Source organism: Lacerta agilis, chromosome 9 (assembly GCF_009819535.1).
Source record: "Lacerta agilis isolate rLacAgi1 chromosome 9, rLacAgi1.pri, whole genome shotgun sequence".
NCBI lineage: Eukaryota > Metazoa > Chordata > Lepidosauria > Squamata > Lacertidae > Lacerta > Lacerta agilis.
Genome location: NC_046320.1, coordinates 16,894,467 through 16,999,729, shown reverse-complemented (window position 1 = coordinate 16,999,729; position 105,263 = coordinate 16,894,467). Strand labels below are relative to the sequence as shown.

General features: G+C 43.2%; 1 protein-coding gene across 1 annotated transcript; it reads left to right on the top strand.

Annotated features, from left to right (window-relative positions):
* Positions 1-13,352: 13,352 nt before the first annotated feature.
* Positions 13,353-82,275, top strand: GABRA4 (gamma-aminobutyric acid type A receptor subunit alpha4). Its single transcript, XM_033160938.1, has 10 exons — positions 13,353-13,534; positions 13,752-13,870; positions 47,525-47,592; positions 50,310-50,530; positions 50,626-50,708; positions 52,112-52,255; positions 55,907-56,059; positions 64,815-65,054; positions 70,875-70,894; positions 81,614-82,275. Exons 1-10 carry the CDS (start codon positions 13,452-13,454, stop codon positions 82,160-82,162), a joined length of 1,680 nt encoding a protein of 559 aa, XP_033016829.1. The 5' UTR covers positions 13,353-13,451; the 3' UTR covers positions 82,163-82,275.
* Positions 82,276-105,263: the final 22,988 nt, after the last annotated feature.

The window sequence follows — 105,263 nt, the reverse complement described above, 5'->3', positions numbered from 1 at the left end:
GATGTACCCTTGAGGAGTAAGACACAAAATGGGATAAATTTGATTTTAAAATGGAAATATAGTTAGATAATATTCAGCTCTGTATCACAACATGTGAGCATGATTCCTTTATCTACTTTTTGAATTAGCTGGTGCTTCAGCTATCACATTCCCAAGTTAAAACTGCTTTGCTTGGGAATTGAATTAATGTGATTAAGCAATTCCTGTCTTAATAGACATTTTGCAGATCTGGCTTGAGGTTCCTTGTGCTGCTTGGTGGTCAGTTGGTCACTTTTTCTTTTTCTTTGAATAGGAGGTAGGATCACCCGGCTGGCTGGATTCAGACAAACAGCTTTCTTCTATGAAGATGCACTGACTTTTGAAATCTTATTGTATTTGAAATTAAGGAACGCAATGCATTTCAAGCACCCCCTCCATAATCCTGGGAAATGTAATTTACCCATCACAGGGTTACAATACCCAACATCCTTAGCAATCTACAGTTCCCATGATTTTTTTGGGGGGAAATGTGCCTTAAATATGTAGTGTGTATGCTAAACAATTCATCTTACGGGATAAGGTTGTGCCTAAACTGAGCAAAAATTCCCTTCCCCAAATCCGCTGCTCAGTTCAGCTATTCAGGGGTGTGAAGGATTATTGAAAGGATCTGCCAAATGGAGAACTACTGTTGTGATGGTAGTGATCCTCTCCACTTCATTCCCCCCTCCCGTTCACTCTCTTTTAGTGCCTCAACCAACCAGTTTCAACACTGGGCATGCATGTATGTTTTGGTAACATCTTAAGAGTACAGGTATTTATGAGCTGTGGCCAGCAGTCCCAATATATTTGTCTTTCCAAATCCATGCAGCCAAAATACCTAAACTCACATCTCCTCACCCCTATTCTATACTCTCCTTTAATTTATTGTTGGAATGGCATTTTATGTGTATTGTTAAAAAAAAAAAGTTTTAACAGAGCAGGTACTTTACAACCTTCAGAATCGCCTTGTAGGATTACCATTTTACAATTTTGCAGCACTGGAGATGAGACATGGTGATTTGCTATTATAGGTGAGCAGACATCTGAACCCAGGCAATTGCACATCTGAGTGCAATACTCCATTCAATGGATTCCTTTCACCATATTGGGGCAGATCATTATGTGCAATGTTGGGGGGGGGGGGAGGAAATTATTTTATTTTGTAGTGAGGACCATGTAGCAATCATTGTAAGCTGGAAATCAGACTCACAAATCCCATATTGAGTCCACTCTTATTGTGAGCCGACCACACTGCTGAAAAATCTGCCGCTGTTGTTTTTCTGATGGGATACTATAATGGAGTTCTTTTCAGAGCTACATTTGCAAACACTGCTCTGTTCAGTAACCAGCAGATGGTAATCAAGAGCAGATTGGAAGCATGTCCGTTGAGATTTAGGCACAATACTTCTGTGGCATACTGAGCGTTTGCCAAATGAAGTTACAGTTTACAAGTTCAGTTCTAAATGCTGGATTGCTCAGCTCTTTCTAGTTCATTGAAGTGTACGGGAGTCTGAATTGTCTGGCCTATTTGGAATTACAGACCTTTTCCCCCCTGGGATGTCAAATAAGTTTACATCTGCTGTCAAAGCATCCGCTCTGTTGCAAAGCGAACTGATTGCCTGTCCCGACTGAGGAATGGCTTGAATTTGAGAACGCACAACATATATTCAGTCACAAACAACTTATAAGAGGTAAGATTTTGGGCTGGGGAGGGGGTCCTTCACTACAGGATGCAATAAATGTGATAGTAGTCATGCTGGTCCAGTAAACTGGTGAGTATTAATGGATACTGCCAGATATAAAATAGTGGCATTAAATCTTAAGGTGTGAGATTTAGAATGTTGTAAAGAAATTGGACTGTGTTCTCAGAATACTCGTAATGGAGGTATGAACAGTGTTTACTTTCTAAAATAAGGGATTCTGGTTCTCGGAACTAATATGTTCATTCAGAAAATGTTATTTGAAGCCAAATGGTAAATTGTCCTTATATATAGTGTTTAAAATCCATCTGATATTCCCCTTTGATATAGCAAATTACCTTCGTTAAACATTATATGTACTGGCTGTGTGGATATTTCTCCTTGACATTTTGTGGTACTATCCGTGGAGTTTGGTCCATTAGGGCAAGTGGAGAACTGCCCCATTGACCTCAGTCTGTCAATCTTCCTGCCTGTCAGTCTTCCGCTTCCTTGGTCTCACTTTTGTCCTTGTAGAACTCAACAGAGAAGTGGCTATAGGGTGGGTGGGAATTAGAATCAATTGACTCTCCCTGTCATTGGGTCAGGCTCCACCTCCTGTCCGGGTTCCCTGTATTCCACACTACCAAGCTGAATAGACACCAGCTAGAAGGGGAAGAAATGGAGGCAGTGAGAGATTTTACTTTCTTGGGCTCCGTGATCACTGCAGATAGTGACAGCAGTCACGAAATTAAAAGATGCATGCTTCTTGGGAGAAAAGCAATGACAAACCTAGACAGTATCTTAAAAAGCAGAGACATCACCTTGCCGACAAAGGTCCATATAGTTAAAGCTATGGTTTTCCCAGTAGTGATGTATGGAAGTGAGAGCTGGACCATAAAGAAGGCTGATCGCCGAAGAATTGATGCTTTTGAATTATGGTGCTGGAGGAGACTCTTGAGAGTCCCATGGACTGCAAGAAGATCAAACCTTTCCATTCTGAAGGAAATCAGGCCTGAGTGCTCACTGGAAGGACAGATCCTGAAGATGAGGCTCCAATACTTTGGCCAACTCATGAGAAGAGAACACTCTGTGGAAAAGACCCTGATGTTGGGAAAGATTGAGGGCACAAGGAGAAGGGGACGACAGAGGACGAGATGGTTGGACAGTATTCTCAAAGCTACCAACATGAGTTTGACCAAACTGTGGGATGCAGTGGAAGACAGGAGTGCCTGGTGTGCTCTGGTCCATGGGGTCACGAAGAGTCAGACATGACTAAATGACTAAACAACAACAACCACTGAATACTATTTACCGACTATGGACATAGTGTAAACTTAAGCACTTATAAGGGCAAAACTATATCTTCCATGAAAAACAGGGGGTCTTCAAGAACCCTATTTGGGCATGCTGCACTTGTGTGCAAACCTCACAGGTGAGCGAGGAATGGATGAACACGGTAAGCTCAGGCTTCCCTCTTAAACGTCATTGTTTAATGCAAGTAGCCTCCTCGACTCACAGGGGCTTCCTGCTTCACACAGTCACCCTGCATGAGCTGGAGGGTCATGGAGATAGCAGCGTGGTATGTTCATGTGTGAGCTCAACATGCTTGTCTCTGCTCGTGGCTAGGGTTTACCTGCAAGCAGAGTGCCCAAACGGGGATCTGGATTGCAGACAAACTTGCTGGCTCAAATAGTGGAAGGTCCCTTCCAGATGAGCGGCTTATTGTGCATTCATCCCAATGTGTTCGCACGAAGATTGCATGGAGGTTAGATGACCTCAGCTGTTTGTCAAGCATTCATTCTAATTGGTCTGTGGGGAGGCTCTAGATGGCTTTAAGCAAGCACACTCCCACACTTTCCAGCGCAGTTCCTTGTCCTTGCCCAATCTTTTCAGAAAGCGGGTTTGTTAGGCAAGAGTGCCAAAAATCAATTGCACAGCCTGAGTTTGTCAGAACGTGATTGAATCCCAGCTGTAAGTGGCAACAGCCTGGAAGCACCTGAAGCCATCATATTTCAAGAGTTTGGCTCAGCATGGCACCTGATCTGGGGTCACTGTCTCTATTCATGGTGTGTGAGAAGAGCCGTCTTTCCCATAGGGCTTAGTGGTGCATCGCGCCAGGGTGCCAGCCTCTCAGGGGTGCCCCAGCAAGTGGGGGAGCTGCGTGGCTTTGCTGGCGGCCTCCCCTTTCCCTGCATGCCCGCCAGCTGCACCCCGCCAACCATATGGCTGGTGGATGTGCAGCTTCCCTCCCAAGCCTCTGCGGGGATTGCTCTCCTCCCGAGGAGGCTTGGGAGGGGCGCAACTTCACTCCCAAGCCTCTGCTGGGATAGCTCCCCCACACCAGCATTTGGGAGAGTTGCCCCCCCCCCGATGGCTGGCAGTGTGCAGCTATGGCTACCCCAACACTATCTGTGGTAATTTGGGGGCACTGGATGGATATTTGCACCCCGGCGCCGCATCTGCTAAAGATGGCCCTGGGTGTGAGCAATAATGTGCTCCCCTTGCTAAACTTGTGTGAGAATCAAGTGCTTTGCCTTTATTGGTGCATTCTGGAGTTCACATTTCAGGTGGCACTTCCTCTAGGTTAAGGGGAGCTGGAGTCGCACCAGTTCTTGCTTCTAGCTGAGAGCAAAGGCTAACTCTAGGTCTTTGTTCACCCCAGTCTTTTCTCACACCTTCATGGTCACAGAAGGAAATGTGGCCTTTTCCCTCCACTGCCTCGCCTCTGCCTGCCAGCCCCCTTTCCACAGCCCTGCAGCAGCCTGTGAAAACTGTAGAGGGATTGTTACAGTTGCTCAGGGCAACAGGAATTTATGATACGTTTTGCATCATAATTTAGAAGCCTCGGAAGGGGAACATTGTGTGCCGAACAGCTCTCCCCAAGACTCCTCCCAAACATCCTAGCTCTCCGTCCCCCACCTCTTGCTGCAGGCTATCAGAAGTCAAAATAGCCATTTAAGAAACAGCTGGGAGCAACCAGGAAGTAGACAGGACATACTCTTTAGCCCTCCTTTGTTTCATCTGCTTCCTTCTGTTTCTCATTTGTTCTTGCTTCCCTGAGCACTAGCAGAAGAAATGATCCCCTGCTCTGGATATTGCCAAGCATATTTTCTTTCAAACAAACAAGACAAACAAAATATCACCTAACAGGACTTTCACAGAAATCCAAGACAGAGACAGATGCCAAGCTACCTGCCGCTGAAGATAGGTCTAGATTTGCACAGAGGCTGTATCTGACATGACTGTCGGCAGTGTTGAGAGGTACCATTGGAGCAAGACTTGGAGGGCAGAGGTCCAGGGCCCTACTCAGCAGTGCTGTCAAGTATCCCGTTTTCCCCGGGATTCTCCCTTATTTTAAGCAGTTTCCTGCTGCTCTCCCTTATTTTTTATTTCCCTTAAATTTCCCGTTTTTAATGGAAGCAGCTCCTCCCCTGCTGGCCAGGGACTGGGTGGGAAGACATCGCCTACTTGGAGAGAAAAGCCTCAGCCCTCAAAGCAAGTGGGAGCCGTTTCCCGTGCTTACAGGGGGGTGTATTCCTCCCCCTGCATCAGCCCCTATCCATTGCCGCCGAGCCCCTCAGCCGGCCAATAGGGTTAGCTGGTGGGCGGAGCCTGGCTGCCTTTGAGCAGCTGCTGCTTCCTGTCCTGTTTTGATGGGATCAGACAAGAAGACGATGGGGCTCCATTGCGCGGAGCACATGGCTGCCCTCCTCTTTGCTCTGCTCCGAGCCAGCTTGGAGTTTACATTGCTGCTCCGCCCACTTTTGCTTCTGGCTCCGCCCACCACTGACATGTGACTGTCCCCGGGATAGGTGAGACTGCTGATCCCTTATTTTCAAATCCGAAACTTGACAGCTATGCTACTCAGCAGAATGAACAGGAGGGCTGCATTTATGGATGGGGGAGGAAATCTGAGCCAGTGCACATTTATAGGCAAATAAATAAATAAATAACCTGATCTGCACTTTCTGAAATGATATGTGAACAGAGACACAGCAGTCTTTCAACATTCACAGTTCTCCAAGCTTGCCATGGAGTTTTCTTACCAAATAATGTGTGCAAAAATGCTTATACTCAGGGAATGTGTTCATAAAGGTGTATGCGAGGGGAAATAACATTGCTTGAAAAATATGCATCATAGGAAAAACTGCATGCAAAAAAGGTGTGTGTTTAAACCCCCCCCCCCAAATTGATGCTAGAATGTGGAGAACTCAATTTAAGAATGGGGAGGAAATTGATTCCTCCCAAGCTACGTTTAAAGTCAGTGAAGGCACATTATCATCTAAACAGCCCCTCTCATAATTCTTTTAAGACCAGAGTCCAAAACTACCCACCTGAAGTACTAGTAAAATCTCCAGGGCAACTTTACACAATCCATTTCCCATGGAACAGAAAGAAGGCACAAAAATGGCATGTTGCGTAATAATCCTTTATTTTGAAAGACAGAGACTGAGCAGACAGCAGACAAGCAGCCAATCCTAGTCCTAATCTGCATCTGGCCCATAAACAACAGTACCATCCTTTGGACTCCAAGGCTTTGAAAGTTTAGGAAAGCTTTCAGGTGTTTTTTTTTTTATCTTGACAAACCTAAACTCCAAAAACAGTTCCTTCCACTTTTCCTGGCCAGGCTCCCTAGTGAGGGGATGAGCTTTAGGATGGCACAACTGGTTTGACTGCCAGTCAGGACTCTGAGGCTCATTTCTTTTTCAGCCTCTGCTTAAACTTTTGAGGCATTTCAGTTTCCAGGAGAATATTCCGGAAGGTGACAAATTCTCTGCTCCAAAACCTAGTGAAGAGTTTCAGTTTTGATACTATCTAATATTAATTTAACATTGTTGAAGGAAGCAGTTGGCTTGACCTGTTGGATCAATCCATCAACCTCTGATGGATGATTTAGAAGGATTGGGCCTGGCTTCACTTTCGCTGCCCACCCCCCTTCTTCCTTCCAGCCCTTAGTACATATCGCTTCCTTCATCTGCCAGTATGAACTAGAAATATAGTTCCGTTTAGTATGAACTTAGCTGAAGTGTTTGCGGTAGAGGAGTTCTCTCTCTCTCTCTCTCTCTCACTGCCCCCAACAAAAAATGTTTGGAATTCTGCCACTCACCTTGAGTATACTCACCAAACATCTCTCCCCTCCATGCTTCACTAACCACAAATATGGTGGACAATTTGGGGAGGCCATTATCATTCATGGGTGGTGTGATAGTGTTGCCTGCCACCCCAGTCTCTGAGTGATGCAAGATCCCAGGGCTTCCAGGCTCTCACCAAAGGTTCACTTTCATCAGAATGAGGGACAACAGAGACTGTGGTATCATTATGATATATGGTTTATTTACAGATATATACAACTTGAGCCTACAATGGAGAGGCTCACAGCATCAACACCCCAAGAAGGTCTTGCTTCTCCCATAGCCACAGCCTTGGATCTCCACAGAAATCAGGCATCTCTCTGTCTGTCATGTGCCCAGCCTGCTTCTAGCCTCTAGCTCCCACACTTCAGCCCCGGCTTTAGTCCTTCTAACTAGCAGCTAGTTGAAGGAGCCCCCCCCCAACCCACATTTCCTCTGACACGGAACCACTTCCTTTCTTACCTTAACGACCCACATTTAGAGGGCATTGCCAAGAAATGTGTCTTGTTGAATTCAGGAATTAGAAGGCACTCAGCGATACAGTCTCTCCCCAGCCCCCAAAACTCACAACACTATGTTCAGTCAGCAGGATCACGAGGTGTACAGTGCAGTCATGATCTGAAACAAGGTTTTAACCCCACAAATTTGCCACAACCCTCAGCCCAGCATGTATTCTGATGTGCACTGCAGACATATAACCTAGGAAGAGTGGGACTTATATGCAAAGGTTAACATGCAGAGATATGCATAGATGACAGCACCTTCTATGGATGCTATAATCACCTCTACTCTCTCCTGTCCATTATCAGCAAAATAGTTTTGCCAAATATGTTTTCAGTACATTAAAATAAATGGGTGTAGCTAAAGTACAGAAAATATGAACCCTATGATTGATTTAGAATTAGAGTGACTTGGACACTGAAAGGATGAGCAAACAGAGAGCACATGGTCTTTGGGGGAAGCATGAGCCTGAAAGCAAACTGATGTATGTAACCTGAAATGGAAGAAAGGGGAAATCACAAAGGAGGAGTATACATGAGTAGCCAACAGTTGCAGGGTAAATGTCAGGTGGGCAAGAGCTCAGGCTTGCAAGAGAGATAAAAAATTTAAAAAGAGGGTTTCTTCGGCTAAGGTTAAAGCAAGAGAAAGAACAAGAACAAGCAAGCGATAGGTCCTCTGCGTGGATTGCTACTGGGTGACAGACAGAAAGTGGAACTGCTCAGCACCTACTTTGCCTTGGTCTTCACCCAAAAGCAAAGCGATAAGAGAATAAACGATGTAAGGAAGGAACTGCAGCCCAAGATAGTGAAAGAGGTGGCAAGGGAACACCTAGCTCTTTTAAATGAATTTAAATCTCCAGGGCCTGGTACTAAAGGAGCTTGCGGATGTAATCTCAGAGCCTCTGTCTATGATCTTTGATGATTCTTGGGGAACAGGGGAGGTCCCTGCAGACTGGGCAGATGTTGTCCCGATCTTCAAAAAGGGGGGAAAAGAAGACCCGGGTAACTACCAACTGGTGTGCTTGACAATGATACCAGGGAAGGTCCTAGAACAGATCATTCAACAGTCAGTCTGTGAGCACTTAGAATCATAGAATCATAGACTTGGAAGGTACCTCCAAGGTTCATCTAGTCCAACCCCCTGTAATGCAGGAATCTCAACTAAAGCATCCATAACAGATGACCATCCAACCTCTGCTTAAAAACCTCAAATGAAGGAGAGTCCACAACCTCCCGAGGGAGTCCATTCCAATGCTGAACAGCTCTTACTGCCAGAAAGTTCCTCCTGGTGTTTAGTCAGAATCTCCTTTCTTGTAATTTGAAGCCATTGGTTTGTCTTCTACCCTCCAGAGCAGGAGAAAACAATCTTGTTCCTTCTTCCATGTGACAGCCCTTCAGATATTTGCAGATGGCTATCATATCTTCTCACAGTCTTTTCCAGGCATAGCAACCACAAGACCAGTAGCAAGTTCTTCTAACATCATCAATCAGGACACCTCCATACAATATTTAGTGCTGAATTAATCTAGCACCACTTTAAGGAGAGTTCACTGCTTCCTTCCATTATACAGTCTGTGGGTGACTTTGTGCATATCAAAGGCATTAGGAGCAGGGCATTCACTGTTGCAGCACTTGCCTTATTATGCTTATTGTTATTATTATTGCCTTATTATTATTATGGGAATCCCTTCCTACTGACCTTAGATAAGCACCAACTGTGTTAAACTTCCTTCAAAGTTTTCTGTTTCCATGGCCTTTCTCTGAAATGTGACCCAAGCAACATGCAACATTGTTCAATGTGATTTTATTCTATTCTGAATTTCATGTGGTATATTGCATTCTTCCATTGTATGCTGCTCTGGTTTTTTAAATGTGTGTAATTAATTAACTAAAATAATGGTTTTTATTTTATTGCACCTTGTGAAGTACACGTGTTTGATGAATTTACTGTTGCATTTTTCTCTATATGACAGAATCCAGTATAACAATTTTATATGCCATTTGGTTGTATTTCAGTTTATTTCCAGTGGATCTCGGCAAACATTTTATTTTTATTTTTTTGTATTTATGGGGAAATCTTTGGCTATGATATCTATCACTGGAAAACAGTCACACCGGTTTATTGTTTTGGGTGCAAAACGGTTAGTACAAGAAGAAGAAGAAGTCAAAATTAGACACTCTATGAATGGGTGGAGCCTTCCTGTTAGCTGGAGGTGCAGTATGCAGGTGTCAATATCTGAAACAGATACACAAGAATGCAGGCCACTGCTTTCCTCTAATTCCCAAATGGTGTATGTGTGTGTGCACGAGAGAGAGATAGCATCAGGGTTAGCTGTAGACAAGAGAACAGAACCCAGTCATCTGGACTGCAGCAGAGCAGAGCAGTCACTTTGCTTTTGTGATGACAGAAGGATTGTGGTTCCTTGAGAAGGTCTCTCTCCCAGCTCATCGAACCAAATGACCAAATAACTCACAGGATTTCCAGACTGCCACTCTTTCCCTATTCAATCACATACTGGCAGGCTGCACAAGAAAGTTGATTTGGAACTCTTGCGTAACAAAACCCCACCCGCCATTTTTATTTATTTATTTATTTTTGCAATAAGGAAAGTGATGGCGAAATGCACCGGGGAGCATGAGATGATAACGTTTGCTCGAGGCAACATTGTCTAACCTCCCTGCAGACAAATCAGAATGAATAAACTGTTTTAACAGCCATCGCTGTCACCCTTGATGCAAGCAGAGCAGGACGACTGCTCAATAAAAGGTTGCTTCCTTTGCCTGTCCTAAAACTTACAACATTCTTTTTCACTGGATGGTCCCAGGTTCTAGTATTATGAGAGAAGCAAAAAAAAACCTCTCCTTATCAACTTCTCCATACCATCCATGCGTAAATTTATACACTGTTATTCGTTCCTTTCCCTGAACTAATGAACCCCAAATATTGTAGCTTCAGACTTTTCCACACAGGGAAGTTTTTCCAGCCCTTTGGTCATTTTAGTTGCCCATTTCCTGAACTTTTCCAAGTTCTACCATAACATTTTGATGTGCAGCACTGGCCCCAGAGTGAACTGTTAATCATTCCTGTTGCCAGTCACTACTCTCTCCACTCCCCTCTTCATTGGATTGGGAAAAGGGAGGCCAGATTTGGCCATAGGTCCTCCAGTTGCTGATCCCCAAACTAATGTGCATCCAGGACTATAAAACTGTAAATCTCATTTTTCTGTTTTGAATAATACCAATATACTTCCATATAGCAGTAACAGAATTCACGCAGAATACCGTATGCAAAGAGATCAAATCTAGATGGGACCTAGCTGAATTTCCTTTCAAGAAGAAGAAGAAGAAAGAAATGCAACTAGAGCAAATAAACCTGCAATCTTCTCAAACTCAAGCAGGCCTTTGTTTTAAAGAGTTGCTTATCTAGATGGAAGCCCTTTGAATGAACAATAAAGTGAAGGAAATTTTAAGTACAGCATCACAGAGTCTCTCTGTGTGTTCTTTATCCAAAGGACTCAGGAGGGCACCTTTAGAGGAACAAGATCTGAAGTGCAATCTGAAAGAATTCAAGGGTACAACAGTATTGAAGATAATCAGATTCCATTTCAAAGGCAAAAAAGAAAAGAAAAAAGTAATGAGACGCTCATGTGTACTGGTTGGTGATGCAGGGATAAATGAATCATTTAAGCCGTAGTTCTCTACAGACCTACCTGGAAGGTTAGCCTTACTGGCTCGGTGGAGCTTACTTCTGAGTAGACATGCACAGGATTGTACTATGCAAGTTCTATCTCTACCACTGTATTTAAATAACATTTAAATACAGGATGGCCTTTGGATCCAAGAATCCCTGCTGCGGGTCTGGCTGGCTCAAACTGTTCGCATGAAGCACATTTCCCAGAAGAAATCCAGCAAGCTCTGAAATATTTCTAAAATGGATCTGGGGAAGTGTCACCTAATCCTTTGGTGCTGGTGTGATGGAAATTATTTGGGTCACCAAAACCTGGACGTTCTAAAGGCACTTATCTGACTACCACCCTCTCTGAAGCTGACATCTCTCTGTTGAGTCGCCAGGGATAATTAGCCGGATTATATGCATTTGGTAGGGAGTGCACTGTTTTTAGCATCGCAGTACACTGGGAGGGGTCGTCTTTCTCTAGCCCTCTCCTCTTTAATTTTATGCCAGGATCTCTGTAGGAAGAAATCGCCTTGTCACCCAGCCTTTCCTATCAAAGGAGCGCACATGTGTTCAACCCAGCTCTTTTTTCTCCCCTGGTTTCATTGTCTTTTTTGTGCCTCCCTCTCCCTCCCTCCCTCCCTCCAAAAGACAATCAAGACAAATGAAGACTTCATCACCATGATCACGGCCAGGACATCTGGGAAGGAATGGGAGAGAGACAGAGACATGCACAGCAGAATAGCTAGAGAGAAACTGTGACAGAAAGTCTGCGTCATTCTGGGATGTGGGGTTTCGAAGCAGAAGTGAAAGTGGTAGCGTTGCCCGTAGGCAATGAGGCTGGATAATGACAGGAGGGGGGGGTGAAGGTCCCTGGGGGCCATTGTGATGGAGGAAAGGGAAGACAAAAAGAAGCGTCTGCACAGGCATTTGATAGGTGTGTGTGTGTGTGTGTGTGTGTGTGTGTGTGTGTTTGAGAATGAGGGTCCTTGCCGGAATTTGCAAAATGACTTTTCTTCCCAATTGCTATGTGTGTGTTCTCTTCTCTCCCATAGGAAAAAAAATTGCTCTTGAGGGATACTACTAGCAGTTTTTAATCCACATTAAGGAAGGAAAGATTAGTAGTGGCTGTTGCTGATCTGGTTGCGTTTTCCAAGGAGTCTGAAGCCTGTCCAAAGCGTGTGGCTTGGAAGTCTTTCCTACTGATCCCAGATGTATAAAAGTTGGTCATTTCGTATCCACTGCTTGTGAAGCGAAGAAGATGCTAAGCATATGCTGAAAGCCACTCTTTTCTGGGTGTTTCTTATGTTTCAGGACATATGACTTGGCCACGGGAACAGACTTCATAAGGAGATTCATGTTTAAGCCTAAATGGGATCTCCGGAAAGTCTTCAGTTGCAAAGAAGAGGAGCTTTAATTAAACCGGTTTGCAAAGGGACTTGATGGTGGCGTAGCTCAGAGGCATAGCACAATGCGAAAGGCCCCCGGTTCAGTCCCAGACATCTCCAGTCAGGGTTGGGAGAGACTCATTGTCTGACATCCTGAAGAGACGCCGCCAGTTGACAACACTGAGGCAGAAGAACGAATAGTCTCCTCGCTATAAACCATCTCCTTATGTTCCCAAGCACTTGGAAGAAAAGGCGCTCTGCACATTCTCAGAGGTGCAGGATCAACAATATGTCATTGCCAACACTTAACATTTCCAGAGAATATGAGCCCCGGGATGAAAAGAGATTCTGGGGCGGGCCTCTTGACAGAGTAGCCGTTCGACTTGACGCCGCCCCAACTCTCGCTAGAGAGAGAAAAGTACAACATAAACCCACAAGAGGGGCCCTGAAACCATGTTGCAAAAAATTAAAATAAAATAAAATAAAATCCTCCTGGGGCGGAGTAGCGGGGCGGAGTCAGCCAGAAGAAAGAAGAAGAAGAAGAGGTGGGGGTTGGAAGCCTGTTGCCCCCTGGAGTGGAGGGAAAGAGACTTGGGAGCGGAGGCAACTTGTGCGCGCGTCCTGCGTCTGAGCGCGCCTCGCGTTTGGCAACCGGAGAAAACCGACGCGATGTAGGATTGGGGCGGCGAGGGTTTTGGCTCAGGGGATCGGGGCCCCAGCCCAGCCCAGCCCAGGCTCGCCCCCTCACCTCCTCCTCTGCTTTTGTCGATTGGCGTATGCCAGGCTCCCTCGCTCGCTCTCCAAGGCAAGCAGCAGGCACATCGAGCGTGTGGCTGGGAAGAGCGGGTGCGCCGGTGGCGGTGGTGGTGGTGGGTTCGCTTCCCTCCCTCTCCTCTCCTCTTCTCCACTCCACCCCGCTCCTCTTCTCCGTCTCTCTCTCTCTCTCTCCACCCCCACCCCACCCCGCCTCTCCTCCTTTCGCGGCTGTGTGATCTCTTCTCTGGACAAGGCGTTTAGTGACGGGGGAACGTGCTACCAGGCTTAAAGTATGGCAAGCAAAGATGGTTTCTGCCAAGGAGCCAGCGATCGCGATGCCTTGGGGTCTGTCTGTCACCTTCCTACACTTCCTGTGCCTGACGACCTGGTGAGTAGCAGGGCAGCATTCCCCCACCCCTCCATCCAATTCCCTGGCACCCCTTACCTGATGCCCCGGATTTGGGAAGGGGAGAGAGAGGAAGAAGGTGAGTTGGCGAGAGCTAAATCAAAGCTACCACCTCTCTCTCTCCCCCCACCTCCTCTCCTTTCTTCTTGCATCTTTCCCACTAAAATGCTTTTGTGCTTCCACCCCCACTCCCTTGTAGCCTCACCGTGCTCCCGGGACAGCTCAAAAAGGAGGAGAAATTATGGCCGGAGAATTTCACGCGCATTCTGGACCGTCTCCTGGATGGTTATGACAACAGGCTGCGTCCTGGATTTGGGGGTATGGTTACTGTGTACGGTCCCTGCTGTCTGTGCTGAGTCTGCCTGTGTGTCTTGTCTGTGGGGGAAATTCGCCTAGGTATGCTTCTGTGCCTTTCCAAACCAAAACAAAAACAAAGTAATGATGATGGTTGATTTTCTCTTGTTGTGTGCCTTCCACAAACCGTGTTGAACCCATTTCCCTCCTCCAGCTCTGCTATATCTGATCACTTGGATGGGGAAGAGGGGGGGGGGAGAAAAGGGAGGGAGAGCCTTCTGATTCTTTACACCCCCCCTCCTCTACAAAAAAGAAGGAGAAGAAGAGAGAACCACATTCCAGATTGTGGCACCCAAATGCTTCGATGCTTAGAAACGCCACAGCCACCCACTGGTTCTAGCACAACTGCTCAGACCAGTTTCCTGGGTCCTGTTTTGGATTTCGGCGGCAGCTTGTCAATCAAAATTCCGCTACATGCTTAACATGAGTAGGGAGGAAGTTTTGTCTCCTCCTCCGAGTTCACATCCTTGGTGATCCAGCAGTGGCAAGGCGGCGCCGGGGAACATTCCTCAGTGCCAGTTTTGGCTACCTCCTCTCCCCTGTCCCTCTCTGATTCCTCCACATTAAGCAGAGAAAACAGGGATTTAGCAGCTGGGGCCCCATCCCCCCCCCGCTCCCAACCTCATCTGCAGATTGTGTACATGGTGGTAGGAGAGAAGTTGAGAGTCGGTTGCCTGGATCCTGCCACTTTGGGGGCAGCAATCTCTTGGCATTCTGTCAAATGAGAGCAAATGCAGCTGCTGCTTCTTGATTAAAAACACACCCGCACACTCCGGCAGTGAGGCTATGGGAGGTTTTTTTTTTTTTTTTAAAGAAATCTTGCACCTGCATCTGATGATCTTGGCAACAACATTCACATTTAAGCCCCATCCTTTGCAGGCGATAGCAGCAGAAAGTGGAACGCCCCCTTCTTTAACTCGCATTTATGTCCCCCCCCAAAAATTTTTTAGCTCTAGTCCAATACATGATGGGGACCTCCAGATTTTGTAGCAGCCGCTCATCCTGGCTTTGCTTAATTGCTGCCCTCGCCGTGTTAATTATACTTGTTCATTTTTCTGATTTAGCAGGTTTGGTGGCTGAACTTTGAGTCAACCCATGGCCAGATTTGTGGGTGGAGGTATGGGTTGGAAATTGTGACCCAGGAGGTGCAAAAAGTCCCACAGGATCAAGCAACACTCCGCCTCCCCTTTGCTTCCATGACAAAGTGTTGAGGGCTGACTGCAGCTCTTCCTTGTTGCTGGAGACGGGCATGTGTCAAAATGTAGGATGAGGCGATGGGGTTATTTCTGAGGCTACTATGCAACCGGCACTGAGCAAAGACTTTGCTGAGGCTTGTTCTGTGAAAACATTGTGCTTCTTTCTTTAAGTGCTCAGTTTAGGCATGTGATACACCTACGCTGGCATCTATGCCGGTAATTTCCAGATATGCAGTCATAATGGGAAGCAACTTGGCACTATCAGTTCCTGCTTATTTTAGACATCTTTTCAGTAGAGTTGGGCTGCTCTGAGGTCTGTTGAAGAACATGAAGCACAGATGAGGTTAACCTTATGAAGACATCACACTCAATCAGCAACACAACGATGGTTTTCTAGTCTCTTTTATACATTTCCCTCCAGTGTGCACGCGCAGATATTGTCTGATCGCAAATCATTTAGATGTTTTGCATGTGTTTTTGTGAGATGATAGTTTTTATTTGATCCACTTCGGTTAGCATAAGGTTCTGAAAACTTTCGAGTTACAAGAGAAAACTTTATCAAGAAGATTAAAGGCTGCAAATTTGCTCCAGCTCAGCTCCAAAGAACCATGGCCCAAGTTAGACATAAAGAGAGCTTTTGGATTTGTGGTTCTTGGAACAGCAGATCTCCATGTCACATGGCAAAGTCCTTTTGGAAATAAGGGAGATTATAAAAGTGGTTTGTGATATGGCATGCACGACTAGTCTGAGATATTTTGCTGCCCGGATCCAAGGACAATAAGATGACCAGACTGGTAGCTGGATCTTATTTCCAACACTGGTGATCAGGCATTATGCTTCCATAGAGAGCAGCAGACTAGCTTAGGGAGTGCAGGCCAGGCCAGGCCAGGCCAGGGAGCAAACACATCTCTGCCCCCCAGCACCTTGCTGCCACTCCCTGGCTCTCATGATTGGATACCTGAGGAAGCTGCCCCACACTATCCAATGGTAGGGCCAGTCCTGATGGCATAGGAGACTACAATTCAAAGGGATGGAGGACAATCCACAATTATACTGGACCCAACTGCTTAGGCACAGTATGAACTTATGCATGTTGTTCAAAACTAAGTCTCACTATAATCAGTGGGGGTTGCTGTCAAGTAAGTGAGTTTAAGACTGCGACCCTAAAACAGTTCTTTTGCCTATATGTGGAACAAAATCAGACAACCACATGTAATGTTTAGAATATTTTCTCCCATCCCAACTATTTAATTGCTTCAAACATGGCATGTTTGCTTATTGAATAGCATACATGGCACTTGAAGAGTTTAAGGTCTTTGAGTTATATGATGTTCTACCCGACCCAAGAACTAAAATGAATTGCTTCCTGCTAGTCTGTCCCCTGGCCATGTATCTTAAAAATGTTTAGAAGGGTAAAAATGGTGTACACACACAGTTAAGTCCAGTCGCGCCAGAAGCGGTTTGGTCATGCTGGCCACATGACCCAGAAAGCTGTCTGGGGACAAATGCCAGCTCCATTGGCCTGAAAGAGGAGATGAGCGCTGCCCCCAAAGTCAAATTCAACTGGGCTTAACCATCCAGGGGTCCTTTACACACACACACACACACACACACACACACACACCTCAAAATGATAACATTTTTGTCTCTAAAGTGAAGCAAACATTTGCATTAATAAGCAACTAGAGTCCCTACATGACTGAGAATCAGCTACTGAAGTGTTGAATGAACAGATGTATGAGCTTCTGGCTCCACAATGATGTGTCCCACAAACCATAGCTGTCCCGCTAAAATGCATGATCTCATCTATTTTACATCTTGTGCAGATTTCATAGTCAGCTGAGAAAGAGGCTGTTTAATCTTTCTGGAATAAATGCCAATTTTAGGATCTCATAAATGATTATATGTTGCCTTATCTATCTGAGGTACATAAAGTCATATATTTGAGAGGCACCCTCAGGGGCCATTTGATGGTTGGAGAGTCAGTGGTTCAGATAAACAGGAGTATTGCTACACAGGATTCACACCGACGTGAGTCTAGATTGGGGTGTGGGATTCCTGTGCCCAAAAGATTGCACACATGATGGTCTGCCTAATTTCAAAGTAGGGCAAAGTAGGGCATCATCAACAACATCAAGAAAAAGAGTAAGTGAATAACATAAAAAATAGTTGGAACAAAATAAAAAATTAAAAAAAAATTCCTTCCAGTAGCACCTTAGAGCAGTGTTTTTCAACCACTGTTCCGCGGCACACTAGTGTGCCGCGAGATGTTACCTGGTGTGCCGTGGGAAAAATGGAAAAATTCAAAAGAATTACTTTATATATAGTCAATATAGGCACAGAGTTAAATTTTTTAACATTTTCTAATGGTGGTGTGCCTCGTGATTTTTTTCATGAAACAAGTGTGCCTTTGCCCAAAAAGGTTGAAAAACACTGCCTTAGAGACCAACTAAGTTTGTTATTGGTATGAGCTTTCGTGTGCATGCACACATCTTCAGATATAAAGGACAGAGACTTGCATATAATTTTCATGGGCTGATATATATCCATAGAGCCCATTTTAGGAATAATTACTATAATTTAAATGCATCTCACCAGAGTGGGGAAGACTGTGACCAGGTGACTTGTCGACTTGCTCGTCTTCTCTCCCAGTGATAACTGCCGATGGACAAGTTCAAGGCTTTTGCCTTCACTTCACATGGGGCTGTGCTCATTCCTTTCTGGTTGGGAACAGAGGGTGGTGCGCGCATGGGGGGGGGGAGCTGTCATCACGCTACTCTTTGGTGTGAAGAGTACCACAGGGCACAATTCTCTCCCTGATGCTTTTTAACATCTATATGCGCCCCCTTGCCCAGCTTGTCCGGAATTTCGGCTTGGGTTGCCATCTGTATGCTGATGACATCCAACTTTATCTGTTGATGGATGGCCACCCTGACTCGGCCCCAGACACGCTGTTCAGATGTTTGGAAGCTGTGGCTGGATGGTTATGTGGGAGCCGGTTGAAGTTAAATCCTTCAAAGACAGAGGTCCTCTGGCTGGGTCGAGACGATATGGGGTTGGAGGGCCAACTCCCATCCCTTGCGGGGGCGCAATTAGTGCCGGCACCTTCCATCAGGAGTTTGGGTGTAATCTTCGACGCCTCCCTTTCTATGGAGGTGCAGGTTACAGCTATAACAAAGGCAACATTTTTTCATCTCCGCCAAGCTAAGCAGTTGGTCACTTACCTCTCTTGCCCCGACTTCGCCACTGTGATCCATGCGACGGTCACCTCCAGGATTGATTATTGTAACTCATTCTATGTGGGGCTGCCCTTGAAACTGACCCAGAAACTCCAGTGGGTGCAGAATGCTGCGGAGAGACTCCTTACGGGGTCCTCGCCACTGGATCACATTCACCCAGTGCTATACCAGCTGCACTGGCTCCCGGTGGAGTACAGGATCAGGTTTCAGGTACTGGTTTTAACCTTTAAAGGCCTATACGGCCTAGGACCCTCGTACCTATGGGACCGCCTCTCCTGGTATGCCCCATAGAGGACCTTACGGTCTGCAAATATCAACATCCTAAAGATTCTGGGCCCCAGAGAGATCAGGCTGGCCTTGACCAGAGCCAGGGCCTTTTCGGCTGTGGGCCCCAGGCTGGTGGAATGCTCTCTCACAAGAGACTAGGACCCTGCAGGATTTGACATCTTTCCATAGGGCCTGGAAGATAGAGCTGTTCTGCCAGGTCTTTGGTTAGGGTTCAGTCTGACTCATTTTCTCCTTGTATAAGAACAAGCATGAAGGAGGTTCCCAGCCCGCTCACAGGTGCTTATAATATCAGTGGAAACGGCCTTCAATTTTAACCTGAAGATTAGCACTTGTCCTGTTTTAATTTTAATTTGTTTGAATTAATTGTGGGATGTATCTTAATTTACTGATCGCTTGTTTTTATGCATTGTATTATTTGTATGATGTTAGCCACTCTGAGTCTGGCTTTGGCCGGGGAGGGCGGGATATAACTAAAATTTATTTTATTGTTGTTGTTGTTGTTGTTGTTGTTGTTGTTGTTGTTGTTATTATTAAAATATACATATTTAATTTGGGTCACACTGGGCAGCAGGGATGCCATCTTCAATAAAAGATTGGGGGCAAGGCCCACATAATCAATCACAGGACACGATGCATGCACACCAATTGAATGGCAATGTCCATTAAGTTTGGGGTCCGCCCTGCCCCCCTCAAATATTTTATGGGGGGGCAAAGGGACTTTAGCCCCTAGGAGTTGTCTCCTGTGCATAAGGTACTTCCATCTAGAGGACTGCCCTCTGTAAAGTATGGTGCATCGGTTAGGTGCCGAGTCAATGGCGGACGGGAGTCCGACGGCTCCGTCCTCTGTTAGGCGATAGGGAGCTCCGTGCCTGCGCCACGGGTCCCTTAAAGCCACGGGAAGAGCGTCCCGTGGACCGACGGCTTCGTGGGTCCCAGACGTGCTGTCTCCGCTCCTGATTTACCCTCGTAAGGGGGAGAATCGGGCGAGCGGAGCCCCAGCACGGGACTGAAGAAGCGACTGCCTGCGGAGGATCAAAGCAGCGATCCCGCCAGACCTGAGCACCCGGCACTTCCTACATAGAAACTTCCAAAGAAACTCTGTAAGTTAAAATACTGGATTATTTTACAAGTTTAAAGAGCACTGCTTGCAGAGGAAACTTCAAAAGGAAGCCTGTTCCCTTTGAACTGTTTGCGCGAGCTTGGTAGCGCTAAAAGATCAAAGCCGCGGCTAACGGGAAAGTTTTGCGAACTCTGCCAAACTTTTTAAAAGTTACTTAAAAGTTGTTCAAAGGTTGTTTAAAGACTTAAAAATAGTTGATATGGCAAAAGAAGACACCGCTCCCCCTCTGGACTAGGATTCCGGGTCAGTAGCGGGCTGCAATATATTGTTGCCATTTTTTTCTTTGTTGGGACTCTAGTGTTACAGTGACTGTTTACCAGTGGAGATACTTTGACTCTTTTACAGCCAGATACAAGCTATTTTAAAGACTTGGTGGTTACATTGCAAGTGAGAAACAGTTACTGGCTTGGGCTATTTAAAATAGACTCTTCTTGGCTTTAAGGAATTTACAATTTTGAAAAATCTGAACTCTTTGCCTAAAAGTTGGATTAATGGACTGTTGTGGACTCCTGGCTCAGCAGCCTCTTTGTTCTCAGAAGCTAGCTGCAGGCCACCTGGTGTTTACTTTTGGGACTGTTGGTCTTCTGCTGTGAATGTCTGAGATAGTTACTACAGCAACTGGAGTGACCTTGAGATTACAGTTGCAGAGCCCACAGGGAATGGAAACTAGATCTAAAGGAACTGGCTCTGAAAAAAGGAAAGGCTCTGTTTCCTTAACTCTTCAGGAACAAATGGAGAAACTGGTTGCAAGTGTGGCAGAAATTGCAGCAGGTTTGAAAAGTGTCACCGAAGGGTTGAAGCAAACACAAGAATCGGTGAATACTATTGGTGCATCAGTGAATACAACAGTTAACTCTGCAATAGAAAAGCTCCAAGTGGATATTAAGGCCGACATTAAAACCTCCACCCAGACATTAGAAAAATCGATTGGTCAAATTGAGGAAAATGTAAGAAAGAACAGAGACGAAATTAATAAAATTGGGCAGGAGGTGACTACGTTAAAAAAGGACTCTGAGGAAATTAAAGTGGTCAGAGAAAAAATAAAAAAGGTGGAGGAAAAATTGGACAATTTAGATTTGGAGCAGATAGAAAATATTGGAACACGACAGAGAACTGTGGAAGAGTCTCTTGCTTTTCTGCAACTACATCAGAGAGAAGGAAACATCCGTTTGAGGGGTCTTCCAGAATTGGAGGGGGAAGACCTGAAAGCCTATATTGTGGAACTATTCTCAACTTTTTGGGAGTTAGAAGAGGTAAACGTCTCAGCACGCATAGTGAAGGCCTTCAGATTTGGACCAAGAGGCTCCAGAGGAAAGAAAAGCACTAAAACAGTCAGTGACTGTTTGATTGTGCTGCACGATAGACACGACAGAGACTACTTTCTGGATTTACACTATAGAAACAACCTGGTGGTACAGCAGAATAAAGTAATTTTTTACAAGGATATCCCCAGATTCTTTTTAGATAAAAGAGCTCCTTATAACGACCTGGTGACGGAGTTAAGAAGAAGAAAAATCTCCTTCAGTTGGGAATTCCCAGAAGGCCTGGCATTTACGTTTGAAGGGAAAAAGATAAGAATAAGGTCCTTGGCGGAAAAGCAAAAGTTTTTGGACAAGCATCTGGAACATTTCAAAGGAACGCCACTGGACCCAGCACAGCTCTACAAGTTTCCAGAAGTATTCCCACCACCGCCGGGACTACCAGGACCAAGCCAAGATCCAGAACAAGATAAGAAAGGACAGGCAACTGGAGGAGAGGAATAAACAAAGAAATGGCGCTCAAGTTAATGACTTGGAACGTTCGGGGATTAAATCAGAGACCAAAGAGACGCAGAGTGTTTTACAGCATAGAAAAGAAGAATTTGGATATAATATGTTTACAGGAAACCCACATAGTCCGGCGTCACAGAAGATTGCTACAGAATAAAAAATTAGGCCAAGAGTTCATATCATCGGACAAGGTCAAGAAGAGAGGAGTAGTGATTTATGCAAAGGAGAAATATAGCCCAAGACAGCTATTTAAAGATGAAGAAGGGAGATACATCGCAATTGAAATTAATGTACAAGGCGAAAATTTTTTGATTCTGGGACTTTATGCACCAAATGATGGAAAGTCGATTTTTTACAAAAAAATACATGATTTGCTGCTGGATTATTTGGACTATAAGGTAGTTTGCCTTGGAGACTTTAATGGGGCAGTTTCCACACTAATGGATAGATCTCAAAGAACAAAACTAACAAATGATGGGAAACTCCCAAAGACTTTTTTTGAAATGGTGGACAATTTGAATTTGGTGGACTCTTGGAGATTAAAAAATCCCACAGAAACAGAGGCAACGTACTTCAGCGAATCTCAGCAGTCATGGTCGAGGATAGATTATATCTGGATCTCGAATGAATTGGCTCCAAAATTACAAAAAGCAGAAATCGGTCCTAAAACGCTTTCAGACCACAATCCGGTGCAGGTAAACCTAAAAATGATTTCCAAGGATTCTTTCAGGTGGAGAATGGATGATGCATTGATGAGAGATACCAAGCTAGTAGAAAGAGCGGCGAAAAAGATGAAAGAATATTTTCAAATTAATTGGAACTCAGAAGTGGAGAAAAGGATTGCTTGGGATGCAAGTAAAGCGGTAATGAGAGGATTCCTCATTAGTGAAAAGGCAAAAAAGAAGAAACAACAAAGTGCAGAAATGGAGAGACTGTTGAAATTAATCAAAGGAAAGGAAAAAGAACTAAGAGGACATCCCAGATGTGTCAAAACCCAAAAAGAAATTAAATACTTGCAATCCCAATATGCGAATATCATGAATCAAGATATCGAATGGAAAGTGAAAATGATGAAACAAAGAACATTTGAATCTGCAAATAAATGTGGAAAACTACTAGCTTGGCAATTAAAGAAAAGACAAAAGGCAAATGTTATCAGTAAATTGGTAGTAAATGGAAAAAATGTAGAGAAACCGGAGGAAATCAGATGGTGTTTTCAGAGATTCTATAAGCAACTGTACAAGGAGGAGAAGATAGATGAAGTAGAGATAGACCGATTTCTGGAAAAGAACGGATTGCAAAAGGTCCCAGAGGAAAAATTAACAATTCTCAACCACCCAATAACGACACAAGAAATAGAAGATGCAATAAACAACATGCAATTGGGGAAGGCTCCAGGACCGGATGGATTAACAGCAAAATATTATAAGACATTGAAAGATTGGCTATCACAGCCGTTAAGAGAAATTTGCAATAGAATACTAGAAGGAGATAGGGCACCAGAGACGTGGAAAGAAGCCTTTATCACACTGATTTTAAAACCAGATACTGATAAGACTCTAATGAAAAATTACCGTCCAATATCCCTTTTGAATGTGGACTATAAAATTTTTGCAAATGTTTTGGCTACAAGGTTGAAAAGAGTGTTGAAAGACCATATACATAGAGACCAAGCAGGTTTCTTGCCAGGAAGACAAATAAGTAATAATACGAGAATTATTGTGGACATTTTAGAAAAACTGGAGAGAGACATAAACACAGATGCAGCATTATTGTTTGTTGATGCAGAGAAAGCTTTTGACAAAGTATCCTGGATATTTATGAAAAAGAATTTGGAAAAGATGGGAGTTGGAGAAAAATTCTTAAATGGCATTAAGGCCATTTACACAGAACAAAGAGCAAAAGTCATTGTAAACAGTGTGATATCGGAGGAGATCGAAGTAGAGAAAGGAACAAGACAAGGGTGCCCTATCTCCCCTTTACTTTTTATTACGGTCCTGGAAGTCCTTCTAAATATGATTCGGAAAGATAAACAGACAAAAGGAATTAAAGTGGGAGAGAAGGAATACAAACTACGTGCCTTCGCGGACGATTTGATGCTATCCCTGCAAGAACCAGAAGACAGTGTCCCCAGAGCCTTGGAATTAATTGAACAATTTGGACTTGTAGCTGGCTTCAAATTAAATAAGCAGAAAACCAAAGTTTTAGGTAAAAATTTGAGTGCAGAACAGATCCAAAGAATTCAAGAAGCCACAGGCCTCAATTTTGTTAAATCTGTAAAATATCTAGGTATCAATCTCACAAATAAGAACTTGAACCTGTATAAGGATAACTATGAAAAATTGTGGATGGAGATAAAAAAAGACATGGAGATCTGGACAAGACTTAAATTGTCGTTAATGGGAAGAATAGCAGTGGTTAAAATGAATGTCCTACCAAGGATGCTGTTTTTATTCCAAGCCATACCAATATTGGACAAACTAGACTGTTTTAAGAAATGGCAAAAGGACCTATCGAAATTTATATGGCAGGGCAAAAAGCCAAGAATAAAATTTAAGATTTTAACAGACTCTAAAGACAGAGGAGGCTTTGCCCTGCCGGACTTAAGGCTTTATTTTGAAGCTGCGGCCTTTTGCTGGTTAAAGGATTGGTTTAAATTAGAGAACGTTGATGTGTTGGACTTGGAGGGACATGATAATATGTTTGGCTGGCATGCATACCTTTGGTATGACAAGGTTAAAATCCACAGAACTTTTAAGTCTCATATTGTTAGAAAATCCCTATATCAGGTTTGGACTAGATACAAAGACTTGTTTGAGAGAAAGACTCCTAGATGGATCTCTCCAGTGGAGGCCAAGGCATATAAGAGACCGAATATGTCTGCAAACTGGTTAAGATATATGGACATATTGCAGCAGGAAGGGGACTCTTTTAAGCTAAAAAGCTATGATCAAGTAAAAAGTCAGGTCCCCGACTGGCTGCACTATCATCAGGTTTATGAAATATTTAAAATGGACAAAAAAGTTGGTTTTCAAGTAGAAAAATCAAAACTGGAAACAGAACTGATAGAATCGAACTTCAAAAACCTTTCCAAAATGTATAATCTTCTGCTAGAGTGGCATACAAAAGATGAACTGGTTAAACCCTCAATGATAGATTGGGCAAAAGATGTAGGACATAATATTATGATGGATGACTGGGAGAGATTGTGGCAAAAAGGTATCAAATTTACTGCTTGTCATGGTTTAAGAGAAAACATAATGAAAATGGTTTATAGATGGTATTTGACACCAGTTAAGATTGCTAAGATGAATACCAAAATGTCAGATGTATGTTGGAAATGCAAACATGCGAAAGGTACCTTTTTTCATATGTGGTGGTTGTGCCCAGCGGTAAGTGCTTTCTGGGATAAGATTTACAATGAGCTTAAGAAGGTAATGAAAGTTACCTTTTGTAAGAAACCAGAGGCATTTCTTCTGAGCATAACCAATGAAGAGATACCCAGTCAGGATAGAGTGTTTTTTATGTATGCCACAACAGCAGCCAGAATTCTATTGGCAAGAACATGGAAAGGTGAAGAGATACCAACGGTGGAGGAATGGCAGATGAAGATGATGGAATACATGGAACTCGCAGAACTGACCGTCAGAGTCCGGGACCAGAGGGAGGGGAAGGCGTCGCAGGAGTGGAAAAAATTTAAAGACTATTTAGTTAAATCAGTTAAACTGAATATTTGAGCAGAATTAGACAGAACATCGGCTTTGGTAGATATGTGTCAGATATAAATGGTAAGAGGAATTGTTGTTATGTGAAAGATGTATGTGTCAAAATATGTTAAGATAGGTCGTCAAGATAAGATACATAGTTATTGAGATATTTGACTAAGTAAAAGCTAAGTATATTAAAATTTGGGTAAATGTGAATCGAACAATATATAAAGCTACCTTGAAGAAGTATTTGTTTCTTTGAAGACAGTGGAGGGAACGGGGGAAGTCCCCAAATAGAGAAGTTAGAAACAAGAAATATACAAAGATAGATATTGGTTAAGGTTTGTATATGTTTTTCTTTTTTTATGTTTTTATTGCTGTTATTGTTTCGAATGTTGATTATGTTTATTGTTGATTATGTTCAATGTTGATTTTGTTTTTTATTGTTTCTTATCTTTTGATGTTGTATTTTGTTTTCTCTTTGTCTTATTGGAAAATAATAAAACCTTATAAAAAAAAAAAAGTAAAGTATGGTGCATCGGCGTTCTCTGTCAAAAGACCTCTGCAAGCAATCTGTTCAGACCTCTGGGAAAAGTGATGTGTTCCTCAGCAGTGACCTGCTAGGCATGGGGTGGAGGGGGGCAGAGAGAAAAGTGGGTGGTAGAGAGAGAGAGAGAGCGAGAGAGAGGGGGAAAGGGGTGGTTTGATCAATTTTCCAGTTCCTAACCCTACTCACTGCTGGCTTTGACCCCACCCATATTTGGCTTGCAGTCCCTGAAAGATGGTGACCCTTAAAAGGAGAAAAGGTTACCCACCCCAGTCCAACCTGAGGCAGATAGTGGGTATTTGGACTGATTCAACCATTACAGTTATAGGCGTACACCTTAAGAAGAAATGTGTGTAAATGATACAAGCATGTGTTTGTAAACACTTTGTCTCGTACAGGTATGTCCGCTTGAGAGGTGAAGGTGTATGTTTGATGGCAAGCCTGGGTTATAACACCATCCCTGTACTTTGTAGGCTTGGTAGGCCCTACTGCAAGGGCCTTACAACCTCAAAAGAGACCCAAGCGGAACAGCAGAGGCAGAGGAAGGTAATTTAGGTAGGGTAAACAGAGAAGTATGTGCAATTATTTCAAGTGCATGTATTTATTTTAGGTACATGTGACTTGCAATGCAATGCTAGGCATGCCTCCTTGAAAGTCAGTCCCACTAAGCCTTATTGCCAGCCAGGTGTGCACAGGACTGCAGTCTTAGATGCAGCAGTAGGGTATTGTGAATAGGGGTTTGTTCCAAAGGCTTTGCAGAAAAAGAAGAGTTTTGAGGAGGGATCTGGAGGAAGTTAAGGTAGTTGGCCCCATAGGCGTAATTCTAGGAGTGGATCCTAGGCAGCGAGGGAGAAAAGATAGAGGAGTTTCTGGGAGCATTTGGACAGCTAAGGGTGGTGAAGCTGGATAAGTGAAGGTTTGTTGGGATACAAGCGCAGAGAGAATAAGACACTTGTGCAAAATCTCGTTACAAACAGGAAGCCAATGCAAGAATTTAAGGATGGGCTTTATATGGTCTGAGTGATGAGGAAGGTGGAAAGTTTTGATAGCAGAATGATGGATGGACATAATGGACCAAGATGAAACAGTGGAAGACCACTTCAGGTGTGGAATGGGGCAGGTGTGGAATGGTTTCATGTTGAATGAAGATCCAGCAGCAGACCTGGGGTTGCTGCCATGTAAATGAATGAAGCAACCCTGTAAACTAGGAATGTTGGAGAACTACCATGCATAAGATAGGGTTTACTTTATCTTCACCTTTGGAATGGAAGGAAAATTCAATGAAAGCCCTAGAAAGAAAACCTTTGAAATCCAAGTTGGGTGTTGGGCCATTTTTTAATTTTTTTATTTGCTTCTTTGTCCAAACTCCAAAAGGTGAGCAGTTTTTAAAGCTCCTAAGAAGCAGATTGAATAACAGACTCTGATTTGGGGAGATAGTATCTAGCCTTGTATTCTCCATTTTTGTAGTAAAGGTACATTTCTGCTGAAGTAGAAAGAACTCATATTATGATTTAATCGTGATTGTATGGCAGTGTACAAAGGTTTGTTTCTTTGACATAACTCAGAGTAGCAGCAGCTGATTAATCATTAAAATATTCTTTTTCTTTTTCTCTCTCTCTTTCTCCTTCTCCTTTTTTTTTTTTTGCTTTTTTGCTGACAAACTTTTATGCCAAAAGTGTTTCACTTTTTTCCTTTTCTTTTTTTGGATAGCATGTAATTCACCAATGAACACATAGTAAACAAATGTCAGAGAGCATGGCAAGACTCAATGAGAAGAGAACATTTAATATTAAAGTTGTGTTCCAGGTTGACAAGCAATGGAATATTTAATGTGCCTGCTGAATCATGTTCTCCAGTACATTTAGCTCTGGTTAAATTGTGTACAGATTTCACAGGAGCTGGGTTGACATTGCCAGATTCTGTGAAAGTACCTGTGTGGCAGTTGTTATTATTCATACAACCACAGAATCAGAGAGCTTGAAAGGTCCCCAAGGGTCATCTAGTCCAACTGCCTGCATTGCAGAAATTTCAGCTAAAGCATCCATGACAGATGGCCATCCAACCTCAGTTTGGAAGCCTCTGCTTAAACCTTCTTTTTAGTTTAGTTTAGTTTTTAGTTTAGTTTAGTTTAGTTTTATTTTAACCTTCTTTTATTTAGTGTTAGGGGAGGGGTAGTATCTCTCATTGGGGACACATTGTGCTCCTTCTGTGGGGGGGGGGGTTGTCCACCTTTGGTCCCCACCCTGCACTCAGCTTTCACCCGTGACTCCTAGAAGCTGTCAGCATATGACCATGGCCACACCCAATATCAAACAGCACACTTATCTGCAAGGGCTTAAGACCTATATGTGGTGTTGTTGTTTTTTAAAGGAAAAGGTGAAAGCACCTTCTTGAGGGGGCTGGGAGAGACTACCAGTGAGGCAACTTTTCCACTCCCCATCTCTCTCTCTCTCTCTCTCTCTCTCTCTCTCTCTCTCTCTCTCTCTCTCTCCAATGGACTCCAACATTTTACCTCTATCATACTTCTGCCTGTGTCCATTTAGCTTAGTTTCAATCTCTCCAACCTCCTGACCCCTATTAAAATTACACCGGCATGAAAAACGTAGAGGCTGAAACAGAATGGGTCAACTTCTGCTGCTAAACACCTTGGGTAGGATCCGGCCAAATTTTAAGTCACATGTATTTCCTGTTGAAATTAATGGGCCTTAAATGTGTTAGCTTGGCTGGGCTGTGCCCCTTGTGAATTATAAATAAAATCCGACCGGTTTATTACAACAAATCGTCATGTAACATTTTGCTTTCTAGGTTAGAGCAGAATGAAGTGTAAGTGTCTGCTGAAGCCTGGATGTTTTCCAAACTCCCCACCCCTGATAAATATTTCCTTATCAGTAATTTTGTCATATAGTTTTCCTGGAATGTGGAGATACTGTTGGCTTTCTGCTGATTTCCTAAAGATGGAATGTACCCAGATTCAAAGAAATCTAAAACCATCTTGGCTTCAGAAGAGATTTCATCAATTGCAACATTGCCTTAGACTCTTAAAATTAGTCCCAGTCAGTACACTTCTTAGCATTTATAGGGTAAAATGCTGAAAAATGAGTAGGAAGTGCTATCAGCTTGCTCATCTAGAGAAGGGGATTTGTACCACCCTGCTTTTTAAAAGTGGGTGTATGAATGGTTCTAACAGCCATCAGCCCAACCCCCAGGCACTGTTAGTTCTAGACACCCCTGGTTATCCACCCTCTGCTTCTTCTTAGAGTTTATACCCAAAAGAGGTATTTTTACTGGGAAACATAGAGAGACAGAGGTATTAAAAGAAGAAGAGGAGGAGTTTGGATTTGATATCCTGCTTTATCACTACCCGAACGAGTCTCAAAGCGGCTAACATTCTCCTTTCCCTTCCTCCCCCACAACAAACACTCTGTGAGGTGAGTGGGGCTGAGAGACTTCAAAGAAGTGTGACTAGCCCAAGGTCACCCAGCAGTTGCATGTTTAGGAGTGGAGACGCGAACCCGGTTCACCAGATTACGAGTCTACCGCTCTTAACCACTACACCACACTGGCTCCCAAAATGACAGTCAATACAGAAAAGAAACCAAATGATAAAAAACCCCTAACTTCTCTTTCAAATCTTCATTGATAGTCATTTGCTGCGCTGGAACTTTAAACTTTGGAAGTATGAATGTCCATTCAATTACAACAGGATTGGAACCATGATAGGTATTCTCCTCTCCAATCCTCTCTCCTCCCCCCCTCTCTTCCTCCATGCTTTATAGGTGAATTTTACTTGATCAGTCAGACCAATGGGTTGGGCTTTGTGTGCCCAGCCACAGACCCATCACCCCCGGGAGATAGGCCCGAGTAAAACAAGACACAATGCAGTAGTTATGGGATTAAAATTAGTCCGCAACCAATTGGGGACTGAGGCTGGGCAGGGGCAATGCAGGAAATATGGGGGAGACTGCAAAACGGACATTTACGCAGCTCCCCCCCCCAGTTCTGGGAGTTTGACCATACACCGAGCACTCATGGCCAGTGACTCCCTGCGAAAACCCCTCTAACAGGGCCCTGCTAACACCACTGCGTGAGGGGTGTGCAACCACACTACCCCTCCATTCCGCTAACGGACTAAAGAATACCGCCCAAGCCCTAAAACCACAAAAGTTGTGACAATTGTGACGGGGAAGGCAAAACCTGCGGAATCTGGGAAACACAATCTGGGAAACAGCAACCATCGTGTGACTTTAGCAATGCCTGTGGACCTGAAAAGGAAAAAGTTAACCTGCAACAACCTTAAAACAGTTAGAGGGGGGGTAGGGTGGGTGACACTCTGCACCAACTGTGAGGGCTGCGTCGGCAGGAGCCTCCTTACCTGGCCCCCGGCTCCGCCCCCCTGGCCGCCACCGATTGGCTAATTCAAACCAGGGCCAGGCAGGAACCCTGCAGCCTTGGTGGCCATCCCAGGGGATGGAGCAATGGCCAGCCAGCCAAGGTGTGTCTCCAGGAGCCTGGGGAGCCTGTGGCAGGTCACAGATGCTGCCCCCCTCAAAGGGCAGGGTGAGCAGTCATTACTGTTACTTGCAGTGACCAACTAGTATGGGAGTTGACTTTGAAGCTGGACCTTCCTTCTCTATTGTTAAAAGGGAAATGAAGCAGGAAAAGAGTCATTGTCTCTCAGGACATAGATATTCCTTAAGGTCACCAATTAACTGGGCATTTATTCATCTGGCAGGAAGTGTATTGTGATGGAATGGGCAATGAGTGTAAGACAGCTCTCGAACCATTCTTTATTTGATTTTTTGGAGTAGGTGACTCACCCATGTGCTCCTAACGAGCACTTTGGAACAGCTGTTGATTTATAGCTAGATAGGATCTCAAAATGTAACTAAGTTGTGTTTTCTCTGCACTGTTACCTGAAATATTTTTGTAATGTTGATGGATAGTAAGTGATTGGGATTTTCATGCTGTAGTGCAATTACAGTTCTACTATAGTTGGATACCCATTTGGACATCTGGAGGGCTTTTATTGACTTATAAGTTCAATCTTGGATGGAAGTACTGCTTGATATTGTATTACCAATGTCAGCTGACAGTGTTTATTGGCACTGTGTATTTTTCTTTCCTTTTTTAATATCATGTTTTCTTGGTCTCCCCCCTTTTGTTAAATTAGTTTTAACCCAGTTAAACCCAGTTCTACTATAGTTAGTGTACGTGGAGCATTGAACCCACCAAGAGTTCTGAATCTGTGAATTTCAGGATACCAAGGAGGGATTTAGGCTTGTGTTTAAAGCTATGCTTAAGGAAAAAAAACTACTGGATAAACTAGCCAGAATATAAGCTGATGCAGGCCACATGATAAAGATAAATTCATGTGACTCCTGTAAAAATGTTGTCAATCATAGCTTCTGATCTCAGCAAGAAAGGAATTCAATTTGCTGTAGGTCTCTTTCAGAAACATACACAATTTCTGGCTTCTCCTTCAACTGTATATGTTATAAATGACTTACATAATAATGTGAAACAAATGCCAGTTACTGAGCATGATTAGTTTGGTACTTTAAAGGGGAAAAAAAAGAATTTGAGACTTGATGTCAAATATTAAAAAAACTATGTTCCATATTTAATTATCAATATTTGATAGCCTGTATTTTGTAATCGCACACCACTTGCTATTTTATGTTTGTAATCTGATAGCTGCTGTTCCTTAATAGTCATCAATTTATCACTCAATAGTAATTCTTTAAAATCAGCATTGGTTTGTGCTAAAAAGAGTCACATTGGTTCTTTGCAACATCTGGAACAAACTCGTTTATATCAGTCCTTCATTACAACACTTCACTGAAATACAGAAACATGGTCCTAGTTCATACATTGCAGTAAACCATGCCAATCCCTGCCTGCTTTGATCCTTCCCACTGGTGTGTGGGAGAAACAAACCATGATCCCTGGCTTAGCAGCATAATTTATTTCATTCCAATCAAACCTAAATCTGTAGCCAGAGTTTGCTCTTGATTTATTCCTCAGGGTTTGTTTGGAGTGAAACAAATTATGATACCCAGTTTGAAGGTAACATTAAGCCAGGGATTCGGGTTTGTTTCTTGTGCACACTAGCGGGGAGATGCAAGGCAAGTGAGATCTGTACATTCACAGCAAATCATTAACTCTGGTTAACCATGGGAAACAATATTTATTGGCCACCAGCTATATTTCACCCAGTATTAAGGAAATGGTTGTATTTCGAAAGAAAGAGAAGATGAGATAAAAGGAAAGACTTCTTGTCATCAAAAGCTTTGGCTTAACAACTTTGCTTTGGAAGAAGTTGTTATCTTGGTTTGCCTCAAAAATATATATATATTAAAATAAATGTGGCGTATTTCACTGAGACGATTTAGGATGATGCACAGCACTTGTTCATTAGCAGAACACCTGACACTACATTATTCAAATGTGCAAAAGCAAGTCAGACTCTCGCCAACTACATTATATGACCACGAAGTATAGCTGTAAGTTAGAAAGCATGAGTCTCACTCAAATAACTTAAGTGGAATAGTTTGCTGATAGATTCCTGCCAATGGGTTGCTCTTTCCTTGCAAGATACTGTATCCTCACATGGTTGATTCTGTGCCTGGTGCAGGGACCTGCAGAAATAGCTCAGTTTATGGAGCCATCCCCTGCCAGATCCTCCTAGTTAAGAATTGGGGGAAATGGAGCTGTCCATCTTCTGCTGATCTTCTGTATAGCAAGGCAGTGATAGGGCTTTGGAAAAACCTTTCAGAACCTTGGACAAGGCCTGTATACAGACTGTCCAAAAGAGCTTCATTTATCTCTATAAAAAGAACAGGTACATACTCTTTGATTTAGGAGGGCATTTATGCATACAGTTAATGAACTTATGCATTGTGAACTTGGAAATTTCCTTTTTTACTGACTGCAGGATTTACAGCCTCTACGTATTATTATTATTTTTTTAAAAAACATTTTATTGCATTTTGACTATCATGCTACCAGTTTGATACACCAGTGATGTCTTATTATCTTTAATTCTAATACACTCCAAGCTTCTCACCATGAATGTAGAGAGGGAATATGAATGTGGGAAACAAACAAAATACCCCAAAGTCTTCAGGATTTGCCATATATTTGGAGTTGGGAGAGTCAAGACAGATGAGGCAAGAACAAAGTTCTTCGTGAATTAACATGCTAAAGTGTCTATTTTAATATATTAACTCATTTTCAAATTACTTGCAAACTGAGCAAAAGTTCTTTAATAGTTTCTCAGACCCTGTGTTTGATTTGTAGTAGGAGCGGTCATTAAAGTCAGTGGGAGTTGAGCCCACCAATTTTTGCTGGGGGGGACACACACACTCATATTTATAGGCACCATGAGCACAGATGTATTGATTGGTCCTTGAAAACCTGGCGCCTCAGCAGTAATTCACTGATCAGCCATATCTCTACCTTTGAAGCAGAGGAGGGCTATAGTTCAGTGGCAAAGCAACTGAATTACAGTGGTACCTTGGGTTACAGATGCTTCAGGTTACAGACGCTTCAGGTTACAGACTCCGCTAACCCAGAAATAGTACCTTGGGTTAAGAACTTTGCTTCAGGATGAGAACAGAAATTGTGCAGCGGCAGCACAGCAGCAGCGGGAGGCCCCATTAGCTAAAGTGGTACCTTGGGTTAAGAACAGTTTCAGGTTAAGAACGGACCTCCAGAACAAACTAAGTTCTTAACCCGAGGTACTACTGTACATGCAGAACAATTGGGATAGACCCCTACCTGAAACACTGGAGAACTACAGCTGTTCAGTCTAGAGTAGGTGATACTGAGTTAGATACACCAGTGGGTTGACTTGGTATAGGGCAGCTTCCTATTTTCTTAAGGGCCTTTAACTACAGCTGTTCAAATTTACAATGTCACTGTTAACTTTCAGAATAAAATAAAATAAAAAATTCCTTCCAGTAGCACCTTAGAGACCAACTAAGTTTGTTCTTGGTATGAGCTTTCGTGTGCATGCACACTTCTTCAGATGCCCGAAGAAGTGTGCATGCACACGAAAGCTCATACCAAGAACAAACTTAGTTGGTCTCTAAGGTGCTACTGGAAGGAATTTTTTATTTTATTTTGTTTTGCCTATGGCAGACCAACACGGCTACCTACCTGTAACTGGAACTTTCAGAATGTAATTCTATGGTTTCTGGATGGGCATCCCAAGGGTCGTAGCATTTTGCTGATCTTCCTCTCCATAAACAGAGAGAGGAGTTTGCCGGTGGGGCATGAAGTCTACTCATGGTTTCCCCAACATATTCCTGAATAAAAGGAAGGGCTATAAAAAGCCCAGCAGGATTTGATGGTTCTACCATCTTCAATTTTCTCTCTCTGACCCCCTTTGGATTATGCTCGTGTGCGTGCACACACGTTCATCAGTTCCTTCCTCATAGCTGAGATATGCCACCATCTCAAAATTGATGGCTAACAAAATTGATGAGCTCTCAGTTAAGGAAAACAATTGTCAGCCAACCATCTTGGGCCAATCTCCCTAACAGAAGGAAGGACAGTCAGTAGTAATGAAAGAAAGAAGCAGAAACCTCAGGGTTATTATTTTAACAAAAAGTGCATTGAGCAATTAAAAAAACAACGACCCAACACTTCAGCAATGGATTTGTGAGGAGCAAATGGGGTAGCCATTTTGTGGCCATGGGCTATATCAATTTAGGCCGCTGGCCTTGTTTCTCAAACACTCACTATTTATTTGTTGTTCAAGCTCGTAGTACACCAGTGTTATAATTGCACCTGCTTATTTGGCTCCTTACATTCCCCATCGCTCAGTTCTAGAAAGGCTACCAAATCACCGCATAGTACAACTTCTTGTGCTGTATCCAGTGCTTTCCCAAAGGATGGAAGACTTGTGGGCTTTCAAGCGATACTGGACCCCAGTTCTCCCCTCATACATAGTCACCATGGTCAATGCTAGGGAAGATGGGAATTGGAATTCATCAACTTTTGGAGGGACACAGGATCCCTGTCCTACAGAAGGTATCTGAAGAAGTGTGCATGCACACGAAAGCTCATACCAAGAACAAACTTAGTTGGTCTCTAAGGTGCTACTGGAAGGATTTTTTTTATTTTTTATTTTGTTTTGACTATGGCAGACCAACATGGCTACCTAGCTGTAACCTGTCCTACTGAATTATTCATACCAAAAGTTTCACCTGAGCTGTCAATTTACTAGACAAGCCAATAATAATAATAATAATAATAATAATAATAATAATAATAATAATACAGACCAACCATCTAGCGTTGTTGTAAGAGCTACGAAGACGTTGCATGCAATGCACTTTGTCCACTTGAAGTTTGATATATACTGTACATGTCACGAGTGATTATGGATTGGTTACTCTATAACTGTAATTAGGTTTTTTATGGTTGATTTAAGTGTTAAGTGTTCTCAGGTTGGATTTGGTGGCTGTTCCTCACAGATACTGATTAAAGGATGTAGCCCTGACACGACTTACAAGTTTGCCTTCTCTTCAATGGGATTTGCAAGCTTGTAAGTATTACCCAGATGGTCGCCTTAATCTTTAACATGCCATTTTAATTGTTACTAATTTAATGCAACAGCATAGCTTATCCACTCCCACTTATCACTAGAGTTTACTGTTCTTTCAGAAGGAAATAATCAGGGGGACTGCAGTGATGCTTATAGCCACACACACACAAAGCGCTCGGTAATTTCTAAGTGAAGGATTTGGGACAAAAAAAGGATGGGAGACTAGTACATGAAAGCAAACTTAACAAGAAAAGCTGAATGTGCACTTTAAAGCACACTCAATGCACATTTAAAGCACATGGCTAGGTAAGGTAAAGGTAAAGGGACCCCTGACCATCAGGTCCAGTCGTGTCCGACTCTGGGGTTGCGGCGCTCATCTCGCTCTATAGGCCGAGGGAGCCAGCGTTTGTCCGCAGACAGCTTCCGGGTCATGTGGCCAGCATGACAAAGCCACTTCTGGCGAACCAGAGCAGCGCACGGAAACGCCATTTACCTTCCCGCTGGAGCGGTCCCTATTTATCTACTTGCACTATGACGTGTTTCCGAACTGCTAGGTGGGCAGGAGCTGGGACCGAGCAACGGGAGCTCACCCCGTCGCAGGGATTCGAACCGCTGACCTTCTCATCAGCAAGCCCTAGACTCTGTGGTTTAACCCACAGCGCCACCTGGGTCCCTTAAATTTAAAGCACATGGCTCCCCCACCCCAAATCCTGGGAAATGTAGTTTGTTAAGGGTGCTGGGAATTGCAGTTCTGTAAGGGGGTAGGCTACAGTTCCCAGCATTCTTTGGGGGAAGTAATGCACGTTGGGTGTACTTTAAGCATATGGTGTATGCTTAAAGGATGTGGATTTAGCCCTGCTTTACCAGAGAAACCTACCTAGTCAATGAGCACACATTTCACTTGCCAAGGAATGATCCCTTGTGATAAGTGGGGAAGAAAACTGGATAAGAATGATCTATGGAGAAATTCTGCTTGTGTTTACTCAGAAGCAGAAACATTTTCTCTAAAGAAAACTCTGTCGTTTTTAGCGGAACTCACATTGTGGTATGGCTAGGATTGCTAAGCCCCACTGTCACACAACAGAGCTTCCTTCTGAGTAGGCATGCATAGGATTGCACTGAACACAGGACAAATGCCGAAATATCATGTTGCAGTCTCTCAGCCCCTATCTCATAAGAGCAATCTAGGTGTTAGGCGCAAATGAGCCTTAAAAAGCCTCTGTGTTCTTTTATTTGAAAATGAAAAACATTTTTGGCAAAGGCCAAGTCTGGGTGGAGGGGTGCTTATCCTATTTTCTGCTGACTGGTATTCTGCTCCACTTAACTCCCTGCATATTTTTCCTCCCTTCTTATCTATTTAATATTTTGAAGATCGTTGGCAAGAAGTTGTTGTGCATACTGGGAGTTTTGCCCCCCAGTCCTGATCCGTAATATGGGTTTAAATATACTGACCTACCTTAAAGGCTTCTTTTAACAATTACTGTGATGATATACGCAAAGTGCTTTGACAGCTCAGAGAAAATGTAATAATTATAATACTCCAAAGAACTTCACCCTTTGGAAAACGTGACTGCATTTACCCTGGATCAAAAGACTTTTCTCTGCAGGAGTTCTAATCCCCTTTTTATTATTTAAAAAATACGATTTGATCTTAAGTTCCTTCGCCAGTAACCAGACAGATAATTGCAGCAGGGGTGTGTACGTGGTTGCAGTTAATGATAAATATAATGAGGGCTGGTTCAGGAGCTTGTGAACTGGGAAGCGACTACATCATTTGATGCTGATTGTTTTAAACTTTTAAAAATGTTGTATTTTGAATTGCTGTCACTTGCTCTAGCACGTTAGAGTAAAGAATGGGTAATAATAATAATAATGCTTGCAAAATGTTTTGTGTGTGCCATTCATCACCTGATGAAGCCTCTAGCCAGCTTTTGGCCCAGTCATATTTTTACCTGCCTTATAGCTAATAGCAAGGGACATGGGTGGCGCTGTGGGTTAAACCACAGAGCCTAGGGCTTGCCAATCAGAAGGTCGGCAGTTCGAATCCCCGTGACAGGGTGAGCTCCCATTGCTCGGTCCCAGCTCCTGCCCACCCAGCAGTTCGAAAGCATGTCAAAGTGCAAGTAGATAAATAGGTACTACTCTAGCAGGAAGGTAAACGGCATTTCCGTGCGCTGCTCTGGTTCGCCAGAAGCGGCTTAGTCATGCTGGCCACATGACCCGGAAGTTGTAAGCCGGCTCCCTTGGCCAATAAAGTGAGATGAGCGCCGCAACCCCAGAGTCATCCGTGACTGGACCTGATGGTCAGGGGTCCCTTTACCTTTACCTTTATAGCTAATGTCAAATATGACATGCAGTCACCAACACAGGGATCCTTTTGGATCCAGAAGAGCAGAAGATGGTATAATGGGGTGGGGCGCACTTATATGCACTCCACCTATGTGCGTGTGGGCTGGGAACGGAACCCCCATGCGAAATGCTCCTCACCTGTATTCAGTGCAAGCTTTGATTTAAGCCTTGATACCTAGCCTGTCAGAAAACAAGTGAAAAACTGGAAATGCAAAGAATGTGGTTTTCTACGATTCTTCAGAGATATTTTTTTTATACCACAAGTGTTCCAAAAATTCATCCATACAATTGGCTTCATGCTTTGGTTATAAACTTATTCTGCTTACCTGAAAAACAAAATTGTCAGTGTCATTTAAGCCATGAAGTGAGGCTGATCGGTTTTCCAGGCAGCTGTCCAAATGGCAAAACTGGATGACTGCTAAAAAGATATGGGACTACTGTAGTATTTACCTATACGTTGTCTTTCTTGATTTTTTCCCCAGGTTGGTAGTGACTGAAGTTATTACCATCTGTCTACTGCTCAGTGACCTTGGCAAAATTAGATGGTATTCTTAGCACTGTCCCCAGTGGACAGGTGTCCTGCTCACGAAATTGGCCCCAGTTATCAACCTTGTTGGCATCTTTAGCTGATAGGCTGAGTGTTGAATAACAGTGAAAAGCGAATTACCTCATAATTTCTTCAAACGACCTTCTTTGAATCAGGAAGATGTCATAGATGTGGTTGCGGTCTTCAGTATATCTCCTCTAGAGCAATGTTTTCAAACTTATTTTCCTCGGGGGATGCTTTCTATGTAGACATCATATTTTTTTGTTTATGGAGGTGTCCCAGCACATACCTATTGTGTAACCTCTGCATGTGGTGGCCAATGAGTTGCTTTACAGATGAACTCCCATCAGGCCAATGGTCAGGGATTATAGTCCAACAACATCTGCAATCCAATTCTATGCTGGCTAACCTTGCTTCATGGGATTCTGGACAGGTCCTCAAGCATGGTCTCAGCTTGTGAGGGGAACTTGGCGGAGAGGTTGATATTTGTCTTCCTATCATATTAAACACCACACCCTTGTCTGAGACTACTCACTGCAGAAAAGAAAAACCGATAATGGCATACAAACTTTAAGAGGAGGTTTCTTATGACCTTCCTCACTAAGGAATATGCAGGGTGCGGCTTCAAAACCATACCAATAAAATAGATCTTTTTGGTACTGCATAGACTACTCAGCAGCAGGGCTACAGAGCTTCTGTGATTCTGAAGACCTGCCATACAAGCATACAGTTTTACTACAACCTCCTGAGAATTGCAGTTTTCTTTTTAAAAAAGTGCACAACCAAATTCCTAGGTAGTGTTGCTACAGATATATAAGCTTGAATGTGTGTTGAGAAACCATTTCAAGTCTATTTTTGCAGCTCTGCAGACAAAAACACCATTTTTTCCGTGAGTAGGGCATACAGTTATACAAAACAAGTGGCAAATATAAGCTGACTTCATAGTTTTGTGGCTGTGGTGAACATTTTCTCTTCTGGGTGCACGTGTGTCTGTGTGTGTAGGTTAGTTCCTTTTGTATATAAGCCATGCTCAAATCGATGCACAGGTTCAAAATCCCATAGGAACACTAACAGCAAACTGAAAGGTTAAAAACTTAAATTTGATACTTACACCCTAAACAGTTGGGACCAAAATACTTCCAGGAATAGAAGCGGTTTCATTAGGGCAAACGAGGTATTGACCCACCAATTTCAGTGTACCCTCTGTAAGCCCCAGGCTGCCTCGTTTCTTACTTGCAACCAGTCAGAGGGTGGCTCTGCCTGTCATTGGCTGTGGTGCCACCCACTGCTGACCTCCCTGCCTCCCATCCTACCAGCCCAAATGGGCACCAGTCACCACTAGCTCTAACTTTATGAGCCTGTCTGCCTGCACAGGACTTCTGGGGAGCCAGCATGGTGTAGTGGTTAAGAGCGGTAGACTCGTAATCTGGTGAACCGGGTTCGCGTCTCCGCTCCTCCACATGCAGCTGCTGGGTCACCTTGGGCTAGTCACACTTCTCTGAAGTCTCTCAGCCCCACTCACATCACAGAGTGTTTGTTGTGGGGGAGGAAGGGAAAGGAGAATGTTAGCCGCTTTGAGACTCCTTCGGGTAGTGATAAAGCGGGATATCAAATCCAAACTCTTCTTCTTCTCTTGATTCCTCTCATTTGTCTGCCATAGATGTTGTTGGAGGGGATTCAGGAAAAGGCCATCTCTGTGGCAGCACCCAATTGATAGTACTCTCTGTCCCAAGAGAGCTGTCAGTGTTGGTATTTTGCACAAAGTGAATTTTGTGTGTGTGTGTGTGTGTGTGTGTGTGTGTGTGTGCTGGCAGGCCTTTCTGGTTACTGAATGCCAAAAGTTTATCTTTATTTATTTATTTATTTTAAAAAATCTGCTCTTTCTGTAAGCTTGTGTCTCTGTATGTGTGTGCTTTAAATTCTGGTGGTGTTCACCACCCTGGGCATCCTGGATAAGAACTGGGGAAGCAGGATATAAATACTTTGTGTGTGAATTAAATGCATTATGGAAAAAAAAGAATAAGTACCAGACCATCTTAGAGAAGTCCCGACTCTGCCTCGCGCCAGTAATGGGACCTGGTGCAAGGTCACATTCAAAGAATTATAAATGCTAAGTGTTACTTAGTGCTTTCAAGTGTTCAAAGAGATTCAGATAGGTTATATAATCCTTACGCATCACTAGGCGACACCAGTTCTTATAGAACAGGAAGCAGCATATTAGAGATGCTCGGTAAGGTGCGCAGGACAAAGGCTCTTGCGGGCTTTCAAGGCAGCCCCTTGAATTGGGCTGAGAAACCAACAAGGAGCAAGTGCAGGCAAAGGAGACTTGGAATACTAATGAATTGGAAGTCTGTTGCTGCTCTTGAGCAACCAGCCTAGATATCTGAGTAGGAAAGAGAGAAATGCAACTGCCCACTTATAAAAGCATTTTATATTCATAAATATTTATTATCAATTTGAAGACGTAATTTGCTGGGAAGTTACAGATCTGCCTGCTCCAAATGGTTGTGCCTTCCCATACCGAAACTGTCTTTTTCTGTTCTTCTGTCCCCAGTTTGCCTGTTATAATCTCAGCTGAAAATGAGCGGCAGAAGAGTGAGGCTTGGCAGCCAACGTGAGGTGGGGGGTGGGGCAATCGCTGGACACTCTCCCTGTCTGATGTGAAACTGAATAATAATTGGATTTTGCACTCAGTTGCTTTCCATTCTTTGGAATGTTTGCTCCTCTGAGCTGTGATTCATACTTGACAGTGGCCATTGCAGTGTGTGTGTAAAGCTCCCCTACTATTTAGCTGACATTAAAAATGTTCACCACTGAATCTATAAATAGTTCCTAGAATGCAAGAATGCAAACAGGGATTTTTTTTAGAAGGTCCACCAAGAAGCAGCTTTTAATTTTCTCCAGCCCAGCATTAGCTTGCTCTCCTGTAATAACTGTATACCTTAGCATCTGAATATTCATCTGTATTGTGAGCACATGTTTTCTTTTTTTTCTTTTTAATGTGATAATAAAACAATTTCCCTCAGTAACACCTTGTTGTGCCACGTGGCCTGGGTATGTTAAGTTCTAAACCAAAATAAATTTAGGTATTAAGGATAAGCAGGTCCTGACTGGCATTTCATGTTTGCGTCTTGCACTTCAGCATGCAAGCTGGCACCCAGGGTGTTCTGTACTGTCTGAAATGGTGTTAAATTCATCTTTGAATTCCTAAAAAATTCCTCACTACTTTTGGTCTCACGCTTCAGAGTATGTGTACTCCCTTCGGATTAGCTCGAGGTTTAGTTAGTAGATTTTACTATGGATGTTTCCCATTGCTGGCTATACGTGTTGCATGCACTGGGTGGTTCAAAGTATATCATTATTTAATTTTCATAGTGCTTTTATGACACATGAAATTCTAGAGAACAACACATTAAAAAAGAGAGAGCAGGTCTCTGCCAAAAAGAACGAACAATCAGTAGCGCAGGAAGCAGAGGGAGGGAAGCAATAGAAGGAAGGTGGGCTTAAAAAAATGTATCTATAGAGGCTTTAATCAGTGTTTTTTCAGTTGATGTGCATAGGTTTGCAGTTCTGGCACCTCTCTGGTGGGCATCATTGCGGGCCAGCGCTCCCCACCCGCTTCTTGCCTTTACATACTTCTGAGAAGCTCAAAACGGACATTTCAAGTCAAAACAGAAGATGGCCAGCTTGTGCAAGTCTACACTTTGTTAAGATCTATTACTCCACCTAGCTCCTAGCCACATTTGGTCAAGCTATGGGGTGGAGCCAATTCGTATTTCCTTTTCTTCATTCTGTCTCATACTATGTAGCATTGGTGAGTTTTAAGCTTTCCAGCCAGGCCTCTACCATTGAACATGTCTTCTTCTTCTTCTTTGGAGATCACTCATAGCTGAGTAAGATTGTCTTCCATGAACATGGTCTTAACAGTGAGTCCGTAAGTGACTCTGGAGGCCAATTCTGGATCCACACATCCTTCTACCGTGAGGACATAGGTTTCCGGGCGGGAGTTGATCATGGTGAGGGTTTGCCAAATGTGCCTTCCTCTTAGTATGTTTCTTCCTTTTGTCCTGAGTTTGAGCATCTTCAAAACACACGACACCTTTGGTAAAGGCTGTTCTCCAATTGGAGCACTCACAGGTCAGTGTTTCCCAGTTGTCAGTGTTTATACTACATTTTTAAAGATTTGGCTTGAGAAAGTCTTTAAACCTCTTTTGTTGACCACCAGCATTACGCTTTCCATTTTTAATTTCGGAATAGAGTAGTTGCTTTGGAAGCCGATAATCAGTCATGCGAACAACACGAGCAGTCCAACAAAGTTGATGTTGAAGAATCATTGCTTCGACACTGGTGATCTTTGCTTCTTCCAGTACTCTAGCATTTGTTTGCCTGTCTTCCCATGTGATAGATTTTTTTTTTCCAGAGACATCGTTGATGGAATCTTTCGAGGTGTTGGTGATGGCGAGTGGCAGAGCTTCATGCTCTGGCACTGGGGGGTGGAGAGCAGGTGGGGGCTGGGCTGGCGTGCCACCCGCAGGGGCATGGCACAGTCCTGGGGCGTGGCACCCAGCGTGGGTGGGTGGGGAAGCTGCAATGGCACCCCACTGGGATTGCGCTGCCGGGGGCGGTGCACTCCCCCCGCACTCCTCTTCCTTCGACAGTGGTGATGGCATTTATAAGTGGTCAATGTTTCACAAGCATACAGTAAGGTTGGTAGTACAATAGTTTTGTAAACAAGCATTTTGGTTTCCCTGCGAATGTCCTGGTGCTCAAACACTCTGTGCTTCAATCAGGAGAAAGCTGCACTTGCCAAGCTCAGGCGATGCTGAATTTCAGCATCAATGTCAGCCCTTGTGGAAAGATAACTGCCCAGGTACGAAAAGTGATTGACACTCTCCAATGTTACACCATTGAGTTGGATTTGTGGCACTGCAGAGGGGTTGTTTTGTCCTTGTTGGTGCTGCACTTGGGGTTTTTTGGATGTTGAGTGATAGGCCAAGATTTTGTAGGCTTCTGCAAAGATATTTAGAATGGTTTGGAAGTCATCCTCTGAGTGTGCACACGCTACATTGTCATCAGCACATTGAAGCTCTATGACGGAAGTTATGGTAACTTACTCTTTGCTTCCAGCCTACTCAAGTTAAAGAGCTTTCCATCTGTTGATATATGTTTTCTACCCTGGTGAGGAGTTTCCCTTTGACAATGTGTAGGATCATGGCAACGAAAACAATTAATAGAGTTGGGGCGATAACACAACCCTGCTTAGCACTTGATCGCACTGTGAACGGTTCACTTTGAGAGCCATTGTTATCTGCAATTGTTTCTATCATATTATCATGGAGGAGCTGAAGGATATTCACAAATTTATCTGGGCAGCCGGTTTTCAGAAGGATAGTCCACAGGACATTGCAATTTACAGTGTCAAAGGCTGTAGTCAGGTTGATAAACGCCATATACAGGGGATGGTTTTGCTCTCTGCATTTTTCTTGAATCTGTCAAGCAGTGAAAATCATGTCCACTGTCCCCCTAGAAAGTCAAAAACCATTTTGAGATTCAGGAAGGGTAGCCTCAGATATAGTTAGGAGATGGTTTGCTAAGATCCTTACAAGAATTTTGCCGGCCGCAGCTAATAAAAAGATGCCTCGATAGTTTCTGCAATCCATTCTATCACCTTAAAAAAGTTGATAATTTTGGCATCCCTAAAGTCTGCTGGGATCTCCTCTCTCTCTCAGATTTTTTCGATGAGCTTGTGAAGTTGTTGTGTCAGTTCATTTCTGCCCACTTTGAAGACTTTGGCAGGTATCAGGTCCGCTGGCTTTGAATCAGACAAAAGCAATCCAATGGATTTCCAATGACAGTTGAAAAATTAAGTTCTGTGTGCTTTGGCATGTTAGCTTGACCATTGATACAAGATCTTCAGGTGTGTAAAAGAGAACCCAGCAATGCAAAAGCTTTACACACATAGAATCAAATGCCCTGCAATAAGCAACAAGTTTATGACAAGGACATCCAAGCCAGATGTACAGTGAGTCCAAAATGGCCTTGCAGGTGAAGTAGGGAGGCCTGGCAAGCCTAATCTTGCCCATAGGCCAGAGGTTTGTCAACGCTGTGCTAAGCAAATAAAGTCATGTTCAGAAAAGCTGTCATTTCAACAGGAAGATGTGGGAACTTTCAGGAGCTGATTTCAAGCAGCTGCACAATCTTGATGACTTATGAATTAAAAATGGAAAGTCAGAAAAAAAGAGATAGAAGGTGAAGACTTTTGAACTAGAAAATTGCAGGAAGCTGATTGAGGTGACTGTGATCTGAACATAGTTTGTATATTGCTGCTTTGTTGGGGAAAGCTTCTAGTGACTCCTGCATTCATCTTCTTCCTAACTGAACACTTAGGTGTAATTTGCAAACTGTGAACTGAGGTAAATCTACATGCTTTTGTTCTGTGTTCAGTTAGCAGCTTGAAACCTCCATATCGGGCCAATGGGAAATAATAATTTCACTTTTCTCATTGCTTATGCTTCCTTTCTGCATTTTGACACTAAGTGACATCTGCGCACACAACAATGTTAGGCACAAGGCAAACACGCTTTACCTTCCAACAAAATCTTCACAATGTTGTCACATTGTGCCTGCTAGGCTGCAAGAGTTGTTTAAAAGAGCCCAATGAACCCAACAGCCTGGAAGTTTGAAGGCTTTGAAATATATGGAACGTCTTCCTCTTATGTATAGCCAAAGAGAATAAGAATCAGGGATGAATCAACAATGAAACTTAAGCTTGAGGGCTCCTAATCCTGGTGGGGCCCCAGAAGCGACTTTAGTAGTCCACACTGTGACCCAATTAGAGTCACATGACTCAATCTGAGTTGTATATATTTGTTGTATATATTTCAACCATCCCAAAGTTTGAGAGTCAGTAGCACAGATATTATAAAGGTGTGCTGATCTGTCGTGGAACAAGCCCATTGCAGAAGATAACAGTGGCTACCCAGACCTCATTGCTGGTTGTGAAATGGCTTCCGTGACAGTTCAAGCTTCAGGGCCCCCAAAATGTAGGTCCATCACTGATAACGTTGAGATTCCTGCATTAGACCTTTATGTTGTGAACTGCCCTGAATCTATGGACGAAGGGGTGTGTGTGTATACTAACTAACTAACTAACTAACTAACCAACTAACCAAATAAAAAAATAAACATTGTATATGCCTGAGGTCTTTTTTAAGATACACAGTTTTGCAGCAGAACCCATCTATATTATTATCCCTGTCCACCTGCTAAAGTCATAAGAACACAAGAAAAGCTTTGCTAGATTGGACCAAAGTTTGCCCCCATGATACTATAAAGATTTTGAACCTGGAGATAGCATGGTGGAGGTTCCCACCTGCCAAGCTAAATAATTCCTTCCAATCACAGACTTGCCTAAGTGTAAGTCTGTGTGCCTTTCAGGGCGGTTGAAGTGATAAATGTGTTATGGATAATGGTTGCTTGTATCTTTAAGGGGACAGAAGGATGTGGTCAAACAAGCACCGATAGATCCTGCCTTTCAAATATACCTACTTGAGACAAAGTAGCTTTTGGGGGCAGCAAAGAATGTCAGCCAGTATGTTGGGTTTTTGTTTTGTTTTGTTTTTTAAAAAAATCTAATAAGAAATATGTTTTGTAGAAATATTATGGACACTGTTGCTTTTTTTGTTTGCTATAATTGTTTGAAAAACTAAAATGGTGCGTAGGGTATTAAGAGGCTATAATGGACAATAGATGCCGGTGACTTGTTTTGCAGGTCAGTATGTGAACATGCTGGCTACCTAACTTGGCTTAATAAACCATAACTTGGCTTATTAAGATAAAATATGTATGAGCATTTTGACAGCACGCCCAGCCACTTTGCTCCTTCCTTCGCTGTGAACTATGATTAACCAGGACATTAATTGTGGTCAAGGATGTTAAGCTCAAATGACTTGGAGGGCAAATTCCCCACCCAGAAAATGTTTGGAGACAACAGTATTCTCATCAATAAATGCACCTTCCAAACACAATGCATTCCCAGGAAATCGTTTGTTAAGTGAGCATTCACACAATGAGCCATTATTTCTTATGGGAACATTTCTAATCCATGAGCTCTCTTCCTGCAGCCAACCAGCAGAAGAGAGACAGAGGGAAAATCTGATTTGTCTAATGTCTCCCTGATTTGTCTGAATTATCCTGCTTGGTGATTTGTCCAAATCTTTCTCCCCAGATAAGTGAATTTTTGCATAATGAGCAGGTGCATAGTGGGACCTGTGTGTATTCTGAGTGAGGTGTGGTAGGAGTGTATTGGGAATTCTAACTTCTTTATGTTTCCTATTTCTTGTGTGATTGAATCACACTCTGGATAGGTTCACATGTAGGAATGAACTCTGTGCCCAGACCTTTACCCCATCCTTCCCCCTCTACACTCTCTTATCAATTAATTACTTCCTGATTATTGGTAAACCAGTTTGCCATTGCACCCAAACTGGCAAACTATGGCATGTACCTACGTTGCAGAATGGGATTGTAAAATAGTATTTGATCTTAGGGTGTTAATACTGATTTGCAAAACAAGCACAAACCATAGTTTGCTAGCTTGGATGTAACTGCAAAATATGGTCTGTGGCAAATGGAATGGTCTGCAGCAGATGGAGCACAAAAGTGGAAGAGGGAGTGTGAACAAGGGAGCAACTGAGAATAGGGTTTGCTCCTCTAGTGTCAAACCATGGTTTGGTGTTATATTTGAACTGAGTCTTTGCGAATGCAGTTGTATATTCCATTAACCCAGGATTCCTCAACCTCGGCCCTCCAGATGTTTTGAGACTACAATTCCCATCATCCCTGACCACTGGTCCTGCTAGCTAGGGATCATGGGAGTTGTAGGCCAAAAACATCTGGAGGGCTGAGGTTGAGGAAGCCTGCATTAACCCAATGTGAAGCATGGTTTGAAGGACCAGACCACCTTTCTCCTTAAAAAAGAGCTTTCCCCAGATCTTCATGTGCATGTATTTTCTTGCCCATGTCAATAGGAGACAACGCATTGCAAAAGCATTTCTGAATTATACCAGTGTACTTACGTAAGTCAAGAGATGGCATGAAAATCAACATTATGCAATAATTTCCAAGTTCAGCAGGCTTGGTTGGAAGAACATGCTGCCTGCGCATTTTCCTCCGATTAGTCAAATGAATCGTCAAAGTGACAATTGCATAAGATGTGGCTTTTTTTTGCCAGTACAATCTTTCCTGCTTTTAAATCTGAAACATTCCAATTTTCCTTGCTCCCTTCCTTTTCATATATATTAGGTCCTGTAACCGAAGTCAAAACAGATATCTATGTCACCAGTTTTGGACCTGTTTCTGATGTAGAGATGGTAGGTATCACTCGCTTTCTTTGATTTTGTAGGGTTGAGGTGGCGGCGAGGAAATGAACCCCAGTAATGAGTGAACGGCTAATTCAAATGCCTTTGTGCACTGCTGTCAATCATGCAAAGTAGGGAAGATTAGCAGCAGCCTAATTTTCAGGCTATTATTAGACGAGGCAGCCCTGATTCTGGTCCTCCCATGCAGGCTGGATTTAGACCAATGTGTGTGGGTTTTTTTTTTTTTTTTGGTTTTTGTTTAAATTGCTTTCAGCAGATTTACACCTGCTATGGAAATGATATAGCCAATTCTTTGGAAAATAGTCACCCCAATATAGAATAATTCATAACCTTGTTGGATGCGAAGGACAACAATGCCAGGAATAGAGGCATTGGATACTGGCATCAAAGACTTAAGTCTGAGCCACCGAAGTCTGAAGTCTGTGAACTGTACATATTAAGCAAAAGATGTCCATTTCCCTGAGTTGCCTCATTTTGCACAATTTATACTACTGCTTTAAGTCATGGGGAGGGGCAAGAAGCTAATGCAGAGCTATAAGGCTGTGCCCTCAGTTACTAGAAATCTTATTAATCTTTTGAGGTTTCATCAGGTATTTCCTGTTCTCATTCCAACAGTAAGGACTATTAATTCTCCCAATAGATAAACAAATACAGTGGTACAGTGGTGCCTCGCAAGACGAAATTAATTCGTTCTGCGAGTGCTGTCGTATAGCGAAAATTTCATCTTGCGAAGCACCAACGGGGGAAGAGCAGTTTGACGGGGGGGGGGAATTGCAAATTTTTTCATCTTGCGAGGCAAGCCCATTGAAAAATTCGTCTTGCGAGACAGCCTTCCGCTAGCGAATGCCTTTCGTCTAGCGAGTTTTTCGTCTAGCGAGGTATTCGTCTAGCGGGGCACCACTGTAGCTTGGTTCTCAAACTTAATCCATTCCGGAAGTCCGTTCCAAAACCAAGGTGCGCTTTCCCATGGAAAGTAATGCAAAACAGATTAATTCATTCCAGACTTTTATAAACAACCCCTAAAACAGCAATTTAACATGAATTTTACTATCTAACGAGACCACTGATACATAAAATGAAAGCAATAATCAACATCCTGTACTATAAAATAAGCAGGACAGTATTGTAGATGATAAAAATTAAAATTAAATTTTGTTCTTACCTGCACTGATGATAGTCATTGTTTGGAGGGGGGGCTTTTATCCATTTCCGAGGTCACACAATCAGTCAGTAGATGAACTGGGTTCCACACAGTCACAAAAAACAAATTATCTGAAAAAGCCTCAAAACAAAAACACGAAATAAATAGCAAAAACAAAAGCGCCAAACTTTATCTGTTCCGGAAGTCCATTTGACTTCCAAAAGGTTTGAAAACCAAGGCGCAGCTTCTGATTGGTGCAGGCACTCCAGAAACAACAGCCGACAGCTGCATCGGATGCTTGGCTTCTGAAAAATGTTCGAAAACTGGAACACTTACTTCTGGGTTTTTAGTGTTTGGGAACCAAGGCGTTTGAGTACCAAGGCATTTGAGAACCAATGTACCACTGTAAATGCAAGCTGAGGTTCTCAGGTAGTTGAGTTTCACACCCAGTTCCATCTTCCCCACATTTTCTCTCCACTTGATTGGAAGTAGCAGCAAATGCATAGTCCTGACTCTAGTCTATGCCTTGCTCTTGCTCAATCTCTGCCTTTTCCAGTGCATGTTTTTCAAGTGCCCAGTGATTTTACAATTGGTTCGCTAAGGTTTCAGACCTAGTCACATTTATTTGGGACTCAAATCAATCTCTGCATTTTCCAGTGCATGCTTTTTCAAGCGTCCAGTGATTTTACAATTGGTTCGCTAAGGTTTCAGACCTAGTCACATTTATTTGGGACTAAGCCTGACTGAATTTTGTGGGACTGACTTCTAAGTACCGGTAAATATGGATAAGCACTCCACCCCTACACATGAGGCTTGATTTCAGCTGAAAATATCAGCTTTGTGTGCATATCCTTTTCCATATGGAATTGCCCTCTCTGCTGAGGTTTGTACGCATTTGCTCTGGAGTCTATTTGCTCTAGATGTCCATGTGACCTTTGCAGTTCACATAGGGTTCTGCATTAAGCCATATGCATGCACCTATAGATCTTTATCTATACACACACACATTTTTTTAGTCCTGTGAACACATCTATGAAGGCCATTGGAATGATGCATGTACATAAGTGGTGTCCAAATAAAGGGCTGCGTGGTCATTTTGTGACATGCTACTTCCCATTTGGATTATCCCATCTGTGTTTTATTTGTTGAAATTAGATAATATTCCTTTGATTTTGGCTGATATAATTAATCATGTAGCCCACTGCATATTTTAATTTGTCCATCTGTTTTAAAAAAATAGCATGGACATGAAAACCATTAACATATGTTAATGAATTAATCATACTGTTTCCAGTTCTGTGCTAGAGTACAAGTTTAATTGCGTGCTTCTTGCCATTCTATTAGATTATAGTAATTATTTTTGATTGATTTAATATGTATAGCAATTTATTTATATGACTAATGTGGAAAATTAAAGTATTAAAGGAGTACATAGTTCTGTTTAATTGATAGAAATGTGTTTAGGGAGTTTACAGTTACCAGTGACTAATTTGTCCTTGAGGGATATTCATAGAAAGGATATGCTTATAAAACATATTAAGTTTGTGTCTCTTCCAAATTACTGTAGGAATACACAATGGATGTTTTCTTTCGCCAGACGTGGGTTGACAAGAGATTAAGATATGATGGTCCCATTGAAATTCTAAGACTGAACAACTTGATGGTTACCAAAGTGTGGACACCAGACACTTTCTTCCGGAATGGGAAAAAATCTGTCGCACATAATATGACAGCCCCAAATAAACTATTCAGAATCATGAGAAATGGTACAATCCTTTATACAATGAGGTATATGATTTATCTATCTTTCTGTTCTTTTATTTTACCTTGCGTGAGAGAGGCAACGCATCACCCTGGGGCTAATTCCATTTTGTTCCTTATAGGCTCACCATAAGTGCTGAGTGCCCCATGAGATTGGTCGATTTCCCAATGGATGGCCACGCCTGTCCTCTGAAATTTGGGAGTTGTAAGTCACATAGACCCTCTCTGCTTAACGTTTTATGTACGAAACTGGTCAGATAACAGCCAGAGCTGCATGGCTTAGGTCAATTGAAATTAATGGCAGGGGATATCACTGGGCTGGGTGAGAAATGGCAGCTCAAAACAAGGGAGAAGGGAGTTGGGAAAAGCTCTGCTGTGTTTGCTTCTTGGTGTTGGCTACTGTGTGGTATCCACCTCTGCCATTTCTCCCTGTTAAAACTTTGTGTGTTTTAACAACCACCCCTCAGTGTTTCTCCATCCCTGCTTTACTCAAAGCTGTGCTGCTATTTAAAACCACCATGCTCCTGTCAGTGTTTCTTCATCCCCTTCTTACTCAAACTTCTGCTATTGTTTAAAATAGCCATCCCCCCCCCCCATTTAAGTGTCTCTCCCCTCTCACTGTACTCAAAGCTCTCCCTCATCCATTTCTCGGCAGCTCATGTGACAGACATAAAGGTTGTGGAGCCCTCTAATATTCCATAGTACAATGTATTTCACTCCTGGTACCGTGTGTTTTCTTCAGCGTGAAGTTCCAGGTGCAGTGTAGTAATTTAGAATATATATATTTCATTAGCAAGCAGGCACCCATATGTGTACAACACCCACCAACTGAACTTAACCTTCTCTAAGTGAACAAGTTCAATGGCAGGCTTGCTCTTAAAATTCTATTCATCTTAAAGATACAGTAACATATATCACCATGGGGTGTGCGCACAAAGGGGAATGCAAAATTGGAGAGTGCAGGAGACATGGCTGTGGGGGCAATCTGGGTGTAAAAAAAAGCTGAGAGAAGTGAGGGAGGGGGAGGGAAAGTGGGGTGCTGGTAAAACTGGGGTGTTGCAAAAAAAGAGGGGAAAGGGGGCAAGGGAATGGGAGCAGGGCCATGAAAAGATCTGCAGAATAGAATGGGGTGGTGGCTTCACAACTGATTGGAAGGTGAAAATGAAGCTAATTGCTATGTGTGGCTTGAGGAAGATTCAGGAGTTTACCAAGAGGTTGGCTGTTTGTGTTCAAGAGGAAGCTGCACAGAAGGAGGGAGAGGAGAAGGAGGCATGGATATAGGGGTGAAGGTGAAAATGGCTGTAAAGTGGAGTCGCTGCAGAAGTGAAGAGGGAAACTGCTTCAGAAATGGGGTTGGGAAGGTGAAAAACTAGCTTAGTAATTGTATGCTCTAGGGGTTAATATGGGGCAAATGGCGGTGTTGGAGCTGGCAAGCAGAGTTGAACAGCACTTCACTCCCTAGTAAAAAAAATAAAAATAAAAACATAATTATTAAGGTGACTGGCTAATCAAAGTTAAAAAAACAAAAACAAAAACTGAAGCGCTCCAAAGGCCTGTTGGCATCAATAGGTCAAGACCCAACATTTTAATTGTATGTATTTTTTCCAGATGCATATCCAAAGAGTGAAATGATTTACACCTGGACAAAAGGACCTAAGAATTCAGTGGAAGTTCCTGAAGAGTCTTCCAGTTTAGTTCAGTATGACCTGCTTGGGCACACAGCATCCACTGATACTGTTAAATCCATTACAGGTAAGAACCTAGCTGGTGATAATCAACATAAGGGGTGGAATTAGCGGTGTAATTTTGCTTTAGCCAAAGATGTTTTGGAAATCTCAGTGTAGCCTAAGAGGCATAATAAGCATATGACAAATCCTAGACCATTTATCTCCAGGCTTACACTAAAGCAGATACCCTGTTGCTGTCTCTCTTTGGAAAGCAAAGTGAAAATGGTTGAAAATGCAAGATCGTAGCTACTGACATATTTTCATAAACGTGCTGCTGGCAAGTGTTGATCTTTGTGATTTATCATGCTACAAATTGCATGCAGATTGTCCAACTAAATCCCTATTAGAATTGCTGCTGGAGCAAACACATTAAACATAACAGCTATTACTGCTGTGTTTTTTTTTTTTAAAAAAAATATTTTTGTGTAGTGATAAAAAATAGCAACAGGCAGCAGTGTGAGAAGTGGCGGTGCTTAAGATCTGTGGGTGTTTTTGTTTTTCATTTTTAAAAAATGATGGCTGTTGGTTGGTTATATGATTGTATTGCTAAACGCTCTATTACTGGTGCAGTTTGAAACATGCTCTAGCAGAGATCACGACAGAATTAAGCAACAGAGGGAGCAGATGTAGCCGACAGATTTCCGAGTGCCGTTATTGATAGCAAGATGAAGCAATATTTTCCTAATGTATTGGATATTATCTGTAAGTGAGATATCACTGATCTATAATGGAATACCAGGCCAAGATTCTTAGATTGCTCCTTAAGAAGGTGTCTCCATGATCTTGGTAAAAATCTCAGTATGTAATTATAAAACAACTAGATCCTGGGGTGTAATGGACTTCCCAGCAAGATGCCTTTACATTTCCTTCTACGTCTTTTAAAATTCAGTTTGAATAGCAGCCCAAATCCGGAATAATGGTTTCATACCAGAATTTCCACCAGAAGGCTCAGGTTGTTTATAGCTTTCCTTTAAGTGGGTGGGTGGTTCGTGGGAGGAGAAGATGGGTGGAAGTGAGGCAATTAATTGAGCATTTTGATCATGGTTTGGGTTTTGGCAGACAATTTCTTTTCACTGTGTGGAATGAAGAACATTGGTGCGGTTCTATCCTGCACACAGTTGCACTTTGGAACAGACCTGACCCACCAGTTCTTAATAAACCACCTGTTCTTAATGCATGCCCAAGACTGGAGAAACAGGGATGGAAAAACAGTGACAGGCATGTGGCCAGCTACAACACATCTGGTCAACTAGGTTTGGCTCTGTACACTAGGACATGAGCATGGGAGAAGGCATGCAAGCCTGCAATATGTTTGATAATCCGTAGCTCTTTACTGCCTTGGCTTCGAAACTCATTTGCTCTTGTGCGGCATTTTTTGCTGGGCCCTGAGCCTCTCTCCAAGTAGGATGGAGAGCCATCCCATTTCTTTTCAGATGGACCTATAACCACCTCACTTCATTTCCCCCCCTCCTGCTTTGAGCACTGGACTGGTCCCAAGGTCCCAAGGTCTCAAACATACTTTCCATACAGCCACTATTATGGAAAAATTTCTATTGCAGGCCCCACTAAAATGAATGGGTACTCAACTAAATAATAATAATAATAATAATAATAATGATAATAATTTGTACCCCGCCCATCTGGCTGGATTTCCCCAGCCACTCTGGGCGGCTTCCAACAAAAATCAGATACAAAAATATCACACATTAAAAACTTCCCTGAAAAGGGCTGCCTTCAGGTATTTTCTGAATGTCAGGTAGTTGTTTATCTCCTTGAGCTGTGATGGGAGGGCGTTCCACAGGGTGGGCGCCACTACCGAGAAGGCCCTCTGCCTGGTTTACAGTTTGCTTCTCGCAGTGAGGGAACCGCCAGAAGGCCCTCGGCACTGGATCTCAGTGTCCGGGATGAATGATGGGGGTGGAGACGCTCCTTCAGGTATACAGGAACGAGGCCGTTTAGGGCTTTAAAGGTCAGCACCAACACTTTGAATTGTGCTCGGAAACGTACTGGGAGCCAATGTAGATCTCTCAGGACCGGTGTTATGTGGTCCCGGCGGCCACTCCCAGTCACCAGTCTAGCTGCCGCATTCTGGATTAATTGCAGTTTCCGGGTCACCTTCAAAGGTAGCCCCACATAGAGCGCATTGCAGTAGTCCAAGCGGGAGATAACCAGAGCATGCACCACTCTGGTGAGACAGTCCGCGGGCAGGTAGGGTCTCAGCCTGTGTACCAGATGGAGCTGGTAGACAGCTGCCCTGGACACAGAATTAACCTGTGCCTCCATGGACAGCTGTGAGTCCAAAATGACTCCCAGGCTGCGCACCTGGTCCTTCAGGGGCACAATTACCCCATACAAGCCCAGGGAAGTGTTTTTGTGCTGTCCCCATTCATTTCAATGGGGTTTGAACGGGATTGTGCCACGTTGACACCTGGCGAATAACAACTTTGTTTGGTATTCATTGGCTAAAAAAAAAAATCAATGAAAGGAAGACATTTTCTTGGTGCATCTGTTGAAAATATAATCCCGAAGTAGTAATTATATGTTTTCCAGATGCTGCAGTATCAGAACAGACAGCTAATATTTTACTTACACTTATTTTTTCCTCCCTCTAGCGTATACCTACGTATCTTTATGGTACGTGAAAGTGTGAGGGATGTCAAACAGTCCCTATTATTTCATGTTTTACATCCCACCTCCTGGATAGTATTTTAAGATCTACTTACTTTCCTTGGACTCAGTAGGGCTTTTTGTTTATTAATATACATCCTGTTGCGCGGCCAGGCGAAGTCCCCCCAGACCCCGGGGCAGCCCCTGAGGGAAATAACGACTCCTGACAACGTTGTATGGGATTAAATTGGCCACAACTTTATTAATATTTCAGATGTAGGAAGACCTTGGCTCAGGCATTGGGCGTTTATCCTTCCCAGGCCCCCAGCTGGGGTTCTGGGTAACTTCAGGGTTATCCAGCATGATTGGGAAGTGGGCTAGTCTGGAGAACATATGTTCAAGCAGATAGCCCACCCCCCTATGTTCGCTGCCGCTGGAAGGGGAGGGCAGTGACGACCCTGGGCGTTTGGTCAATGCCTCCCCCTGAGACCCCTTTAACGGGAACCCTGTTATCGCCACCGCAATGGGGGCGGGGGTCACCGCCCCACGCCCCCCCAATCCTGTAAATGACTAAAGGATTCCGCCCAAGGCCTGCAACCGCCAAAGTTGTGACGAATTGCTACGGGAAAGGCGAAACCTGCCAATGCAGGGAAATTCCTTTCCGGCCCTTTAACAGCGACCTTGTCATAGCAGCGCTATGGAGCATCCTGGGAAGGTGAAGCCAGACCAACTACCAGGAGCTGCCACTGTGATCCAATGGGTCTCCTCGCGACCCCGCAACATGCGCACCCCATTTTATGTGGGGAACGCTCATTCTTCCTATGTGGAGCTTGGAGTGACTCATGTGGGCTCCCACCACTGTCTTAGCCAGGCTGAAACTTCTTTCACTTTTTAGTGAAACTTTGTGTTTTCAGAGTCAAATGAACTGAATGCAATTTGAGTAGCTGGGGAATATGTTAAAATAAATCAATCAATCTAAGACTGGGTGTATTGAAAGTTTTGTTTTGTTTTGTTTTAAATATTGCTTCTAGGTTGCAAACCATCACTTTTTGGCTTTTTTCCCTTTAAGGTGAATATGTCGTTATGACAGTACACTTCCACCTCAGACGAAAAATGGGTTATTTTATGATACAAACATATATCCCATGCATCATGACTGTGATCCTCTCCCAAGTTTCATTTTGGATCAATAAGGAGTCTGTCCCTGCCAGAACTGTTTTTGGTAAGTCTCACCACTTTGTATGTCTTTTTAGTCTTCTTGAGGAGCCCAACTGATTTGAATGAGAGATTTGGCCAAGTAAGGAGTATGCCCTAAGGCTCTGAATTTGTAATGTCAGCTTCGCTGATACCAGGCCCCTTTCTTCCCCCTGCCTTGGCGAGAGTGAATTGAAAAAGCAATTAGGAAAATCGATTACGCGATATTAGAATGAAGCACATTAAAATGCAATTTGAAAGAGGATGCTCCAATTGACACTGAAAGCAAGAGGAGACAAACGGCATGGAGGCAGCGCACAGGGAGCTGAGGGGGAAATCTGGGTTTCTGACAAAGGAGAGGAGAATACAGATATGGCTGAAGCAATTTTCTAAAGAAGATCTCTTTCTAAACCTCAGCATTGCCATGCATTGGAGAAGGATTAATCAAGTGGAGACCATTGAACCAAAAGACCTATTAAGCAGTACATTTCAGAGAGAGAGATGAATAAAAGAGGTTAAAATTAGGCCTGGCAGGGGCGGACTTTCCACCTGAAAGAGAAATCTGAATATGTACGTATTACTTAGCCCTCCTTCATTTCATCCCAGCAAGAAATTGCAAAAGAAAACTCCAGTGGCACTTTTTCTTGTTGAGGCTGTAGAAAGGTAATAGTTTTTTTTTTTTTTTTTTACAGAACTGAAAGTGCTTTGATATAGATCCATTTCTGCTTGTGGTGTGTAGATTTAGTCCCACTTAATCCTATGTTGTCTCTGCTCACTCAGGATTCCATAATAAATTAAAGCCCGAGAAATAGGTGTTGCCAGAGATGACGTTGGTGGTTCAGCGATGTTTTTTTATGGCTCTGCTGTTGATTTTGTCCTTATATGTTGTACTCCACCTTGCTTGATTTTTTTTTTTTACGAAAGTGCAGATTATTAAATTCACGAATAAATAAATAATGGCGGGATGGACTCAGAAATCCATATTAGGGCAAATGCCTTTATTAGGCTAACCAAAAGTTCACAAAAGTTTTTGAGTTGCCCTGAACTCCTAATATGACTTGATCAGTGTTTCCCAAACGTGGGTCTCCAGCTGTTTTTGAACTACAGTTCCCATCATCCCTGACCACTGGTCCTGCTAGCTAAGGATGATGGGAGTTGTAGTCAAAAAAAAGCTGGAGACACAAGTTCAGGAAACCCTGATTTAGAGGGTTGATTGGAGACTCTCCCTCACACACAGACACCTCACACAAATGACTTGGGAGACAAAATTGTAAATTGGACAAATTTTGGATCCCCCCCCCTCATGGCTGACATGACTATTTTTATTGGGATAGTATTAGTATGTGCACCCAGCAGGCAGGTGATGATGTGTATGCTGGGATGGGCTGTGGTAGGTGGCTGTCAATTATGAAGGGGGTTTGGGGTTGGCTTATCCATACCAAGCGGAGCTCAGAAGGATGCAAAGGATCCATGGTAACTTAAATAATATTGTTGCCTTTGACCGTCCTGTTTAAGTAAGGCTGATGAGCATTTAGCAATGCGTTTACTGTACTGTGTGTGTTGCCAGAGAACTGTTTGCTGTAGGAAGGGTGCTGCTCCTGCAGGCAAGCTTCTTCAGCTCCACACAATGTCATCCAAATGCCAGCCTGTATTTTTTTCCCTTATTTACCTAACAAGCCTAGAAGTGTCTATTTGGAAGTCCCACGTAACTCAATGAGGCTTACTCCCAGGAAACCGGGTATTGCAGCTTTAATCTAGACTTACCCTTTCAATGGAAAATCCAATCAGTTAAAAAACCTTGTTGTTGCTGTTTAGTCGTGTCTGACTCTTCATGACCCCATGGACCAGAGCACACCAGGCACTCATGTCTTCCACTGCCTCCCGCAGTTTGGCCAAACTCATGTTAGTAGCTTCAAGAACACTGTCCAACCATCTTGTTTTCTGCCGTCGCCCTTCTCCTTGTGCCCTCCATCTTTCCCAACATCAGGGTCTTTTCCAGGGAGTCTTTTCTTCTCATGAGGTAGCCAACGTACTGGAGCCTCAGCTTCAGGATCTGTCCTTCCAGTGAGCACTCAGGGCTGATTTCCTTCAGAATGGATAGGTTTGATCTTTTTGCAGTCCATGGGACTCTCAAGAGTCTCCTCCAGCATCATAATTCAAAAGCATCAAATCTTTGGCGATCAGCCTTCTTTATGGTCCAGCTCTCACTTCCATACATCACTACTGGGAAAACCATAGCTTTAACTATACGAAAACAAAACAAAATAAAAAATTCCTTCCAGTAGCACCTTAGATACCAACTAAGTTTGTTCTTGGTATGAGCTTTCGTGTGCATGCACACTTCTGTAACTTTAACTATACGGACCTTTGTCGGCAAGGTGATGTCTCTGCTTTTTAAGATGCTGTCTATGTTTGTCATCACTTTTCTCCCCAAAAGCAGGCGTCTTTTAATTTCGTGACTGCTGTAACCATCTGCAGTGATCATGGAGCCCAAGAAAGTAAAATCTCCCACTGCCTCCATTTCTTCCCCTTCTATTTGCCAGGAGGTGATGGGACCAAAAAACCTAGTTGCCAATAAACCATTGGTGGTATTAAGTCCCCATCTGAATGCACCCTGAAGTGATACATTTGTAGCAATAAACCATCATTTGCTGGTCTTTGTGCTCAAAGGTGAAAATGCTTTAAAAAAAAACATTCCATCGTTCCAAGAAGTACAGTTCAGTGTTTCCTGTTTTGTTTGTTCTCTTTCCCATCAAAGGAGCTTCAGGCTCCCAGAGGCCTGCCTTTGTCTTGTTAGATTTTATTATATGAGAAGCAGGGTCTTGCGTAGCCATTCAGATTACATTTCTCCATCTTCAAGCAGGCATGAAGAAGCTCTTTATATTTTTAATGTTTACAGAGACCCGGCAGCTTTTGTCTGGGTGAAAAGTTTTCAATGGGAAGCTCTTATAAGTACAGCTGATGCCAAGAGCCAGGGATAGCTAATGTGAGCTAGTTTCGTGTAAAATAAACATGAACAATGGTTCAGGGAAATGCTTATGAAACAGTGAGATGTTCCAGGTGTGATCCTGGAGGAAGGGCAAGGCCCAGCTAAGACATTTCTCTGTCTGAGGCAAATATTATGCTCCCCATGCCATTCCACTCACCGGAAGCAGGCTAATCAAGTGTCTCTATTTTCCAGGGACATTCCCAGATTTACAGAAGCCATCCCGGTTTCTGATCTGACCCTGGTATGTCCCACTTTTCCTTAGACAGGGGTGCCCAAACTTTTTCCAAAGAGGGCCAGATTTGATGAAGTGAACATGCATGCATGAGGGCTGGCCAAAGTTGTTGAGCTTTTTTTAAGATTGAAGTTATTGAGCTTTTTTTTGCCCAAGGACATATACTGCCACAGGGGCCGGATTAAATCAACCGGTGGGCCAGATTAGGCCCCCGAAACGGATTTTGGACATGCCTGCCTTAGGACATCCTTATTTTCATTGGAGAAATGTTGGAGGGTATGGTTATGTGACCCCGAGCCAAGGAGATAAGTAACTATACAACCTTCAGAACACATCAGAAGGCAGCACTTTATAGTGAAGTTCTTTTTAATGTTTAATGCTTTATTGTGTTTTTATTTGTGTTGGAAGCCACCCAGAGTGGCTGGGGCAACCCAGTCAGATGGGTGAGGTATAAATAATAAAATTATTATTATGGGATAGGATGTCCCGATTTTCATTGGAGAAATGTTGGAGGGTATGCTCTCTTTCCATATTCCCAGTTGAATCTCATTCCTAGTAGACTTCCTGCAGAAAGATTTAACAGATAAAGAGCTTTCTCAAAAAGTGCCAAGTGATAATCCTGCCATTTCTCCTCTAAGCAGCAAAGTGAATTGTTCCCATTAGTATTTGATGTCACCAGTTCTATTTGGATTATGCGAGGAATAAGAACATTCACAGTTTAGGCTACAACATAAATATATTAGCATTCATATCCCAATTAGGCAATCTGATACTCTCTTTAAAAGGACTTGAGTTTTTAATGGAATACACGATAGGATAATACTTAACAATTAAATATCCGGGGAGCACTTCTCTGCTGTGCTTCTGTGTATATACCCAGAGAGAATCAGAAGGATTAACAGTAGTCTTTTGTTATGTTTGGAATTACTATTTGAATCTGAAAGGCCCCTTCAAAATAAAATGTGTAAGTTCCCAAATAAAGGAATTGTCTTCCAGTGGGACACAATCCTTGTCTACATAATGCAACACAATTCCGCCCCCCCCCGTGCTTTCTGCCTGTACTGCCCAGCATGAGATATGGAAAGTAGCTGCCTCTTAGAGGCTGCCAGAAGGGAAGCAACTCTTTTTTTTTTTTAAAGATTTTTTATTATTTTCCAATAAAACAAAGAAAAAACACAACATAAACATAAACATAAACACAATAAAAACACAATATATAAACACAATAAAAACAATAACAATATCACATAAAGAAAAACATACTAACCTTAACAAACACCTATCTTTGTATTTTTCTTATTTCTAACTTCTCTACTAGGGGACTTCCCCTGTTCCCTCCACTGCCTTCAAAATCATATATACGTTATAGGTAACTTTATATCTTTTTCCCTTAACATTTACCGTATTTCTTAATACTCTTAAATATACTTAATCCAATATAAATCATAACTTAAACACAATATCTTAAAATATTCTTTAACAATTAAATCATTCACAAAAAGTTTCTTCTAAGCAATTTTATCTAACATTAGCCTGCTAAAGCCAATCTTTTGCTTAATTCTGCTCAAATATTCAGTTTTTCAGATTTAACTAAATAGTCCTTAAATTTTTTCCAGTCCTGCGACACCTTCTCCTCCCTCTGGTCTCGGATTCTAGCGGTCAGTTCTGCGAGTTCCATGTAATCCATTAACTTCATCTGCCATTCTTCCACTGTTGGGATCTCTTCACCTTTCCAAGTTCTTGCCAGTAGAATTCTAGCGGCTGTCGTGGCATACATAAAAAATACTCTGTCCTGACTGGGTATCTCTTCATTGGTCATGCTCAAGAGAAATGCCTCTGGTTTCTTATTAAAGGTAATTTTCATTACCTTTTTAAGCTCATTATAAATCTTATCCCAGAAAGCCTTTACCCCTGAACACGACCACCACATGTGAAAAAAGGTACCTTTCGAAGACTTACATTTCCAACACACATCCGACATTTTCGAATTCATCTTAGCTATCTTAACTGGTGTCAGATACCATCTCAGAAGGGAAGCAACTCTTGGGGGGGGGTGATCCCTCATGGATCCGAGGCCAAGTCTCCAAACTTCTGCTCTGCTGGACACAGCAAGGAGAGCAGCAGTTTGGACATTGTGTTGCAAAGGTTGGGCGCCACCCCCAATCTCTGCTAAGATGTGACAAGATTCCAGGGGGTCCCAGTCGCTCACCCAGGGTCTGTGTTCCCTTGAGAGTTAGGATGTGTCTTTAGAAATATGGTTTAGTTACACATATTTACATCTTTAGTCAGCATGGTCAGCTCAAGAGGGGCTTGTTCCCCACAGCCGTACAGCACTGGAGTCCAAGGTATCTCATCCAGCCTGCCTTCAGCCAAGATCTCAGCTATCCCCAAGCCTCATGCCAAAGACCCCAACCTCTTCTTGTGACATCACACCCAGTTACCGTGGCAACCTTTCAAATTCCATGTCTCCGTTCACACCTCAGGGTTGGGGGGGGGGAAGGACAGTTAATGTGCATTGCCAATGGTCCTCAATGACCCTGCATTGTTTCTTAGTGCCCCCAATTTGGCCAGGTTGTTGATGTTGTTGACTGCTGAAACCTGGTATCCCATTTGCTGATGTAGTGTGCATAGTTACAGTATCCGATCTTTATTTTATGAGGCATCTGGCCTGCCATTGTTAGAGGCACCAATCTTGAGGAAGGAAAGCTGCTCCGAAATGAGAGTTTTCTACCCAAGATCCCTTGGGCTCAGCCTCATTTCAATGGACTGTAGTCTAGCACATGTTGAGGACACCTCCTCTCTGCTTCCCCATACTCTTGCTTTTGATGTTTCTCTCAATTTCTTTATTCTCTTCTGCATCGCAAGGCAGATGGGAAATGTGCATACCAAACCTACACTTCGGGTGATCCTGAATCCACATTAAATATGTTTTTATATGTGCTGTCAGATGCCCAGAGTGGCTGGGGGAACCCAGCCAGATGGGCGGGGTATAAATAAATAACAATAATAATTATTATTATTTCTCAAGTGTGCATTGTGACACAGATACAGTTTGGAAAGTGTACAGTCTAAACACAAACTTTCCATGTGCAGCTTTCCTTTGCTGGAATGGGCACATGTGTGCATGCACACACATGCACATAGCATTGCAGAACACAGAGAGCCTTTCCCCGAGGTGGTTATGCTCTGTACTAATTCAAGCTGCAGCCTCAGTCCAAGAGCCGTAAGTGGATTGTTCCATATCATTAGAGCTATATTACAGAACTGTCAGGAGGAACACTGTACTGCTGTATTTGATCACATACCGCTGTCTCCTTGGCTGCTTTATTAAAATGTATAGTCTCTCATGTTATTTTAAAGCAATATTGAGTTCATTCTTCCTCTCTGCCTTTGGTGTGGAGAGAGAGAGAGAGAGAGAGAGAGAGAGAGAGAGAGAGAGAGAGCCATAAACAGAATTTGCAGTGGAATCACTGTCATTTAGAGCTCTGAGCTTCAGTGGAGCCTTTTAGGTTTGCAAAAAATAGGTTTTTGCCTTTAGTACTTTTTCACACACACACACACACACACACACACACACACACACACCCTCCTTGGATAAAACACTTTAATTGCAATTGGGGTCAGGTAGACCATAACTGAGTAAGATTTTTTAAAAAGCAACAACAAGATGTATTGGACCAAGGGTTTCAACCTGTATCTTTAATAGGGTTTCAATCTGTATCTTTAAAAATACAATGGAAAATCATACAGCACATAGCACAGCAGGTTTCAATTGCTAAAACAGGCAGAAAAATAATCAGTTGACTGGTCCATCAAGACTCTCATCACTTTTCAAGCATGAAAACTTTTTTGACCACAATCAGAGTTCTAAGCATTCTTTCACCAAAGTAATGACTCCATTTTAATGTAAAATTATGAATTTGTTTTCAGTGCTTATAATGAGTCCATGCATCTGTATTCAGATGATATTAGGGTGTGTGTAATGGCAGCCCCCATGCTAATTCCTGTGATGTCTCATGGATCCTGGCTATCTCTAGTAGCTAGGAATAAAAATACGGAATGGGTGAGGCCATAGTTTTAACTTCTGCATTAATGTAAAATAGTTATGGTGCTGTTAAATGAGAGTTTTCACCACACTGGAGTAATTGAGACACTAACAGTCAGTGTGGCATTGTGGCTAGAGTGCTGGACTTGTACCTGGGAGACCGAGGGTTCGAATCTGCACTTGACCATGAAGCTCGTTGGGTGACCTCTCAGCCAAACCTACCTAGAAGCTTGTTGGGTGACCTCTCATTGCCTCTCAGCCAAACCTCCTTTGCTGCTGTGGGGATTAACTGAGGATAGGGAGAACCATGTATGCCACCTGTCATGGACTGGCTGGATGATGAAGAATGGTAGGAGGCCCATGGGAAACCCCAGAGGAGGAAGGCTGAGAGCCAGGAAATTGATGGAGGTCAGAGGGAGAAGAGTGGGAGGAGGGATTGGAGGCTGAGAGGCAGCAGGATAGAGTAAGCAAGGAGAGCTGGTGGCAGGGAACTGTTCTGACTGAGAGGCTAAAGCAGAGGGGGTGGGGGCAAGAGGCTGCAGGAAAATCCCAGGAGCTTGCCTCTCCTACTGCGACAAGCTCCCCTCTCCACTAGTCTCCAAGGACATGCAAGCAGGGGTGTAGCAAAGGGGGGTGTAGGGGGCGCTCCGCCCCAAGTTCCATAATGGAGGGGGTGACAAATTATCAAGGAACAATTACTGCCCTACTAGGGCAGTTCATAAAAAACTTTTTTTATTTTTGAAAATGCCTGCTCCAAAGGTCTTATCTTACTATACTAGGGATTATATAGCTATATATGAAAGTTCATGCATATCGGTTAATATCTTGACCCTCCTCCACCAAAATAGCTGTTTACTTGGCTGTTTTCCTATGTCGTGAAGGCTGAAATTTCAGTTCAGTGGAGCACTTACTGTTCCCAACCCTAACCCTGTGGAAAGCCATCTAATTAGACTTTAATTTGATTTTGAGATGCTTTTAGGAGTTAATTTAATTATTGTTTGATTTTATACCAATGTTATGTATCTGATGTTAGCCACCCTGAGCCCAACTTCGGCCGGGGAGGGCGGGATATAAATAAAAGTTTATTATTATTATTATTACTTGTTATTATTCCTTTGTAGGAAAATATGAAATAATGTAAAACTATGTTTGCAGGCGGCGGCGGGAGGGGGGGGGAATCAATGGGGGGGGTTGACAAGAAATTTTTCGCACCGGGTACCACCTGACCTTCCTACACCTCTGCATGCAAGGCAGTGTTTCATCCTCCGCATTTTAATTTCAGCTGGGGTCTCATTTGTCTCAATGCTTTTAAATGAAATCCTCAAATGCATTCCCCGCCCCTTTTGGTAAGGAGAGTGTTGAAACGCTTCCAAACTATTTCAACTTGCGCCATTTTGTATTCGGCTATGGCTCCAAATATATTGGAGCGATTTATTTATTTATTTATTTTTTAAAAAATTTGATATGATTCTGAAATGCGTAAGAGCAGCGTTGCTTTGCTTCTTTTCTTTTTACAGGGATAACAACGGTTTTGACCATGACAACTCTGAGCATCAGTGCGCGGCATTCTTTGCCCAAAGTATCCTACGCCACTGCCATGGACTGGTTCATTGCCGTGTGCTTCGCCTTTGTCTTCTCCGCGCTGATTGAGTTTGCAGCTGTCAACTACTTCACTAACGTTCAGATGGAAAAAGCCAAAAGGAAGGCCGCGAGATCTGCACCTGAAGTTACAGCGACTCCTATGCAGAAGGAGAATTGTGCAGAAGAAGCACCCACGGTATTTAGTCTATTTAATATGCATTAGAACGTGACTAGTGAAATGTTGACCAAAAGTGCATTCAAAGCTGGGCCAGGGTTGAATTGGATGGTCAGCTTCCACCCGGTTCGACCCCATCTTGCTTTCCGTTGTCCTCTAGCTTCCTTTGAGACTATTACTTTTAAGAGCCAGTGTGGTGTAGTGGTTAAGAGTGGTAGACTTGTAATCTGGGGAACCGGGTTCTCATCCCTGCTCCTCCACATGCAGCTGCTGGGTGACCTTGGGCTAGTCACACTTCTCTGAAGTCTCTCAGCCCCACTCACCTCACAGAGTGTTTGTTGTGGGGGAGGAAGGGAAAGGAGAATGTGAGCCGCTTTGAGACTCCTTCGGGTAGTGATAAAGCGGGATATCAAATCCAAACTCTTCTTCTTCTACTACTTTTGTCCACAACCTAGACTGCACCCTTACTTAAACTGACTTCTTTCCCTTTTCCCTTCAGTCTTACTTGAATGTAGCCCATTTCAGTGTTACTAAGGCAGAAAGCAGTGCATCTGCAACACCAGTAGCAATTACAGTGGTACCTCGGTTTACGAACTTAATCCATTCCGGAAGACCGTTCGAGTTCTGAAACGTTGGAAAACCAAAAACTCAACCGCCGACAGCTAGGCCTCAGGATCTTTCACTCAGCGGAAGCCGCGTGGCATGTTCGACTTCTGAGGCGTGTTAACCGAATCATTTACTTCTGGGTTTATGGTGTTCGAAAACCGAAATGTTCATCAGTGGAGACGTTCGAAAATTGAGAGACCACTGTACACTCTTTTTCTCCCCTTAAAACCAGACCTCTTTGCTTTACTTCCTTGTTGCCATTTTCCTAGATAGGCAAGGAGGTCTGAAGGTCAAAATTATAGATTATGTTAAAGAGTAAGCAGCTCCATGTAGCATATTTAAACTTAAAAGTAAGCTTGTGGGGCCCTTATTCAGATCAGGATCACTGCATGTGAGGAAGAAAGGTTCATTTATTATCTCCTGTACCATCATTCCCACCCTCCCAGTTGCCTCCATGCTTAAGTAGCAAATAGAAAAAAAGCTCCCATGGGCACCAATGGGAGCTTCCACCCACCTTTCGCTACTTGGTGTTGGGCTGATTCTGGGGGAAATCATAGTGGGGAAAGGAAGGATTAAACTTCCCTTCTTGGCATGCTGTGGTCTCAGTCTACATTGCACCGCCACAATTACTTTAAAGATTGGGTGCTGGACTTGCTGTGGGCTTGGTTTCTGGGACTCATGGTGTGACCAGGATTTTCACAGCTAGAAAGCTTTGAAGCTGGGAAGGCTTCTCACAATTTTATCTTTCAAATTCGTGCCTACTATGTGTCAACAAGTGGGACGCGGGTGGCGCTGTGGGTTAAACCACAGAGCCTAGGGCTTGCTGATCAGAAGGTCGGCAGTTCGAATCCCCATGACGGGGTGAGCTCCCGTTGCTCGGTCCCAGCTCCTGCCCACCCAGCAGTTCGAAAGCACATCAAAGTGCAAGTAGATGAATAGGCACCGCTCCGGTGGGAAGGTAAACGGCGTTTCCGTGCGCTGCTCTGGTTTTCCAGAAGTGGCTTAGTCATGCTGGCCACATGACCCGGAAGCTGTACGCTGGCTCCCTCGGCCAGTAATGCGAGATGAGTGCCGCAACCGCAGAGCCGGACATGACTGGACCTTATGGTCAGGGGTCCCTTTACCTTTACCTATGTGTCAACAACATCTTGGAAAATCCTTTCCGAAACCATTCTTCAGGCTGCATATTCACAAAAAGTTTCCCTGGCCCAGTCCAGACAAAGTGGATTGGATGCTGCAGGCAGAGACGGAATTGTATACAGTCCTTGTTTAGTGCCATGTTTTAAGGGTGCGATAAAACGAACAGGAAATGCAGAGGCTTTTATTTTCATTGGACGCATCTGAAGGAAATCACCCTCCATTAAACTGTTATCGGAAGCAGACATCCGTATGAGACATTGCTGTATAAAATGAAGCCTCAGCTCATTTAGGCTGACCCCGAGATAAAGCCACATCATCAAAGTGCTATCACACCATCTGAACTGGCTGCCAAGGCTGGGCATCAGGTTGCTGCCTGAACACTCGGACTCAAAATATTACAGCATCAGAACAGCTGCCACATCCAGTGCATGCTCAGCTCAGGGGTGAGGAACAAGGGTTTAAGATCCATCCCAAGCGAATAAGTTTCCTTTGCCAATCACCCAAGAAGAGATACACAACAGGGCTGATAAATCCGATATGTCATGGAGCTCTAGTCTCCTTCCTCTTCACTCCCAGCCTACACACTCAGTGTTCAAAGTCTCCCCTTGGGATCAGCCATCTCCCCCCCCCCCCCGGGAAGAATACTCCTGGGAATGATAACATAGTATCCTTCCCAAGGGTATTTTATTCCCAGGAGAGCCACAAGATTGCTGCAGCCAATAAAGATGATGCTTGACGTGGTGGCAACCCTTTAAAAAAAGGAAAGTGGTGAGCAGGAAAGGAAAAGGAAAAGCACTTTGACTGCCCCATATTTAAACATCAACAGAAAAGAAGCACATAAGTAAATAGAAAGCGAAAAGGACATGGATTTGCATATAATATGAAAATGTACAGTGGTACCTCGGGTTACATACGCTTCATGTTACATATTCCGCTAACCCAGAAATAACGCTTCAGGTTAAGAACTTTGCTTCAGGATAAGAACCATAGCTGTCAACCTTTTCCTTTTTTTGCGGGAAATTCCCTTATTATAGCATTGGGAAACAGCAGGGAGGGTTGACAGCTATGATAAAAACAGAAATTGTGCTCCGGCGGCACGGCGGCAGCGGGATGTCCCATTAGCTAAAGTGGTGCTTCAGGTTAAGAACAGTTTCAGGTTAAGAACGGACCTCCGGAACGAATTAAGTACGTAACCAGAGGTACCACTGTATATGTATAGATGTCAATCCAGAAATAATTACTATAATTTAAATAATGACACATCTCACCGTAGTGGAGGAGACTGGGGCAAGGTGGCCCACATGCCTATTCAGGTGCTATTGATGGGGAGCTTCAAAGCCTTTGTTCTCCTTTCTTATGGCGCCTCATTTTTAAACTGGACTTGGCCCAGGCAGCCCTTCAGATAGAGGACTCCTACAGTTAAAGGACTGTCATCTGTAAAGCAGGACGCCGTGGCACCCTGTTGGGGCCATCCATGGCCAGTCTCATGTGATATGAATGCAAATGTAACGAAAGAGTTTGATGGGACTTGGAAATAATTTTAAACCTTCTGGTTGCTTCTGAGATTTACTTGTACTTCTGTAATTAAACTCTTCCCTGCCCCCACTCTTTCCACCGAAAGCACCAACATTTGGCCTAAAGCATAAGCAATTAATTTTTTTCCCCTTGGTTAACCCAATGCAATAACTTCTCCTAACAGGCCTCCAAAGGCTGTAAGTTTCACATGCCCCTTCGTAAGCTAATTTAACTTTGGTTACTTCATTTTATATGCACAAACACTACCCTACATTGGTTTTTACTAGCCCCTTCCTTATGGGCACTGCAAAAGCAATCACCCTGTCTTGCATTCCCCCCCCCCAGGTCCCCCTCTTTTATTTGTCCCCAGCTTCTCATAAAATAATAGCATTAAAACAAAAGCTTGCTGTGCTGCTTTATCTAAATTGTTTTTCTTTCGTTACCCACATTTTTGAGGCAGCAAGTGAATAATTGGTTTCCGCGAACTAGAAAATCATGCAAAATTCATGGGCCCAATTCTCCAGTCCAGCAACAAACTTTATTTCATCTGAAATAAAAATGGGTTACATATAAGAGTTCATTTTGCCTCTGATTGCTTCTAGGTTCAGGGTTTCTTTGCTGGGGTGAAGTCATAAGAAGTAATTGGCTTGCGGGAGTTCATATTTATAGTATGCAGTTTGAAGATAATTGAAAAGAAAATACACAGGTGGAGTGTAGCTTGGGAGAAGATGCCTCAGAAGATTTGTGACAGGAAATACGGACCCAACAAGATTGATCTGAAGGTCTTTTCGCTTATTATGGTGACATTTCAAATTAGGCTTGTTAATCCATTTGTAGGAACACAGGAAACTTAAGATGTTTTCTAAAGGTTGTATTGTTACTTATCTTATTGGCTTGGGGGGGGGGGTCGCATAACTCCATACCCTCCAACAATTCTCTGATGAAAATAGGGACATCCTAAGGAAAAGCAGGACAGTCTGGGATCAAATCAGAAACAGGGATGGCTTCTGTAAATCCGTGACTGTCCCTGGAAAATAGAGGCACTTGGAGGTTTGGGTCGCTCCCATTCATAACTGAAGGTACCTGCGATAGAAGCCTCTGCATGCAAGCAGATGCTGAGCCCTCCCCACATTTAGTTTCTAAGAAGGAAAAGCACTTATTTGCTATCTGGAGGGTTAGTACCTTTTTGCTACTTGCTACTTAGTCCCATGGACTGCAAAAAGATCAAACTTATCCATCCTTAAAGAAATCAGCCATGAGTGCTCACTGGAAGGGCAGATCCTGAAGTTGAGGCTCCAGTACTTTGGCCACCTCATGAGAAGAGAAGACTCCCTGGAAAAGACCCTGATGTTGGGAAAGATGGAGGGCACAAGGAGAAGGGGACGACAGAGGATGAGATGGTTGGACAGTGTTCTCGAAGCGACTGGCATGAGATTGGCCAAACTGCGGGAGGGAGTGGAGGATAGGGGTGCCTGGCGTGCTCTGGTCCATGGGGTCACGAAGAGTCGGACACGACTGAACGACTGAACAACAACAAATGCTTTGTATTGTATGGATTACAGATAGATAGATAGATAGATAGATGCCCTCCCTTGTGACAATGGGTTTGACCTCAAGGAAGGTTGTTTTGCCCCTTCCAACAGTCTTGTAACACACACACACACACACACACACACACCCCTCAGTCTTTTGCAGCTTCCTCAGTGGTTTTCAAATTATGTTCTGTGGAACCCTGGAGTTCCTCCGAAGCTTATCGAGAATCCTTAATGAGAAGATCAGAATTGCTGAGCAAGTTATTCCAAAAGGCCTATCGCTACTCATCATCTCCTGCAATGTGCAACTGCAGGGAATATGGGGTATTGTTCTAGGGCATACACTCTGTTTATATCGGATAAAATCAAGCAAGCCAAAGAAGCCTTTCAAGTAGCCAGGATGAACTGAATGTTCACCTAAAAATCTTTTCTGAATTATTCGCAGTATTCAGGATTCCCGTTATCTCTTCTCATTAAGCATGCTGGCTGGGGCCAATGAACGATGCAGTCCAAAACATCGGAAGGCACCATGTTAGCTACCCCTGCCCTAGAGAGATGCTACAGAGATGCTCAACGAACCTCTTAGGGGTTGAGGGTTTTTTTTGGCCTTCCTTGGACTTCAGAACAAGAAGTTTGTCAAGTATCTCACAAGCCACAATAGAAGGATGATAGGCCATGTGAGTCTGGCTTGGTGAGTCATAATGTATAGTGTGAGAGTAAATAGTGTTAGCAAAGTCACTTAAATGATGCAGGTGGAGACTGGAGAGAAAATAAAATCTGATAGCAAATAACAACAACTTATTATTATTATTATTATTATTATTATTATTATTATTATTATTTATACCCCGCCCATCTGGCTGGGATATTTGCTTATTTCCTTGACATCTGATGGGAGGGTGTTCCACAGGGCGGGTGCCACTACTGAGAAGGCCCTCTGCCTGGTTCCCTGTAACCTCACTTCTCGCAGTGAGGGAACCGCCAGAAGGCCCTTGGTGCTAGACCTCAGTGTCCGAGCTGAACGATAGGGGTGGAGACACTCCTTCAGGTATACTGGGCCAAGGCCGTTTAGAGCTTAAAGGTCAGCACCAGTACTAAGGACACTGGTGTAATTTGAGAAGAAAGGAACAGAGAGGTCTTGTTTTTCTTATTTCAGACTTTGTGCATCAGAGAGAGACATTCAACCAAACATACAAGGGGGAAAACCTCCCTCTGAACTACAGAACTAATCAGGACACATGGTACCTCAGCAAATTTATGCCCCTCTTCTTGGTTGCTAAGCGACACCTCCAGTCTATCTCTTTTGGCTAGTTGACTTCAGCGCTAATGGAATTAACAGTGCTGTCAAGTATCCCATTTTCCCCGGGATTCTCCCTTATTTCAAGCAGTTTCCCGCTGCTCTCCCTTATTTTTTATTTCCCTTAAATTTCCCGTTTTTAATGGAAGCAGCTCCTCCCCTGCTGGCCAGGGACTGGGTGGGAAGACCTTGCCTACTTGGAGAGAAAAGCCTCAGCCCTCAAAGCAAGTGGGAGCCGTTTCCTGTGCTTACAGGGGGGGTGTATTCCTCCCCCTGCATCAGCCCCTATCCGTTGCCGCCAAGCCCCTCAGCCGGCCAATAGGGTTAGCTGACAGGCGGAGCCTGGCTGCCTTTGAGCAGCTGCTGCTCCCTATCCTGTTTTGATGGGATCAGACAAGAAGATGATGGGGCTCCATCGTGCGGAGCACATGGCTGCCCTCCTCTTTGCTCTGCTCCGAGCCTGAGTCCGCTTGGAGTTTACATTGCTGCTCCGCCCACTTTTGCTTCTGGCTCCGCCCACCACTGACATGTGACTGTCCCCGGGATAGGTGAGACTGCTGATCCCTTATTTTCAAATCCGAAACTTGACAGCTATGGGAATTAACCCTTTAGTTGTGCCTGAATAGTGAATGAAGACATGAGCAGGGAGCCTGGGGACTTGCATGCCAGTCCCACCCTGGCCTCCCCATGCCAAATTGCCCTGCCCAAGTCACCAAAGGGGGCTTCTTTGTGTGAACTTCCAACAAACAGAGCATTGGAGGACAATTGTGAGTGAAAGATAATTCTGAAACATTCTGAACTAGCATGCCTCCTTTTGTGCTGCCTTCGGAACAGAAGTTAAAACCCAACCTGTAGTTGCTACATGGGAAACCAGCCTAGATAATCAAAGAATAAGCTCTGCTAGTTTGAATTGCCACTAACTTTTAGTTTTTGGGGTGTGGGAATCCTATCATTTACTTTGAAGCAGACACCGAATGTTAGAAGAGGGTTTGCTGGAAGCTGACCTAGTTTCTAAGCTGTACTCTCCAGGGGTACATGACAAGGGTTAAATATTGTGCTAATAAAGATTAGATTACCAGAAAAGGAAACATTTTGCCATGACCTGATTTGCAAGGAAATGCTTTATCACAAGAATTTGTTTTTTTTTTATAAAGAAAACCTGTACATCTTTAAATATACAATTTATTGGAATAAAAACAAGAAGAACCTAACTCAGGAGCATGAAGAATATAATAATGATTTTCATGAAAAATCCCATGTGGGAGCCTAAATAGTTCTTTTGGAGGATATGTGTCTGCCACCAGCGTAAGGCTTTCCACCCATCTCCCTGCTGATTTTTATCTATTTTATTTATTTAATAAAATGCATACTCTGCTTGATTATAAGAAAACCTTTAGGCACTTTACAAAAATAAGGTCTAGTAAAAGAAACACATAACTGTGGGATGGGATTTAATGGGCAGGAGAGGGTATTAATTGTGATTTATCCCTCCAGGTGCCCATGTGTGGGGGTTGAACGGAGTTTCAAAACCCCACTCTTGGCAGCAAAATTAAAGGCATAGAAATTAGGCTGTAAAACCTTGTTTTGAGCAAGTCCAGCTATGGAGGAAGCTGTGGCTCTCCCTAGCTTACCCTGTTTAACGAAGAATCAGGCAACAACTTGGGAAGTAAGTTTAAAAATATGAATTGCTCACTTATAATATTGCGCTGGTTCATAGCAATGGCAGCAGTAAAAACTACCGGTATGCAGGGAAAATACTTATACTTACAGTATAGGTAAAGGTAAAGGTAGAGGTACAGCTTTTGGCATGTACCTAAAGCTGGAGCAAGTGGAGGCATGTCTGCATCCATTGCTGGTCAACGGAAGAGAGAGAGGGACAGGAAATACCATTTTCTCCTTCCTTTCCATCAGCAGAAGCGAAATGACATCACACAAAGCCCTCTTGCCCAATTGTATTCCTATGGTTTGAGTATCTGAGTATCAGCAATGCAGTTCTGTTGTATTAACCCCTTCTCATGCTAACTAGCAAGAATATGCAGGCTAGGTTTCGCTACTAACCTCCCACAATAACATGATGCCATTGTATTGAGCATCCCCCCCCCCCCAATCTCCATGCCAGTTCAGTGCATGTTGCTTCCGGCGGAGAGCAAAACACTGGATGTGGTGTCACTCTAACTACTGTGACAGTGCCATTCCTTCATTCAAGTTACCATTTTAGTATAATCATAGGCTAGTCCAGTCTTCTCCAGCCTGTTGCCCTCCAGATGTTGCTCCATTACCCCTAGGCAACATGACCAATGGAACAACATATGGAAGACACCAGGTTGGGAGAGGCTGGGTTAGTCTTTCCCAGAAGAAGTAAAGTAGACTGGGAGGGCAGGGTAGATTCTAGAATGAAGAATAAGAGAAGAGGAGGAGGAGGAGGAGGAGGAGGAGGAGTTTGGATTTGATATCCCGCTTTATCACTACCCAAAGGAGTCTCAAAGCAGCTAAAATTCTCCTTTCCCTTCCTCCCCCACAACAAACACTCTGTGAAGTGAGAGAATTCAAAGAAGTGTGACTAGCCCAAGGTCACCCAGCAGCTGCATGTGGAGGAATGGAGACACGAACCCGGTTCACCAGATTACGAGTCTACCACTCTTAACCACTACACCACACTGGCTGCTGTGTTGTTGGCTGCTGTGTGCTAGGAAGACCCCAAATGTAAAATTCTGCAGTTGTTCAGCTTGTGGGGCAGATACATATCTGAAGCAGCCTTGCATCCCTGCAATGTTTCTCTAGGCAGCTTTAGTGTCTAAGCCTTTGGCAGATTCTGTCCAGATGCCTGCAAGAGATGCCTGCAAGAGATGCCCTGCAACTCATAATGCACAGAGTATAACCCAGCCCAAGCTGAGCATGCTTAAATCCCATTTATTTCAATGTGTGATCATAATACATATATGGGATTGTATGTCTGTGGACAGAGTTGCCTTCTTTTAGCTTTGTTATAGTGCTTAATTTTTAAATTATGTATAGGATCCTCCTCGTCATTTATCTTCAGCATTATAAGAGCTAAAGATTTACTCCTTATCTTCATATAAGTGGATGTCAGAATCATAGAATTGTAGAGTTGGAAGGGAGCCCAAGGGTTATCTGCTCCAAACCCTGCAGTGCATGAATGTCATCTAAAGTATCCATGAAAGATGGCCATCCAATGTTTGCTCAAAACCTCCAAGGAAGTAGAGTCCGCAACCTCCCGAAGAAGACCGTTCCACTGTTGAACAGCTCTTATTGTCAGAAAGTTTTTCCTGACTATCTCCTTTTTTGTAACTTGAAGCCATTACTCAAACATGGGGTGGGGTGGGGGGAGAATCAGCATCCCATATACTGGAGGGGACATTTCAGCTGAACATTAGGAGATACCTTTCAATGGTTAGAGCAGTTCAGCAATGGAACTGATTACTTAGAGGAGAGATGGGGAACCAGTGGTCCTCCAGAAGTTTTTGGATGGCAACACTCATCTTTGATTTAGAGCAGGGTTTCCCGAACTTGTGTCTCCAGCTGTTTTTGGACTACCATTTCCATCATCCCTGACTAGTAAAGGTAAAGGGACCCCTGACCATTACGTCCAGCCGTGCCCGACTCTGGGGTTGCGGCGCTCATATCACATTACTGGCCGAGGGAGTTGCCGTACAGCTTCCAGGTCATGTGGCCAGCATGACTGAGCCGCTTCTGGCGAACCAGAGCAGCACATGGAAACATCATTTACCTTCCCGCCGGAGCGGTACCTATTTATCTACTTGCACTTTTGACATGCTTTCAAACTGGGCAGGAGCTGGGACCGAGCACCGGGAGCTCACCCCATCGCGGGGATTCAAACCACCAACCTTCTGATCAGCAAGCCCTAGGCTCTGTGGCTAGCTAAGGGTCATGGGAGTTGTAGTCCAAAAACAGCTGGAGATACAAGTTCGGGAAACCCTGATTTAGAGGGTTGATAGGAGGCTCTCCCTTGCTGAAGGTCTTCAAAGCAGGCTAGTCATCAGTTGGGCACATAGCTGTCAACTTTCCTCCTTTTTAAGGGAAATTCCCTTATTCCGAATAGGATTCCTCGCAAGAAAAGGTAAAGCTATGGTTGGGCATGATTCAGCTTTGGGTTTTCTGCACTGAACAGAAGTTTGGAGGAGATGTCCTCTAACTCTATGGTTTTATGATTCATGCTCCCCCATGTAAAATATTCCCTACACATTGTAAGCCATCACATATTAGGAAGCATTTTAGATATACCATCTCCATGATATTCTGGAATTCTGTGTCTTGCTCTCTAAATCTACTGTGGTGTGCATTTTACTTGTTCATATGGTTCCACTGTTTGTAATTTTTGTGGTGCTGATTAATAGGCAGGTGAGCTACCTGCTGCAAATCTCAGCTTTTGCCAGGATGCACAGTTTCAGCTCATGCTAAATTTGCAATCTGACTTCACTGGAGTGCAAAATTGGCTTGTTTGTAATAAGCTGCTAATACAAGCAAAACAATCTAATACTTCTTTTTTCTGGCTCAAGTGGAGGATTATGGTGGCTCAGAGGACTTTCTTCTTCGTCAAAATTTGCACTGCAGATGAACAGCTGTTTCTAATGGGCAAACCTTGTTAAAAATCAAAGAGCATGGATTGGCTTGTACTTGAGCACCACGTTTGCTTGATAACAAGCGGTCACACCTAGAGAGTTTAGTTGGTGAGGAGGAAGCAGCGGAGGATCTGTGAGTTGTTTTTGCAAACAGAGATTAGTAGCTCCTCTTCCCCCCCCCCACCGCCCCTTATTGAATCAAGATGGATTTTGAACCATAAGGTGAGACACACAATCTTATTGAACAGAGCTGCCACAATGTTTAACAATAGATTAGACAGATTTGCAGCAAATTATGCCAACGGCATACTCCATTGCATTACACACGGTCAATTAAATGTGCTTCCATTTGGAAAGAGACGGCTGCGGCATTAATTACAATATTTATACATGCCTGCAAGGAAGTTTGCCTAGTTATCATACCTTTGTGCCAAATAGAGCTGATAAGATTTCCACAAGTGACTGTACCCATGAAAAGAGCATCTTGTGTGAGCCCTTGGGAGAAATCAAAAAAGTTTAAACCCTGCTGTTTCTGGCTGTCAAACACACACACACACACACACACACACACACACACCTTTTCAAAACAAATAATATTCAAAACATTGTGTTGGATAGGTAATGACTAAATGCTTTAGGGTGGTGGGGGCAACAGGGGGAGATCTCAGAAGTCAATTCTGCTTAATACTGCAAGTTTTGGCCTACCTGAAGTAAAGGCCAGGAACAAAATGTCAGCTGAATGCATAACAGAGAGTATCTCTGAGGAAAATTAAACAACCCGCCCCGCCCCCCATAAGGTTGCTTTGGATTCCATTTCGAAAGGAAAGCATTTGTATTTCAATGTATTTTGTATCAGTTTCTGTGGGGAACAGTATCAAAGGTTACCTTGTTCATAATTCCCCCCCCCCTGTTCATAAAAACAATACCCCAACCCCACATAATCACTGTTCTAGTAAATAAAGAATAACAACATATTCAGGCAGAGGTCCTAGAAACAAACCTTTATCTTTTAACAGTTTTATTTTTCACTGTTGTTATTCTTCTTCTGTCTCTTCATGCGGTACATTCTCAAGTGCAGGCAGAAAAGCTGGCAGTAGGCTTAATAGCAACAGGCTTCAAAAGACCACATACAAGAGTTCGTCCTGTTTATTATACATTATTGTGGCTGCACACAATCATATTTTTGGGTTCCTCTTCAAATGTAAATGATTTGTGCTGGAAAAAAAAATATGTTTCCTTCCTAACACCCCCCCCCCCCCAATTGTGCCATCATGTATTTTTTTTTTTTACAAAGATTTTATTGGTTTTCCACACAAACAAATACACACACAATAGAAGACATGCAACAACAGATATAACAATCAATACAAAAATAACAACAATACAAAAATACAAACCTATACAAACCTATACTGGAAGAACCAACATTCCTTTCACTAATTTAAAAAAATTACTTGTTTCAAATCTTCTTGGGGGACTTCCCACGTTTTCTCTCTCCTATGCTTCCAAATCTAATTTACTTTATTAACTTCTCATCTTTGAAATTTAAATCCATTACCATCTAGATATTCAAATATAATTTCTTAATATATAATATAACTTCACAATACAAATTACTTCTTCTAAAATCAATTCTTAAACATCTTATTTTACTAAAACTGCTGCTAATAATCAATCCAAATATTCCTTCAATAATTCAAATCAGAAATTTCTTAACACACCGATTTCAGGGTACCATGGTAAGCCATCCTAATACATTTTTTATAAACATTTTACCCTATCCCTCTTCTGTCCATTTTCCTTCGCCATCTCGGGATCTCCCACCCGACTTCTCTCCCCCACCTTCCATCATTGTCCAGAATGTCCTCTTTTTCTTTATAACCAAAAACCAGCAAACAGTCCGCAGATATCCTTGCAGAGAACTCCAGGGGGAACAAACCATCATCTTCCAGCATCTCCATTTCTAACTTCCAGTCATTTTCTAATTGTAGTTTCCACAAATCTTTTCCCTTCATTTCTGGGCTCTCACCCCAGAAATCGGATATAATATGTCCTTCAACCCTGGGCCTCTCACACCACCAGGATTTCCCTTCTTTTTGGAGTTGCATAGTCACTATATATTGTTGCTCAAATAAGTCCTCAAGTTCCCTGGCAAGGTTTTCTTCAGGTTTAAAAAAGTTCTCAAAAGTTCTTCTCGTTGCTAAAAACATTCCATCAGCATCTTGCTTCAGCAATTCTAATTTCTGGTTTAACAATTCCAACTTCTGAAAAATTATCCTTTGTCCGTGGGTCATACCCGGATCTAACGCCAGTTTAAAAACGAAACCAAGCATGGTAGAAGTAGGCATGGGGGTATCAAGTTTCAGTACTTTTCCATCTTTAACCACCAGTCTCCACCACAAATCTCCGCCGCCATTTCCCCCTAAATCGGGGTGAAAAGATTATAGTCCAACGTTTAAAGGAAGAAATACTTCCAACTTCTTAGTTCCCCTAACGGGGATTCAGCTGATCAGACTTGTCAAAAGAGCTCCGTAGAAACACTGTATCCGCTTATGCAGCAGCAGTTAGAAACATTGTTATTTCTCACACTCTGCAGGGAGAGGAACGGGCTTCCTTTTTGCATTCCTCCCAGAGAGCCAATTGTCAAAATTTGGTCAAATAACCTCCGTACTCACGGCTTACGGGGGTTCTCCTTCTTTTTCTTCAATTTCAGAAAGAACGATGCGCTCGTTGCGGGCGGCTGCCGCCACTTCGCCGACCCGGTTGGGGCATAGCCTCCACAGCCCCGCGCCGTTGCCCCTTCACTCCCGACCCCCTTTTACAAGGGGATCGGGAGAAGGGTTCAGCGTGATTTTGGGCCAGCTGGAGTGCCCATGCCGCGGGACGCTCGACCCACGGTTTAGCAGAGCCCCGCTGTGCGGTAGCAGGGCTCCTACCCCCGGGAAGGCCAGGGTTGCTTCTCTGCCGAAACGACCCTCGACCGTCCGCAATGGCGCCGGCGCCGGAAGTCCCAATTGTGCCATCATGTAGAGTGCTCAATGGCATAACCAAGTTCTCTTACCATTTAATTACTCTGTGTTTTCAAAGATGTGAACAGTGCTACTGGATTTCTCTGCATGTTTGAAGGCTTAAATCGCTTTATTGTCAAGGACATCTTAAGTAGCAATGAATGCTCTGCTCTCAGAGTGCTATAAACGTCTATGCACAATTACACAACCTGTGTGTATGTCCACATGGTACATTGTTCTTCCCCCCCTTTTGAAATGAAGCTCAGTTGTATACCTAGATATCCTACCACATGTTAGGTTGTACGTGTAACAAAGGGACTCTACTAAGCATATGCCATTCTGCAGGCATGCCTTTCTTTTAACTCTCCTCAACTTTGCCTATGCTCCTTTCCCCTCCCCTTCCCTCCCCTTCCACTTACTCAAGCCAAGGGATAACCAATGTGGTACTCGGGATGTTGATGGACTCCAGCTCCCATCAGCCCCAACCAGGATGGCTAAGGATAAGCGATGATGGGAGTTGTAGTCTAACAGCATCTGGAGAGAGCATCACATTGCCCCCCTCTGCTCTAGCCACTGTCATTCCCTGTCCCATTGCAAAGCCACTGCCTGTTATTGCCCTTCATAGGAAATGCCTGCAGCACCTGCTTCCAGACACAACTGTATCAACACTCAGTTCACACGAGAGTGTTTACAGCTCTTTTTCCTGGTTAAAATGCCCATGAACACCTTAACAAATCAGCACATTGGAAAAATGGAGATGGATTTATACATGGATGTCAGGAAACCCCCCTCCCCATGACAGGTAGCATCCCGGGAGAGCTTGCAGTACAGGGAACCACCCCCTTTGTTCACCAGTTCGTCACCCCCCTCCTCAGCAGGAAGCGACCATTCCTCCAGTGGGGAGGGGGAGTTAGAGGCAGGAAGTCGGCGCAGGGGCTGTGAAGAGACCGCAGAGCCTGAGCACCAAGGGGGAAGCGGGGAACAGGGACAGTTTCCCGCGCCCTGAGTTCGCAGACAGGAAAGACGTGGAAGGGGGAGGCGGGGGTTCAGGATCCCGCGCCTCTTTTGCTGGACCAAGAACCGGAAGGGTTCATTCCCGGACTCTGCAGAGGGATGAGATGGACGTTTGAACTTTTGCTCCACTGTAAATATCTGCACAATAAAGAACTTAGTTTTTAGAAGTGCTGCGTTCGACTGCTTTCTCATGAGCAACCAATGAATGTCCTTACAATCAAACTGCATGTTTGTATGTGTAGAGGGTTGGTGGCAACCTTTTGTCTCACAAGGCAATGGAGTGCACCTCTGGGGGTGAAGTCAAACCGCTAGAGAATCACGGCGCCTGCTGTGGCTGCAGGCCTGGGCACTGTTTATGGATGTAAATGTATGCATGGCTGAAACCAAAGACTACAAACCTGTACCCATTTACCTGCAAGTAAGTTCCTTTGAACTCAGAGTCACTTAATTCTGACTAGGCACATACAGAATTCTGCTGTAAAACCATTTGTCATCAAAAGCAATGCTGGATACAAAAAAAGATATCCACAGTGTTCAAGAAATTTCACAGACTCAACAAATTCCTATGTTCTTTGGTACTGCAAGAGAGAGCATTACTTTGGGTCGAGATTTATTTTGTCAGGAAGAAAGAACGCTCAAATGAGTTACATCATTGGCGTTTATTCAATTGAGATTTACTTATTTTTTACTCCCTGAAAACTGGAGCCACATTTAGCCATAGCTGTGAGTATTAAGGTCAGCCACACTGCACCATTTCACACTGGGCTAAGCGTACAAGCGCTGCCAGAGGGAAGATTGGCACGTTCAATCTCTATGAACAAGCTTTACACCCAGATCTGAAATTCAGTCCGCATGAACTATGCAAACTACAGTGTGCTGAAAACATTTCCTACCCGGGGCTTTATTAAAATGGGCATATAGTTGTGCTAGAACACAGCTGAGTACCTGAGCTATTTCCAGAAATATCGATGTGGCTTGCATTACATGGATCTTTCCCATGGATATTGTTTCTGTTGTCAGAGACGTTCAACATATTACAAGAATGAGGTTGTAGACAGAAGTGGTAGAATAATGGACTGTTCCACTTCTGACTGCACTGCACATTGGAATGTTCCCTCACATTGAGAGGTATGTCAATTGTATGTAACCTCCGTCTACTCTATGCAAAGTAGCTCTTCAGGCTGAAAGTTTTAGCATGACCTTGATCGATTGGTTTATCATATTTTGGGAGGTCTTTATGTAGGGGAGCATATAACTAACTCCCTGTACTCTGCAGTATGAAGTGCTTTCAGTCTGGAATTGTACCGTGATATAACTTTGTGTAATATGCCGAGTAGCTTCTCAATCGTCAGCAACTGAACCAAAATAGGCTATCTAGTGTCTACATTGCCAAATCACAACGAAAATTCAGTGAGATAGTTTTCTAACTGTGATTGTCTAACTGGCTATATGAATATGTTGCTATGTAATGGGAATAAGAGAGTCCATGTTGACCAGCAATTTTGCACTGAATGCCCTAGCCACATTCCTAAATTTCAGGATTTTGCTCATGCAAAATTCTTTCTAAAGCTGCAGATGTTCGTTTTGTGCCAATTTTTATTAAACTTTAAAATATTTAGATATAAATTCCAGATCCCAAATTTGTTATACATTTCTCTTTAAACTTTGACCTCCCGCTTTCACCTCCGTGCTGTTCTTAACCCCATCCCATTTACATATTGCATTTTAACAAACTTTTCGCCTAAGGCATTCTTTTCTATTTCATATATTATCAAATTTTCTACCGCTGCTCATATTTCAAATCCTGCTCGTGATATTTTCTGATGTTGTTCTTTTTAATATTGCAGAGTACGGACTCGAATTCAAATGTGAGAAAAAGAACTAATACCACCGTACAGGCGGAAACGGAGAGCGGCAGGAGAACTGATACAGGAAATAGTTCCATGCCACCTTCAACGGTAACTCAGGGGCCTTCGGACGCTATGCCCCGATCTCCTTCAGCGTCAAGTCCGAACCCCTTCAGCCGAATTAGCATATCAGAAACATTGGCTTCTGCAAGAGCTACTCCTTCAGCTCCTCCCTCTACCCCAGTTTTAACTGGATATATACCCCAGCAAGCCACGGCTGGATCTCCAACCATTCATCGTTTACTTGGATCTAGACTGGAGCAGATTCAGACTACAGCAAATACTTTGGGGGCGCCGTCAAAGTCGTCGGTCGTCATTCCTCCTCCTCCTCCTCCTCCTCCTCCTGCCCCACCCTCAAGCTCTGGCACCAGTAAGATAGACAAATATGCACGCATTTTGTTCCCCGTCACCTTTGGAGCATTTAATATGGTCTACTGGGTGGTGTATCTATCCAAGGACACGATGGAGAAATCGAAAAGTCTAATGTAGTCTTGCTGCTATGTAGTAGGTTTTTTCTGAAATTTATTCTACACACATTTGAATGCAGAGTTTCTTCTTTTAAAGCTATTTTTTAAAAAGAAACCTTTAATGCTTATTTTATATATATATATATAAAAGCTCTGTGCTCGTTTTCCCATGGTAAAGGGCAGGTATTATTAGGTAAATTAACGCAGCAAAATGGAGGGGCAGGGAGTATGAACACTGTCTTCTAGGCCTTCTTGAAATGGTGTTCTGTTTGAACAAAAATGCATGGGGCCATTGGGAAGAACAGAGATGGGAAGCAAATAGTGATATACAGATACATGTATACAATAAATGTGGTCTGGCTTTCCCGAAAGTGCACACAAGTACCGTAAGTAGAAGCTGATGTTTTCATGGCCTAGCTGCAGGACAGTATTCTCTCCTGTGAGTTGGGGTGGCTGTGAATTGGAGGTTATTCATACCTTTGCTGGTAAAGACACACCCTGGGGAAAAAACCCCACCCATTCATGTACTGGAAAGCAAAGCAAAAGAACTTGCTGTATGTGGGGAAGCTTTAGGAGAAAAGAGCTATGCAAACAAGGGGGTGGATAATTTCTACTACCGGTAAGCAAAATGCACAGGCAATTATGTTTTTGAACTAAGCTTGGGTGGGTCTTAAGGTCTCCGTAAAACACTTGCACAAAATCTTTTTGGCTGGCAAATTAGGGTGATGACCAAGCCCAATTTAAGCCAGTTCCACTAATATGAATGGGACACAATAGTGCTAAGCCTGAATTGGATTGTATAACCTGTCTAAGTAAACTGGAACTCGTCTCATTTAAATCAACTTGCTAGTTGCATTGCCCTGCATTTCATGTGCATACTCCATAAATCATTTAAGCATCATTCTTAAATTTAAGCTATGTTAGGTTCAACAGTTGTTTTATAGAAAAGGAGTACCAAATGGATGGATTTGCCCCTCTACTTTCAGTGATATTATTGTTTTTTCTTCCCCCGCTTGCCAGGATGTTTCCCCTTTTCACTTGCTTTGATGTCTTTAGCTTACATTTCTAATCTTAGTTTGTATATGTGAATATTGAACCAGGGCCTGGTTGTTGTTCCTGTTTCAGTGGCCTTAGTCACAGTAACTTCAGGTCTTTCCACTGTGGCACTGGGGCTGCTTCCTGTGGATTTTAACCTAGATACTTCTGTGACATTTATATGTAGGAACCTATGTTTCCCACATGAATGTTGAACAGCCTCTATCTGACCATGGAACTGGGTCATGGCAAAGCGATTCCCATACCAGTGTCGGAACATAAGAAATGAGCCAATTCTGAGAGTACCGTGTTTTAAGCACTTCACTGGTTTAGCCAAATTGTACAACCTGCAGCACCAACCCATAAATATTTAGAATGTGGATTAGTGACAGCTACAAACTACAAATGTTAAGTTTTGGCAGCACTGCAGCAACATTATGATAACATTGCACTGGAGCAAACATTTACGACTTCTGTGAGCTAGTCCTACGGGATTGCTTTGGAGAACCGTTTGCGTTTCTCTTGAGTTACAACTCTGAAAAGAAAATTATGATCAAGCTCGGAAAGTTTTGTTTCCATCAAAATTGTATCTCTCCTCCTGTCTCTGCTCATTTCTGCATTTCTTCTTTATCTGTCCATGAGTCTCCCCACTCCCTGGATTTAATGTTTCACCAAAAAGCAGTCAGCCAATAAGGTACTAAGAGGGGCATGGGAAGAAACTTTGAATACTTCCTTCAACATTTTGGTATGTCTGTCTGTAATGCAAGTTGTGAAGGTTCAGGTGAATGAATAACCTGCTAGGATCACCCCTAGAACACTACAGTAGTACCTCGGGTTACAAACGCTTCAGGTTACGAACTCCGCTAACCCGGAAGTGGTTGCTCTGGGTTGCGAACTTTGCCCCAGGATGAGAACAGAAATCGCATGCCGGCAGCGCAGCGGCAGTGGGAGGCCCCATTAGCGAAAGCGTGCCTCAGGTTAAGAATGGTTTTGGGTTAAGAACGGACCTCTGGAACGAATTAAGTTTGTAACCCGGGGTACCACTGTACTTCTGTCTTCTCTCTAGTAGTGTCTTCAGTGCCTTTAAAAGCAGGCAGCTGTTATTGCCCATGTTTTCTAAAGATATATGGACAACGTCCCTTTAAAAAAAGCCTGTTTCCAAGTTTTCTTCTTATAGTTCACCTGGTTTCATACTGTTCTAAAAAGAGCCTTCTACTGTGCCATGAAGAAGCACTGCCCATCATTGTGTGACTCTTGACTGTTTTCGATTATGCATAGTGCAGAGAACGTGAATAGAAACAAGTTTTCCTCCCTTTCCCATAAAAAAAACTAGAACTTGGGGTCCTCCAGTGAAGCTGGAAGTTGGAAGATTCAGGACAGAGAAGAGTGTTGTCACGCTCAGGTGTGGCTGGCCAATATAAGAACAGGATGCTGGACTAGATGGGTGCTTGGTCTGATATTAAAGTTATTTGCATTCTTACGGCCTCGGCCCAATATACTTGAAGGAGCATCACCTCCATCGTTCAGCCCAGACACTGAGATCTAGCTTCGAGGGCCTTCTGGTTGTTCCCCTACTGTGAGAAGTGAGGTTACAGGGAACCAGGCAGCAGACCTTCTCGGTAGTGGCACCCGCAATGTGGAACACCTTCCCATCAGATGTCAAGGAAATAAACAACTATCTGACTTTTAGAAGACATCTGAAGGCAGCCCTGTTTAGGAAAGTTTTTTTATGTCTGAACTTTTATTGTGTTTTTAATGTTCTGTTGGGAGCCACCCAGAGTGGCTCAGGAAACCCAGCCAGATGGGTGGGGGTATAAATAATAATAATAATAATAATAATAATAATAATAATAATAATAATAATAATTCTGAAATGGGGGACCTCCTGTTCTAATGGAGGCTCCCCATGCATTTCTGAATCCTGATCTTCCAGGGTTTTAAAACATGTGGGGCGTCTCTGTGAGTAGCACCTTCAGAAGTAGTAGCCAAAAAGAAGAGCAGTCAGAAGGAACAGCACAATAAAATAGGCGGAGCTAAAGGTGTGACCGGGTGACCTGTCTGTACCTTCATGGCAGTAACTCCGGCTGTGGTACAGATGACTCTATGCATGGCAGCTAGCTAGAATACTATATTTAGATGATGCCTTTCTTGCTTAACAGACTCTACAACTGGTAAGCCCAATGTTATTAGAATTCCATTGATGGTGGAACTAGTGAAATGAATTAATGTCTTTATTATTGCCCCTTATCTAAGTTAGATTCTGAGAGGGGGGAGGTGGCAATCAGAGTTAAGCCTGAGCCCATACAGGTGATCAAATTGTCCAGAAATGAGTCCTCTCACTCTGTGGCAAACTTGTTTGAATCATTCAGGTGCAGATTCATGGTAAAATAAGTGTCTGTGTCCACCTCCACATTCTGGGAATTTCAATATTGTAGCTGTCCAGTTGGAATGTTTTGTGTTTATTTTGAGTCATGTAGTACATTTATGAAGCAAAGACTGTACAAATAAGAGGAAATCAATGCACTTACAGAACGCCTTTTTCCTCTATCATGCATTGTGAATTTTGGACTCTGCTGAAAGTACATCACAAAGATTTCAAAGACCTACAAGTAGTATATAGTAAAAGCTTTTTGGTTGGGTTTCATTATTGTTTCTCTGCCTTTATGAAATCACATTGTTCATTTCCTCCATGTCATCTTGGGAGTTGGGCCTGTACAATGACTATATACAAACAAGCTGTATATAGTCTGCTAGCCATAGTTAGTGGGCTATCAGGAGCTTGATAAATTATCATTTTTTGTAGTATGCTGGCAGCTATCTGGCAGGCCACAGGGCATGATTAGTGGGCTGTGTTTGGCATGGTGGGTCACGAGTTGCGCAGGCCTCTCTTGAGAGTCAACGAATTGCTTATATTCAGTCATCAAGATGGCTGCAGCTGTCTTTGAGTAAGTAGCCGGTTCACACTGAAGTTTCTTCACATGGTCAAATACTTAAGTACACTGCTGTGTGTGGGAAAAGAATAGTTTGTTCATGTGAAGTGGCCCCCAGCTTCCTACACTCCATGCTCCCACCATGGGTACCATCTTTCTTGACTTCTTCACATCATTCTTCTTGCACCATATCTGTCTCCAGCCCCACAAATAGCTGGGCCCACTGCAGTTAATAACTCACAATCAAATCAGGCAGAGTCACAACCCACAAATACAACTTGTTTACTGGTTACTCCAACTGTTTGAGATGACTTGGGCTTCATTGAAGTAGTTTCTAGTCAGAGGAGACACAGATTTTCTGGGTGCATCAGAAGCCTGCAATATTGCCGTTAAGGTTGCCTTCATCACCAATCTACATTCTTCCCTCGTATGACATGCGCCCTCCCTCTCGTCCTTCTTTCTTCATATGAATGGTGATTGTCATTTCATGCTGTCATTCCTCACCAATGGCCATTTTAGAAAATGCTGGGAAATCATGAGTAAAGCCCCAGATTCCCTACAGTTGCCCACCCCCCAACTCTGGGATCAAACACAGTAGTGTCTAGGAAGTGACATAGTAATAGGGCAACCAATATCCCCCTGGGACTGAACAACTTGAGAATGGAAGTAGCCCCTTATAGATTTGAATACAGAGCAAGATTTCCTGAAAACAAGCCCCTTCTCTCTTAAGAAACTTTCTGAGGCTATTTTCAAATATATTCTTCTTTTAATCTGTCATTTACAAGGGATCATATAAATACCTCTAAACACCTGTGTGCTTACATCCAAAAAAACACAGATAAAGATAATTCTATTCCAAGTCAAGAAGTAACAATCATCTTTATCATTTTTGTACAGTGTTTTTTTTTAAGTGTTCTGAGCTTAAGTCTCTGAGAAGCAAAATGTATTTTTTTGTTGATGTATAAGCACTGCCAGCTGAGCATGTTTGGTTTCCAGTACTGAATCTGCTGATGCAACAGATATGCTTTAAAAATGTTTTCTATTGTGTTGCTTTGTAATATGTAATTTGATTTACTTTTGGGGGACATCTTTCTGTATTCTTGCATTACAAGGATTTTCAAAGCAAGTCTGTCTATTGGAATGTAAAATTTGAAGTTGAATTGTGTCTTCAATCCTTTTGAAGAAGGCAATGAGAGAATCCTCCTTTTTAATTGGTAAATTAGCTTTTCTTTGTAAATTACCGGTAGCTTCTTTTCCTTTGTAAATTAGCAAATGCATCAAGAACCTCAGAAACAGATGCAATTTTGCGAAGGTGGCGTCAGAAAACTTCTCAAATCCAGCCAGGGATTCTTCAAAGGGCAGCGTGAAACTCCCATTAAAAAAAATAAATCAAACATATGAATCATATAAATTAGAGCTCCTTGTTATCAAGAGCCCCTTGGGAACATGAAGGGGTCCTCCAGTGGGTTCCATGCATAAAAGGCATATTTTGTGAGGACTGGTACTTTCACATAGGTGTTCAATATGGTGTCCTGTGCTCATTGGGAATGTTAGGGCAGAAGGTAGGGAGACCAACAGTAGGTGGAGCCACATCACCAGGCAGGGCCAACTAATTCATCTTTTGTCCCCATTTTCCTCCCTTTTGAGTTGTGCATAGGAAAGTAGAAGGAAACAGAAAGACAGTATCCACCCCCAGCCTCCAGTAAGTAGGTGGAGGGCTGGCTGAGAACAAAGTGAGGTTGGTGACTCAGTACCTCATTTGACCAAGTGGACCAGCCTCCAGCATGTTTTGTGTGATTTTTTCCAATTCCAGCTGCACAAAGAGCACACAACAGGGCATTTCTGGTTCTCACAAATGGTGCCTTCTCATTATGCTTCCTGAGAGCAGCTTCCACAAGGGGTAGGGGCTATCACCAGGGCCCTGACAAATACACTTTGCTGCCTTTACAGCAAATGTCCTGGCCAGAGCAAGTCATGTTGCATAGAATCTAAGGACTCATCTACACCCGTTGGTTATAATGTTAGAAATGCATTATAAAAATGTGACATCCGAGGGTGCTGCAGAGCAGCGAGCCGCTGGCAATGGAAAAATGCATTGAGCATTATATAACGTTATTTTAAATAATGTTTTTACGGATCAATGTAGATCCAGCCCAAGTGTGGCCAAGTTATTTCAGCACTTGAGGGGGTGAAAAACTCACTAGCACCTCTTCTTGGGAGTAGAAATACAACAATAATAAATAAATTAAGTTCATCACAACCAGAATGACCTAGTGAATCCTCCCTCTTCCTACAGAACTGGGCCTAAATATCTGGGATCAGCCCAATGTAGAATGTTTCACCAACAGTGCTCTCAGTCCAGCTGTAGATTGCTAGTTAGGACTTACTCCCCTTGAAATCAGTGGAACAAGATAGTAGTGACTAACTCAAGGATAGTTGCTTTTAATGGGGCTTAGTCCTTACTAATAGGAGTTGGATTAGGGCCATTGGCTTGGGCCCTAAGATAAGTTGATTGAATTGAAGACAATTTCCCCATCCCTTCTTTCCCCCTGCAGCTGGGGGTAGGTGGGTGGGTGTCTTCCAAAACAATGTGAGGGGAGGACAGGTGGGAGAGGGAGAAAACACATCAAACCAAGACTGGGTCCTAAATTAACTTAAGGAAGTTCATGGAAGGGAAGTTTCCTTCAAGCAGTAGCACCCTTCCATGCCCACCCCAAATTGTTCAAGAAGGCAAGATCCAACTCATAGTCTTTAGCAGGCCTGGAGCCCAAGAAGGCTTGCCATGCTTAAGTCCTATTGAAAGGAATGAGAATCGAGTTAGTTCCCACACTGGTTCCAATGCACCCAAGTACAACTATCTTTCTCCCGATATGTAAAGTTACAAAGTGTGTGCACAGCCACATGTTGTACATCTTAGCAAGCAAAGCTCATTTGGCATTGGTTCCTTTTATTCCCCACCCCCACACACTTCTATTTGCGACATCAAATGTCTTGCAGGCATTGAGAAGTGGAAGATAATGAGACAAGAGAACTAATGTGTATTATGTGTACTGCTATAATTAACTTTGATTAGTTTGTTGATCTACTCTGATTTATTTATTTTTTTAACTTGCTTCCGATTATCTGGTTTCAGCATGCTTGCTGTACACTTAACAAAATCCTGTATCCACATTGTCTTCTGGAGTGACTTATCAAAAGCCACTGTTGTATTCTACAAAGAAACAAGTACTGTATAACTGTGGTTGTCATACAGAACAAAAGGTGTTTCTTTTCAAGTCACTGTTATTTATAAGCATGTTTATTGGTTTTTTATTATTATTATAAAAAAGAGGTGGAATGGAGATTGATGGAGAAGGCAGAAATCTGCATGAATTGCTCAACAGGACTCCCAAACTCGTCACTTTATGTGTTAAAATATTGTAGCTTGGCTTGTTGACTCTTAATTATGACAGCTTGTTGTCCTCTTATGTGAGAACATAAGAAACCAGGGAGCCTGGAAATCATGAATATTTTGTTTTCTTCCACATTTCAGCTGAAGGGGCTTATAAACCTCATCACTGCGCCAATTAATGTCACAGTCTCCCACCCCAGCAGCTCAGAGCTTATTCACTTTCATGGCAAGAGGAACCATGAATAATGTATTTTCAGAAGGGAAAAGATGACTATGTATGTGCTTCATTGTTTAGGTTGAATTGGAAGAGAGACAATCTTATTGTCTGGGGCTATTTTTTGTTGCTGCTGTTCCTTTCAAATCTAGGGTTGGAAATATTGGAGACAAGAGCGTTGTAGGAGCTGACAGTAGTATGATAGAGGCATTTGTGGTTTCTTTTCTCTCCCTGTTGCCTCTGGCCCAACTGGTTTTGCAGGGTTTTGAAGCACTACAAAAACCTTTAAAAATAAGACTTAGTTTAGAGTTATTCAAAGTGTTTGGTCTCATTCTTAGACATCAGCTGGTGTTGTTTCCATCTTTGCTGTGGTGGTAGTCCATTGAGGACAGGGCACAACCAATGTTTCCTTGTTTTATCCCACACTGTTAAATGGTTATTATACTGAAGATGGAAGGAGGAATTCAACATTGCCCTAAGGTGATCCTTCCATCAGGGAAAACATTTCGGCTTGCCAGATGGAACAATCTCCCTCCCCTCCCCCTGTTTGCTGTTCCAGTGGTTCTCTTGACCCTTGAGTCAATTTTGAGGGGTGCAGGATGAGGAAAGGTGGGAAAGGCCCCTTGTCCTAGCAGAAGCCCTTCTGCAGGACTTCCACTGACAGGACTCATTAGTTGAACCCTGTCTGTAGAAAGCACCTTTACCTCTCTCCCCCCCCCCCCAGCAAAAATGTGATCCACACAACCGGCAGGATTTCTGCATGCAGATTTCACAAATACATCACAAATGTGGTTCACCTAGAAATAACCTGATCAAGAAGAAAGATGTGACAGGTCCATCCAGCACTGAATTATGCAGAGGAAATTGAACTTCTGCACAGTCTAGTTTGGTTGTGCTAATTTCAAGCTGGGATGATTCTTAAAATGGAGTTTGGGGGCTGTTTGAAATGGACACAGCACATTCACCTGAGTCATCAAGTTCAAAAACTGTCCCAGTTTATTCATCACAAGTCTGAGAGACTAAAGTTGCAATTCTATACACACTTCCCCATAAGTCCCATTGAATCAAATGGGGCTTACTTTTGCATGGACATGTATAGATTTGCACTGTACATGTGCAATCCTATACCTGTTTACCTTATGAGTAAGACCCATTGAACTCAGTGGGACTAACGTTTGAGTAGATCTGAGTGTAGGATTGCACGGTAAAGCAATGTGCCCAGAGGATTAATGAGTAAATAATAATGATGATGGTAATTAATTAAGCTAATTATTTAATCTGAATGTATACATTCAGTCTCGGTCACCTGATCTGAACCACAAAAATCTAGAGTGGTGAAAATAACTGTAAACTTGTTTCAGTATTGTGCAGCTTAATTGTTACCTTACCTGTATTATGAACATCTGTGTCTTTTGAAAAAAGAAAAAAGAAATCCATCTTGAAAAGGGAGAGGTTGTGCAAAACTGTTCCTATTATATTCCAATGTATGCTGCTGATGTCAATAAAATACTATATTGTGAGAGTTCTTAACCAGTGTCGGCTCCAGCTTCTGGAGGGCCCTTGGTCAAGACACCTTCCATGGGACTTTCTCCCCAAACGAGTTCACTCCCTCACTGCAGCAGTTCCATACCCTTCAACATTTCACCAATGAAAAGGACATCCTATGGCCATACCCTATAACATTTCTCCGATGAAAATAGGGACACCCAGGACTCAGCTAGATTGGTAAAGAAAAAGCGATTTATATGAGTTGTATATGCAATATAACATTGTGCCACCAAATGGCGAAGTGGAGTCCTGTTTTTCTCTACCTGTTTCCCCTTTTTAAATTTACAACGCGTGTAACACTTCTTTGATGTGTCTAGATCCAGCCCCAGTGCTCTTTTCTTCTAGAAAAAGAGGTGCTGGAACTCACCATGAACACATCCCTCTTTCTCCTAGAAGGACAATGGTGCCCACCTGAGAGGTGCTGGGACTGAGTTCTGGCTGGGGGAAAAGCCCTAGGGACATCCTATGCTATATCCTGCAACATTTCTCTCATGAAAACAGGGACATCCTAAGGAAAAGTGGGACATTCTGGGATCAAATCAGAAACGGGGACGGCTTCTTTAAATCCAGGACTGTCCTTGGAAAATAGGGACACTTGGAGAGTCTGCAGTTCCAGGGAGCTTGTATCAAAGGACCCCTTCTGGTGTGCGCATGTTTTTGGCTTGGTGAGACACAAGTTGTGCAGGTCTATTCAGAGTACATCCTTTTATTTCCCTCCCTGTAAGGGAATAGGTGCTATTCTGTCCTATGGGAAGTCATCATCATTATCACCACCAACATCTGCTCTGGAGATCAGCATCAGGACAGAGACAAAGCCTACAATGATAGGATCCATCTAGGGGTGCAATTTGTCTTCTTGCAGAATCTCTTCATAAGGATACATATTATTATTTTTGCTCAAAATTCTGTAACCATGGGACTCAGAGCTCCTTTTTGTAGTCATGTTAAATCCTACATCCCACTGATTTATCACTTTTGTTGTTGTTCAGTCGTTCAGTCGTGTCCGACTCTTCGTGACCCCATGGACCAGAGCACGCCAGGCACGCCTATCATTCACTGCCTCCCGCAGTTTGGCCAAACTCATGTTAGTAGCTTCGAGAATACTGTCCAACCATCTCATCCTTTGTCGTCCCCTTCTCCTTGTGCCCTCCATCTTTCCCAACATCAGGGCCTTTTCCAGGGAGTCTTCTCTTCTCATGAGGTGGCCAAAGTACTGGAGCCTCAACTTCAGGATCTGTCCTTCTAGTGAGCACTCAGGGCCTATTTCCTTGAGAATGGATAGGTTTGATCTTCTTGCAGTCCATGGGACTCTCAAGAGTCTCCTCCAGCACCATAATTCAAAAGCATCAATTCTTCGGCGATCAGCCTTCTTGATGGTCCAGCTCTCACTTCCGTACATTACTACTGGGAAAACCATAGCTTTAACTATACGGACCTTTGTTGGCAAGGTGATGTCTTTGCTTTTTAAGATGCTGTCTAGGTTTGTCATTGCTTTTCTCCCAAGAAGCAGGCGTCTTCTAATTTCGTGACTGCTGTCACCATCTGCAGTGATCATGGAACCCAAGAAAGTGAAATCTCTCACTGCCTCCATTTCTTCCCCTTCTATTTGCCAGGAGGTGATGGGACCAGTGGCCATGATCTTAGTTTTTTTGATGTTGAGCTTCAGACCATATTTTGCGCTTTCCTCTTTCACCCTCATTAAAAGGTTCTTCAATTCCTCCTCACTTTCTGCCATCAAGGTTGTATCATCAGCATATCTGAGGTTGTTGATATTTTTTCCGGCAATCTTAATTCCGGTTTGGGATTCATCCAGCCCAGCCTTTCGCATGATGAATTCTGCATATAAGTTAAATAAGCAGGGAGACAATATACAGCCTTGTCGTACTCCTTTCCCAATTTTGAACCAATCAGTTATTCCATATCCAGTTCTAACTGTAGCTTCTTGTCCCAAATAGAGATTTCTCAGGAGACAGATGAGGTGATCCGGCACTCCCATTTCTTTAAGAACTTTCCATAGTTTACTGTGGTCGACACAGTCAAATGCTTTTGCGTAGTCAATGAAGCAGAAGTAGATGTTTTTCTGGAACTCTCTAGCTTTCTCCATAATCCAGCGCATGTTTGCAATTTGGTCTCTGGTTCCTCTGCCCCTTCGAAATCCAGCTTGCACTTCTGGGAGTTCTCGGTCCACGTACTGCTTAAGCCTGCCTTGTAGAATTTTAAGCATAACCTTGCTAGCGTGTGAAATGAGTGCAATTGTGCGGTAGTTAGAGCATTCTTTGGCACTGCCCTTCTTTGGGATTGGGATGTAAACTGATCTTCTCCAATCCTCTGGCCACTGCTGAGTTTTCCACACTTGTTGGCATATTGAGTGTAGCACCTTAACAGCATCATCTTTTAGGATTTTAAATAGTTCAGCTGGAATATCATCACTTCCACTGGCCTTGTTGTTAGCAAGGCTTTCTAAGGCCCATTTGACTTCACTCTCCAGGATGTCTGGCTCAAGGTCAGCAACCACACTACCTGGGGTGTATGAGACCTCTATATCTTTCTGGTATAGTTCCTCTGTGTATTCTTGCCACCTCTTCTTGATGTCTTCTGCTTCTGTTAGGTCCTTTCCACTTTTGTCCTTAATTGTGGTATTCTTTGTACGAAATGTTCCTTTCATATCTCCAATTTTCTTGAACAGATCTCTGGTTTTTCCCATTCTGTTATTTTCCTCTATTTCTTTGCATTGCTCGTTTAGAAAGGCCCTCTTGTCTCTCCTTGCTATTCTTTGGAAATCTGCATTCAATTTCCTGTAGCTTTCACTATCTCCCTCGCATTTTGCTTGCCTTCTCTCCCCCGCTATTTTTAAGGCCTCATTGGACAGCCACTTTGCTTTCTTGCATTTCTTTTTCATTGGGATGGTTTTCGTTGCTGCCTCCTGTATAATGTTACGAGCCTCCATCCACAGTTCTTCAGGCACTCTATCCACCAAATCTAAGTCCTTAAACCTGTTTTTCACTTCAACTGTGTATTCATAAGGAATTTGATTTAGATTGTATCTTACTGGCCCAGTGGTTTTTCCTACTTTCTTCAGTTTCAGCTGGAATTTTGCTATAAGAAGCTGATGATCAGAGCCACAGTCAGCTCCAGGTCTTGTTTTTGCTGAGTGTATAGAGCTTCTCCATCTTTGGCTGCAGAGAATATAATCAATCTGATTTCGATGTCGCCCATCTGGTGATGTCCATGTGTAGAGTCGTCTCTTGTGTTGTTGGAAAAGAGTGTTTGTGATGACCAGCTTGTTCTCCTGACAGAACTCTATTAGCCTTTGCCCTGCTTCATTTTGAACTCCAAGGCCAAACTTGCCAGTTGTTCCTTTTATCTCTTGACTCCCTACTTTAGCATTCCAATCCCCTATAATGAGAAGAACATCCTTCTTTGGTGTCATTTCTATAAGGTGTTGTAAGTCTTCATAGAATTGATCAATTTCAGTTTCTTCAGCACTGGAAGTTGGTGCATAAACTTGGATTACTGTGATGTTAAAAGGACTGCCTTGGATTCGTATCGAGATCAATCTATCATTTTTGAAATTGCATCCCAGTACAGCTTTCGCCACTCTTTTGTTGACTATGAGGGCCACTCCATTTCTTTTACGGGATTCCTGCCCGCAGTAGTAGATATGATAGTCATCTGAACTGAATTCGCCCATTCCCGTCCATTTTAGTTCACTGATGCCTAGGATGTCAATGTTTATTCTTGCCATCTCATTTTTGACCACATCCAGCTTACCAAGGTTCATGGTTCTTACATTCCAGGTTCCTATGCAATACTTTTCTTTACAGCATTGGACTTTCCTTTCGCTTCCAGGCATATCCGCAACTGAGTGTCCTTTCGGCTTTGGCCCAGCCGCTTCATCAGCTTTGGATCTACTTGTACTTGTCCTCCGCTCTTCCCCAGTAGCAAGTTGGACGCCTTCCGACCTGAGGGGCTCATCTTCCAGCGTCATATCTTTTATATGCATGTTGTCTTTGTCCATGGAGTTTTCTTGGCAGGGATACTGGAGTGGGTTGCCAGTTCCTCCTCCAGGTGGATCACGTTTGGTCCAAACTCTCCACTATGACCTGTCCATCTTGGGTGGCCCTGCACGGCATAGCTCATAGCTTCCCTGAGTAATTCAAGCCCCTTCGCCACGACAAGGCAGTGATCCATGAAGGGGGATTTATCACTAAGATGTTGCAGGTGGACAGGTAAGAGGGTGGGCTTCATCAGTGAGATGATGAATGTTAAAGTGCTGTATAATTTATTGAAGTGGCACAGAAGCTGGCAAGCCTCCTAATATTATTGTCAAGATGCAGCTCGGTCCATTAATCAGCTAAAAGCTAAACAAATTAAGCTAATTCTATGCCCGCAGTTGAAACCACTAAATGTGCATTTTCAACATCATTCTGAAAAAAATACATTCCCTGTTATTGTTGTTTTCATTCTCTCTCCACATCTCTCATTTATAAATTCTTTGCCTTTAAAATATATATGGAAATTTGAAAATGATGCTTTATACTTCAATGTTTTATACTACTATTATTATTATTATTATTATTATTATTATTATTATTATTATTCTGTGCATGCTCCATGCTACCACCGAATGTAGCAGCCCAATATTGCTTTCTGCCTCTGTAATGTGTAGTGCCATTTGCCATGTGTTCTGATGTCTTAGGGACACAGGAAATGAGCTAATACTTAGTTGGAGGCAGTATGCCTCCGTATACCAGAAAACATGATTATGTGAGAGTGCAGTTAAACTTCACTTGTGTCCTGCATATGGGCTTCCCATGGGCATCTTGTTGGCCTCTGTGAGATCAGAGTGCTTTTCTAGATGGGTCTTTGGCACAATAGAAATCTTACAAATAAAGAAACAAAGAAGTTTCTTTGGTACACTCAAGGCCAGACTGCATGAAAAATGGTAAGCCAAACAACTGGAAAATGCTACTGAATGCCTCTCACTGTGGTTTGCTTCAGGATCAATATGTTCTCTCTCCCCCTGATGCTAATTAGTGTTCAATATAGATGACACCCTGTCTGCTTGATAGATTTGTGGCTATGGGCTGTTGTTTCCTTTCACAACATCCATGTCCCATTGAGTGCCAGTTGCCCACAAATTAGATGCATGAGTTACTATCATTTCATATTGTTCTGCGGCAAGCCTGCATATCCTGTGATGCACAGGGTAAAAGCAGCACACTAGCCACGTGCGGTGGTTCGTCAATGGCTCCATAAGCCTCCAGTTTTTCATTTTTGTTTGGGAACTGTAAAACTGGGAAGATGAGCTTTCAAGAACATAGGACGTCATTATGACTGGTGGGTCATGGTGCATTACACTTGGCAGGTCACAAAATTGGGCAACGAATTTCTTCAGAATGAAACCGATCACATAATAATGTGACCCGGCCTTCTGGTTCTCTCTCTGCATGTATACACCCCCCCCCCCAGACCTCCTTGAGGGACGCGGGTGGCTCTGTGGTCTAAACCACTGAGCCTTTGGGGCTTGCTGATTGGAAAGTCAATGGTTTGAATCCGTGCAATGGTGGTGAGCTCCCATTGCTCTGTCCCGGCTCCTGCCAACCTAGCAGTTCAAAAGCACACCAGTGCAAGTAGATAAATAAATACCACTGCGGTGGGAAGGTAAATGGTGTTTCCGTGCTCTCTGGCTTCCATCACGGTGTACCGTTGCACCAGAAGCGGTTTAGTCATGCCGGAAAGCCATCTGTGGACAAACGCTGGCTCCCTCGGCCTGAAGTGAGATGAGCACCGCACCCCATAGTCGCCTTTGACTGGACTTAACCGTCCAGGGGTCATTTATCTTTACCTATTTACCTGCTTAGAAGCCATTTTTGCAAGTGATATCTATTTAAGCTGACTGGGGATAAGGACACCTGCAGGATTACAGATTTAGTTTAGGCGAGATCTGGCTCTTGAAAGCTTATCCCACAATATATTTAACACTCTTTAAGGTGGCACATTGTTCTTCAGGGCTTTTCGTTGCTGCTGAAACAGACTGATAATTCTAGTGTTGTATTAATTGAGGTGGAGTCTCTAATGTGAGGGCACTAATTGCATTCTTCTCTGCCCTCTCCCAATTACTTTTAAGAAGTTCATTTTCTGTTCAGAGCTTTTAAGGAAGGTGTGATGGGTGTTCTTTTAAGATGTGTGCTATCCTCGCTATATGCCAGCTAATTAGGAGAAAGTTGATGTCCTTGCCAGAATGCATGTTAATGTCAAACAAGCTCCCTTTGGTCATGTCATTGTCTCATTTCTTGGTCTGGCCACTTGGAAACAGGGCTCGTATGTGAACAGAATATGGAGTTTTTGGGGTGCGGGGTCATGACCTGTAGATGCCAGGTGAAGCTTTAAAAGAATTAAAGAGAGAAGAAAATTCCTTGCCTCCTCACTTCTCCCAGTCCATCATAGATCTAGGTCTCTCTGTTTTGACATTTAGGACTCTTCTTGCACCACACTGACTCTGTTTCACTACCTCCTGAAATGTGTCACCAAGTTTGTGAATTTGAAATATGTGATATTCGCCATAACCTGTTGTTTCCAAAGGCATCAGTCCAGAGTTAAATCCAGATGCAGAAGGTCAAATTAGGAGTCTGCTTTGGTCAAAGAAACGACCAGTTTTGGAATGAAGTGTCAATTACAGTTGGCCTCTTCAGGTCCTCTAGCAGTGGATGGAGCTGCAAGGCACAGCTGATCAAGAAAACATAGCAGTCTTAAAGCTGGGTGTGAAAATATAGTATTAATATATCTTCCTTCCTGTAAATTGAAATAAGCAATGATTGTACAGCCTCCTTCTATTGTAATTTCCCCTCTTTATCTGTAATGTGGACATAAAAGTTGGCTATGGATATGAACTCTGGTGGGCTAAAATTATTTGGTAGCTCCATACGGTGGTAGAACAAATCCCTTAGGCAGAAAGTATTATTGCAGTTTGTCTTCCTTACAGGATGGAGTCTCAGAAGAAGAAGGAAAATAACGTGCTGCAGTCTGAAGATGTGTACAGGAAAGAGCAGTACGAGTAAACCAATATCTCTGGTTGAGTTGTCTCAAGATGCTGCCTCTCAGCTTGAAACTAGTTCACGATCAGTGCTCCTATGCAAATTTCCTAGATCTGTGCTAAATATTCACTTCAGTTTTAGCTTTTCATGCTGCAGTTTTGATGTAGAAATCCTCCTGTGTTTGGATATTCACCCTCCCTCTGCCCCAAATCTGCTCAATTCCAGTGTAACCCTCTCTGCCATTTTGGTCCTGTTTTCCCTCCTCCCTTACTGCTCCACTCCTTTTCAGAATTGTGGTCACATGGACTATCTCACCCAATCAGAATTCACAGACTATCACCCGGTTGAAGGCAATTGTCCTCAGTAGATGAAACGAAAACAGATTTGGCTGTGGAATGATGGGAGAAGTAATGGTAACTGAGGGCAGTTTAAATAAATAATATTGTTTAAAGGAGCATCCAAAGCACTAAGGAAAGGAGGCATTATTTAGCATCACCAAAAATGTCTGTGGAAGAAGATGAATAGTTTTGTCTTGGCCAGAGATTACAAATTATAAAACCAGGGTTAATTTTTTTCAGCTGGAACTTTCCGGGACTCAGTTCTGGCAATTCTTAGGTGGACACTATTGCCATTACAAGGAAACAAGGGAGGCATTCATGGTGAGTTCTGGCACCTCTTTTGCTAGAAAAATAGCACCGAAAAAAAGTGTGTGAAAGAGAAAATAGTCATGTTAGTTCCTGGACAAATGGATATGCCATTTTGGGAGTGGAGAGATATGGAAGAAATTGGTAATCCTCCCCCCACCTGGATGCAACTCTCATGAGAATGCAGAGCAGGGAGGGAGGGAGGGAGAACATACATTTTGTCTCAATGCTTTCTCAAATGTCACCAGGTGGCCCTGAGAATTGCCTCCCAAAAGCAACATGGTCAGCACATTCTCCTGATTAATCTTTTCACTGGAATCCCCAAACCGTGTGCCAAGCATACAGTGGTACATCGGGCTAAGAACTTAATTCGTTCCGGAGGGCCGTTCTTAACCTGAAACTGTTCTTAACCTGAAGCACCACTTTAGCTAATGGGGCCTCCCGCTGCCTCTGCGCCGCCAGAGCACTATTTCTGTTCTTATCCTGAAGCAAAGTTCTTAACCTGAAGTACTTGTGTTCTGTGATGGAACCACTGCAAGAAATTTTAATGGCTCCCATCAGCTGAAAGTTCAACAGACAGATCACTGCATCTTTGCAGGATTCAACACTCTGGCTTTGCTTCTTTCTAGTCACCCTCCTGAACTGAGTAATTCTTGCCCCTGATAGGGGCTGCCAAAACGACAGCAGTGCTACTTGAGCCACAATCCTAGACACACTTACAGTGGAGTAAGTCCCATTGAACTCATTGGGGCTTACTGTTGAACTGACATGCACTGGCTTGCACTGTAAAGCTAGGAACTATGAAATTTTACCAGGAAGATTTTCTTCCACATTCTTTGTTTTCACCCTGTCAGACAATTTCCCCCCCACATCCTCTCCCTTCCCCCGCCATTTCTAGGTGTTCTACTAAAATAGCTAACTATCCCTGGCATTTAAAAGATTGACCTGACTTCATAGTACTCCGCAGAACAAGACACAGTATTATTTAAAGCATGAATTATTTGTATCATTTATTTCATTTGTTTCCCATGATGCATCCCAAAGCAATTAACAGTAAAAACAACACATTTTCTAGTCCAATACAGATAAAAGACCAGGGTTAAAACCTCCATTTAAAAGCTTGTTGGAAGAAGATGGCAGAAGATAATAAAGGTAACTATAGATAATGAAGATAAGACGTGGCCCAGCTTCTTTTCCCAGACAGCTTGGCCTCAGTTTCCTTCCCACTGTCCACTTTTTCAATTCATTGGGGCCCTCTTTCATCCTTGCCTCATCTGCCTCCTTCCTTCCTCTTTTCAACCCAGTTCTGTTCAACCCAACTCTGCGGCCATTCTCACAAGAAGCCCACCCTAATTGTCGAAGCCTTGCAGAATGTGTTCCTTGCTAGCTCCTTTCTTTAACACAAAGTATGATGATTGCTAGGCATGCAAATAAGTTTGAGAGGAGGTGAGTGGTTGGTATAATGGTTGCCGATATCATAAAAGGGCTGGCATTTCCCTTAAGCAGAGGAAAACAGTGCAATTTTCCAAAGCAAATCTTGGGGGGGGGGAACAGGGCTTTTTTCTAGCCAGAACTCACTGGTACTCAGTTTGGCACCTCTCTGGTGGCTGCCATTGCTATTATATGAGAACAAGGGAGGCATTTGTGGTGAATTCTGACACCTCTTTTTCAAGAAAAATAGCACTTGGGGTTCTCTTTGCAAAGCAAAAGACTGAGAATTCTCAAAATCCAGACCTTTACCTTCTCCCCATTCTCAGCTTTCAGACATTGCCTCTTCTATCCACACCTGAAAAAGCACTTTGAGAGGATGAGATGGACAGACTTTCAGAGGTGTGATATATTATGACATAAGACCTAAGTTAAAGTGCCCTAGATACATTCTGAATCCTATTACTCTTTTGCGAGGGTAATCTTTAAAAAATTCAAATCCTGATGTTTTCAATCCTGACTGTCACCAGAATTTGTAATATGAGAGGCAGGATGAAAAACATAAGGATTTGGGTTTTTATTTCCCCCCAGAAAGACTACCCTTGAAAAGCAGTCCATTAACTTTAGACTGCTTTGCATCTGCTTTTACCACAGCTGCTTTTGCAAATTTAGCTGTGAAGCGAAACAGACTCCAGTGTTCTGACACTCAGCTTCCTCCATAACACTACGCCCATGGGAAGTGATGATTTTTACCTATAAAACCTTAAATGGTTCAAAAGGACAATACCTCAAGTACTGCATTTCACCATATGAACCTACCCAGGCCCTGCAATCGTCATCTGAGGTGACAAGTTTTTGAAATATAAATCTTTTAAAAAAAACACCACCACCATGTTTTGCTGAAGCATCGTGTTGCGATGCTCAGAGAGTTTAGCTCAAACGTTCAGCTCAGAATGTCCAAGATAATCAGTTTGGAACCAGAAACAGAAAGGACTTGGGATTATTTTTCATCTTCAAAATGACTCAGTACAGCAAGTTTGGGTGAGCCCCTGGCCGTCCAGTTGTGGTTGATCTACTACAGCCTGACCATCTGGAGTTGAGTCTGACAACATCTGGAGGGCTACAGGTTACCCATCGCTGTGCTCCAGGTTCTGCCATGGGTCAGAAACAAAAGCCCTGACTTGTGGAATTTAGCAACTATATTTTGTAGACGTTCATCACTTCGAGCCAGAAAACCACTATTCTTTGCTTGCATTATCCTTTTCGGCCCATTCCCTTCTAGACAAGGGCCACGTGGTCACAGGCCAGAGGCAACTGTGTGTCAAGTTGTCAGACATACAACCTTAAAGACCTGCGACATGCATGGGAACTTAGGCTTGGTGAGGGATCTCAGCCCAGTAGCATTGGATAGATATTCTGAAGTAGCGGAAGTCTGTTTACATTTTTCAACTCCCAGCCATCACTTTTGTAAGCAAATGCACCTTTGGGATGGGATGATTTGGAGCAGAAAAGTGGCAAGAGCAAGGGTGTTGAACTCTTTCTCTATTTTCTTCTGAGCTCCCAGTCACGCACATGGAAGCTACTCCCCCTATTGGTGGCTTCCAAACACGTGTAGTTACTAGGACCTTGGAGGTCTTATCATCAGGTTTAGGAGTTATCCATGGTGCTGATACTTTTCCTTTTGCCCGTGCATCCAAATCAGGCAAGTAGAGATAATATGGAGTCCTCAATCCAAACCCTGCTGTCCTTGCTTAACAGTTGAAGGATGAGCAAACAGCAACAGCCAGGACCCTTAAAAGCCAGTGCCCTTAGAATAGGGGGAATGCTCTAATAGATTGAAACCAACACCTTGATCTTTGGCAATGCAGTCATTGGAACACTTTTGTGACCAGCCAATCTCAGGGATGTGGATTCCTACACTTTGCACCATTTTCAGTCATAACAGAGACACAAACAGCAATTCTAAATAAAGCACTTTACTACAGATCTGCTACAGATCTCGCCATCTCCTCTCCAAACTACTGCTCTGTCAAATAATCATGGTAGTTATTTATGAGTAAAATGGCCAAAAAAGCTCCAGGCGCAGACGGGGTGACTCCTCTTTGTTTGAAAGTGTGTGTGGTGCAATTGGCCCCGATCCTCACACAGATATTTAATCGTTCATTGGAGTTGTGTGGTGTTCCTTCATGCTTTAAACATTCTATTATCATTCCGGTGCCTAAGAAACCTTTAATCAGCGGGATGAACGATTATAGATTGGTTGCTCTTACATCTGTAGTAATGAAAGTCTTTGAGAGACTAGTGTTGGCCTATTTGAAAGACACTACTGACCCAGTGCTGGATCCTTTGCAATTTGCTTATCGCGCTAATAGGTCAGTAGATGATACGGTCAACATGGCATTGCATTACATCCTGCAACATCTGGATTCCCCGGGGGCCTACGTGCAAGTTTTGTTTGTGGACTTTAGTTCAGCTTTCAATACTATTGTTCCATCCAGATTGTTTTCTAAATTACTTCAGCTTAATGTGACTGCTTCTGTTTGCCAATGGATATACAGCTTTCTAACGGACAGGAGGCAGCAGGGGAGGCTGGGGAAAATTATATCAAGCAATAATACCAACAGTACAGGTGCTCCCCAGGGGTGTGTGCTTTCCCCACCGCTTTTTTCTCTATACACAAATGACTGCACCTCAACTGACCCATCAGTTAAGATCTTGAAATTTGCAGATGATACAACAGTCATTGGGCTTATCTGGGAGGATGATGAATCTGCATATAGGCGGAAAGTAGGCCATCTTGTTTTGTGGTGCAGCAGGAATAACTTGGTGCTAAATGCCCAGAAGACAGTGAAAATGATAATTGATTTTAGAAGGCACTCTCCCATCTCGCTGCCACTTTCCATCCTTGGTAACATGGTTGTGGTAGTAGAGTCCTTTAAGTTCCTGGGTTCTATAATTTCTCAAAACTTAAATTGGTCAGGCAACATCAATAGTATTATTAAAAAGGTCCACCAGAGGTTGTATTTCTTGTGACAACTAAGAAAATTTAATTTGCCCCAGGAATTGTTGATCCAATTTTATAGAGGTACCATTGAAACTGTAATTCTATTACTGCCTGGTATGGCGCAGCCTCCAGGCTGGACAAGAAAAGGCTCCAACGAGCAGTAAGAATTGTGTGGCAATGTCCCTCCCCTCCCCGTCGAAATAATGACACAGACACATTATGTAATTTTTTTTTTAACAGAATTTATTGACATTTTCATAATATAACAAAAACCCAACCCCACACCTACAAATACCAAAACAAATACAAATACACATAATGTCAGGATTCTTCTTCTTATCTATATACCTTACAAAAAAAATTTCTAGTTCTGAATCTTGACGTTTGACTTCCCCCGCCTGTACACCTTCGGTTTTAAATCAATATACTATTTCCTTAACAACTTTTCTCTATAAAAAATTTAACTTTACTTAAAAAGAAAAAACACAATTGTCTTAGTCTTTGCATTATAACCTAAATCTTGACCAAATATTCTTATAGCTAAACTTAATTCTTCTATCCTTTATCATGCTGCTTTTAACTTAAAATTCAATATCTCCTTACTTATTTAAAATAAACTTGTAATTAACAGACTTCACACTCCGATTTCGGATACCGTGGCAGACCATTCAGATTATACATTTAATACTTCAACCCACTCCCCCTCTGTCCATTGTCTTTTTCTGTCTTTCACCAGGACCGGATCTCCAATTATCTTCTTCTGGATGTCCACAGATCCAGGCTGCGTTCCCAACAAACCTTGCATCGAGCTTCAGGATATTCATCCCCTCTATTCTGGGTTTCTCCGTTTCTTTGTGCCATACTTCTTCTTCTTGTAGAAATCTTAATTCTATGTCCCTTGCCCCCGAGCTGCCACCTCGGAGTCTGGATATTGTAAATCTTCCCGTTCCAGGGCTGCCACCCCCAGAAACCGGCCCCCCTTCCATTCGGAGTTGCCCAGCCATCTCAGACCATCCTTCAAACACCTCTCCCAGCTCTTTGCAAAAGTTTGTTTCCATTGTGTAGAACTTTTGAAAAGCCTCTTCTGTGGAAAATAAGTTCTTTCCATTTATAATTCCACTCAAGGCTTGCAGTTTTCGATTAAGCAGTTCCAGTTGAAAGACAGTGAGCATTTCCTCATCCTCCAAATCAGAATTCAATGCCAGCGCGAGCGCAAAGTCCAGCATCTTGGGGGGGAGAATGGGTATCAAGTTTCAGTTCCTGTCTCTTCCTTCCTTTGTTTCAACTTTTTCCCACGAAAGTCCAAGTCGCTGCCATTTCTCCGATGCCGGAGTATAAAGACCAAAACTTCAAATGGAGATATTTTTTCCCCAGTTAACCCCCGAAGGGAAATCTCAACAGTCTCAGTTTTCAATTTCCAGATACTTTCTATCAATTATTGTGGCAGCAGTCACTTAAAGGGTTAATTCCTTTCATCCGCCGAAGGGAGGGAGGCGGGCTGCCTTTCTTCTTTCCCCCAGATCGTTCCAGAGATACAAAGAGTCAATCAATTACTCACCGCCTCTGGGTTCTTTACACTCACTAAAGACAGGTAGAACTTAGACGCTCATCACAGGCTTTGTCGCCGCATTTACATCCCGGTTGGGGCATGTCCCCTATAGCCCGGCTCCGTCGTCCCTTCACCCCCACTCCCCCTTTACAGGGGGAGCGGGGGAAGGGTTCGGAGCCACAACGGGCACAGCCGGGGAGCCCAGGGAGCGGGACGCTCTTCCCGCACCCCAACCGGAGCCCCGCTTTGCGGTAGCGGGGCTCCTAACCCCCGGGATGGACTGGGTGCTTCGCAGCCGAAGCAGCCCACGACCACCCGCAATGGCGTCAGCCGCCGGAAGTGA

What these genes read in the sequence shown, in the direction of transcription:
- GABRA4 (XM_033160938.1), top strand. Translation starts at nt 13,452, where the DNA reads ATGGTTTCTGCCAAGGAGCCAGCGATCGCGATGCCTTGGGGTCTGTCT. An exon ending in TACTGTTAAATCCATTACAG is followed by an intron (nt 52,256 to 55,906) that starts GTAAGAACCTAG and finishes TTTCCCTTTAAG; the next exon opens with GTGAATATGTCGTTATGACA. An exon ending in GGGTGGAGACACTCCTTCAG is followed by an intron (nt 70,895 to 81,613) that starts GTATACTGGGCC and finishes TTAATATTGCAG; the next exon opens with AGTACGGACTCGAATTCAAA.